The sequence below is a fragment of the Nicotiana tabacum genome, chromosome 5 (genome assembly GCF_000715075.1).
Source record: "Nicotiana tabacum cultivar K326 chromosome 5, ASM71507v2, whole genome shotgun sequence".
NCBI classification, from domain to species: domain Eukaryota; kingdom Viridiplantae; phylum Streptophyta; class Magnoliopsida; order Solanales; family Solanaceae; genus Nicotiana; species Nicotiana tabacum.
In genome coordinates, this window is record NC_134084.1 from 126818259 (window position 1) to 126962437 (window position 144179).

Consider the following 144179-nt stretch of genomic DNA (forward strand, 5'->3'; position numbering starts at 1 on the left):
AGGTGGAAGAAGAGATCGTCATGGCTCTAATACCATGTAAAAGCACCAGAAACAGAGAAGTCGAAGCACTGGTTTTGCTATTATTTCTCTCTTTTTATTGATACAGAATCTTTAGATGCAAATATATACAATAAGGCTATACAATTTGATAAGGATTGAGAGATACAGTTACACTAGGATACAAGTTAAGAATAGCTAAAACCTATCCCTTATCCGACTGGGAAGGACACGGTCTAATACTTCTTGATGAGTCAATAAAGTTTAAAGCTTTTTAATGATTTGCTAAGTCTGGAAGGATATGACCAGATAGTGTGTCTTTAGGATTACACGTTTAGGAATCACCTATGTGAGTGTGCAATGTAAGTTGCTTCAAAGGGAATGAAAGTAAAGGCTCATTCTCTAAACACTCATGAAACCAGGCGGTGTTCATGGCTGAAACGAACACAACCGTGAGAACCATAGATGGCTAAGGATTGATTGTGTGGCTTATGTTGTCTAGGTATATAACAAAGCTCGACGGTTCAAAGATATCAAACCTACCGATTGACCGAGTATATCCGATATAAGTTCATTATGGAAAGTTCAAAGGGAAACCTACTTATCCAGATGCAATTAATTCTTGCATGTGAAACACACACATGTCCGTGCATTCCTTTAAGTTTATAGTTATTCCCCATTCATGTGGGGGATTGTTGGATTTTGTTATTAATAACAAAAGAAGTGTGAATGGAAAATGGTGGGAAAAGAAATGGAGGGAAGTGAAATTTTGAATGAGTTCACTTTACTAATGCACTTTGCCCCTTATTGGTAGAAGGAAAGAAAATCTTTGTGTATATATAGAGAAACTCATCTTTTAACTCTTAAAGAGCTAAGAAGAAGGCAAGCCTCGCACCATCGTCGTCGTTTGCTCGGCTCGGCTCGGCTTCGGCTTCAGCTTCGGATTCGGATTCGGATTTGGATTTGGTCAAAGATCGATTGATTGATTAATCTTTTTGGACAAAATTCTTTTCAATTAATTAATTAATTAATTAATTAAATTAACAAAAATTCAATCCAGAATAACCAATGACCCGCCACCTAGTCCGGTTTGGCCCGTTTTCTTTCCCGGATTATTTTAAATCCGTTTTAATTTTCCCGCAAAAATTTCCAACAGCTATGGTTGTTCTGAAACAGTGTCAAACCTGTTCCAACAGCTATGGCTGTTCTGAAAGGTTGCAAATCTTTTCTGAAACAGTACCAAATTAGCTATAAATATACCTTCTAATCCTAGAATATTTACTTACGAAATTTTCTAATAATCTTCTTCTTCTTCTGCACAAAAATTTCAGTGTATTTTACAGCCTTCGAGTGGTTCGCTATTCATCGGTGTTTTTGGTACCAACACTCCGGTGAGTTAAATCGTTCTATCCTGGGAGGATATATTCCAGAACCTCGGGTACTTGAGGGGAATAATTTCCTTAAGGACACACTGTGTATTCAGTGGGCTCGATTTGTTCCTATAACGTTTCAAAATTTATTTTGAAGTTCAAATACTGTCTTTCAGAATTTATTTCTACTAACTTTTTGTTTCTGTTTTCAGAAAGATTACTGTTTTATTTATTTACAACAATACATATTAATAACAATCTTAAGGAAATTATATTTATTATATTCTGTATTTTGTCTGAATTTTACTATTCTAATTTGAAGATATAAACACTTCATCAGAATATTGAAATTCAGAGAACGATTTGAAGAACATAAAAAACTTCATCGTTTTCTGTAAAACAGTATATAAAAACTTCAGTTGTTTTTATTACGTACTGTTTATTGATTACAGTATTATTTACTGTTCTGGTTTTGCCATTAATTGATCTCTTCTATTGTTGACAATGAGAAATGGCAATTGATAACGGAAATCCTTCTGCGACTGTTAGTGCAACGACGATAGCCTCGTCAAGCCACACTGCAGTTCCTCCGGCCGAGAAATCGGGGAGATTTTCTGGAACCAACTTCAAAGGATGGCAGGAAAGGGTGTTCTTCTGGCTTACCACACTTGGTATGCAGAAATTCACTAGTGAAGAGCCTCCAGTGCCTGCTGCGGACATGCCGGACAATGAAAAGTTCATGGTTGTTGAGGCGTGGAAGCAGGCAGATTTTCTTTGCAAAAGCTATATCTTAAGTGCTTTAGAAGATGACTTGTACAATGTGTATAGTGCAATGAATACTTCGAAAGAATTATGGGACGCACTTGAGAAGAAGTACAAGACAGAAGATGCATGCTAGAAGAAGTTCGTGGTTGCCAAGTTTCTAGACTATAAAATGATAGACAACAAAACTGTGGGAACCCAAGTTCAGGAGCTTCAACTTATTTTTCACGACCTTATTGCTGAAGGTATGGTCGTGAATGAATCATTTCAAGTGGCTGCTATGATTGAAAAATTGCCTCATTCGTGGAGAGATTTCAAGAACTATCTTAAGCACAATCACAAAGAAATGAAGTTGGAAGATCTTGTGATACGTCTAAAGATCGAGGAAGACAACAAAACAGCCGAAAAGAAGTCTCGTGGAAATTCAACGATCATGGGAGCTAATATCGTTGAGGAGACTGCTCCAAAAAGTAAGAAGAGGAAGAGGTCTTCTGGACAAACTAAGGAGCAGAACAAAAAGAAATTCAAGGGCAGCTGCTACAATTGTGGAAAAGTTGGTCACAAAAACCCTGATTGTCGTCTCCCGAAAAAGGATAATAAGAAGGGACAAGCCAACATAGTGGAGAAGAATGATGACATTGATGATCTTTGTGCAATGCTTTCGGAATGCAACCTAGTTGGAAATCCGAAGGAGTGGTCGATTGACTCTGGAGCCACTCGACATGTTTGTGCTGTCAAAGAAGCATTTGCGACTTACTCTACTGTTGGTCCCAAAGAAGAAATTTCCATGGGAAATAATGCAACAGCTAAGATTGAAGGTTATGGGAAGATATTCCTGAAGATGACTTTCGGCAAGGTGTTAACGCTCAACAACGTTCTTCATGTTCCTACTATTAGGAAGAATTTAGTTTCTATTCCGGTTTCGGCTTCGGATTTGGATTTGGTCAAAGATCGATTGATTGATTAATCTTTTTGGACAAAATTCTTTTCAAATAATTAATTAATTAATTAAATTAATTAATGAAAACTCAATCCGGAATAACCAATGACCCGCAACCCGATCCGATTTGGCCCGTTTTCTTTCCCGGATTATTTTAAATCCGTTTTAATTTTCCCGCAAAAATTTCTAACATCTATGGCTGTTCTGAAATAGTGTTAAACATGTTCCAACAGTTATGACTATTCTGAAAGGTTGCAAATCTTTTCAGAAACAATACCAAATTGGCTATAAATATACCTTCTAATCCCATAATATTTACTTACGAAATTTTCTGATAATCTTCTTCTTCTTCTGCACAAAAATTTCAGTGTGTTTTATAGCCTTCGAGTGATTCGCTGTTCATCGACGTTTTTGGTACCAACACTCCGGTGAGTTAAATCGTTCTATCCTGGGAGGATATATTCCAGAACCTCGGGGTACTTGAAGGGAATAATTTCCTTAAGGGCACACTGTGTATTCAGTGGGCTCGATTTGTTCCTATAACGTTTCAAAATTTATTTTGAAGTTCAAATACTGTTTTGCAGAATTTATTTCTACTAACTTTCTGTTTTTGTTTTCAGAAAGATTACTGTTTTATTTATTTACAGTAATACAGATTAATAACAGAATTTAATTATAAAAGGGTAAAAAAGACGAATGACATTTCGCTAAGGGCCTTCGTGCTTTTAATATAGTATAGATATAGATTACAAGTGCACATCCTTTCATATGTCATGATGCTTTTTGTTACGTTTAGTCACTCTCATTATTTTTTCATAAGCACATATACATTTATGTCATTGTGTGTCAGAAAAACACACACACACTATGTTAATTTCTATCACTAATATTTACATTTATCAATTGATATTAGGTGTAATCACATATCCTTAAAACCACATTATAAGTTTAATTGTTATCCAATTTTAAGGGTAAACATTAGGATTATTTTTATATTGTTTTATTCATGATTCTTTCTGTTACATGTTGTGTCATTCACGCCCGTTAACTTAATTTATTGTTGTTACTATTATTTGCTACTTGGTTGCTTTATCTTCACTGTTCCTTGAGCCGAGGGTCTATCTGAAACAACATCTCTATCTTTATAAGGCAAGACTAAGGTCTGTGTACACAGTACCCTCCCCAAACCCCATTTATGAAAATATATTGGGTTTGTTGTTATTGTTTTCATATAAAGTATAGTAAAGAATTAAAGGCTCAATTTATTATGAGAGATTTTTACCTTATGGTACAAAAATGTCGTAAGTGTGGTGCTTAAATGAAGGGCAAAAAGTTCACTTAGCTTTTAATGGATATTTTGGTCTTTTAATTTTGCACTTTGACCTTCAAAATATATAATATAGTATATATATATATATATATATATATATATATATATATATATTAATTAAACAAAAAATATATGGAATGAGGTAGCCACAACCAGACAATTCTTTTCATACCCCCCAAAAGATAAAAACTTACCAGGGCGTTTTGAAGACGTTTGTTTGTGCAATGATCTCTCCAATTGTGGTTCTTGCAATATCTCGAGTCTCAAAAACTAGTTACTTCCTCCGGTCCACGATTTTTTCAAAATTACCCTTACGTACGTATTCCTAAAAAGTTATTTACTCCTCACATTTGAGAAGAGAAGTAAGACCTACTATAATTATGATGCAACATTTAATGAAGGGTTGTTTAGTCACACTAACTATTTTCGTCTAGAATTTAGTATTTCCTTAATGGGTGTGCCAAAGCAAATTGGTCACTTATTGTGGACCGGATGAAGTAGGACTTAGGAGTGAATTCAAGTCTTTTGTCATGAACTCAGAATCACCAAATTTTAGTGATAAAATCAGTTTAATCAAATCATCACCCGTGATCAGAGATGAAGATAAGAACCCACCAAGTAGAGCGAGTGTTAGGACCCGGTGGCACTAAACACTACTGCACAGCGGAATAAAATAAATGATCAACGAAACCAAAAATAAATGACACAATATTTAACGTGGTTCACCTAAAACGTTTAGGCTACGTCCACAAATCCGACACCAACTTCCACTAAAACATTTAGCAGGCATACAAAGAGAGACTTCCCCAATAATTTGGAGGTACAACAATTCCTGAGCTCTACCCAAAATAGTGGCGCACACAAAAGTGTTTCCCGAAAAATACCCGACTAGTATTTCTACTCACTATTTTGTCACTCCCCTGTTAGGAAACATTCCTAAAGGAACTATATCTCTCTCCCTCTCAAACTCTTTCTTCTTGAGTTTTGATATATATTTTTTTTGGTGTGTTATACAATGAAATGGAAGGAGGTATTTATAGTTTTGAGATAGGGACCAAAAGTGCAAATCTCACCTACCAAGAAGGATCAATTTGCAATATTCCCATCTCACCTACCACTCATTGCATCATTGCTTATCTCACTAAGGAGAGTTGCATCATTGCTTACCTCTCCCATACATCACCATAATTGTTGGAAAAACTAACAATTCTCCCCCTTCCAACTATATGGTGGATCCACTATCCCTGCAGCTTCTCTACAGAACTCAAACTTCCCTTTCGGTAAAGTCTTGGTCAACATGTCCGATCCATTTTCGTCTGTATGGATCTTTTCAAGCCGCAACATCCTCTTCTCCAACACATCCCTGATCCAATTATATCTCACATCAATATGTTTGGATCTGGAATGGAATGAGGCATTCTTCGCAAGGTGGATAGCACTTTGACTATCACAAAATAACTGATAACCGTCTTGCGAAAATCCAAGTTCAGTTAAGAACTTCTTCATCCATATCAATTCTTTGCAAGCCTCCGTTGCTGCGATGAATTCAACTTCAGTAGTTGATAATGCAACACATTTTTGCAACTTTGATTGCCATGACACAGCTCCCCCTGAAAAGTTAATCAAGTATCCTGAAGTTGATTTTCTAGAATCAACATCTCCGGCCATATCTGCATCAGTATAGCCAACCAACACAGGGTTGTCTTCTCCAAAACATAAGCATAGTTTGGAGGTTCCTCGAAGATACCTGAGAATCCACTTAACAGCATCCCAATGTTCCTTTCCTGGATTAGAAAGAAATCTACTTACCGCTCCTACAGCGTGAGCGATATCTGGCCGTGTACAAACCATGACATACATCAAACTTCCTACTGCTGAAGCATATGGAATCCGCTCCATCTTTCTTCTCTCATCATCTGTTGACGGGCTTTGCTTGGTGCTTAATCTAAAATGGTTAGCAAGAGGACAACTAACTGCTTTAGTTTTCTCCATGTTGAACCATTGAAGTACCTTCTCGATGTACTTCTCCTGAGACAACTATAACTTCTTGGCTTCTCGGTCTCGCATAATCCTCATCCCAAGGATCTGTTTTGCTGGCCCCAAGTCTTTCATGGCGAAGAACTTGCTTAGCTGTTCTTTTAAGCTATTAATTCTGGAAACATTCCGGCCAACAATCAACATATCATCCACATAGAGCAATAGGATGATGAAATCATCGTCAGAAAACTTCTGAGCGAACACACAATGGTCTGAAGTTGTCTTCTTGTAGCCGTGTTGCCCCATCACCGACTCGAACTTCTTGTACCACTGCCTTGGTGCCTGTTTTAAGCCATATAGGCTTTTCCTCAATCTACAAACGCAGTCCTCTTTCCCCTTTTGCTGGAAACCGTCTGGTTGCTCCATGTATATCTCCTCTTCCAAATCACCATGTAGGAAGGCGGTTTTTACATCCATCTGCTCAACCTCCAGGTTGAGGCTTGCTGCTAATCCCAGCACCGTGCGTATTGAGGTCATTTTCACAACTGGTGAGAATATTTCATCAAAGTCAATGCCTTTCCTTTGATTGAAACCTTTGACGACCAATCTTGCTTTGAATCTCGGAAGGGAATTGTGTTCATCATGCTTCATCTTGAACACCCACTTATTCTTCAAAGCTCTCTTGCCTTTCGGTAACTTCACCAGCTCAAACGTCTTGTTCTCATGCAAGGATTTCATCTCGTCTTGCATGGCTTCTATCCACTTCTCCTTATGTTCATCATCAATAGCTTCTTCAAAGCTGTCGGGTTCTCCCCTGTCAGTGAGTAACACATACTCATGTGGAGAATATCTGGTAGACTGTTGCACAACTCTTCCAGATCTTGTGTGATAAGGAGGGTTATTGAGGATTGGTGGTTGAGGTTGATCCTCCTCGTCTGCATCATCATCACCATTGTCCTCGTTACCTTCAGTATCTGCTGGTTCATCTTCATTAGGAAGATCAGGGGCTTCAGGTTGATTATCCTGAACATCATCTCCAACTTGTCTCGGCACCACTGTTGGAGGCAACTCAAACTCAGCAGAATCATCAGTGGACTTCTCTACTTTGTCAATGTCTTCAATTGTTTGGTCCTCAACGAACACGACATCTCGACTCCTGACGAGCTTCTTCTGCACCGGATCATAGAACTTATAGCCAAGCATGTCTTGACCATAGCCGATGAATACACACTCCCTTGTCTTGACATCAAGTTTGCTCCTTTCATCTTTCGGAACATGGACATAGGCTTTGCAGCCAAATACCCGTAATTGATCATAAGAGATATCTCTTCCTGACCAAATCTTTTCTGGAGCCTCGTACTGAAGAGGGACACAGGGTGAATGGTTCAGCACATAGGCTGCTGTAACTAGAGCTTCACCCCAGAAAGCCTTTGGTAACTTTGAATGAGAGAGTAAACATCTGGTTCTCTCGATCAAAGTTCTGTTCATCCTCTCAGCCAAGCCATTCAACTGGGGAGTTTTAGGAGGTGTGAACTGATGTCGAATACCATGCTCTTTACAGTAAGCATCAAATTGACCCTGGTATTCACCGCCATTGTCTGTCCGGATGCACTTTAACTTCTTACCAGTCTCTCTTTCCACCAAGGTCAGAAACTGTTTGAAAACTTGAAACACTTGATCCTTGGTCTTCAGCGTGTATACCCATGTCTTTCGTGAATGATCATCAATAAAGGTCACGAAATATCGGGCACCACCGAGGGACTTCTTGAAAGGCCCACATACATCTGAGTGTACCAGATCCAACACATTTTGCCTTCTGGAAGGAGGGAATCTTTTGAACGAAACTCTGTTTTGTTTCCCAGCTAAACAGTCAGCACACTTCTTCAACTGGATCTGGTTTAGACCTGGTAAGGCGTTCTTCTTTACCAAACGCGCCATTGACTTCTCACTCATGTGGCCAAGACGTCTATGCCACAACTTGATATTGCTATCATTCTCCGCAACATTTATAACTTGTTGGGAGATGCTCGCCTGGGTCACGTACAACTTTGACTGCTTCGTGCCCCGCGCCACCACCAATGAGCCCTTCGTGAGCTTCCATTGGCCATTATGGAAGGTATTGCAGTAACCTTCGTCATCGAGCTTGTCTACGGAGATCAGATTCAGGCGCATATCTGGAACATGCCTGACATCTCTTAAAAGTAGCTTCATCCCATTCATGGTCTCTAGGCAAACATCACCTTTGCCTATAACTGTTGAGAAATTGGCATTTCCCATCTTTACACGACCAAAGTCTCCAGGTGTGTAAGATGAGAAGAGTTCTCTCCGTGGCGTCGCATGAATGGTAGACCCACTATCAATCACCCAGGTCATCTCTTGGGTTGTCAGATTGATAATGTCCTCATCGTAGACAACGTTGAACTCACCAAAGGAGTTCGTTTCATCATCACTGCTTTCTTCGGGCTTCACCTTTTTGCCTTTGTTCTTCTTCTGGTCATTCTGGAACTGTCGGCAAAATCTTTTGATATGTCCCTTCTTTTTGCAGTAATGACACTCAACATTTGCAAATTTGTTGGATTTACCTCTGCTCTTATCTCTGTTACTCTGGCTCTTATTTTGACTTCTCCCCCTGGTCGTAACAGCCAACACCTCTGACTGTGAAGAAGATGTTCCTTGTGATCGGCGTCTCATTTCTTCATTCAGAATGCTACTCTTGACTGTCTCCATGTTTACCACACCGTTGGGTGCAGAATTGGTGATTGAAACCTTCAAGGTTTCCCATGACTCTGGGAGTGTTGCCAGCACCATAAGAGCAAGTACCTCGTCATCGAACTTTATGCCCATTCCCGACAACTGGTCGACAATCCCTTGTATTTCATTAAGGTGATCTGCCACAGTTGTCCCTTCTACATATTTTACTTGCATTAATTTTGTCAAGTAAAATAATTTGTTGTTACCTGTTTTAGAGGCATACAACTCTTCGAGCTTGTCCCATAACGACCTTGCATGTGTCACACCAGAAATGTGGTTGTACACATTGTCTTCAACAAATTGCCGTATGTAGCCGCACACTTGGTTGTGCTCAAATTCCCAGTCCTCGTCTGACTTATCTTCAGGTTTCTGAGAACTGAACACCGGCAGGTGCATCTTTGTCACGAACAGGAGATCCTTCATCTTGTTTCTCCATAAGTGATAATTTGTGCCATTCAGGTTGACCATCTTGCTTGTCCTCGCCTCCATTTAGATCAGAATTTGACAGACTTCTGCAATCTAAAAAAAATTCCGACGGTGAATAGTAACCGTAGATATGAATAGTGCCCGTATGGATGAATAGTACTCGTACGTATGAATAGTACCGTACGTATGAATAGTACTCTAACCAAAGTTCTGATGCCACTTGTTAGGACCCGGTGGCACTAAACACTACTGCACAACGGAATAAAATAAATGATCAACGAAACCAAAAATAAATGACACAATATTTAACGTGGTTCACCTAAAACGTTTAGGCTACGTCCACAAATCCGACACCAACTTCCACTAAAACATTTAGCAGGCATACAAAGAGAGACTTCCCCAATAATTTGGAGGTACAACAATTCCTGAGCTTTACCCAAAATAGTGGCGCACACAAAAGTGTTTCCCGAAAAATACCCGACTAGTATTTCTACTCACTATTTTGTCACTCCCCTGTTAGGAAACATTCCTAAAGGAACTATATCTCTCTCCCTCTCAAACTCTTTCTTCTTGAGTTTTGATATTTTTTTTTTTGGTGTGTTATACAATGAAATGGAAGGGGGTATTTATAGTTTTGAGATAGGGACCAAAAGTGCAAATCTCACCTACCAAGAATGATCAATTTGCAATATTCCCATCTCACCTACCACTCATTGCATCATTGCTTATCTCACTAAGGAGAGTTGCATCATTGCTTACCTCTCCCATACATCACCATAATTGTTGGAAAAACTAACAGGCCAGTACATTTAAGTTAATTACTGGATTCTAAGTTAATAATTTATTCGTATACAATGAATATCTTAAAGTATAGAATTTGGACTAAAGTTTACATAGTTCGACCAGACTTATATTAGGCATTCTAGCTCTGCCCTGCCGGCGACTAACAAATCAAATAAATAAAGCAAGATAAAGCACTTCGGTACAAGTGTTTTTAAAGAAAAGAGTTGTAATATATGGATGAAAAGTATTCTAGCTAGGACAATTATATTATTCAAGAATGGACTTCAAAAGATAGAATATTTGACCTTGAACAAATTCTAAAGATAAAAGAAATATTAATTAACATCCATCCAACCAAACTTTTGATTGCACGTTGCTTCCTCAATAATAATCCGTTTGCATGTGTAAACACACATTGTGAGTTGAGAGTGTTACGTTACCGAGTAGCATCAGAATTAAGGCTTTCTTTAAGATACGATGAAATAATAGGAAATTTAGTGTTAATTTTGGATATATGTAATTACTTATATCAAATGTACATGAAATTACCTGAAATAGTAAAAATATTTATTAGAATCGAGTTACGTTGTATTTCTCTTAATTAGCAAAACATATAATTCTCGTCAATTATATATTACCTAAGATTAATTTTTTTTTTTGGTACATTGAAAAAGATATGTACAATTCACAAAGTTTTCATAAGATACATGTATAGCTCAGATTTGCCAAGAGAAAGAACTCCATAATTGTAATCTTCTCTAATTACGACTAATAATCGTGATCTTATCTAGTTTTAATTTGACTAGCGTTAATTTTGAATATCAGTAATTATATCAAATATACATGACATTACCTGCATTGTAAAATATTTATTAGAATCACGTGTATTTCTCTTAATTAGTAAAACATATAATTCTCGTCAATTCATATATATTACCTAAGATTAATTCCTTTTTTTTTTGGTACATTGAAAAAAGATATGCACAATTCACAAAATTTTCATAAGCTACATGTATAGCTTAGACTTGCAAAGAGAAAAAACTCCATAATTGTAATCTTCTTTAATTAATAATTATGATCTTATCTAATTTTACCTTTACTATTGAATATTTCTCCTATAAATAAGACCTACACTAGTTAGTATAAATCACTCTTCTATCAATTTCTTCAAACAAAAGAAAAAAATGGCTTTGAAATTCAACTCCTTCCCCTTTACAATATTCATAATTCTAGTAATTGCTTCTACTTTCTTCCATTTTTCCTCAGCAAAAGATGGATTGAAACCTGAATTCTTTATTGGTCTGCCAATAAAGGATGTTAACGTGGTGGAAATTGCAAATTTTGCTACAAAAAAGCAGGACATAACTATGTACTAAAACAAGTGGATGGAGTTGAAACTGTTACTTTTACTAGTGGTACAAATTGTGAGTTATTTATCACTGTTAATGAATGGGATACAATTTCTGGCGGCCATGTTGCGGTTGTTTTCGTTGGTTCCAACAATTTCAAGAAACTTATTTCCTTTGATGGGCAGTTTTCTTCTATTAAAAATTAAGTGTATGATCGTCCAGAAACATTACACTAAAAGTATATATATGAAATGAAATAAACCATTCGAATTAAACATGGTTTTGTCTATTATATATAATATGTTTTGTCTCGCATTATTATTGATATGTTTGGTTGTACTATTAAACATGCATGTTGAAAATTTCACGTTTTGGTTAATCACATAAATTATATGGAGATTATGCAAATTTTACGTCTCAACTATATAATGACGGCACCGAACCTATAGATCGAGGATCTCGAGAATGGAGCAAAAATAAGATAGAGTTAGAGAATGGATATTAGTCAATTCTGACGGAAGCAAACTTTTATCGGACGTAGGATAAAGTAATTATTTTTAAAGCCTAGCCTTTCTGTCCCAAGCCAAGCATTCTAATCAAATAACTATAGATATTGAGCGTCTTACGTGGTCATCCGCTTGTCTATTTTTTATACACCAAATGTCCTAGTCCTCATATTTGAGAATTATGAAATATTTATTTTCTTGCTAATCCACCCTTTTTCTTTGAAAAAAAAAAGACTAACTAGACATTTCCTATGTACTAAACATCCATTCAAGTGTGTGTTTGGTATAACATTTTAAAAAATATTTTTAAATTTTTAATGTTTGGTTGCCTAAAAATGCTTGAAAAAAATGCTGCTACTACAACAACAAACTGAGCGTAATCCAGAAGTGGGATCGGGGGAGAATAGTGTGTACGCAAACCTTATTCCTACATTGTAAAAATAGAGAAGTTGTTTTTCGATACACCCCTGGCTTAAGAAAATGCTTGAAAAAAAAAATATTTTTTCTAAAATAATATGTTCCTTAGAAAGTTGGACACATTGCCGTGCTAATATAAGGCACCAAAATCCATGTTAAATTACTGGCAGTGTGCAATCCTTACTGGTTTGTATGTTTCGTAGTGATCTTTTTGCTCTGTGAATATTTCCTTCATTGTCCACCAATTTTCTTGTCCCATGACATTCCATGCAATAAAGTACATACGCCCCAAGTTTGATATGAAACTAACTTTATAAAATATAACAAATCTTATTATTCTTGAGTTGGAAGTCTTCCATGACCAATTTTACAAACTACTACTTGTAAAAGAAATATCTACGACTAACTACCCAAAAGTGTAGTAACAATTCCAGAATTTAGAATCTCTCCTTAGTCACTCAAGTATATTTTCATTATTTCTTGCAATCGGAGCAGATAAACGGTAAGAAAGTCATATATGAAGCTCCAAATAGAGTACTCGTGCACGCAGAGGAAAAAAACTTTGCATAATAATTTTGATATTATTATAATATTACACGACTACTATATAGTTTATTTATCGCAATTTGATTAGGGGTGGGTCTTTTCGGTATTCCATAAAAGAAAACAAAAAAGAACTCCGATTGTGTATACCTTCTAACTTCAATCCCCGTGATATCGCCGAAGGGTTAACACTGTTCCTCACGTAATTCCAATTCATGCTTCTCAATTCTCTCTTCTTTATTACAGATCCATAGTTCAATTTCTCCCTCTTTTGCGCTGTTGTGTTCACAGCTCTCGGAACGCATCAGCTCCAATGACGGCAGAAACAAAGCGTGAATTTGACACTTCATCGGTGGCGGAATCGCCGTCTCAATCTCGGGTCTTGGAACCCGGTGATCCGAGACGCCATAGGCCGGATGATTGCAAACCGGAATTGACCGGTTCGGTTTCCGGCGTTCGGTTCGAGGAAGCTCAGGTTAGGGCTAGTGATAGTAATGGTATTGTTGTGTACAGGAGGAACAAGAGGCAGAAGACGGCAGATTCAACAAACGGCAATTCAAGTGGCAAAGTCGTAAATATGGATGAAACGGAGGGTAATTCAGGAATTCACGTGTTAGACAGTGACGTCATGGAGGTTGAAGTCAAGGAAGAGTCAAGGATTAGGCGGTTCACTCGGTTAGCTTTGGAGCAGAAGAAGATAGAGCAAATTCCAAATGGAAAATCTGAAGGTGAAGTTGAGGAGAGAAGTTGTGGTGTAAACATGTCGGGGAGGAAACTAGAAATGAAAATGTCCAAGAAAATTTCGATAACGGAAAGGCCTACAACGGTTAGGGAGCTGTTCGAGACTGGTTTACTGGAAGGCTATCCTGTTTTTTACAATGGTGGGAAGAAGGTATCATCTCACAATGTCGTCCACATTCCCCTGTTCCCTTAGTATTAGGTGCTTGTTCTATTTTGACTTGAGTTTAAGTTCTACACAATGACGGTGCAATTATATTTAGCAATCAGTTTACTTGTTAGGTAATAATAAATAATTATATGTAATCTCCTGATGTGCATTTACTAGTGATCTAGGCAAAATGGTACGTAACCTGCTCAGGTTAAAATTCATTAATAGTGTAAAAACTCTTGACACTATATATAACCTAAAATCTCTTAAATTAACCCGGGGCAAGATATTGGAGAATAGCATTAGAGGCATTTATCTCTTTTTATGTAGATAAAGTTTCCCTCAATTATACTATTAGTAAAAAAAAAAAAAAGAGTTACCTGTCGATTATGAAAAACAATCCAATAAGTTCAAAATGTCAAAGCAGCATAAAAGGGTTTACGATTCAATCTGTATTTGTCTAGAATTTTTTCTTTTCTACAAGCAGCATTCATGCTAAATTTCTGAAACCATTCTTTGTTTAACAACAGTAAGGCTAAAACTATATAGTGTAAATTGCTGTTGATCCGCTTCCAGTTTCTTTTCCTTAAATGTGCTCATGACTTGTGTCCATTTCTTGCTATAAGACCTTTTAATGCTTTGATGAATTCAGTGGTTTTGTCTTTATCTGATGATTAATATTGTCTTAATTTTAGGGAATTCCACTCCGAGGAACAATTAAAGATACCGGAATTCTTTGTTCCTGTGATCTGTGCAATGGAACTAGAGTGAGTATTTAGTTTTTTCTATTTCTCTTGCTTCCCTTTTATCACACTTTAGTTGTCATTATAAACAGTTTCTTAACTGACTGCATACTCTACATTCTGTATCACTTTTGTAATGTTAGGTTGTCCCTCCTAGCAAATTTGAGATCCATGCATGTAATTCATACAGACGTGCATCAGAGTATATCTGTCTGGAAAATGGCAAGAGCCTACTCGACGTGGTCAAAGAGTGTAAGAAAGGTTCCTTGAAGACATTAGAAGAAACAATTCAGAGTATCATTGGTCCAGTTCCTGTGAAGAAAAATCTCATTTGTCCGAATTGCAAGGGTGAGCTTGCTCATGTGAGCTTGAATACAGTTACATGTTTCTTTACAAGTGTAATTAGAAGATATGTGGTTACTGTTGTGGCTAGGGTCTTTTGTTGCAACGCTAGCTGGAAAAGATGAACAACTTTGTGATTCATGCATAATTTCTCTAAGACCAGAAGCCACTCCAACAAAGTCGATAAATACTGAAAATGGGTATGTTTTTTTTTTTAAAAGTCGCCTCATGATCTTATCGCTTTTGTTTGCTCCTTTTTCTTTTGTCCACTAGTGGAGCCTGATTCTTACGATTAGTTGAGCACCAATTTAGATTTTTATGATTTTACAGGATTCAGGCAAAAGGCTTAAAAGTTGGAACAGGAAGATATTATGTGTTGGATCTACTATGTGTCACTATAGTACTATTGTGCTATATTCCTAGAATGGCTCACTGTTTCGATAGTTCCTCCTTCCCAAATTTCTTTGTCAGTATAACCACATAAAATATGACATGATATGAAACGAAAGAGCATAATAGAAGGGGTAAGCAATTCCTGATATTTAAAAAAATAGAATGGGTAAGCAATTTTTTTTTCGAACAAAAAGTGGATCAACTTAAACGGGTAGAATTTTTTATGCAAGACTTAGAGAGGAAAAAGATATTGGTTGAGTCAAAGTAATCAGAACAATTGACAAACAGTTCAATAAGACAAGAATATACAGTCACTTGTAATGTTTGTAGCTTGTGGGTATCCAAAAATTGTGTTGAAAGAGATGATTCCTTATTCTCTTAACAAATCAAGACATCACTGATTTATTGGTTATATCAAATAGTAAAACTGTAAAAGAATCTATAGTTTGTTGTTTCTATTGAAGGATCTAGATCCATGATGTACAGAAATGAACATTAGACCTAACTCAACTCCGAAACCTAGTTCATAAGTGAGGATTGCCCCAGACCATATAGGGAGACAACAACCCATTCCCTCTACCAATATGGGACGCTTAACACCCCTGCACACACATGACTGGACATCTGGCGCGTGAACAAAGAACGTGGAGGCCCAGTATTTGGTAACCAAGAATATGGATTGGCCAGACACTGATACCATGTTAAGAAAATGTAACATGGTGCATACAGAGATCCTAGGTTCGAGGCTAACTGCTACCCATTATCAAAAAGAATTTTTGTGCTTTGCCCATGGAAAAAATCAAGCCCCACGTAAGGAGGTGTGTTGACAACATAATTAAACAAATAGAAGTGTACTCCCTCCTTAAGCTTTTAGATGAGATGATCACACACCTCAACAACACATGAAAATGCGTACTGCTGAAAATTATGACAAGTTTTAAAGGAATGAAAACGGACATATGAGGTAACACACTGTTTGAATAGTCGATGTGCGCCACAAGCTGGCATGGACTCCACAGTGATCCCTAAAAAGGGATAAAAGAGGGACACATGGTTGTTCAAGGAAGTGACAGGGAGAACCATAATACTGGCAGCTGGTCACAGGTTGATCAGATAGAATTTTAGCAATAAACAGAGGATGTAAGTGGTTGAGGACACAATGCTTATCATGGATTTAAACCTTCTTTGATGACACTAAGCAGAGGGTCGGATTAGCCTCCTATCCTGTTCTGTTAATTTTTTTTTTGAGAATGTCATGTCCTGTTCTGTTATTGTTGAGATCTTTCTACGAGTTGACTGTTGGTTTCTCTATTTATTTAACTAGTAATGCATGTATCCTTTCGAAGAGATGGTTGTCTGACAAACTTTTTTTTTTTTCCAATAGTTACAGTCTTTCTTTTTTGTTATAGTGGTCATTCTTATTCTTGATTTTTTTTTGTATAACAAATTTAGGTCGTGTGAGCCGGTTCTGAGCTTAAACTCCTCTGGAACTTCAAATGTGTCACCTATTTCGCAAAAATGTACTAGAGGAAGAAAAAAGAGAAAGTTGGTATCAATATAGTTAATTGATTCTGGTTATTTTTTGGTGCTCGTTGAACTTTTGTTCAATGTGAGTAAAGTGGGTTCATGAACATGTGCTAATGCTATTTTATTTGCATATTAAGGGCCATGGTGATGCATTCAAGTAGAGTCTCTCCTTCAGTGCATACTCTCTCCAGAAAGAAGAGGTAGGACACCAAATAAGTGTGTTATTGCCCTTAATGTTTTCTGTTTAATTTTCTTCTTTAACAAAGTTAGTGAAAATGTAGCCTTTTGTCATCTTTCTCTTCTGACCTCTTTTTATTTGGACCGTCAAGGTTAATGCAGCCAGCTGTGGCTCCGAAGTCGGCTGGAACTGCTACTGTATGCAGTTCATTCGGAAACAACATGCAGGACAATATCTCAAAAAAGTTGGTGAATATTACTCAACTTGTCATTAGAACTTTTATCTGAGAAACTACCTCTAACTCATATGGTGCCTCTTATTGTTTAAGTCAGATTGTCAAAATCAATTGCAGTTTCGAAGTACTCAAAAATTGCTCTGCCTGGTGTCTCAGTACACTCTAGGACCCAATGGAAAATGACAAAAAGGTTGGCATTTGTCTTCTGAATTACTCTTATTATTGTGGATTCTTCTGATAGCGATGTCACTTATAGTGCTTGGTTCTGTGTTATCACTTCCTTCAGGGATCAAAAGATGCATAAATTGGTTTTTGATGAAGGTGGACTGCCTGATGGGACTGAAGTAGCTTATTATTCTCGTGGAAAGGTTGCTGAGCATCTCCTTTACGACTGTTTTATTTAGTTGTTGATCCATTGTAAACAATAGATTGTTGCCCTGCTTTATTTTGTTAATGTTATTTGCTTATCTATAACTGGCAGAAATTGCTTGTTGGTTATAAGAAGGGATCTGGTATATTCTGTTCTTGCTGCAATATTGAGGTACAACTCTTGGAGACTGCTTAAGGTCTTCCCAATTGTCCTGCAAGATATTCTGATGGCATTTCATTTTTATGGTTAGGTTAGTCCATCTCAGTTTGAAGCTCATGCAGGTTGGGCATCACGCAAGAAACCGTTAGTCTTCATCGTTCTTGTTATCTGTCGTTCAAAGAATTTATATCACTAGTGACAGTAAGCGAACCTAATTCTGCTGACACGATTCTAACTTGGGTACTTTTCTTTGTCAATGTCTGCTGCAGTTATGGGTACATTTACACGTCTAATGGAGTATCTCTACATGAATTTGCTATATCTCTATTAAAAGGCCGCAAGTCTTCAGTTAAAGACAGTGATGACTTGTGCATCATATGCGCAGATGGTGGAAAGCTTGTGCTTTGTGATGGATGTCCTAGGGCTTTCCATAAAGGTGAAAGTTGGATGTTTTTCCTGATTGACAGATCCCAATATTTAGCTTTCTATTCTAAAAAAATATATTTTACAAGACTTTCTTCTTCTCTTCTTTTTCCCCCCTGGTGATTGATGATTGAGTTCATCATGTTCTGTTGATTATCCATGCATTGTGTTGCTTTCCTTTCTTGGGGTTTCTGATGTGAAGGTGGTTGTGTTGACAGGAGGTAAGATAGGACTAAGCGAATAAGAACTTAATTTTCTGTAACTGATTTTTTCAGGATGGGGGCATTGGGTGAGTTCAGGAAATAGCTCATCACTGTGAATTTATTAACTTCAGTTTAATTGACTATTGGTATTTGTAACGGTGTGTAATTCTATTTTCAGCCTGTGGGCTGCCACATCTTAACTGAGAACTTTCACAAGTTGGGATTCTATCTATGATGAAGTTTCCGTTGATAAGAACTGGATGCAGTTTTCTTCTTGTGGCTAATTTTTATTCTGTTGCTTATTTATTTGTATGTAGCCACTTACCCTAGTTGCAGCAGACTTGCTATACCGTTTAAGATTTAAGAAATAGCATCTTCGCTCTGAAATTTCTACTTGGTATAGCTCTTTATCAGTTGGCCATTACATTTTAATGGGGATTGCTAGCTACTGAATTTGGATATTGCACTTGCTTATTATTGAGGTTGCAGCCATAGCTATATTTACTTGAAAATAGGTGTAGCTTAACTAGAGAAGTTCTAGAGAATACAAGTGCATAAGAGCTTGGGAATTGATGCAGAGTTAGTTCATTAATTAGTCAAAGCTCTGAAATCCTCGAATGACCGATCACCTTCACTTTGGAGCAGCTACACCTCCTCTCACCCCCACCAATTTAAAAATGAAAAAAGAGCACACCCAAAGGGAAAAATCAGTATCAGGCTTAAGGTATGGTGGGACGTTAGTCATGTTCCACATCCTCGACCCCGACGTTCTTTCCGCACTTATCTTATCTTTTAGGTGAGGGTTTAGTGAATCAGCACAGTATTAAGGATTAGTTAAGTGACACTCAAAGGTATGTTCTAGTGGTTAATGAAATGGGTGCAAATCTTGGAGTGCAGGGTTCAAATTCCCGCAGAAATGAGAAACATTACGCGATCTCTTTCCAGCTGCCTAACCCTTGGTAAGAAGAGTTACTCAGTACTTGTGCTAGTGGGAGGTAGCAGTAATCCGGTGGAATAGTCGAGGTGCGTCCAAGCTAGCCCAACACCACCATTATTTAAAAAAGGGATTAGTTAAGTGGACTGAGTTTAGTTGACTGTCGGTGAGCATGTACATAACAATTTACTGATTTTGACCGGGCCTTTAAATGAGAACCACTACAGTCTCTGAACCTGTTGAATAGGAAGATCTCAAAACATGCTGAACCAGCGCCTAGTTGATTAACTTGAACTTGATAAAATCTTGTATCCGTCTTCTTTGCTTAGTCCAGTTTTACTTATGGGCTGTTTTCAGTTGTGTAAGTTATTAAATATTAAAAAAGGAATACATGTAAGGCAGAGGTTGACTATGCCTTCTCAGGCTTGGTGTTCCGCGTAGCACAAGAAATTGGAGCTGTGTGGAGCTCTTTTTCTTTCTGCCTCCCTCAATAAAATCTGTTTGTCTTTAAATCTTAGTTCTTTTAGGGGTCATTTGGTTGGGGAACAAGTTATCCCGGGATGATAATGCGGGGATTAAATAGTGGATATATTTTTATGTGTAGATGTTTGGTTCATTTCATTGGACGAAAAATGGGATATACGGGGTATAATATAAAGCATGTGTTTGATGTATACTAGATAAGTTGGGATAGGCTTTTATTTCTAATTTTAACCTTGAATTTTTTAAATGACTTTGGGAAAGAGCCTTGGAGAAGGGCATCTTTGTTATTGTAGCGTTTTATCCCGGGATTAGTAATGTCGGGCTCAATGCGGGATAGAAAAATACCACAATTGTGGATTAATCCCGGGATTGCTAATCCCAGATTCAAAAATTCAATTAAATGCTGAATAAAATAACCTCGCATCTAATCCAGAGATTGTTATCCTTTATCCCACCAACCAAACGACCTCTTAGAGTATATAGTGGTCTTAGCTCTCCCGTTTCTGCAAGAAAAGTTGAACCTTCTATTAAAGCTGTGCACCACTATGAAATGGTTCTGAAGGATCATTAGCTTCTGTTAAGTTTCTCATAGACTGATTTCATGATATTAACCAATTTTGTTATGAATGGTTTATATAGCTAACAATGAGTTATGACCTTCACTATACTTTGTAAAGTAAATTAAAACTTTGGCTTTGCTCTACTTGCTGTTACTTCTCACACCATTTAATTGATGTTGGCATGTTGCTTGCTGGTGCTGGTCATAGTATCATATTTCATCTACAAGGCTTTGATGTGTAATTTCAATGGTCTTGCAGTGTGTGCATCATTACCGGCTATCCCTCGGGGTAAATGGTACTGCAAGTATTGTGAAAGCATGTTACAGAGGGAGAAGTTTGTGGAGCGCAATGAGAATGCCTTAGCAGCCGGTAGGGTCTCTGGCACTGATCCCATAGAGCAAATAACAAAACGTTGCATTCGTATTGTCAAGAACGCAGAAGAAGCAGAATTTATTGCATGTGTTTTATGCAGGTAATTCTTTTGCGAAAAGCACATTGGAGCCTAGCCCTAGCTTTGGTTGTTTGATCCGGCATGTCATGTCTTTTCTTTCTACAGAGGTTATGACTTTAGCAAGTCTGGTTTTGGTCCACGGACTGTCATCCTATGTGACCAGGTTTTTCTTCATCATTCTTTATATCTGTCTTATTCAACTAAATATATAAACTTGAAATACTTTACTCACCATTTGCTTTTCAGTGTGAGAAAGAATATCATGTTGGCTGCTTAAAGAGAAGCAAGATAGCAGATTTAAAGGTGCGTGCATTTGCATTTCAGGACTCTTTCATGAGTAGTTCTTTTCTAAGTCCTGTGTGCCTGTATTCCTTTTCCTTTATTATCAGGTGAGATTTTGTTCCTTGGGGGATAGGTTTTGGGGTTAATAGTGCTTCTTGCACCACAGGAATTGCCTAAAGGAAAATGGTTCTGTAGTAAGAATTGCAACAAGATCTACTCTGCACTGCAAAGTTTGCTCACCTCAGGAGAAGAGAGGTTGCCAGATTCTTGCTTGGATGCAATAAGGGTGAAGGAAAAAGAAAACCGTTTGGCTGCTGTTGGTGAACTTGATGTTAGATGGAGACTTCTAAGTGGCAGAATTTGCTCTCGTGAAACCAGAAGGCTACTGGCAGAAGCTGTTTCTATCTTCCATGTAAGCATTATGCCTATTATCATTTATTCAAAAGCTTGATCAATCGACATTGACTATGATATTTAAGGTACTAAAGAACAACAAAAGCTTGCTCTCCACTTTACTTGATGGGGTAGGGGGAGGCCGGCAAATAAGTTACTCATGCTCTTTTTTGGTGTCAGTGACTTTTGTCATTTTGTGACTGTTTTTTATGAATGGTATGGACATATTTAAATTATTGCTCTAGCGCATTTAGAATTGCTGATGCGGGAAAACAGACTTGTTATGATGTTAGTATCTGTGTATCATTTAAACTTGCTGTTCTGGTACTATCGATTTCATTTAACTTGCTGTTATGGCATTTATACCAGCCTTTTGTTAGCAGAGTCTCAGATGATTTACCATTTAATTGATCTGATATGGATATTTCTTTTCATTTTACCCTCATTAATAAGATGACTTTCATTGCATATATTTTCTCAACTTCCTTTGGAAGTGTCTTTCAAGAATTTCTGGTATATCTTTCATTGCATGTGTTAGCTTTGAGGAAAAAAATTAGCATCAATGTTTTCATTATTGACTTTTCAGGATTGTTTCGATCCTATTGTTGATTCAGTAACTGGACGTGACTTCATTCCATCTATGGTCTATGGGTAGGCTTTGTTCTCCTTTGTTTCCAGAGTTGGATTTTCCATTTAGTTTCGTGATTGCTCCAATCTTAGAGGCGCTCTTCCTCACCTTATCTTGCCTCCTGCAGAAGGAACATTAGGGGCCAAGACTTTGGAGGCATGTATTGCGCTATATTGACTGTAAAGTAAGTAGTACAGTCTGTTCATTAAAGCTCTTGGTAGTTTAAGCTTATTATGATTAACTAGCTCAAGAAGCTCTTTGGCTAATCAATGCAGCTCAACAGTAGTATCAGCAGGGATCCTCCGGATTTTTGGCCAGGATAGGGCAGAACTCCCTATTGTGGCAACCCGTGTTGGTAGCCAAGGCAAGGTATAGCAATGAAGCTGCTCTCATAAGACCTCTCTTGTTCCTTCTATGATATTGTCTTTTATTTTTCTGTCTTTTTACGTTTTGTTGCTTGGAAAATTTCTTGCAATACTTAGTTGCGTTAGCTAGAATTACATCTTGGAAGACCAGTTAAGCACGGCTCAAATTCAGAAGGCATTACCTTACATATGTTTAGGCTTTTGGGTAAAAGAGTTACATAACTCAACGAAAAGATAATTAGCTGTCCGATAGGAAGCAGACAATATTTATTGCTTGGCCATTTATACCAATGACGTATTTTTGAAGAACTTGAATACCGGGTATATGCGCCTGGAACATATTGACCTCCAACAGTTGCCAGCCACTGCCAAAATTTCACCTCTCACTGGATTGTTGGCCTGTTCTTTAGTATATGTTAACAGATGATCCTTTTTCCCTTTTTTTACCTTAAAGTGATACCAATAGAATTAGAATTTAGGCTTTGACAAAGGAATCATATCAATTTCATGGATTGTAATATGTAAATGCTCTGCCAAGATTCATTTAGGTTAACACCTGCTTAACCATATCCATATGAAACAAAGGTGAATGTTAGTTGGCATATTTGTGAACTCTGATGTTTCATGATATAGAAATATGTTGTACTTGCTTAGTTTACATGTTGGGGAAGCATTTCTAGTTAATTAGAAGTGTATTTTTTGAAAGATATTTGAATGTTTACAGGGATACTTTCAGCTGCTGTTCTCCTGCATAGAAAAATTGCTCTCGTTTTTGGGTGTGAGAAGCTTTGTACTCCCAGCTGCTGTTGAAGCTATGTCAATATGGACTGAGAAATTTGGATTCCAGGAGTTAACACCAGATCAGGTTTGTTTAGCATGTTTCCATGCTGGTGCTGCTGCTGCTGCATCATATTTGGCCCTTTGAATGCTAAGCTGTTGTATTCTTTGCAGCTTGTCCGCTACCGAAGAACCTGTTGGCAAATGATTAGCTTTAAAGGCACATCTATGCTGGAAAAGTCGGTCTCTAGATGTAGAATCATTCAGCAGCGGGAAGCTGAAAATGATGTTCCAGATGAGTAGTTTGACACAGATATTAGTTTTATCCCATTTTGTAGAGCCATTTTTTTTCAATACATGTACATTATATAGGAGTATCTTATTTTAGCAGAGAGGGTGAGTAGTAACTTTTATGAATGAGCTGTAGCGGATCAGAATTGTGTAAAAAGGTTCTATGACTGCGAGCGTATTTTGAATTCGATTCTCTTTCCTTCCTCTTGGAATTTATGTAACTTTTTCCAAAACCTCATATTGGTGATGATTTAATAGAGTTCAATTCAGTAACAAGCATGATAGGGTGGTTGGTTTTTATATTTGAAGAGGAACACTAATCCGAGCATGCATCCTCATGAATAGGAAAAGCAGAAGCTTTTTCTATTTATTGTTTGAAACATTCTCTTCGCCGTTATTAATACCGAAGAACTTCGAAATATGAGAGCTTGATCCTAGCTGCGTAACTAAGTTGGTGTAGAGATGGATGCATTATTTCAAGTCAATAAGTGCAGAATACCATTGCCACCTGCTATTTTAGTTATATATCTTTTGTACATAGAGCTCAGTCGGTGGCAATAAGTAAAGTTGGGAAGTAACAGGTACGTTGTTGAATTAGTTGAGGGATGTGCAAGTTTTGACACCATTTATAAATAAAATGACTGCGACCTAAGCCACGCTCTTAAGTTGTAAGACTCATCTATTTTCTATAAAATTCCATTGACTGGGTCATTGAAACTCCAACCTCCCTCACAGTTAGTTACATCTTACATGATGTCAATAAGTTCACTAAAGGAGTTGAGGCATAGTCATCCAACTCGTCAGCTTATATATACATCATCTCACACTTCTGCTGTTGTTATAACCAAAAGAATATAAAGAATCACAATTACATTCTCAAATACACTGACAGATAAAAGGACGAAAAATTGTCTAAGCGAAAAAGAAAGATCGTCATTTCATGTTGTTAAACTCTTTAGTTTATACTCCTTGCTTCCTGCAAAAGCAACGGCGCTGTACTAGAAGCAGAATAATATTACAATATGAAGAAGCTTCTCGAGCTTTCTTAGTTATTATCAATGTTAAGCTTTTGCAACAATGTTCTTTTCTTTTTTATTGAAATCTCTCAGAGGTAAAAACAAATAATAGTAAAAGATGTAAGAAATTAAACTACTTAGATCGCCATTGATTTGAAGTAAAAGTAGCAGCAGCTCCTATATCTCTTTGTTGTATTCTATGTTTCTCGAACTCTTAAAAAAAGCTGCCGGGTGTGTTGAATCCTTCAAAAGCTATGTATTTTTCTAGGATCCGACATAGGTGAGGCAACATTTTAAAGCATCCGAGCATCATAGTGTATAAATTATCTTTCATTTTCTTTACTGTCTATTCTACTGAGCAGACTCCCTCTGTAGGGGCGGAGCTAGAGTGCCGAAAGCGGGTTTGGCCGAACCCAGTAGCTTTAGTTCGAACCCTATATTTGTTTTAAAAATTCTATTAAAATGTATAAATTATTAATTTAGAACCCAATAACTTCAAACGATAAGAATCCTGAACTCATAAGCTTGAAATCCGGGCTCCGCCTCTGTCTCTCTATCGTCTCAATCCACCGGCAAGGGCCAACCCTTCGCTTTGAATAGGTCAAAATCTTCCGTATAACTACATGGACCGGGTTGGTTCGGTTTTTATCAAAACCAAACCAAGCCAACTATATCGGTTTGGATTGGTTCGATTTTGTCGGGTTTTTCGGGTTTTCTAATTTTTTTGTTACATGAATATTATTTCAATCTTACTTTGTTAAAATTATAGATAAAGCTTTGATAAGTGAATATATGTTTAGTAAATATGGAAAAAAATTGACAAACATATGATCTATTAAAATATTTTTATGGGAGAATTTTTTTAGTAACGCATGATAGTTATTATCTTAGTCGTCTAACAATAATTTTTCGTTAATTTACGCTTTCAAGGTTAATACATGAGAGGATCCCAAATATATCTACATTTTCTAAAGAAAATTCACTATAAAGTCTTAAAAATATAAATAAAATTTATATATTTATATGTCGGTTTGATTTGGGTTTTTTACTCAATATCAAACCAAGTCAAACCAAACCTAGTCGGGATTTTTAATCGGGTTGGTTTGGTTTTTCAGTTTGATAAAAATTTTCCGGTTCGGTTTGAACACCCCTACATATAAGCACGCATCTAAGCAAAGCTTTCATCATGAATTCACACCCAATTTATAAAAGATTTTAAGTTATATAGATCGACAACATAAATAGTTTTACATTTTAATATGTTGTAACTAAATTGCTATCTTACAATTCATCTCTCTCACTGTTTACATGAACCGTTATTATTTCAAATTATATTTTAGGTAATCTAACAGTGTAAAATAAATTTATGTTATCAGAATATAGAAGTTAAACATGATTAAAATGGTAAATTAAATCCCTTTCCCTTACATAATTTCTTGGCGTGTCCATTATCTAATCTCCACTTTTTCCAGCTGCCCATATGTTCCACCATGTATAATAATACTCCATGAATGAGCCTTTGCACACACTTCTCTTAAGTCTTACCTCCTACGTCAATAAAAAACTGGCCATTCTTCCAATATTAAATATGTCATGTTTGTGACAATTCTTAACTCTTTAAAGCCACCCAAAAAAGCAGTAAGCAAAAGAACATCAATTCAAAAAATACCTAAACTATGAACACTAGGAGAAGAACGTCCATTCTCTTTTGGTTCATTGCCTTTACCATTGCACTCTTTTCCATCATTTTTCCTCTCTATTCCAATTTCCACTCTCCCGCAAATATTAATGCAATTGAAACTACTAGCTTTTCACTTGCTTTGTTGAAAAGGGTAGTTGAGAAAAGTGGTTTACAAGATCTCTTTTTAATTTTTGAAGAAATTACTAGGCTGCTGCATAATTCTAAATGCGACGATACGAAATGGAACTCCAAGCTTGTATCAGTTTATGGAATTTCTCGTGTTTTGACAGTGGATTTAAATGGTTGTGCAAATTTCAGTAGTATACAAAAGGCAGTGGATTCAGTTCCTGATGATAGCCCTACTACAACACTTATTCTAGTTGATTCAGGCACATACACGTAATATTCTTTTTCCTTTGTTATATTGTGAGTTTGAAACGAAATTCAACAATTTAAGTTATGCTGACGTGTCACTGCATCCTAGCCAGGAATTCGGAATTCTTACAAGGGGATTTTGATTCAAAATCTTATATGTATCCTATTTATGCCTTATATATATATATATAACTTAATTTATCGAATCCCCTTCATAGCATGTTGCTCTGTTACTCCTGACAGTGTAAAATAATTTTTTATATTTTAGGTGTATTTTAACATGTTGTAACACCGGCAACCTTGGAATTTTCAAGGTCACAAATCTGAATTTTTTTTTGTTAAATGAAGTTTCATGATATTCTGACAGGGAGAAAGTGGTGATAAACACTAACAAAACAAATTTAATAATACAAGGCCAAGGTTACCTTAATACTGCTATAGCATGGAATGATACTGCAAATTCTACTGGTGGAACTGCCAATAGCTTTACTGTTGCTATTTATGCTCCCAATTTCATAGCCTATAATATCAGCTTCCAGGTACACTAATTTTCTTTCCATTTTTCATAAACTAATTATCAATCATATAATTTGAATTTTCTCGTGTATTAACGATCTTTTTAATTTATGTTTAAGTTCTAGGCACTGACCGTGTAAATTTCTATGATATATATAAACATTAATTAGTTACTCCAATGAGCGTTTGTCCACTCCACACCGGGTATAGTGCTAGTTTGTTAGTGCCTTGTTTTCGTATGGTAGTGGTACGTGTTGTGTTCAGATTATTTTTTCGCTCCAGTTTCCTAATACCTTGCCATTGTTGATATTGTTTTTTTCATTTTTTTTTTATTCTTAGATTGCTTTTTCCATTTATTTTTCTGATCCGCTAATTCTATTCTATTGTCTCTTTTCATTTTCTTGTACCGAGGGGTCTATCGAAAACAGTCTTTTTGTCCCATAGAATAAGGTCTGCATACACACTACCCTCTCTGGCGGCCACTTATGGGATCATACTAGGTTGTTGTTGTCGATAAAAATGAGAAAACAATTCTGTAGTTATTTGTTGAATAGACTAATAGGTGTAGTAAATATTTATATTGTTAGCATATATAACTTAAATATAAATCCGTCGTTTTTAATGGATTTATGTTTATTTTGGTTTAAGAACACAGCTCCTTGGGCTTCACCAGGTGAAGTTGGAGCGCAGGCAGTGGCTTTAAGAGTAACGGGAGATGAAGTTGCATTTTATGGATGTGGATTTTATGGAGGACAAGACACTCTTAATGATGATAGAGGAAGACATTACTTTAAAGATTGCTTCATTCAAGGATCCATTGATTTCATCTTTGGAAATGGTAGATCACTTTACGAGGTACTTATACTATTAACTACTAATTTTTTTTTAGATCTTTTAAAAGATAAATACAGATTATCAACAATAAGTCAAAATTATCACTTAAAAGCTACTCCCTCCCGTCCACTTTAAGTGATTTTTTTGGCTCATTTCACACATATTAAGGAATTCACCTTTTAACATCAATTAATAATGAAATTGATCATATTAACCTTAATTTGTTTATTAAAAATATCATAAACTACTCCTAAGCTCTTTACTCCAAGAGCAACTTTGAAAAGAAGAAGTTAATCCCTTCTTGATATCTGAAAAAATCAAATATTGTGGACCAGAAAAAAAAAGGCTAAAAAACCAATTGAGGTGGATTGAAGGGAGTAATATTTACTACTCCTTATGTCCCAACCTATGTGGTGATGTTCAGATTTTGAGATTCAACCAGATTTTTTTTTATCATAATTTTTTCATATGCCTTTTATATGTTTTAAGTTGTTAATTATTGTGACTTACATCATTTTTTACGTAGTTCAAATATGTAAATTTTATTTTAGAATATTTAAAGATTTTATGTCTGAATTCAGGGTCAATTACAAAAGTTTGACTCTCAAAGCCTGAACTATGCCATATGATTTTTTACTGTATTTTTTTCATATACCTTTTAAAGATTTTGAATTGTTAGTTATTATAACTTAATACTTTTTACATAGTTTGAAATATGATTTAGAAAAAACTTAAAGAATCTATATTTAAATTCATGATAAAAAATAAGAATTTGGACTCTTGAAATGCAATCTCTGACATATAAATTGGAATATCACTTAAAAGCTAATCTTTACTATAATAATGTTTATGATGAGAAATATGGTATTGACATGTACATATGACAGGATTGCACGATAAATTCAATAGCAAAAGAAGAAACAGGTGGAATTGGAGGATCTATCACAGCACAAGGAAGAAATTCCCAAAATGAAAATTCTGGATTTTCATTTGTGAATTGCAGTATTAATGGCAGTGGAAAAATATGGCTGGGCCGAGCCTGGGGAGCATATGCTACTGTCATCTTTTCCAAAACGTATATGTCAAATGTGGTTTCCTCAGATGGCTGGAATGATTGGAGAGATTCAACTAGAGATCAGTCAGTAACTATCCTAGCTAACATTTATAATTTTTTATATTCCCTATTGCAGAATTTGTTGATTAAATTAAAAAATGATTGTAGTAGAAATGCTTTAAGAATAGAGAGAATAAAAACCACTTTATATAACTGAAAAAAGGAGGATAGGCTCAAATTTGCTCTAGAAATGACACCACATAGCCACTCATATTTAGAAATTAGTCTGAAATTCAGTTTTTCAATTTAATTTTTCTGGACAAAAGTGTTCTGAATTGTCCTGAAGTTAAGTTTTTTAGTTTCAAATTTAAGGACAAAATAATTACTGGCTAATCTCAAATAGCATCCCTGAGAATGGCTATCTGCGCACTTCCCCTAATTTTATCTTACCACGGTGTTAAAACTTTGGTCCAATCTTACCTCACCGTTTCAATTGTAATTACAATTCATTTGATAACCCTTTTAGTCGATGAAATCGTAAAACTATACAATTCATCAGAACTGAGATAAAGTTTTATTTTTGCCCTTAATATCCATAACAGAGCTCCAACATTAAGGTAATTTTAAATCATAATTAAAAATAAAAAGATAAATATGGACATTCTTTCTCGAAGAATTTGAACACGTAGAGTCCACCTATTTTATTTGGAGCTCCATTAATGGCAAGGGCAAATACAAGATAATTTGCTAACAACAACAAGGATATGAATAGACCTAAAGTCAAGCAAATGGAAATATTGAATAATTTCGAATACAACATGAACAAATTTTGACTTTTTTTCCCCTTTAAAAAAAAAAAAGAAAAACAAGAAATCATAGTAGAGGAGATTACTTTTGTTTGAAGCGTTTCCTTAAAACTTAACAAGTTTGACATTAAAAAGGGCAGCCCAATGAACTAAATTCCCACTTCATGTGTAAAGTGCCGGACCACACTGGTCTATTATTTGGAGAACAAGTTAGACATTGGCGAGTAATAATTTGAATGTCTGTGTTTGTAGGACAATATTATTTGGAGAATACGAGTGTTCTGGACCAGGAGCCAACTACGAATATAGAGTACCATATGCAAAACAGTTGAAGCAAAATGAGGCAGCTCAGTACATGGACATATCTTTTATAGATGGACAACAATGGCTTCTTAATAGAGGATCATCAGTCACTTTTTCACTGACATAGACACAAATCTTAAGAATTTTCAGAAACTTATTAAAGATATACATTGCTTATGTTGTATAAATATGTAATGACAAAGGAGTATATTCTTGTATAGCATCTTTAAAAGTTATATTAGTTTTTTTTCTCGTATACAAAAAATTATACATTACACCGACTTTGTCATTTAATGGGATTTTTTCATTCCTATACACTATTGAAAACTTTATTACCATAAATGTTCATGTTTAGTAAATTACTCTGCTTATACAAGTTTTGTTTACAAAATATATACATTCCACCTTAAAAGGCTCTCAATCCATTATTAGTGCCTGAGATTTAGTTACACCATTTTTTTATATTTTTTTTTCTGCTATTCTCTTTCCTTATGTTTCCACTCATATGTTACGTGGATCTTTCCTTCTCAAATTTTCAAAGAGGTAGACACATCAGAATTCTCAAATTTCCACTCATAGCTACTAGCTAGTTTTACATGCTTTCTCGGACATCGTCCTCGGTCTGTCATATTACAACTTGTCCCTTAAATACAAATTATACAAACGACCAGAATTCTGTATTTCTACCCACTTAAATACAACTATAATAACATACAACTTAAATATAAATTTTATACAATATGTCTTTTGTATATTTTGTATCTGATTTATACATAGTAAAAATAAATTTCATATAACTAATTATATATTATACCACTTATCTACAATTTTCATACATTATTTCTACTCAGTTATATACAACTACAATATAATACCACTTAAATATAATTTTATACAATATGTCTTTTGTATATTTTGTATCTAATTTATACATAGTAAAAATAAATTTCATATAACTAATTATATATTATACAATTTATCTACAATTTTCACACATTATTTCTATCCAGTTAAATACAACTACAATAACAGACAACTTAAATACTGTGAGCACGTGATTTTTGCTTCACGGAAACTACTCCAAAAGAAATCGGAAAAGAAATAAAACAAGTTACCTTCGGGTACAATTTTTGAGGATTTGTGTGGCATTTTGATAATTGTTTTGTCCGTAAATGCTCGCCTTGCTATAGTTAAAAAAAATACAAAAATACATGTTGCATGCATTTAGGAAAGATGGTACATTTAGGAATTAATTAACCATTATTTGGTTTTAAAAGCGAAAAATACAAAAAATATGTATTTTTATTCTATTTTGTTGTCATGGTGATTTTATTAAATGTTCTAATTTGTGTGATAAATGTTGTTAAGTGTTAGTTAATATTTGTGTAATTTAATTTTGGGTTTTAGGGATTTTTGGTTTAATTATAAGAAGGAAAATACCGGATTTGGGCCAAAATTTAACTGAAAATCAGGCCCAAACCGATTTGCAACGACCCAGTCCAAACCAGGGTTCCAGGGACGCCCCCAAACGACGCCGCATAGGGCGTTTGATCTGAGCCATTCATCCATACTCATCCAACGGTCCACGATCGCGCCCGTAACCCGACCTGCTTACCCGGGTCGACCCAGCCCCTCATTAAAACCAAACGACCCCGTTTCTACACCAAACGACCCCGTCCTGTCCCTCACCAGTTAATCCAAGCCGTTGAGATCATTTGATCTAACGGCTCAAGTTAATTGCCACGTCCCGTATATAAGGCCTCCCCCTTTACCCACGCCCCCAAACCAACCCCCCCCCTTCGCGTACTGTGCACCGTCGTCCCAAACACAAACCCAAACCCCCCGTTCCAAACCCTAGCCGCCACCATACACCCTCGCCGTAAACTCGGCGGCAACGATGCCGATGACCACCAAAGTAACACCCCTGATGCACCCAACCACCCTGAATACGGATCTGTTACCCCTTGCCTCGAATCATTCCCCATCGTCTCGAATCTTCGTTTGAAGGTTCGAGCAAAACCCCGATCTATACCAACCCACCCCAGATTCACACCAGTCATTACCCTGCCCTCATTCGTGACCAAACCAAGCTTGGTTTGGTCCGAATCTACCTACAAACCTTCGAGCCCCAAATCGGAATGTTCAAACCCTAGAACACAAGAACTTTGGGAATCCGGCCAGTTTAAACGGAGGGTTGGGGTCTAATAGACCTTAATCGAAGTGTTCTCGGTTGAGAACACCTCGATTAAAGTCTGTTCGACCTCAAATGGTCAAATCCAGTTCAGGCCTGGGTCGTTTGTTGTTGAGCTTCCAGAGTAAGTTCTCTTTTTCTTTTCTATTTTTTGTTTGAATGTTGTTTGAGTTTGTTAACATGTTTAGTTAGTTTGTTTGGTATTTCTGATGTGTTCTTTCAATTTCCTCCATCTTCGTAAGACCTTTTTATTTGGTCGATTATTCTTCTGCTTATTGTTAAATGCGTATGATGAGATACATATTCGATTTGATTAATATCGTCGAACAGATAATTCATGTTGTTCATTTGTCTTGTGCAAAGCTGTCTGAAGCCAGTTGATGCCCTGTTCGTGTTGTTTGTTTAATCGACTGATTGTTCTATGTTATAAATTGTATAGTCGATTAGATAAACGTCGTCGATTAGTTTTATAGGACTGAATGTTCAAATATTCTGATTCGTATAGCTTCATATGATTGATCGAACCATTGTCGTTTAGCTGATTGGTTGACATTACCTGTGAACGGTTTGTAGCTGCAGTGTAATAGCTAGAACTCAGTTTAGGGCAGCTTGAAATTGAACTTTTAGAAGTTCAAAATTTCAGGCTATTGAAGCAGGGTAAAACAGTAATAACCAGGGGCTAACAGGGGTAGTTTGGGGGTGTGAAAAGATCAGAAATGGTTAGTTTAAGTGGGCTGACAGTAGGGTACTGAAGTGTGATTAAACTAATACAATAGTGGGGAACAAAACTTGATAGCATGGGTTGTTAATTGAGTATTATAATAGGCCCATAACATTTGGTAATAATAAAATGAATTGATGGGGGATTAGTTGGGGATGGTCAGCTGCCCATACCATTTGGGGCACGAAACACATGTTAATGGGAAATAAAGGGGTATGGGCAGAGTTGAGGGCTGGGGGAACGAGGCAGCCTGGGGCTTGCCTGTATTTTACCTATAAATAGGCTCATTTAGAGAGTTAAGTTGTTTGACATGAGAAATTGAGAGAGGTAGAGTGTTAAAGCTGAAACTTCCACATTAAAGAGTTTGGGTGTTGAAAGATAAAAAGAAAAAGCAAAAACAAGGCTGGTCCTTCAACCTTTAATGGGTCAGTCCAATTTCAGAATAATATAGAGTAAGAGGGTGTTGGATTTTTGACCATAACAGTCAGAAGCTACTGCTTTTCTGCATCTGTTTCCTTCTCCGCTCAGCTTGTATTTGTTTTGGTGCTGCTGAGCTGCAAACTGGGTCCTTTACTAGTAGAGCATTGTTTCAGTTGAGTTGTTTTTGGTTTTCTGAGTGCACTGGACCTCTGTTTAGCTCAAATCTGTTGCTGTTTTTTTCCTACTGGTTATTATTGGGTTTTTTTCCTGCTGGGTTTGTTTGGGCTTCAAAAATCTGACTGCTGGGTTGTTTGCTGCTGAGTGCTGCCTTTCTGTTGCTGTTGTTGTTGTGTGTGTGTGTGCTACTGCTGCACTGATCATTCCTCTTCTTCTTTTGCTTTCCCAAATACCAGGTACTCCACTGATTCACTGTTAATGTAAGCTGAAAGTTGAAGTATGAATACAAAAATGAAGCGTTGAAGTTGTTTTTTTTTACTGAGTTTTTCGAATCCGTTTCAGTCTGTATATTAAACATTAAAGTTGTATATATAATAGTTCATATCTTCTATTTAGGATAACGAAGGCAGTCATCATGTATAATTAAACCTCGCATATGGTTACTTAGTATCACCTTATGTGTGTCTGTTGGTAGATAGAAAAGAAGTAAGAATGTAGTAAGCAATATCTGGAATGTTAGCTGTGTTTGTGATTAGCATATCTTCTAACGCATGTTAAGTGTTAAATCGTCCATTGCTAGTTAATCTTATTCCATTTAGCAGGCCGTCTCGCTATAACTTGCAGCAATACCATTAGAATAAAACAATAACAGTTTCCATTTCAACCTTGTAAATATTGGGCCTGAGTCGAATGAACTAACAGGCCCTTATAGGAAAGGGAATGGCCCAGGTCCAGCCCATACAGTGTGCGCTGGGCCTGGGCCCATGATATCTAAACAACTGCCCAGGCACGTGGTCATATTTTGAATTTGGCAAATCATATTCGGAACCCGACTATAACTAACTTGTAAGCATGTAAATAAAGTTGGACCGTTCTTCTTCTTCATTATTAGAGACAAACTCAATAGAAAATATAATCGCTATAGGACGACCTTTTAAATAAAATGAGACGAGCCTCGCCAAATAAAAATGCAAATTACGGGGCCCTCAATAATTGGTCATAACAAACATTTAGAATTTGGGATGGATTGTTTAGTAAATTTCACTGCCTTCCCCAAAGATAATAACGCGTTAGACTCTTTAGGCGCGATTTAATTAATCTTACCTTCTTAAACTCGGGTGTGCATTTCATGCAACTCAAATCCAAATCCCAAAACATTGAATAAAAATATGTTCCGGATGGCGGGTGCATTTCATGTGACGCAATCCAAAGATATGTTTTCTAAACGATGTTCACATTCCTTAAAAAATATAATGAAAGCGGTAAATAGTTAAAATTTGCACATGAGTTCATAATTGTATAAAATCAGATAAACAAGCCGAATGTGACAGTTGAGCGACCGTGCTAGAACCACGGAACTCGGGAATGCCTAACACCTTCTCTCGGGTTAACAGAATTCCTTATCCGGATTTCTGGTTCGCAGACTGTAATACAGAGTCATTCTTTTCCTCGATTCGGGATTAAATTGGTGACTTGGGACACCCTAAATCTCCCAAGTGGCGACTCTGAAATAAATAAACAAATCCCGTATCGATTATCCTTTAATTGGAAAAACTCCTTCACCCCTCGCGGGGGCGGAAAAAGGAGGTGTGACAAATACAAACTTTATACAATATGTCTTTTGTATATTTTGTATCTGATTTATACATAATAAAAATAAATTTCATACAACTAATTATATATTATACAATTTATCTACAATTTTCACACATTATTTCTATCCAGTTAAATACAACTACAATAACATACAACTTAAATACAAACTTTATACAATATATTTTTTGTATATTTTGTATCTGATTTATACATAGTAAAAATAAATTTCATACAACTAATTATATATTATACAATTTATCTACAATTTTCACACATTATTTCTATCCAGTTAAATACAACTACAATAACATACAACTTAAATACAAACTTTATACAATATGTCTTTTGTATATTTTGTATCTGATTTATACATAGTAAAAATAAATTTCATACCGCTAATTATATATTATACAACTTATCTACAATTTTCGTACATTATTTCTACTCAGTTATATACAACTTAAATATAATTTTTATACAATGTTGTTCAACTTTCATACAATAGTTAAATGAATAAAAGAAAAATAAATAAACAACAGAATACAATTTTACTATAATTTCTGCAATATAATGTACGCCATTTCTTCTTCTTCTTCTTCTTCTTCTTCTTCTTCTTCTTCGAATTTCAATCTGAAATTCAACCAAAACCAACTCTAATCTTCACCAAAATCCCTCAAAATTGAGATATAAACTCCAAACCATATTCCCAATTAATTGCAACAACACCCAATCCAAATAAATAATGATTTTTGATAACCCAAATTCGAATTCAAAGCTTCAAAGCTTTTTAATGGCTGTCAATGGTGGAATTGCTGCTCTCTTTTCCTTTGCTTTATATTACTGAAATTTGGGATTGAAAGATAGAGAGAGACGTAGAGAGAATTCTCAATTCTTTGCAACAACATCCAATCCAAACAAACAATGTCTTTTGAAAACCCAAATCCAAATTCAAAACTTTTAAATAGTTGTCAATGGTGGAGATGTTACAAATTTTCGTTGGTTTTAGAAGAGGTGGGTGATTGAAGAGGAAATCGTGGGGTGTGGTTTGATACGTGGGTGAAGGGGTGGGATTTGGAGAGAGAAACTTGGGGGGAGTGGGAATAAACAGTAGAGTTAAATTAGGAGACTAATTAGTAAAAATTACACGGGGCACCCTATTCGGTCGCCCCCATTTAACCTATACCTATTTTTTTTAAAAGTTTTAACTTGTACCCACTTTTTAAACAACTTCAGCCCCCTTTCTCCTCCTCCTTCTCCTCCAAACGAATTTCTCTTTCCAGTACGAAACGAATCTCTCTTTCCCTCTGCTTATTTGATTCCAAGTATTTTTCCCACTTATTCTCATCCTCTTTTGATGGTAAAAGTGATTTTACCCTCATATCCTCGAACGAATAGTGTTCTCTTTCCCATAAATTTTTATCTAAAAGAAGTTCTTCTTCTGATTTGGGATAATTGATTTGTATTGCCTCTTTTGGGACTCAGTTAAATTTACTGGACAACATGCTCTTAGGCTGATGCTTTCTGAATTATTTCCAAGGAATACTTCTATCATATGTTCTGCCCTTTCTTCCTCTTTTTTCCTTTGCTTCTCCTCCTCCTCCTCCGGTGTCAAACAACTAATTTTCTTCTCTAGATCCGACGATTCTGCCATTTCGATAATTCGACGCAGCTGAAGTTCTTTAGCAAAGTTCGCCAGTTACAAACAAAAACTTCAGCTCTAGAGCTGAAGTTCGCTAGGTACAAAACAAAAACTTCAGCTCTAGAGCTAAAGTTCAACAGTTACAAAAACAAAAACATCAGCTCTAGAGCTGAAGTTCGCCAGTTACAAAACAAAAATTTCAGCTCTAGAGCTGAAGTTCATCAGTGTCACGCCCCAAACTGGGGGAAGCATGACTGTCACTCAATACTGTATTCGATCGACTTAGCCACTAAACATACTAGCTAACTAAACTGGGGCCCAACAGATCGAGCAGCACAACATCTGAAATACTAAGCCTGGGTCGTTAAAGTCATGACCTGAATAACAATAAGCCATATAAACAAAGGTAGACGAGCCAAAATAATAAAGTACTAGTTGGCCGACAAGGCCGCGATTGGAGACATACATGCCTACATACATATATATACATACCAAGCCTATGGGCTGGACACTGAAAGCTGCAAAAGGAAACCCAGACGTCCACAATAGCCTCTAAGAGTGTCATAAGCACTGTCGGAACAAGGCCCCGACTGTACCCAAACTGTACACAAAAGTAACCATCCTATGGAAGCTCCAGGAAGAGGTGGAGCTTACCAACTCACAGCTGAACCCCGAAATCCTAGCGGAGGGGTCGATCAGAGTCCCTACCTGGACCTGCATGCACGAAACAAAAATGCAGTGTCCCCAGGCAACGGGACATCAGTACGAATAAAAATGTACTGGTATGTAAGGCAGAAAGTAGAATCATACATAGCTGATGTAAAAAGGTAATAAAGATAACCACCTAACCCTGAAACTCTTATAGCCTCCATGACCGACATCCGACCTCATAGTAATCAATTATGCATGGTATGCTCGTGTAAGCGTATGTCGTGAATACATATATATTGATGCAAATGCATGACATACCCAACCAAATGCTAGCAATGGCGGTCTTTCCCGATAGCTAACTGATATCATATTGCCAACCTGTGGCCATCTGTACAATATATATAGTTTTTCGGGCAAATAAGCCCCTTACCTCTGATTATAGCTCGAAGTCCATGCATAATATGCCATGTATGATATGAACTTTGAATGCACATAATAGGCCATAACAAGAACTTAGCCTATCTTGGCTCGTTGGTACTCTTATTCTTATAATCTCATAATCACCTTCGTATCGCATACAATTGTCTCGTGGAACCTCATATGTTTTCTTTGAATAAATAAGCTTGAAAACTTAACTCGACTTTTAGAAAGATAACTTAACTCTGAAGATGTTCATAAAAAGCTTAAGGTTCTTCACTTAGTCCTTATACCTGATTTCTTGATAATTAGTAAAGGAAAGTATATCAAAAATCAAGCGTTTTAATAGTTTAAACGTAAAATTTATATTTGAGATTTTTGGAAATCGATGTGTCACTTTAGAGATTTTAAAAATATACTTTAACAAGGAATAAGAACTGATCGTAAATACTAAATGCCTTTATTTTGTTTAGTCACACAACCCAAAGACGAATAAGAATTCATATATATGGACATATAGATAAGAAAACCGACAAAATGACATATATAGATGTCGAATACCCTAATTAATTGAACGAGTGGAATATTAACCTAATAGCATCATGAAAATACTTCAACTACGATCCCAATGCCTTTCACAAAAGGTCTTTCTAGTAATAGAATAATAAAATATCACATTTGACGTCTTAGGAATTTCCAAGAAGTCGTGCAAAAAGGAACGGAGCTTAGCCTTAACATACCTTTCCAACGAACGTCTGAATGATTGTAGTTCCTTCACGAAAGTTGTTCCTTACGTCCTAAGCTTCACAAAAACTATATATATTCAACTTATACGCACCTATAAACAGTTCAAAATTGAGTTTAAATCGGCAGATTTTCCATATGGCCCTAACTTGACTAAACGTCCGTAGAACTTTGTAAAAACGATCATAAAAGAGTCCCAAGATGATTACTTTGGAAAATCAAGTATAAAGCCTGAAGAACCAGAAAAAAGAACAAATTCCTATCTTCCAAAAATAGCTCCAAACACAGCTAATAGAAGGGGGAAACGATTGCAAAGCGTAGAGATTGAGTTTCTAGGTACGGGACAAACTTTAACGGTAGAAATCGTTAAAAACGTACCTTAATCACTCAAGAACACCATGGAACCCTCTCTTCAGCTCCCTCACTATTTTGGAACGAAAATGAAATGTTTTGGGGTCTTACAAGTCGGATTTTCCGACTTATACCACTTGTTTGACCCGACTCGGTTCGCGACCCGGTTTCAGCCTGGACAGTCCGGGGTAAAACAGTCATAACGTTTTACTCCAATGTCCATTTTATGTGAGGTTTTTTTGGTTGCAAACTAGACTTGTAGACCTTCGATTCAATAGGTTTTGGGTCCCATAACACATTATATATTGGGAGAAATGAGCTGATACATTTGACCCAAAGTTTAGAAAAATTATTAGAGAAATTTACGATAACCTTTGCCGACCTTTATTTCGCAACTTGCTTGACTCCAAAACTTTACATGTGACCCGTGTGATATTATAATACCTCATAACACACTATTCTTAGCATATTGACACTTTTAGTCTTATCCCACAGGTGCAAGTAAACTTAAACCTTCCGAACGCGCGGGGTGCTACCCGAGCCATTTCTTTAACCACAAACCTTTATTTAAGGGATTCCTTTGACCTAAAGCTTTAGTTAGTTCCTTGATATTACCACACATTTTCAATCTTATTTTTCGAATGTGCTATACCCAATCGTATATACCTAATATAACCCCGTCACGTTAAGTATATTACGTAAGAGAAGAGAAAAAAAACACATAGGGTCTCACAGTCTCCCCCCTTAAGAACATTCGTCCGCGAATGGGTCAAGTCAATTCCTTGGTTTCATTTTTTTCCCGCTAATACGTTGTTTGCGAGGCTATATTTGTTACATTTGCAAAGCATAAATCAAATTCTGAAGATTCCAACTACTAGGCTTCGTATAGCTATCTCGCAATAAGAAATTTAAATTGCACTTTCTAGTCATTTAAAATTCAATTAAGTGTTATAAAGAAATAATTGCCAATTATTTAAATGCGACTCACCTTAAGTCGTAAATAGGTAGGTACTTCTTCCTCATTTCCTGCTCGGTTTTCCAGGTCATTTCCTCGATGTTGTTATTTCGCCATAACACTTTCACGGAAGCCACTTCTTTAGTTCGAAGCTTTCTTACCTGCCGATTTAGAATAGCTACTGGTACCTCTGTGTAATATAAGTCTTCAGCAATGTGAATATCCTCAATGGGCGTAATACGTGAAGGATCTCCAATGCACTTCCGCAACATAGATACATGAAACACAGGATGGACTGCTCCCAATTTTGAAGGTAAATCAAGCTTGTACGCCACCCTACCAATCCTCCGAATAATCTTATACGGTCCAACATACCTGGGGCTGAGCTTCCCCTTCTTTCCAAATCGCACGATGCCCTTCATAGGCGATACTTTCAGGAAAACCCAATCTTCTACATCAAACTCTAAGTCCCGTCGTCGAACATCTGCATAAGACTTCTGCCGACTTTGTGCTGTATGCAGTCGGTCTCTAATAAGTTTTACCTTTTCCATTATTTGCTGGACTAAATTAGGACCTAACAACTCTGCTTTCCCGACCTCGAACCAATCGATCGGCGACCTACACTTCCGCCCGTATAGTGTTTCATAAGAGGTCATCTGAATACTAGCTTGGAAGCTGTTATTATAAGCGAACTCAATAAGAGGTAGATGATCATCCCAACTTCCTTTAAAATCTAGCATGCATGCACGTAACATATCCTCAACTGTCTGAATAGTACGCTCTGCCTGTCCATCAGCTTGCGGATGAAAAGCTATGTTAAGATTTACCTGCGTGCCTAGACCCTTCTGAAAAGATTTCCAAAAATGTGTTGTAAATTGAGCCCCTCGATCAGGAATAATAGATAATGGTACCCCGTGAAGGCACACAATCTCCCGAATGTAAAGCTTGGCATAATTCTCGGCTGAATATGTCGTCCTGACTGATAGAAAATGAGCAGATTTTGTAAGCCTATCAATAATTACCCAAATAGAATCATACCTCCATGGAGTGCGAGGCAAACTGGTGATGAATTCCATATTTATCATGTCCCATTTCCATAATGGAAGTTCAATACACTGAGTTAGGCCTCCAAGCCTCTGATGTTCGGCTTTAACTTTCTGGCAGCTAGGACATTGGGCTACCATCTCCGTGATATCTTTTTTCATTCCATTCCACCAATAGATCTGTCGAAGATCCCGATACATCTTTGTCGCTCCGGGGTGAACTGCATATCTAGAATAATGGGCCTCCAAAAAAATCTTGGTGCGGAGCTCTCCGACTGTCGGTACACATAAGCGACCCTGGTATCTAAGGACTCCATCTCCAGTTAGCTCAAATAAAGGTTGTCGCTGCTGTGGAATACTTTCTCTCAGTTTTATAAGCTCAGGATCCTCGTGTTGTCGCTCTTTCACTTCAGCAACAAAAGAAGATTTTGCCGTATTCTGAACGAGAATGTGTCCACCCTCTACATCTACCAAATGCACCTGCAAACTAGCTAGCTGGCATAGATATTTGGTCATATTGACCTTATCAACTTTAACATGGCTTAGACTGCCCATGAACTTCCGGCTAAGAGCATCAACAACAATATTAGCTTTGCCGGGATGATATAAAATATCAACATCATAGTCCTTTAGTAATTCTAGCCATCTTCTTTGTCGTAGGTTCAACTCCCTCTGTTTAAATAAATACTGAAGGCTCTGGTGGTCGGTGAAAACATCAATATAAACCCCATATAGATAATGCTGCCAAATCTTAAGGGCAAAGGCAACTGCGGCTAACTCAAGATCGTGCGTAGGATAGTTCTGTTCATGTTTCCGCAACTGTCTGGAGGCGTACACGATAACCTTACCATGCTGCATAAGAACACAACCTAAGCCAATTCTCGAGGCATCACAATAGACAACATAACCCTCGGTGCCATCCGGAAGAGTCAAGACAGGTGCCGTCGTAAGCCTTTTCTTTAGCTCCTGAAAACTTTGTTCACATGCCTCAGTCCACTGAAACTTAGCTCCCTTATGTGTCAGCTTCGTCAATGGTGCAGAAATAGAGGAAAATCCTTCCACAAACCTTCGGTAATACCCTGCCAAGCCTAAAAAGCTACGAACCTCTGTCGGATTCAAGGGCCCTCGGCCAAGTCATCACAGCTTCAATCTTTTGGCCATCAACCTTGATACCATCGCTGGTAATAATATGACCAAGAAAAGCTACAGAAGTTAGCCAAAATTCACATTTAGAGAATTTAGCATATAACCTGTAGTCCTGGAGAGTCCCGCAATAAAGCTCACAAGTGGTCCGCATGCTCGGCTTCCGATCGTGAATATATCAAGATATCATCAATAAACACAATCACAAATTCATCCAAGAATGGTTTGAATACCCGGTTCATAAGATCCATAAAGGCTGCTAGGGCATTTGTAAGCCCAAAAGACATGACAATGAATTCAAAATGACCATACCTCGTCCTAAATGCTGTTTTTGGGATATCAATATCCCTGACTCGTAGCTGATGATAACCAGATCGCGAGTTGATCTTTGAAAAGCATTTGAAACCTTGTAACTAGTCGAACAAGTCATCAATCCGTGGAAGAGGATACTTATTCTTGATAGTGACTTTATTTAGTTGCCTGTAGTCAATACACATCCGCAAGGAGCCATCTTTCTTTCGAACAAAGAGCACCGGAGCACCCCACGGGGATGTACTTGGCCTAATAAAGCCTTTATCAAGCAAGTCCTTCAGTTGTTCCTTCAATTCCCTTAGCTCTGCAGGAGCCATTCTGTAGGGAGGAATGGATATAGGTTGCGTATCAGGAAGCAAATCTTTAGCGAAATCGATTTCCCTTTCGGGGGGAATTCCTGGAAGCTCGTCAGGGAATACCGTCGGGAATTCATTCACAATAGGAACCGATTGAAGAGTCGCTGGCTCCTTATGTATATCCCTGACATGAACCAGATGGTATATACAACCTTTAGCAATAAACTTCCGAGCCCTAAGGTATGAAATAAACTTACCCTTGGGCGTGGCTGCATTACCTTTCCATTCAAGGACAGGCTCACCCGGAAAATGAAATCGGACCAACTTTGCACGACAAATCAATATTAGCATAACAAGCTGCCAACCAATCCATACCCATAATGACATCGAAGTCTAGTATAACCAATTCCACTAAATCAACAGAAGTTGGACGGCTATTAATTAACACTGTACAACCTCGATAGACATGATTAGCAACAATAGAGTCGCCAACTGGCGTAGATACCTCAACTGGCTGTGGCAACAACTTAGATCTCATGTCAAGCTTACCAACAATAAATGGAGTAATATATGAAAATGTAGAGCCGGGATCTATCAATGCATAAATGGCATGAGAATGTATTGTCAATATACCAGTGACAACATATGGGGATGCCTCTGAATCCTGTCGGCCTGCGAGTGCATAAAAGCGGTTCTGGCCACCACTAGAACCTGAGGTGTCTCCTCCACCTCTCCCCCTACCACGTCCCTGAGTAGACTGTGGACCTGGTCGGGGAGCACAGACTGAGGGAGAAGAGGCTGCTGTGGATCCTGAAGGCTGAGCTAGTACACCTCTGCCTAACCTCGGGCACCGGCTAATAAAATGTCCTCTCTTCCCAAAATGATAACATGCACTCGAACCCTGTCTACACTGCCTAGTGTGCAGCTTACCGCACTGAGTACATGGATGAATAGGCTGTCTTATTTGTGTGAAATGCTCCTGTCGACGGCCCTCAGGCTGGCCTGAGCTCTGGCCCGGTCCTAACTAAATATAACGATCAAACCGCTGGCCCTGCATCTGTGGTGGGAAACTACATGCTGATCGAGGTGGATATCGATGGAGTGGGGGCTTGAAATCACCTCGTAGCTCCCTATAAGACCCCATAGTACGAGCCCTCTTACTCTGCTCCCTATCCCTGCGAGTATCACGAATCCGACGGGAAAGGTCCTCTGTAGTCTGAGCGAAAGCCTGTATGCGGGAAATATCTACATCATACGATAGGAATGCTACCCTACAGTCTCTAATCAGATGATCCCCCAAACCATCCACATAATGATGAACTCTAGCCCTCATGATACGTACAATATCTGGTGCATACCTCGCCAAAGAATTAAACTTATGGCTATAATCCCTCACACTCATATCCCCCTGCTTCAGACTAAGAAACTGGTCAAGACGAGCCTCCCGAACCTCCTGTGGCAAATAATGGGCTAAAAAAGCCTCAGAGAAGTCCTCCCACTCTGCTGGCGGAGCATCAGGTCCTCTAGATCTCTCTCATGCCTCATACCATAGGACGGCTACATCACGTAGTCGAAAAGAAGCCAACTCCACAGCCTCGGTGACAGAGGCATGCATCACCCTCAATACTCTATACATTTGGTCTATAAAGTCCTGGGGATCCTCAGTGGAACTGGATCCTGTAAATAATGGAGGGGAAAAGTGAAGAAACTCTCGTACCGTCGAGCTTCCTGTCCGATCTCTCCGGGCATCTGCTCCCGACTCTAGTTGTCGCTCATGAATAGAAACCATCCTAGTCAGCAACTGAACTGCCTCCCTCATCCCCTACTCCTTAGTCTCTGATGGCAGAACAACAGGTGCTAGAGGTCCTGTGTCCCTAGCTGCCTCAGGTACTAATATAACTGGTGAGGCTGGGGGTACTGCATCTCCTTAGGATCCAACAAGTGCTGGGGAAGCTAAACCTAGGGATACTGGAGACTCACTGTGTGCCTCTAAGGGAAATCTATCCCTCTGACCCGGTGGGGAACGACTGGTACCTTCCCCCGGATTTATACCTATCTCTCGTTGTGCCATCTCCTGAGCGTAGGTAGCCTGTAAGATAAGAAACACAAAGCACGATTTAGATTTCATATGTTCTTATAACTTCGCTCTATAGAACGATCTATTAATTGAAAGAAACATAACCATTCCTAAATGCCTCATAGCCTCCTGATTATAAGTGTGGTGCACAATACACCCATAAGCAAGACTCTACTAGACACGACTTGTGGACTCCCTGGGACACGACCTGCTCTGATACAAAGTTTGTCACGCCCCAAACTAGGCGAAACACAACTGGCACTCGATACTGTATTCGATCAAGTTAGCCACTAAACATACTAGCTAACTAAACTGGGCCCCAACAGATCGAGCAGCACAACATCTGAAATATTAAGCCTGGACCGTTAAAGTCATGACCTGAATAACAATAAGCCATATAAACAAAGGTAGACGAGCCAAAATAATAAAGTACTAGTTGGCTGACGAGGCCGCGATTGGAGACATACATGCCTACATACATATATATATACATGCCAAGCCTATGGGCGGGATACTGAAAGCTGCAAAAAGAAACCCAGAATACTGTGTCCACAATAGCCTCTAAGAGTGTCATAAGCACTGTCGGAACAAGGCCCCGACTGTACCCAAACTGTACACAAAAGTAACCATCCTATGGAAGCTCCAGGAAGAGGTGGAGCTTACCAACTCACAGCTGAACCCCGAAATCCTAGCGGAGGGGTCGATCAGAGTCTCTACCTGGACCTGCACGCACGAAACAAAAATGCAGTATCCACCTGATGTAAAAAAAATAATAGTGAAACCACCTGACACTGAAACTCTTATAGCCTCCATGACCGACATCCGACCTCATAGTAATCAATTATGTGTGGTATGCTCGTGTAAGCATATGTCGTGAATACATATATATTGATGCAAATGCATGACATACCCAACCAAATGCTAGCAATGACGGTCTCTCCCGGTAGCTAACCGGTATCATATTGCCAACTTGTGGCCATCTGTACAATATATATAGTTTTTCGGGCAAATAGGCCCCTTACCTCTGATTATAGCTCGAAGTCCATGCATAATATGTCATGTATGATATGAACTTTGAATGCACATAATAGGCCATAACAAGAACTTAGCCTATCTTGGCTCATTGTTACTCTTATTCTTATAATCTCATAATCACCTTCGTATCGCATACAATTGTCTCGTGGAACCTCATATGTTTTCTTTGAATAAATAAGCTTGAAAACTTAATTCGATTTTTAGAAAGATAACTTAACTCTGAAAATGTTCATAAAAAGCTTAAGGTGCTTCACTTAGTCCTTATACCTGATTTCTTGATAATTAGTAAAGGAAAGTATATAAAAAATCAAGCGTTTTAATAGTTTAAACGTAAAATTTATATTTGAGATTTTTGGAAATCGATGTGTCACTTTAAAGATTTTAAAATTGTACTTTAACAAGGAAGAAGGACTGATTGTAAATACTAAATGTCTTTGTTTTGTTTAGTCACACAACCCAAAGACGAATAAGAATTCATATATATAGACATATGGATAAGAAAACCGACAAAATGATATATATAGATGTCGAATACCCTAATTAACCGAACGAGTGGAATATCAACCTAATAGCATCATGAAAATACTTCAGCTACGATCCCAATGTCTTTCACAGAAGGTCTTTCTAGCAATAGAATAGTAAAATATCACATTTGACGTCTTAGGAATTTCCAAGAATTCGTGCAAAAAGGAAGGACAGAGCTTAGCCTTAACATACCTTTCCAACGAACGTCTGAATGCCTGTAGTTCCTTCACGAAAGTTGTTCCTTACGTCCTAAGCTTCACAAACACTATATATATGTAGCTTATACGCACCTATAAACAGTTCATAATTGAGTTTAAATCGGCAGATTTGCCATATGGCCCTAACTTGACGAAACGTCCGTAGAACTTTGTAAAAACGATCATAAAAGAGTCCCAAGATAATTACCTTGGAAAATCAAGTATAAAGCCTGAAGAACCAGCAAGAACAACAAATTCCTATCTTCCAAAAATAGCTCCAAACACAGCTAATAGAAGGGGGAAACAATTGCAAAGCGTAGAGATTGAGTTTCTAGGCACGGGGACAAACTTTAACGGTAGAAATCGTTAAAAACGTACCTTAATCACTCAAGAACACCATGGAACCCTCTCTTCAGCTCCCTCACTGTTTTGGAACGAAAATGAAATGTTTTAGGGTCTTACAAGTCGGATTTGCCAACTTATACCACTTGTTTGACCCGACTCGGTTCGCGACTCGGTTTCAGCTTGGACAGTCCGGGGCAAAACAGTCATAACGTTTTACTCCAATGTCCGTTTGATGTGAGGTTTTTTTGGTTGCGAACTAGACTTGTAGACCTTCGATTCGATAGGTTGTGGGTCCCATAACTCATTATATATTGGGAGAAATGATCTGATACATTAGACTCAAAGTTTAGAAAAATTATTAGAGAAATTTACAATAACCTTTGCCGACCTTTATTTTACAACTTGCTTGACTCCGAAACTTAACATGTGACCCGTGTGATATTATAATACCTCATAACACACTATTCTTAGCATATTAGACACTCTTGGTCTTATCCCACAGGTGCAAGTTAACTTAAACCTTCCGAACGCGCGGGGTGCTACCCGAGCCATTTCTTTAACCACGAACCTTTGTTTAAGGGATTCCTTTGACCTAAAGCTTTAGTTAGTTCCTTGATATTACCACACATGTTCAGTCTTATTTTTCCAATGTGTTATACCCAATCGTATATACCTAATATAACCCCGTCACGTTACGTATATTACGTAAGAGAAGAGAAAAAAAACACATGGGGTCTCACAATCAGTTACAAAAACAAAAATTTCAGCAAATAGAGAACAAAACTTCAGCTACTATGCTTAAGTTCAGCAATTACAAACAAAAACTTCAGCACACTTGCTACTTCAGTCTCGTCTACTAGAATGCTGAAGTTTTGCGTGATTGTCTTTGCTACTTCAGCCCTGTATGCTGAAGTTACGTGAAAAAGTGGGTACGCTTGCAATTTTTTTGCAAAGCGGGCACAAGTTAAAATGTGACACAAAAGGCGGGTATAGATGCAAATGTCGCGTCACTAGAGTTTAAGACCATTAAAATCCTAAAATGGTACATAAATGGTAATTAGGTATATAGAAGATAATTATATTAAAAGTTAAGCATGGAGGGTAATATAGTTTACTATATGGCATAGGAATGTAAAAATCCCTTAAAAAGAATGTTTTCTAGCAAACCACTCTCTCATTTGAACGACAAGCCCAAAATCAAGTTTTAATAAGGGAGTTTTATAGCCACCTAATATATGCAAAAGATTATTCTTTTATTAATCTTTACTAACAAGAAGCATAATAGGAAGTTATACGAAAGTAAGGGGCAGCCCGATGTACATATATACGAAAGTAAAGGGCAACCCGGTGTACTAAGCTCCCCCTATGCGTGGGGTCCGGGGAAGAGTTGGACCACAAGGCTCTATTGTACGCAGTCTTACCATGTATTTATGTAAGATGTGGAAACCCGTGACCTCCTGGTCATATGCCAACAACTTTACCAGTTACGCAAAGGTTCCCTTTCGATGTTATACGAAAGTAAGGAACTAAAATTGCCAAAATGCTTTATTAAGCAATTGCATAAATGAAAGAAATTAGATAGGACACAGCAAAATCAGTTGATGCTTGATAATAATTGAAAATAGTACTGATCTCACAGTAGATATGATCAAACTAATATTTGTATATGAGGTCCTTGTATGCTTCCTTATTTTCAGAATAGTACTTCACCTCAGCCTGCAAAACACAGAACATCATTCTCAGCATGTCCGCAAATGTTAGAGAACAGAAAGGATTTTAAGTACAGTTAATCAATATTGTTAGTAATAAATCGCGTGATTTGCAAAGGAAAAATGCAATTTAACTACTTTTGGCAATTGTGTTCATATAGAACAGAATCAAAATTATGCAAAAAGGAGAATTGGGCATCCTTTATGTCGATAAATTTGACTATTAAGGCCTAATACAGTTGCACATCCAAGTCTTACCGCCTTTAAACATCAAACTGATCAATTGGAATCACATCCTATCGACTGTATAATTGAGTAGTATCAAAGGAAAATAAGGGTGCTGGAATTCTAAAGGTATAACTACATCTGAGCTAATGCTGATGAGTCGCAATCATTCTTTATTTCATTATCCTGAAAATTTTTATCAGCGGAAGCAGTTCTTCCTAGCATAGCAATGTATATATGAAGACCTTTGCAACGTACCTTGCGAACTCCTTTTATGGCAACCAAAAGCTTTTCCCCAATCATATCTCTGAAAAGCGTATCTTTCTCTAAAGCTTCTACAGATTCAGCAAGAGAGACTGGTAATCTTTGAAGATTCTCTTTAAGGATTTCAGGATCTCCATCTGTTTCACAACAAAACAAAGTGGAAATGACAGATAACAGAGGAAATATCTCGCATGTGAACATGGAAATTGAGTTATCAAATCTATATAACTCACTTCAGCAAGTGTTCAAGTATTAGCAATGATTTTTATGATAAAGGCATTTATGGAAGTTGCACGCCATGTGCTTTTGACAATAAAAGTACTCATATATGAATAGAGTAATGCTCGCGCTATTCATCTCTAACCAAACTAAGAAAACACAGTGGCTAACAAAATTTACTCACTTGCAAAGAAAACTCAGTGGCTAGCAAAATTTACTCACTTGCAACTTCGTTAAGAGAATCCCTTGTCATTAGTTTCTTCTTTCTATTTACCCTTTTTCCTTTTTTTCTTTTGCAGATAAGTGAATATATTGTCCAATATTATGGATGAAAGTAGCTCAATATTTAACAAACATATTTTGGCGTGACATATCAAAGAGAGGAGAACAATGGCATCTTAATACTAGGAATTGATGTATATTTACATGGTTAACATTCCCAATTCCATCTGTTCAAATTAGAAGATATGTACAGCTCTATAAAACTAGAGCTCAAACTTAAGCTAATAAAGATCCAAAAGGTAGCAATAAAGATGGACTTAAATGGGAAACGTGGAAGGACCTTGTTCTGATTCTAAATGCCAAGTTTAGGTACAAATATTGATAGATTATAGTTCAAATTAGAATTTTACATAAGCATTTATAATATAACATGGAGTTCAAGACGGAGAAAAAGACCTTAGAGGTTAATATACCATGGAAGATTTTACTGTAAGACGTCTAACTTACCTACTGGTTCTGGAAGGCTTAAGTTTCTCCGCAAGCCATCAATTCCAGCAGTAATTATGGAAGCAAGACCGAGGTATGGGTTTGCACATCCATCAAATGTTTTAATTTCAAAATTGCTTACAAAGCCATGTGCAACTCCAGGAGGGCTAGCAGCTCTTAATGGTGCCTCTTTGTTTTCTTTCCCCCAGCAGAGGTACGCTCCACTCCATGTATTAGGTTGTATGCGATCATAACTGCATGTAGGAAGAAGTATTAAAAGATTTTATTTCATCTTTTTGCAGTTAAGTCCATAACACAGAAAAGTGAGATATAATCTACTGTTAAGGTTCAAGAAAACAAGCGATTTCCACGTATAACAACAACGAAAAAGAGATTGTTTTCAGAACAGAATAGTTGAAAAAGAGCATACACCAATCACCAATAGATGTAAAGAAAGCCAGACATTCAAAATTGTAGAAAGTCTCTGACCTATTAGGAAGTGGTGCAGTAAATGGTAATATGGAAGGAAGATGATTTAACACCCCAGCCATGAAAGCTTCCCCAATCTTTGACATCCCATACCGACTTGATCCATCAGATGCCATAAAAATGTTTTCTCCATTCCTGGACAAACTGATGTGCACATGCGATCCCGAGCCAATATCATCTAATGCATACCTAGAAAAAAGTGCCACAAGGTAACAAACTGATGAGAGGACTCCTTGCAATAATTCATGCAGTACAAGTTATAGAAATTGGGGTCCATATGCATAAGTGCCTTGCAGTTGAGAAGCTACTTCAAAAGTAAAGTAAATTTATAATCAGAAAAGTAACTTCGAAAAATAATGGAAAAGGAACATCATTTACTTGTGTTACCTACTTTGGCACAAAAGTTGCCAGCAACCCATGTTTCCTTGCAACTGCTCTGATGACTTCACGTGTGAAAATTAAGCCGTCAGCTGCTCTACTACAATCTGTGTATTTCAGAGCAATTTCAAACTGACCTTTCCCAGCCTCTGCATGTAACTGTATATTTGAAGGAGACAACATCAGGGCGGGGGGAGTCTTTATTGAATTGAAAAATAGTACAGCAAAATATGTTTTCTATCATCTTATTTTTAGGGAAAAAGAAAAAATAATGTAGTTTATATTGCAGGAATGTTATGCCATGACACCATAATATATATAAAACTGTAAGAGAACATGCTACGTGGACCATATGACTGAACTGCTAATTTGATGGACCTGAAAAGAACAGAATGGTTTTTGAGGATACATATGGCCAATCTTAACTAATTCGAAATTGAGGTATAGTTGATTTGTTGATTGATTAACATGAAATACATCATTCTTTTTCCTTATATTCCCTCTCTTCTCTTTCTTTTTCAAGAGCTGGGCCAAAGGTATTAAATGTTGTTTGTGAAATAATTATCCATGTAAACCATGACATCAAACAAACATGTTACTGTTGTTTTAGGTATTGACTATCCATCGTCACTGTTAATAAAAAAAGAGATTCCAATACTTTCTCAGCTTCTTCTCTGGGAAAGGAGAGCGCACTAACAGTAGTAAAATATAGTACATATTTTCATGAAATAATACAATCATAACTAGCAATTTTTCTCTGTTGAGTAGTGGTGTTAGATTTAAAGAACCGGATAAATTCCTCTGGTTGAGCTCTACTCTTATACAGCATCAAGCTTTTTCATCGAACTAAAAAAAGGAAAAGCATGCTAAAATGTTTCCTTATATCCGCAGCACTGTACGCAAACAATGTGAGAAAGATCAAATTTGCAAGTCAAATAAATGGAAACTCACCTGTTCGACAATAATATTCAATGATTGAAGAGAAGCGAAAACCTCTTCGAGTATTGGGGATGCAGCATCAAATGCTGCTGTAGAGCAGTAAGAAGTCCGGTCAAATGGTGCCCGTTCTTCTTTGCCATCCCTGTATAATTTCGTTATATGCTTACTCTAACACATTACAGACTAGAATCTCCATACACATATATCATGGAAGAGAAAATCCAAACTCAAAACACATTAAGGAGGAAAACCATAACTCACAATAATACGAAAGAGACTCTAAACACAAAATATTACGGGAAAGCTTGACTGACATACCTCAATACACTCTTCAAAAGAAAAAATTCATTTTCAAAGCCTGCATTCACGACCTGAACATGTAGATATAAAATTAGAGATATATGATTTTTCAGATGTTGCACAAAAAGATATTAAACATACCAAGTCGAATTCATCTTTTAAAATTTTAGAGACTCTGCGTAATGCTTCTCTTGGACAATATTCCCAAATTTTACCAGGCTCAATGAACATGTCAGCCAAAACCATTTCTTGTTGTTTTGCCCTGTATGAAAAGACACACATTAAACTTGATCTGGTAACAATAAATCAAACCAAGTTAGAAGAAACTGGATTGAATAATTTCCATTCCAAGGTCCATACGTTTGTCATATACAAGATACAACAAATAGTGGGACAATGGACTCAATGTGTGTACAACTTTGGAAAAATCACTGTACTATTATCTTCTATCTGTTTCCTACACGTTCACTATCACATGATATCATGGAAGAAATTGCATCAATATTTCTGGAAAAGATTTGTCCGGATGATTCACATCCAAATTTTCTCTTGATTATTTTTTCTACCTTTTACCTTATCCCGATAATTTTCGAATATATTAGTAGTGCTAACTTAAATCCTATTTAACTTCATTATATTGAGCTTCTGCTGTTAGTGACCAGGTAACTGACCCCATACCACATATGGTTATTTGCAAGTGCAGATATTGGAGTTCCGCCCGGTTAACTAGACATTCAATGAAAATGGGAAGGTTCAGTATTGTTTTAAGAAGGCAATAAGAAGACAGATGACAGAATCCCATAGCTAAGCATTTGAATGAGTGAAAGAGGGTCATCTCTGATCTTATCATATATGCCATGTCAGAGAAAATCCATGACGACAACCTACAGCATATGGAGGCTAAAATTAAAACCTAAAATTCAAAAGGATAAAGAAAAGAGTGAATCTCTCAAGCACTTATAGACGTTAAGCAGTACCATGGGAGTCTGCATTTAGTAGATAAATCAGGAACAATTCTGATTTCTCCTGAAGCGGTGAGATTAGTATCCACTGCAGGACCATCAGATGTTGAACTCATGCCCATACATGCACAAGTTAAGCCTACACCGTGCTTTCCCACAGAACTGTAGAAGCGCTGCTGTGGAACAACCTGTAATTGATGCACAAGACATGAACAAATTCAATCCACTTTTGACTAGAGCATAGAAACTCAAGCAATTTCCCAATATCATGTACTGAAGGTAATTGAAAAGCCTAAAGGGCTTGAACGTCCTGTACTTGCCCTATATAAAACATCAGATACAATCACGGATATTTGGTAATAGACACCATGTACAAGGAGGGAGAGAATAACTTGCATGTTGTTCCAATAGCTAAGCAATGTATAAATACAGTACATTAGGTGCTAACTAAGGAAAGAAATAAAGAAGGAATCCAACAAAATCTGCTACCTATATATGGCTTTGTGCGAACTAAGAACGAAGTCTATATACACTCTGTAACACAATTAAAAGACTAGGAGCCAGCCCAGATTGAGCTCAATTCCGTTTGTTATACAAACCTCTTGCATTTTCTCAAAGTGGGACAGATTTGGGTGGTCGCAGGCATCGAAAAGCACATCATTAAATAATTCATAATCTTAAGTGAAAAGAAGTAACATCAATGGACAAGGCAAAGCTTACACGGCATCTATGCTGACCAGAGGCATCAATCCAAATAATACGAACAAAGGTGACATCCTTCAATGAGCTATTTAACTCTTCCTCTTGGAAGGAAGATGATAAAGGAGGTTTTACATCGGAATTTTTTGAAGAAACATCAAGCTTGTAGAATTGCTTTGCGTTCTCTGCAAAAATATCTTTAGCGGTTGCAATAGCTTCTGGAATTGAAAGATCACCATCAACACATGCATCGCGCAGAACAGAGAATACTACTTCACGTGCTTTCTTTGCACCTGCCGGAGAAACGGAGTCCATGTTGTACTAATTACAGATTAGAAAGAAGATAAAATAGGAATAACTCAATAGCTAACTTGCAACCCAAGCTGGTTATTGTTGTCTGACAATAACCTTTTTTTTTCCTTCCTTACAGCTTCTGAAGGAATTATTTCCTTGATCAAGGTGATAAATGTGCCTCTTAAATGTTTTTCCGCACCTCATCGAGCAAGATTTTCTTTTTTTCTGAATATATTCGACAAATTGTTTAAACCTTTTTTTCCTTCCTTACAGCTTCTGAAGTAAGTATTTCCTTGTCATGTCATGTTCCAATAATACGAGGTTAAAAAAAAAGAATCCAGGACAAACCTAAATAAAAGGTTTCAGCAAATGCGATGCCATCAGTGCTGAACATAACCTGTTGAAATCCGAACATTACATAGGAAAATGTTCGCTGTTTAACTGGAGCAATCATTAAAGCTCTGAAAGAGTAATTAACCTAAGAATAGATAAATCTGCAGCCTGAACTATAAAGATAAGTTATTAGGTACTTCAGTATATAATTTGGACAAGGTAAGGTACTATTCAAGTGTATCTTTAAGTACATGGACAACCTTATTCATTGGAGCAAGCTCCAGGAGTTCTTTCACTGAGGATATCATCCCGTGGAAGCTAAGTTTAGGAATTGCCAACCCAAAATCAAGATAGACCTGTAACATACATTGACCTGTTAGAGAGAACCAAGGGGAAAAAAATACAATCTTCATTGTCATTAATAGATGTTGAAATGTCTTCTATGCGGCAGGTAATACAGAATTCCAAGTCAAAGCTGTGTTAATACATAAGATCTACATGTTGATAACTTCAGATGGAGGACAAAAATTCTCACTTGGGGGTACACAGAAGCCAGATATGAAGCTTCCTTTGAGAACGGGTAGGATGCATGCAAAAGCACTAACCGACTCTTCAAGAATCTCTTATCCTCAAGAAGATTTCGAAGATGAAGGGGATTAACTAGCCTCAGATCCAAATCCTTGTCCCCGAAACTGAAATGAAAAAATAAAACAACGTTGTCGATAAGGAATAGGAGGATACTACAAAAAGAAAATCTAATTGCATACATCTCATATTTGATTTGTAATTTTGAATAAGACGAATATCATGCAAGCAGCAAAAGGCTCAAAAACTGTTGACTTGATCAAATCTAGAAAATGCAGAAAGAAGAATGAGATCGAGATATCTATTTCAAAGACAATCTTTTCATTACCCTGTGTGTATTTGCATTGGCAGGTCATAACTTTGAGCCACCTTCAACGCGTGTACGAAGATATAATCAATGAAGCTCTTATTTGAGATTCGGATTGGATTCCCAGCTGGAAACACAGAAATTATCAGAATGACCTGCTCAATTGTGGTCTATTACAACCCCACAATTCGCAACACTCACCAGATAAAACATCACTCAGACCCTCCTCGGCCTCCTTTTCAGTGACTTCTGTATTAATTGCAAGACCACTGCGATATGCTACTATACTTTTAAATGCAAGAACTTTATCTGCTACTGTATTAAAAAGATAGGAAAAACTTTTGGAACCATAATTCCTTAGCAACAAGAAGCAAATGTTTTCGCACTATTCTGGAAAATATTGACAGATAATCAAAGGATATGACTTCAATTCCTCAGTGAAAATCTCCATGAATGATCCCAGTGTCCATGTTGTTCTATTTGAACCCTGGAATATAATAGCACAGGAGAGGAGAAAGACATTAACAAAACTAACAGGCGTAGAAGGAGTAACAAAACTAACAGGCGTAGAAGGAGTTTAACAAAAAAGAGTGTTCTAGAGATGATAATATGTCAACAAAATTAGCACACTCCCTTTGTGCCAGAGATATCAACATTTAGAAAAACCAACGTAGAATGATTCAAGAACTCCTAGTCCCTCCACTACATTTGTAGTCCCTCCTAGTTCATCCGCATGATTCCACAAACACATTCAATAAATGCAGTATGCTGCAAAATAATTATTAATCATTACCTTCTCAAGAATCTTTTCAGCAACATGCTCAACTCGTAGTATTCTACCAACTGTTGGTACAAAACTTTCATGCCATTTGATGTCAAGCTTTTTGTCCAACTCAATTCCATCATCAATAAGCAATACAGAGATTTTTGCAGCTTTGAAGCAAATAGCAGAGCTTGACTCCAACCCAAATCGCTGGCGAGATTCTTGAACAGCATGCAAGGATAAGCTTGAGCCATAGAGTTGAGCAATTTCCTTTAGGCTTCTCTAAATGAAGATACGATGATTTAAGAAGAATTGCAAAGAGCAAAAAGATAAATGTCTAGAACTAGATTCATGAATAACAAAGCTAACATGACTCCACATAAATAAACAAAAAGGTAATGGCAGGAACATGTTTGCGCATGTTCTAGGCCAGAAACAACGGAAATAACTCCAATATCAAAATAATTAGCGACTGTTAAGTTGACACTTTCATGTAAGACCTTTTCACCCCAAATGTACTAAAGTGAGACACATCATTGAGCGTAATGGATGGGGAACACAAACATGCTGCCAAGAAAGGACATAAAAACAAAATTACGGCAGGAAGCCAAGACTTATATCACATTTATTGGTCTTAGCAGCATTGTGTTATAACTATCTTGTACAATCTGAATTAAGAAAAATAACATCCATGGAGCATTTCTGTCCTACCCAAGCGCGGAATGATCTTCATGCAGTCTGTAAAATACTCAAAGAAAAAACAACTTTAAAGAATCTGCTAAATTTGGAAGCTTGCTTATCTTGACTTGTAATCAGAAAATCGAGTTTATATATGTCTTTCACTCTTATTCTATTATCTTATAGTTTCCAGTTAATTAATTGGTTTCTGGAATTTTCCAGTACCACGGATAGTCTTGGTAATCTTCTGGATTCCTGAAGTTAGTTGAAAATTAAAATTTTCTAATAACAGACTACTTAGAGCTAATGATTGCATTAGGGTAGGCTGTCTATATCACACCCCTAGGGGTGCGGCCCTTCCCCCAACCCTGCGTGAATGCAGGATGCTTTGTGCACTGGGCTGCCTTTTTTTACTTAGAGCTTTAAAAATTTGAATTTGCTTTGCAACAGTAATGTAATTTAAGCGAGTCTAGATATATGCTGCAATGCTCAATTCTTTGGCCAAATAGAAAATTTTATACGCAAATTTATTTCCTTTGGATTGTTTGACTAAGTCTAAGGACCCCAGGAGTGATTCCAAGAGTTCTTCTTTTCTTTCCTTATTCTGGCCACTGCTTTTCCAGCTAAAACCAAGCCCTGATTTTCAGGCTTTTCAAGCACAAATTGAAGCCCATTTTTGCTTAAAGGAAATCTATAAATCTCTTTATCCTAATAATCTTTCTACCTTTACGCCAACCCCCCTTTATGGCAACAAATCTGAGCAACCTTGGTCAGCTAATTGCTTGAGCAAAAGATGTCCCCACAAAGTTTACTGCAGCACCAACATATCACGATAAATAAGATGGCTATAACTTGAAGAGCATGACCCCATCGCAGTACTGGAGAACCAGGAAAATTATCTCTCAGTGCCTCAGAAAACCAATGAATGCTGCTTCCCAAGCACTACATATTATCTTCATGATATGTGGTTCCAATAAATTGGTGATGCTAGATCGATCTGGCACCGGATTGCACGACCTATCTTTGAGCAGTCTCATAACTTTGATCCTTTGCGACACGATTAAACTGTTGTGCCTTTAAAATAAGTTCAAAGTTTTCAAGAATGCCTTCACATTTTCATACAAGAAAGTTCAAGTCTTTTCTACACAACGAGAAATCTTCTTCCAGATCTTAACAGTAATAAAGCATAAAGATAGTCACTACTAGTTACTCAGGATACTTTTGATATGTTATACTCCATGTGACATTCGTATAATGCGTTGTAAAAAGAATGACATATTTTTATATTTTAGAAACAATTACCTTTGAGCTTCCCTTTTTACCTTTGAGAAGTTTTAATGGCTATCACAAGTTTCAAAAATTTGATAGCCACACATGTTTAAGATAAAAATTTCAAAAGTTTTATTTCTTTCTTTAGCTTTAAATGTCATGTCCCTTTCCCTCTCATAAACTCTGAAAGTGAAACAGATAGTGTCGAACACCCCCCCCCCCCCCTCCTTCCTTTTTTTCCTCCCTTTTTTATTTATTTATAATGGTGATATCCAAGCCACCAACTACCTTACATCAGCCCACGTACGGGTCTCAACTATTCCATTGGGTGCCTATTACCTCAGACCAGGATAGTTACAGCTTACGCCATCTTTTGGCAACGTGCAGACACCCAAACTCGCAAATACAACAAATACATGTACTTCTCGTATCTATAGATTGTGAGAGAAAAAAAATATTTTTTGGGGGTGGGGGGGAGGGAAGCAAGTAAGGAAATGGGTAGGAGAAGAGTTGACCTTGAAGTTGATGGTATGGGGTACGTCGGATAAGGCGTCGCCGGAGGCTTCGGAGAAGCAGTTGAGAAAAGGGAAAGTGGAGTCAAGTGCCACAATGTTATGGGCATGCGCATCAACTAATTCCACTGATTCTACTGCTGTTTTCAGCTCTGCAAATCTCTCCATTTTTTCTCCCCTTTCACAAAATCAGATACACAGAGTCAAATCCTTGGGCTTTACCGTTTGTTATTTATTTATAGCAATTTTGCTAACCAGCTTGTGTATACAACACGCGCACGTACTATACGTAGTTTTTTATTGTCTGAATGTGCTTGCCAAAAAGAGGGAATACGTTTCTTCGATAATTAAGGAAAGTTAAGATTTTCAGGTGCGACTAATTTGGCAAATACTATTTTTGTGGCTTCTATGTCTGTACAAGTGTGTAAAGTTTTACATTATCAAGTCTAAATAATCAATTATAACCGAATAAGTTGTACTGATATCAAATCTTAATAATCAATAGTAACTGAATGATTTGTATGACAAACGTGGTCAATGCATACAATCAAACTCTGGTTGTATTATCTCTATATAACAATTATTCACTGTAAAAACAAAGTTTTTTCAGAATCGAGTTTTAGGTTATGTTATAATATATGTTCTTTATAACAGCACCTCACTATAGCAGCCAAAAAATATCGGAACAAACGAGACTGTTATAGAAAATTTTGACTGTATTTCATTATTTATGAAGATATAGCTAAAAAGAATAAAAGATCATTTAAAAATAAGTGTGCCAAGTCTTATTTATGCTTTTACCAATATGTATATAAAGTAATATTTATTAGTCGGCCAAGGTATATGAACCCGTCATATCTAGCAACAGATGTAGATTGGATTTAAGTTAGTTGTGGTAGACCGGTAGAGTAGTACTGCTAGTCTGCTACTTCATATATACAAGTATATGATTTAATCTAAAGGTGGTTTATAATTTCGTTGCCCAAATATTACACCCACTCCATCTTTGAATGAATTTGATTTACAAAAGCAAAGCAAAGTCAAGAAATTTTAGCCTTACTCAGTTAGTTCAGCTTTAAAGAGCGCCTTTACTGAATTTCTATTTTCTAGTCTTACTCAGTTAGTTCAGTTTTCAATACAAAAGGCTTCATTTATTTCATCCAGAATCATTACAAAGACAAAGCAAATGTGATGCTTTACTCCAAATTTTCCCTTAATCACTAATCCGATAAGTTATCCGAAAATCGCTAATTCGATACCAATTCACTCGATGTCTTATTGGTTGGCTAGCGGATTACTATATTTATAAATCGATAACCGATAAGCCAAACCGTTAGCATAAATGTCCGCCCAATAAGCACCTCTAATTTTGGATGAACTCTTAATTGCAACGCGTGCAATATTATTTGGGTTAAGGTAAGTCTTCCTAACACCTATTGTGTGCCAAAATTATTTATTACATCAGCAAGATCTTATTAAAACATTTCGCAATTTCCATTTCTTGGAAATTTATAGATATAGAAAACTTTTAACACAGCACATAAGGAAGCGAAGCGATGTAGGCTACCCTAACCATTACTAGAAGTGATCCAAACAATCACCTAACTAAAGGCTTAGCCTAACACTTATCAATATTGCACCAAAGTCAAAAAAAGAAAAATAATTTTTTAATGATATTTGACAAAATTGATTGACGTTTTTTATACAAAAAAAATATATTTTATTTATTTTAATGCAATAAATTAAAAGATGAACGACCATCGAAATTAATCTTTATATAACACTCTTCAACATTCAAGATAACCTTTTCTCTTAGTCAAAATGTAACTCATTTGTTTAGATTTGAAACTTGGACCACTTTATTTCATTTTACTTTCTTTTTCTTCTCCTTTTAGAAGCCTTTATGATTGAAGAGGGAAAGTTATGGGCTGCAAAGTTTCTCTTTCTTTCGCCTAAAAAGTTTGCACAGGCTCACCAGACCAATGGATTAGAGCACTGGGCCACTTTGTGCTATTTCATAAAGGGTAATTTAACCACTATTTAGTGGTGATTAACTCCCCATAGCTATCATATACATAATTACTTTCTATGGTTACTATTTAGTTATTACGCGACTATATTTGCGCTACTGTATTCATGAATACAATAGCGGAATTTACCTAAAAATAGGGGAATCCAGTTGTTTAATAACGGAAAGAGGATCAATTATCGTGTATCCCCCCTAATTTAACTCAACAAAATCAATTCTACATAAATTTCGCTGCTACTGTGCTGTATTTCATGTATTTGCGCGACTGTATTTATAAATATTGTGTCTGTATTTGTTGTATTCGCGCTTACTGTATTCAGGGAATTCACCTAAAAAAATAGGGGAATTCAGTTGTTTAATAACGGAAAGGGGATCAATTAGTGTGTATCACTCCTAGTTTAACTCGACAAAAATAATTCTATATAAAATTCGTTGCTACTGTACTTATTCCATGTATTAACGTGATTGTGTTTATAAATATAGTGAGGTAATCCGCCAAAAAATAGGGATTACAGTTGTTTAATTCTGTATTCCATGTATTCGAGCAAATGTATTTATAAATACAGTGCGGTAATTCGCCTAGAAAATAATTATTACGGGTGTTTAATAACGAAAAGCACAATATTGAATTGTATTGTCACGACCCAAAATCCAACTAGTTATGATGGCACCTAACCCAATCCGCTAGGTAAGACAATTAACAACAATCCGATTCAATGAAATTTAATGAGAAAATAAATGAAGAAACAACTGAACCTTTATACAAAAAATCCAAGGACTGGTAGTACAAATCATGAGCTTTCAAGATTTAGGGTGTGTTTGGTATGAAGGAAAATATTTTCCGGAAAATGTTTTCCAATTTTTTCATATTTGGTTGGCTTAAATATTTTGGAAAACATTTTCCTTATCAACTCATTTTCCTCCAATTGGAGGAAAATATTTTCCTTATCAAGATAAGGGAAAATATTTTCCAAAACTCCTTCTCAACCTGTCACGACCCAATTTAGGATCATGACCGGCACTTAGGAGCAAGTGCTCCCAAGTAAGTCTCATCGATATTTTTTCAGAAAATCGGACAGAGTTTCCCCTATTTTAAGACTATCCAAAAGTTTTTCTATCTCATAAACAATTAACAACCAACCAATATTTACTTAAATCAACCACAATCTTCATGAACTAACAAACGTGTTTTCACCAATACTACCAACCTTATAAATAAGATTATACTAAGCCCATCTCAAAAATATGGAAAGAAAGTGCAATACTAGTGAATAATCCAATATAACGAATGAATACTCATGACACTAATAAAACGACTATGGAGCGACTCTAAGAGTTTCGAGAAAGAGACTATAACAAATAAATAATAATATTTGCTCACGCGAATAAATGCGGGGCTCACCAGAAACTGTCAACTCGTATACTCTAATTAACGAAATCCTCACTCGCGTCAACTCCTGTCTCTGTAAAAAAAATAGCGGGGAGTGAGTCGCTAGCTCGGTGAGTAATAATACTTAACCACAATCATTTTTATTTGGGGACAAGTCAGAAAACATGCTAGTATATTATGCAGAAAATATAATAAGACTGCCCTTTTAGAAAGAATAAACAATAATCAGTCTCCTCATGTGTTTCGTGTAACCAAAATCAATTGCACAATTCGGTTATAAACTCGGTAAGCACTCTCATAGCAAATCTTTATGTTTGGGAGGTTTCCAAGAAAGGATCATGTAATCTGTATCATTGTGTGGAACCCTTCATAAAAGGAGTCAAATATTAAACTGATTTCCTTCCTTATTCTGTCTTGACTAGCCGTTTGGACTAGACTCCTTAATTAAAGGAGTCCAGTTGTCTTAATTGACACTAATTGATTGTTATTTCTATGTTTGTACGCTCTTTGCCTATGTATTGCTTGTTTCCAAAACTATATAAGGACCTAGTCCTCCCTCTTTCTATCAGGAATCAATGCTCAAAAAAAAAATAGACACACACTGAAATACATACGAACAAAAACATTTTCTTGCAATACTGTTATAAATTCTGCTTTGCTTGAGATATTTTGGAACTGCTGTTTACAACTTGGCTCTCTCGAGGCTACTTTTTCTTACTTATTTTCTTTCGAAACTGGTATGTCTTTTATAATTTTCTGCCTCACTCCTATGTGTTTACTTTGCAGTTTCAAACTGTTTGTCTACTTTACTGCTCATATTCAATAATTTGTGCTAAATATTTTCCCTCCCTACTTTTGTTTCTGTTATGAATCCCTACCCCTATTCCCTTCTATGCGCCTGAGTTAAGGTCTTGGCCTGACAGTATTCTAATTATTGCCCAGGCCATAACTTGATCCACAATGGATCCTAACTCTCAATGTTTGGCTAGCAGGCTGGTCAGGGGTGTGCCAGCATTCCAAATTGTCGGGCATGACCACCAGCCTGCCATGGCTCTCCCTGATTCCCTTCCCCTGTGCACTTACACTTATTCTTAGAATTTTAAGTTCTGTCCCTCTCTTATGAGCCTTGCTTTGGGACCTTGAGTTCCCTCTGAACTTGGACATCTGAGGGATGGCATTTCCACACTGTACCATGTTCTTAATTCTGCAATGTTTTGGGGTGTAAGCACTGCCTGGAGTCCCTTTGAGACTCTTGGAAACTTTGACACACCCCAAATATGAGAAAGTCTTTTGGAAATCTGATCATGGAAGTTAGTTTATCTCATATTGTTGGACTTTGAATCTGAATTAGGTTGTTTAGATGTAGCTGGAACTTTTGATGTAATTTTACTTTCTTTTCTAATTCATTCGGGCCTGTAATAATATGTCAAAACTATTGGGGATGGTTAGTGGAAAGGGAGGGGAATGAATGCATGCAAAGGGTAGAAAATCAGCCTATAGTTATTTACAATTTCTGCACTTCTGCATTTTTTTTTATTTAGAAAACATGCCTATAGTCTTTCCGCAACTTCTGCATTTAGAAAACATGCCTATAGTCTTTCTGCAACTTCTGCATTTCTGCACTTAGAAAACATACTTATAAAGTTTTTCTGCACTTTTGCATTTATGCATTTTAGAGATTATGCCTATAGGTTCTGCATATAAAATCATGTCTTAGGTTTTTTTCTGCATATACACGCCATTAGGCAAACGATCCTAGGCTTAATAATAACCAATTCATTCTAGATATTATGTCTATAGGATTCTTGCAACTGTTTAAAACCAATGACACTTAGAGATCATGCCTATAGGATCAAATTAACTGAATCAGTTTCGTTTTTGAATCTAAAACCAGTCTTAAAGTCTAGAGATCTTTGTTTATAAAGTCAGCAACATTTTCCTTAAAATCAATACAGCTCTATTAGATGTCATGCCTTTAGGCCTCACCTAGGCAAATTATTAGGTGATTAATTAACCGTGTCAGTCTTCGATAACTACATCTAGACAAGGCTAATTCGGACTCCTCATCTGAGAAATATGTGATGAATCAGCCTATTCAACGCCTTAATTTAATTCAGACCAAACCAATACTTGTAAGTCATGCTAAATAATCTGCTGATTTGAACGAGGAGGCCTACTTAAGCCTTAACTGCTATTTGTTCCCCTTTTAACTACTATTTGTTATTGCTTGTCGCCTAGATTTTTATCCTTTTGAAAACTCTGAAAAAACCCCAACTCCCTCCCCTTTAGGATTAGTAGTCTCAATGCCTCCGAGACTGACCGGATTGGGACGGGTAATAGCATGCAATAAGCAGCGATACCATTCCGCGCTTTAATACCTTAACGGGTTAGGAAGGGTAGATATGGATATGATGACCGGTGCGCTAATATCACGTGTGACCCCTCTTCTGAGGAGTGATTGCTGGATATTGCATTGAAGTGATCCATGTTAATCACAAACCTAGGACCCCTTTTCTATATTTGCTTCCTTTAGAGTTGTTTAAACTTTTCAAATCCTGGCTCTCTTTCTACTTACCTTCGAAAGCTTTCAACCTGATTGTAATGTTATATGCGAATCCTTATTTGAGCCTTGATTGTTTACTTGTAAAGTCACAATTGTAACATGGCCGGGAACCACACTTGTGGATCCTGAGGGGTGCCTAACACCTTCCCCTCGGGATAATTTCTAGCCCTTACCCTAATCTATGGTCTCTTCATCTCAAACCCTTCTTAAAGTGTCCTAATGCACTATAATCATTAGGTGGCGACTCTTCAACTTCTAAACCTAATTCTCGAAAGGGAATAGAGTTGTCCTCCCAATGTCGTATACCCGATTTCTGACCCCACGGTTAGCGAAAAAGGGGGCGTCGACAATAACTCATAATCAAACTACGATATATTGGTATTTAAACATAACTTAAATAAATAAATAAATAAATAAATAAATAAATAAAAGGAGAAACCTAATCAATTAAAAGAATGGGCAAAAGCTCACTAGAACGAAATAAAGAAAAAGGGGTTCAGGGAAGGGGTTATGTATTCTAAAGCTTCTGCCGAAAGAGAAGCCACCAAACAACTGCTATTTGAACCAAAAACAACATAAATACTTCAATCTTGGAAGCTTTAGATTTGTAGAAAACCAACAGAGAATGAATTCCTTTTCTATAGAGAAGGAAACATAGAAAAGCTCCACACAAATAATTTTAAAAGCCAAGGATGGATCGTTTTAATAGCACCTTTGAACCCTAAGCACTTTCGAGTTTCGAGTATTGCGGTAAATATCTAAACTCTTTATTTTAATTATGTGGACGGATTCTTTAATAACTTCTTTTCTGAAATTTAAGCAAATTACATAGATTGTGAATAGCTTGTTTAAATACCACAAAGAGATAGAGTTACTAGTGTATATTTGAGTGAAGAATTCATTGAAGAAACTATCTTGATAGAGATATGGTGCAATTATTACTTAAGCAAATTTTAGAAGTTTTTAAAAGCATTATGGAATTACGTTTTCTACAGAAAAATCTCAAAAGTTTACATATGGCTTAAGGAGCATGATTAAGATATAAAATAATTATCCCATGGTCTGGACAAATCCAACTCAAGAAAAATAATTGAGAATCAACATGAAACTCCAAGAGTTGGATATTGTAAATTAGTTACGGATTAGTCTAAACAACAAAATTGATAAGAGATCGATATGATGTGATTATAGATTGATTGAAGGAAATCATACAGATTGCATGAGGTGACACAATTTGGTATTTCGGCACGAGTACTGTGAGTAGTAATCTTACCACAATTTGTGTTTTCATAACCTGCATGGTTTATACATTATTTTAAAAATAAATGTGTTACCGAATGTTTGAAATTGCATGTGGGACAAGTTCTTTACTTGATATGGTACTAAACAGTTTACTTGAGATGTTTACCGGTTAATCTAAATGTTTTCACCGTTACTAGATATGTTTTACCTTTACTTGAGATATTATAGTTATTTAAATTATTGTCACTGTTACTAGACATGTTTTACTGTTACTTGAGACATGATTACCGTCACCGAAATAAAATTACCAGATTTGATAAGAAATGATATGCCCTTTATTATTTTGAAAATGCTTTTGTACGAGTATTTACTGTTTACAAGAAAGAGTATAAACGGGAGGAGACTTTGAAGGATCCCGTAACTAACGGCGGGTTCGTTAGACCTAGTGCACCTTGTATTTACAAATTACCGATTACAGTTATAGCCCTCGCTAGTGGGAAGGTAGAACTAGCATAAAGTTACAGTTTTCCCTCGAGTAGGGACCTACAGGGCAAGGAAACCACATAGTGCATAAACAAGGTCAAATAGATAGTGGGTAATTAAGGAAAGTTGAAATAATAGTGTTTTTAAAAAGCAAAATAGGGCATCAGTTCGAAAAATCAATCAAAAGGATCCTGGATCCAATTGTGATAACGAGGAATTTCAAGTAATTAAGGAAAGAGTCATATAAGTATAGAAATAATTCAAAATGGTACGGAGTTACAGAAGAAATACACAAGATCATGTATTTAAGGAAAACATCACAAGCATGGGGTTTTTACACAAAAGACCAAGAAAACAACCAGTAGGGTAAAGGAGATCCAATCAAAAGGAATCAGTGACGAATCACTAGCCTTATTAAAGGGATTTCAAAATCAATCACTTGGTTGGTGAAACCTTTTAAAAGAGGAGTTTTTATCATATAAAAAGCATACAGCTTAAACAAAGAAAGAGTCTAACAATGGAAGTTTCGGAGTCACAAGCAAACAGGGTTTCGAGTTCGATTATAGGCTCACAGTGAGTCTGGAAACTTAGGGTCCCAAAGTGAAACCCTAGTGCCACTTATCAAAGAAAATCCCCAAATCTTTAGGTTTTCAAATAGAATCATGGGTGAGAAATCAAGTTCATTGAGAGAGGCAAACATACACAAACAAGTTCAGAAGAAATAGAGGCTACGAGTTTTAAACAAAGTAGGTAAAAGCATACAAGCAGGAACATAAACAAAACCCAGTAACAAAATCAAAGAGCTCAAACTTAAACACGTATAGCAAAGAATGAGGAAAACAACACAAATTAATGTGTGAACAAAGAACAGAAAAAGTCTTGCATAATCAGGAAAGAAACAAGAGAGAGCAAACTCGAGCATAATAAGAAATAAACATACAAGTATAAAACACACATAAAGAGAGAACAAAAGATTCATAAAACATTTAAAAAAACTTTTCCAAAAACCCTAAAAATCGAATTTGAACAATTTCGAAAGGGAAATTTGAGGAAAAATCTTAAAACGTCAAGTAAAGACCAGGCATGTCACAAATCTGAAAGAAATAAGCAAGTATAGAACCTTGGAAGGCTTAAAAATGGCAGAGAAGACCCTAGAATGAGAAGGTCTTGAGGAAAGTCGGATCCTGCGTCGAAGAGACTCATATTGCTCGAACACGCCGGAAAATGGCCGGAGAGGCCATAGATCTTACAGATCTGAGACAGATCTAAAGAAAACCTTTGAAGTCAGGCCTCCAAACTTCGAGTAACTTAAGTTTAATGGTGAGAGAGAGTGAGCACAGGCCATCCATGGCCAGGAATGCCATGGATTCCGATGGAAACATGACAGAAGTAGGTGGAAAGCAGCTAGGGTTTAGGAGAGGGCTAGAGAGGATTTGGGAGATGAAGGCGGCGTCTTTGATACAAATGAGTTAGGGTTAGGGGGGTATGGGAATTAAAAAAGGAAAGAACGAATCACGGACGTTGATCAAAATGATCAACGACCAGGATTAAAGGGAAGTCGGGCGGGTCTGAAAACGGGTCAAGGGGTCGGGTAAAAATTGAAATTGGATTGTTTCAATTTGGGCGGAATTGGGGATCAATTTGAGGCTAACATTGAAATAATAATGGGCTATGTGTTAAATAGCCAATTTCCCTCTTTTTATTTTATAAAAATAGCTAAAATGATTTTAAAAACAAATTAAAAGCACTGAACTAATTAATAATATATAAACATTAATCTAAAAATACTGGAAATGATTTTATAATTGTAAAATGCTTTTAATCGTAAGATAGGCTATAATTGCAATTATATGCAATTCAGCTTTTAAAATACCAAATAAATTTGTAAAAATATGAAAAAATCACATTAATCATATTTTGGTGTACATATGAGAATAGAAATAAATTATTCACCAAAATAATAATTTTATGAATAATTATTGGATTTTGCACTGCTAAAATAGGCAATAAATTGATTTTAAAAATCTTAAAAATTAGGAAAAAATACCAAAACTCTTGGGCATGCTTATATATGCATACACATGCTATTTGAAAAGCAGTTTGAGTGTAAAAAATATATAGGGGAAAAATTGGGTATCAACAGTTATTATATTTTCCCCACCTTATGAAATTCGGTCCCCGAATTTAGTTCAGCTACTTACCTGTAGACTGAAACATATAAGGATACTTGACTCGCATAGAATCTTCCGCTTCCTATGTAGCTTGCGTTGCTTTTTTTACTATATGATTTCTCCATAAGACTTTCACGAACATATTTCTTTTGGTTGTAACTCCCTAACTTGTCTATCAACAGTAGCCATCGGCTCCTCCTCGTAAGACAACTTCTCATCGAGCGATACAGTAGGTGCTTCAAACACGTGAGATAAGTCTCATATACATTTTTTATTTTTTTCATTGAGACATGTAACACCGGATCAATAAAAGACAACTCAGGAGGGAGTTCCAAATGATATGCCATACCTCTCACTCGTTCAAGTATCTCACACGAACCTATAAACCTTGGGCTCAACTTATCTCTTGTTTTCGAATTGCATCACGCCCTTCATAATAGAGACTCGTAGAAACACTTTGTCCCCCAATTGTAAACACTAAATCTCTTCTTCTCTTATCCGCATAAGATTTTTGTCTGCTTTGAACTTGAGCAATCTCTATCTGATCAATTGGGCTTTGTCAATAGCTTCTTGTACTTAGTCGGGTCCCAATAAGTTAGTCTCACCAACATCAAAACCTCCGATAGGAGAACGTCATCTTCTACCATATAATGCTTCGTACAATGCCATCTGAATACTGGACTTGAAACTATTATTGTAAGCAAATTCTGCTAAAGGTAGATAAGTATCCCAACTACCTCCAAACTCAATTATGCAAGCTCTCAACATATCCTCCAAGATCTGTATAGAATATTCGGACTTTGCGTTTGCGTGTGATAAAATCTAGTACTAAGATCTACTCGGGTACCCACGTTTCTTGAAAAGGTTTTCAAATTGTGAAGTGAATGTGATCCTCTATTAGAGATGATGGACTATAGAGCTCTATTGAGTCAGATAATTTTTTGTTCATGTATATATGTGCATATTTTACCTCACTATAGGGGGTTTTGACTAGCAAGAAACGTGCCTACTTTGTAAGCCAATTTACAACTTTCCCACATATAATCACACCTCTAATGGTTTGAGTAATTTGATCATATAATGTATTGTAATTCTATTGTGTTTTCACTTCAGAATCTTGAATTGTTGTAATGGAGTCGCAAGTGCTTGCCTTAAAATGCTAACATGTCAAATAGTTAGAAACAAAGTTAAGTTTTTTTTCCTTCTTTCTTTTCCAACCAATCAATATTTTTTTATAAGTCAAGGTGCATCTCATAGACATGAGATATACAATGTATCTAGAGTTGTGAGCTCCATCACGAATAGCCTGTCTCAACCTATATATGTTTGCTACACATAATTAATTACATAGTCAGAGAATACCCTCACTATTAACAGTCATATCCTTACTTTTACCAGCTAGAAGCTAATCTTGGTAGTTAAACAATCGCTCTTCCTCGTATTGGCTAACCTTTATGGACTCTACATCAGGCTTGATCAGTAGCCAATAATGTCTTTGATTTTTTTTTCATATTAAATCTAATATGTGTACCCTCTATTCTATGCATATCTTGTCCAGAAGTATCTTTACAAGAGCCATATGCACAAATCACCCAATTTTTCTTTTGCGTAAGCTATATTTTTTATCTTTCCAGAGCAATACAAAACAATAAAATTATATCTTCAGTAGTTCCCTCCACCAGCATTGCTAAATATTTATATCTCTATTGGTTTTAAATGTACTTCAGGCTCTTGTGCTAGGAATAATTCTCATAGGTTTCTTCGTATAAAGAGTGTCTCTAAATCTTAAAAGGAAATACCACTATGACTATCTCCAAATCATGAGTGGCATAATACAACTTGAGCTTCTTAAATTTTCTTGAAGCATAGGCTAACATTGGTGTGATTGTTAAATATGCTTTGAGCTTCTGGAATCTCATTGTACATTCCTCCATCCACTGAAATTTAGCAATTTTCTATGTTAACTTGGTGATTGGTGGTGCTATCTACATAAATCCCACACCAATGCCTATAGTAGCATGTCAATCCAAAAGCAATCTCTGTAGGAGAAATGGATCTCGACCATTTAGGAACTGCTTCTATCTTCTTTGAAGCTACCATCTTTTCATTCTTAGATACAATGTGTCCTATGAATACCACTGAGTCTAGCTAATTGAAGAACTTGGAAAAAAATGATTTTCCTGCAGCGTCTTTAACATGTTTTTTTTTCTCGTGCTCCTCCTAGGTACGAGAATATTCCAGAATATAGTAAGTAAAAATTATGATTTTTTTTCAAAAATAACTCTGAACACCATATTTATTATATACATCAATGTTGTTGGAGAATTGGCCAATCTAAATGACATCATAAGTAACTCATAATGTTTGTACCGGGTACTAGAAGCAAACATCGAAATATCTTCCTTTCTTATTCTAAGTTGATGATAACCAGACTAAAGATTAATGCCTCCTTGTAACTGATCAAACAAGTTATATATACAAGACAAAGAATATTTGTTGTGTATTGTTATCTTATTTAATTATCTGTAGTTGGTACATATTCTTTAAGATTTATCCTTTTTTTTCCCAAACAATATTAGTGTACCCCATGACGCAACACTCGATATGATAAAAACCGTATCCAATAGGTCTCACAATTGTTCATTAGCTATCTCAATTTCGTTGGTGCCATATGATATGGTTTACGTGTCAGGTGTCACATCAATACCGGAGTTTATTTATCATATTGGAGGTAATCCTGGAAATCCTCAGATACATTAGAAAATCCCTCACTATGATACTTTTATTTTTTCCAACCTAAGTTCCACATCTCTTGTATCTCTTTATGAAGGTTACGAGACCTTAACCAATTTTATTCAATAATTGTAGAGCCTTCTTAAATGATATAACCTCGACTATCACTGGGATATGATTCTTTTTTTTTTTCCCTTTTTTTTTACAATTGAGTTTGCTAGATATGTCAATCTAAATACCTTCGCATGGTAATAAAAAGTAATTTAATAAGATATTAACCAATCACAACTATAAGCACGTCAAAATTAACAAGGTCAAGTACAATTTGGCTAGATAGGGCATCCTCTCTCTCAATTTGAATCAGATAAGCTTAATACAAAGTTTCAAATGTACGAGATTTTTCCCTAAAATTGGCAACTATTAAAGGATCTCATAATATCTCAAGATGTTATTTATCTAACTCTTCGTCCCATATAAGAAAAATAATATTGATACAACGAGATTTTCTAGTCTCTACCTTCTTAAATGAATTCTTAGTTTCATTACAATCACATCCAGTTCTTAAATTATATTTTTCTTCTTCTAGCAAGTTCAACTTCTACATAATAGGTCAGAGTTTTCGTATGTGAGAGTATTGCCTTATTTAGACAGTTAACCAACCATTAGAGAAGCATCTAAACCTAAGGCATCACGTACCTAGCTGGTTAATAAAACATGGTGTTACATGTCAGTGCATCCATCATCTGAATTAATTTCTTAAGTATCTATCAGATTTGCACTTTCAACTATCGAGAAGGAAATGATTCAACTACCAAAAGTTGAATAAAGTGACCCGCAAGGATCACTTTCCATTACCTTTTCTTGACCAAATGCTAGATAGACTTGCTGGGCGTGCCTTCTACTATTTCTTGGATGAGTACTCCGGGTACAACCAGATTTTGATTGCTTCGGAAGATCAGGAGAAAACAACCTTCACTTGTCCGTATGGCATCTTTGCATTTTCTAGGATGCTATTTAGTTTGTGTAATGCACCGGCTACATTCCAACGATGTATGATGTCCATATTTACCGATATGGTGGAGGACATTTTGGAGGTATTCATGGACGACTTCAGTGTAGTGGGTGACTCGTTTGATTAATGTTTCAAAAATCTTGACAAGGTGTTGGTCTGGTGTTAAGAGACCAATATTATGCTTAACTGGAAAAAATGCCACTTTATGATCGAGGAGGGAATTGTCCTCGGCCATAAGATTTCAAAAAATGGTATAAAGGTGGACAAGGCTAAAATTGAAGTGATATCAAAGCTTCCTCCTCCTACTTTAGTCAAGGGGGTGAGGTATTTTCTTGGGCATGCGGGGTTCTACCAAAGATTCATCAAAGACTTTTCTAAGGTAGTGAATCATTTGTGAAAGTTATTGGAAAAAGATGCCAAGTTCATGTTTTATGAGAAATGTATTCAAGCTTTTGAACTTCTCAAGTACAAATTGACAACCACTCTCATTATTACCGCACCCAATTGAAGCTTACCTTTTGAGCTCATGTATGATGCAAATGACGTTGCGGTAGGAGCGGTCTTGGGTCAAAGAGTCAACACGATGTTTCACCCGGTGTATTATGCAAACAAGACAATGAATTATGCTCAAGTGAACTACACGGTGACGGAAAAAGAGTTGCTCGCAATTGTGTTTGTAATGGAGAAATTTAGGCCTTATCTCATGGGCGCCAAGTTGATAGTTCACAGTGACCATGAAGCACTCCGCTACTTGATGACAAAGAAGGATTCCAAGGCAAGATCGATGAGATGGGTTCTATTACTTCAAGAGTTTGACCTTGAGATTGTTGATCGGAAAGGGAGTGAAAAGCAAGTGGTGTACCACTTGTCCCACCCGGAGGAGGAGGGGAGGCTTTGTGATGGCCTTGAAATTAATGATTCATTCCCTGATGAGCAACTTCTCTTCGTATCTGTGAATAGCATGCCTTGGTTTGCGGATATTGCCAACTTTCTTTTGACTGGTATTGTTCCGTGTAAGCTCTCTTCTAACCAAAATAAGAAGCTTAAACGGGATATCTTGGACTACTATTGGGATGAGCTTTATTTGTTCAAAATTTGCAATGATGGTGTGATCCGAATATGTGTTCTAGAAGAGGAGCAACTGAGTATTCTTGATGCTTGACATTCCTCTCCCTACGACGGTCACCATGGTGGGGCAAAGACAGCTTCAAAGGTGCTTAGCTGTGGATTCTATTAGCCTACATTGTACAAGGATACGGGTGATCTTGTGAAGAGATGTGATGAGTTCCAGAGAGCTGGCGGAATTTCAAAGAAGGATGAAATGCCTCTCACCACTATTCTTGAGGTTGACATATTTGATGTGTGGGGCATCGACTTCATGGGACCTTTTGTAAGTTCATGTGGTAACACATACATTCTAGTGGCCGTTGATTATGTTTCCAAGTGGGTTGAAGCCTTGACTTTACCCAAAAACGAGGCCCGGAGTGTTGTGGCTTTTCTCAAGAAGAGTATCTTTACTCGGTTTGGCACTCCAAGAGCAATCATCATTGGTGGGGGTTCTCATTTCTGCAATAAGGCATTTGATACTGTGCTTGCAAGGTATGGTGTCAATCATAAGGTTTCAACCCCTTACCATCCTCAGGCTAGTGGGTAGGTTAAAGTCTCCAATAGGGAGATCAAGAGCATATTGTCAAAGACTGTTAATGCAAATAGGACCGATTGGTCAAAGAAATTTGATGATGCTTTATGGGCCTACAAGACTGCTTACAAGACTCTGATTGGTATGTCTCCATACTGGTTGGTGTTTGGAAAAGCTTGCCATCTACTGGTTGAGTTAGAGCACAAGGCCATGTGGGCTTTGAGGAAGTTAAATCTTGAATGGGATGTTGCAGCAAATCTTCGCGTGGAGCAACTTAATGAGCTTGATGAGTTCCGGTTTCTTACCTATTCCAGCTCGTCCTTATATAAGGACAAGATGAAGTACTTACATGAAAAATATGCTCGTGAAAAGGAGTTCAAAGTAGGTTATTTGGTTCTCTTGTTCAACTCCCGATTATGTCTATTTTTGGGAAAGCTGAAGTCAAAATGGAGTGGACCTTCTGAGGTAGTGATTGTGACTCCATTTGGTGCTCTTGATTTGAAAAACAAAAATGATGAGATCTTCAGAGTTAATGGGCACAGAGTGAAGCGCTATCTTGAAAAATTTGATGACAGTCATGTTGTGGCAATGATCCATCTCAAGTGATTGATGGTAACCTACGTCGTGCCGCAACATTAAATCAGGAGCTTCTTGGGAGGCAACCCATGTGTTTTTCTTTGATTTTCTTCTTAGTGTAGGATTTGTTTTTGGACTAACTGGTTGTGAGATATGTATAGGGATGTTTGATGCAGTGCAAGACTAAGCTGGAAAAATGGGTCACTCTCTGAAGTTTGGACCGCGGCCGTGCTCCATTTTTCGCGGTCCGCAGTGGCCTTATCGCGGGGGAAAAATTTGATTGCAGACAGCGGTACTAAACAGTTCAAAGTGCGGGTTCTCTGAAGTTTCAACCGCTGCCACAGTGCATTTTTCGCGGCTAGCAGTGACTTACCGCTATCGCGGAGCATTTTTCGCAGTCCGCGGTAGTCTCAAAACAACAAGACTTCTGAACTTCACAACCGCGGTCCGCGGTAGGTATGACTGTGTGGGCCCAGGATCTTTTCTATAAATAGGTGGTCCTATACCCTTTTACACTTTTCACCCATTTTACTCTCAAACAACACAATACACTGCTCATCCATGCCCTAATTTGCACAAACACATGAACTGAACTTCATTTGTCTCACATTTCACATATGGTAAATCCAATCAATCCTTAGTCTTTAATTTTGTAATTATTTACTTTTAAATTAATAGTTCTTACTTCTTCTTCCTTTTTCTCTTAATTTTGACTTAGGGTTCTGTAGCAGTAACTAGATTAGGTTTAAAATAGTTAGAATTGATTACTCAACACCTAGTGGGATTGATATTGTTGATTTTATTGCTCGAATGCATGAAAAAAATTAGAAACCCTAGGTGTTGAGCCATAATTTGACTGTTGCGGTTCGTGGTTGTTTTTTTGCGGTCAGCGGTGCCCTTACCGCGGCCGCGCTTCTTTTTACGCGCTCCATTGTACTATTGAATCAGAGAGTGGGTAGTCTGAGTCCCTCACCTTTGCGGCCGCGATGCATTTTCCGCGGTCCGCAGTGCAGCCTTCGCGACCGCGATACAACTTTCATGGTCTGCTATTTTGTTCTTACACTGTCAACTGATATTTTGCACTGCTTCTTCTAATATTCGCACAAATAAATTTCAACTGATTATACTTGCAGATAATGGTTAAATCTAGAGGAGGTGACAAACAAAAAGGGAAAGCAGAATCCTCTCGGGGTAGGGGACGAGGACAGATTAAATTGACCTCAACGGTTCGGAAAGCAATTGGGAAAACCGGGAAAACCATCAGAGCTGCAGATATAGCTATTTCTTATTTTGAGGGAAGTGAGCACTTGCCTTCCCGGGAGGTATCAGAGTCTGATTCAGTGCCAAAATATGTTCCAAACTTCCCGGGAAGACTTAGGGTTAGAGATGAGCCCACACCTCCAGCCTCTCCTACTGCTCGTGCTTCAGTTCATGTTTCTTCTGAGTCGTCTGATAGCTCAGCAGAGAGCAGTGATAGTTCAGCCTTAACATCACCTACACCTTTGTCACCTAGACATGATGTAAATGCTGGGGTACCAGATGAAGAGGGAGGGGATGAGACCCAACTCGGGGGTGTGGAAAGAACTAGAAACCCAGAAGTGTGGAAAAAGAGATTGGTTAGTGAGCTGGCTTATCACAAATTCTGGGAGTGGTGGCCTCTAAGGTCACTTATTCATGAGCGCTAATTCATAGAGCGAGATTGTCTGCCTCACAACCCCAACGTGAAGCAGCATTTCAATAACCGTGTGGGATGGGATTACTTCACCAGCAGTGTGTTAGATGCAAATGAGCACTTAGTCAAGGAGTTTTACACTAATGCTTCCCATATCAAGAAGGATACAAAAGTGACTAAGGTGCGAAACCTAAAAGTAAAGTTTGATGGGAAAACAATAAATGAATACCAGGGCTTCAATGAGGAAGATGAAACTTTATACTTGGAGAAGGTGGCAATGGATGGGGATTCCTACCCGTGGTTGGCATCATACTTAGCACTCCCAGATACCACCCCAGCATGGTTGACAACAGGGGTTCCTATCTTGAGGAACACCCTTAACTTTGAGGCTAAGGGTTGGGAAACTTTCGTATGCACCAAGCTTGACCCCACTACCCATGAAAACACCTTGCTAGTCTCCCGGACGATATTAATAGCAGCTATTATGGCGGGGTTCCCAATCAATATGGGAAATGTCATGTCTAGGGTGGTCAATGAGGGTGATAGATCGTATCCCTTCCTGAACTTCCTCACAATATACTTCGAAGATCAGGAGGTGGAGAAAAGAAACTTTGATGTAAAGGTGAAACCCAAAATGCCCTTTTCATGGTATAGCCTCAAGTGTCCAAACAACCCCAAAGCTAAAGGATCCAAGGGAAAAGCTACTACTTCTACTAGCCAGTCTGAAGAGCCAACAGTGGTAGTCACTCCTTCACTACCCCCCACTGCCATGCTAAAGCCTGCCTCCGGACCATCTACTTCCAGGCCTTTAGATATTCCATCCTCCTGAGCATATCTATTGACTACCCAGCGATTGAGCCAAACACTCTCCAGTATCAATAACTAAATGCAGGCAGCAACCTCTAAGCTGTCTTTGCTATCTAGTTAAGTGGCAGCCCAATCAGTGCCCCCACAGCCATAGGTGCCAGCTTCAGTAGAGGAGTCTCTCAAGGACCTTCTAGACAACCAGAAGAAGCTCCTAGAGAACCAAAAACTGATAATGGATGCTTTAGAAGTTCAAGGAAAATCACTTTAGGAGGTGAGCAAATACACAAAGAAGCTGAAAAAGACTCAGGCCTCGAAGGCGTTTGTGAAGGAATTGAATAATTAAGGGGGGAGGTAGAGAAGATGAAGGCAACAGACCACCTATCATTGGATCTGCTATTACTGGACCAGCCTCCAGCAGCTCAGACAGAGTAGGTGCAGGAGTAGGAGACTGAGAGAGCTCCCAAGAAGAGGCGATTGATGCCCCAGGTGTATGGTGTAGTGATTGAGCTGGCGAAGACTGAGGCAATTGCTTCTGGCCAGCCACAGGCCCCCAAAATAGGTGATCTAGGCACCCAGCCAAAGGACCCCATCCAGCCACAGGATCCCATCCAACCACAGGCCCCGATGTAGACAGAGGACCCAAAAGGAGTTTTCTTTACTCTCTATCCTTCTTTTGAGTTTATTTTTGGTTAGTTAACATTGAGGACAATTCTAGATTTCATTTGAGGGGGTGGCCCTACTTTGATTTGGTTTGTAAATATGACACTATTTTCTTTCTTTATGCTTATTTTTTTCACTTTTGGTATGTATATAACTTTACATTTTATTCACTTTTCGTTACTTTTCGATCTTGGTATGTATATAAAGTTACTCTCTCATGTATATATTCATTTCATCTTATGTATATTCATTTAAACCCCTCTATTGTACATATTTAGTTTACTTTTCGCATTTTACTTCATAGCTTCTTTTGCAGTTTCCCTTAATAATATAGCTTCTTACTTTATTTAATAGCTTCATTTTCGGTTCATAGCTTCTTATTTTACAATTTAGTGTGATCAATAAGCCTTTGATTTTCTTAATGCCACAGTTCTTTCCAAAGGTGGAGTTTGTATGAACCAGGTGGCTCTTCCCGATGATGGATGGCATGACAACCTTCTTAAGGGTTTGAGTCTGTTTTTCTTCGTTTTTGTGTGAATAGTAGTTAGTGAGCAACAGTGCCTTAGGCAAAGCTTCACTTGAGGCTAACACATGTACCTTTTATCTTATGGTTAAAAACATATTGTTGTGTATAGTATAGTGATAGTTATGGCCTTGAGACTTTTGTGTTGACTAAACAATCATCGAGTGGTTTTTCGGAACCATTTGTGTTGCTCAAATCTTAGCTAAGGTTGTTGTGGGCCCCCGACACTATTTCTTTAGCAATCCTACAGCTTGTGTGGTGAGGTTTTGATTTGCAAGTCCAAGTCTTGTGCCAATAAGTCTAGAACTTGCCCTGAATGTTTGTATAGGCGAAATCCTAAGTGTAGCTCGACTTGAGAAGTGATTATAGGATCTACTTGATCCCAATTGAATCTTGAAAATATCCATAGCCTACCAATGATGATATCTCTAGTCAACCCCGTTGAGCCTTAGCCCTTATTCTTTCAATAACCATGATACAAGTCTTTATCCGTTCTAAAATGATCCTCTCTTGGCACCCTATCTTTCCTTAGCACAAGGCCAAAACATAAGTTTGGGGGAGAGACGAGGAATGCAAAAGTGATACAACATACAAAATGAAGAAAAGAAAAGACAAAGAAAAAGAAAGAAAAGCCAAAAATTCAAAAAGAAAGTGAACAATGTAGAAAAAAAATGAAGGGATTCAATAAAAGCAAAAGATAAAAGGCATGGAAACATTAGAAAGGAGAAAAAGGATTGAAATGAACAAGAAAGAGTGATAGTGTGTCTCTCTAGCCCCTAAAGAAGAAGTAAATGACTCAAAGAGTCAAGAAAATGTGTACCAAAATGAAGCAAATGAAGTGCTTAAGGGAAGATAAAACCTTCTTAGACCAATATATCCTACCTTGAACCAAAAGACTTCATTGAATTCCCACAAAAGCCCTATATGATCTTGATTTGAATGAATCTTACATTAGTGGTGACTTACATAAGGGGCAAGCTTATGGTACTTAGAGCCGGACTTGTGACTTTCCTTTGAGAGAGATGAGTGTGTTTTCCACAATCCTCATTCTGAGCGCTACAATCTAAAAGTGAGGTTTGCTTGTGGAGAGTTGAGGAGTATGAGTTTGGGTTCCACAACGACCAATGTAACATAAAGAGTTTCTTTCATGAGTTGAGTCAACTCATGATGCTTTTGTATCGCACTACATCCATGGTACTAAAAAGGTTGAATGTTATTAATGATGCATTTGAGTTGAGGGTAATTGTTAGTCCCAATTGATTCTTGAAGAGATTACTTTAGAACAACTGAATTTTCCTTTCTTTTATTTTGAGGAGGTGGGAATTACTTTGTTTGCTTGAGGACAAGCAAAAGTTTAAGTTTAGGGGCATTGATTCTCGGGATTCTAGTCTATTTTATACTCCTTTTTGCTTGAGTTTTAGAGTAAAAGTGTGTACAAGTATTCCCAAAAGCTAGCTTGTTGTGCTTGTTTGCAGTGTTTGGTCAAAAAGAGATAAGGATGTCATAATCGGCTCAAAAAGGAGTGAAACCTGCACAAGTTCAAAGCCAAGTCAAAGCAGCGCTACAGTGGAAAATCCACCACGAACGCAGAAGACCCACCACGACCGCGGTCCGCCGTGGCAAGGATTCAGAGAGTTGTCATTTTGGGAATTCCAGTCATCGCTGACCGCGGTGCTTTATGCAGAAGCGGAGGACCTACCGCGATAGCGGTCCGTTTACCGCGGTCCACGGTGAAGAGGTTAAAAGAGTTGGAAGTTTAGCTGGAAGATTGAAGACCGCGGTCTGCGATTGATTCGATGCGGCCGCGGTAGCCTCACGGCTGCAGCGGTCCATTTTCCGTTGTCAACGGTACCTCCATCAGGGGTATTTTGGTCCGAAAAATTTAGCTGTGTATAAATACTTTCTTTTCAGATTTTTAGGTCATTTTATTAGTAGTGAGCACATGAACAGTGACTTTTACCTATTTTGAAAAATTTTGTAGCTAGTTTAGCAATTAATCTTAGTTACTTATCTTGTAATTACATTTTATGGGTTATTCTTCATCTCAATCTATAATTTCTTCTTCAATTATGAGTAGCTAAACCCATTAGATAGGGTTGTGGCTCAACCCTAGTGTGGGTATTTAATGTGTCTCTTATTTTAGGGCTTAGATGTTTATGGGTGATGAATATTTGGCCTGATTTATGCTTTCTATGTTGAATTAGTGGTTCCAAACACTAATTTGTACCTTTTTGACTTAGGCTCTTCTTCAAAAAGAGAGACTAAGTCTAGGAATTTCAGGTCAACAAGGAATTTGGGTATATTCAAGAGATTGATAGCCCCAATTAAAGTGTTAAACCTAGAGATAGTAATACCAGACTTGAGCCAACATTGCTTGCCAAATTGAACACCCAATTGGGCTTGATAAAGCCAATTAGGGCAAAGTCACTCAAATTACCGAGAGGTATAGAGTGAGTAGTTTCGTGCATTGGCTATATCACGATCCCAACTATAACATTATTGCCCTAAGTTTGAGATCCCGTTAGATACTCACCTAGGAGAAAATCACTTCCCTAGTGCCTTTTTACCCATTTGGAAAACCCTACAAAAACATCTTCTTAGTTTAATTTTGTGCATTATTAGTATAAAATTAGAAGTAACGAACAAACAAGAATGATTGGAAGTGAAATCAAGAGCACTACACTTTGCTAGATTAGATAGGAATCCAACTCCAAATATAACTAGCTCCCTGTGGATTCAATCCCGACCTTCTCGGGTAAAAGCTGCATCGACCGCTCTTACCACTCTATACTGGTGTAGAGTTGGATCCGATCAACTATCTGTATTGGTGGTAAAAAAGAGCTACATGTGGAATCTTAGACTGCTGTGGTATAACACGTAAGAGCAATGATATAGCAACACATGGCAATCTTATTTGATAGAATAAGAAAGGGCACAGGAGGAAAACACCTACGAGGTAGTACCGAGCCTAATAGCTGGCAAAGACTGAATCAAGACAATAAAAAGGAAAGACTCATGAACCTTCAATTAATGAGGAAGGGAATCAAAATTGTTACAGAACCTCGTGGACAGTTACAATTACCAATTATAACGGATCATTAATACCATTAAAGCTCGTAATGATTACTACAATAAATTTGATTATCAGTGATGAATTATTTTATCACCTAAAATTCATTTTTTATCACCGAAGAAGTTTTGTGACGAAATTATTTCAAATTTTCGTCTCTAAAACACCGCCACTAATAGTATACAAAGACAACTTTGTGCTTCATCCCTAAATAAAATTATATTAACTACAAAATTATTTCCGTCCCTAAATATAAAGTATTTATGACGAGCCTGTTTGTTATAAAAAGTATTAAAAAAATCGTACCTAATAGTGTGATTTCGTCACTAAAAAATGCATTAATGTAGACGAAATTACCTCGTCACTAACTATTTAATTTATTAGTGACGACATCGATCGTCTCTAAAACTTCATGTATTTCATAGTTGAATAAACACAATTTTGTCATTAAAGACTACCTTTTATATACAAAAAAGTATATTTCCCTAAAAATATAAATTACTGACAACTTTGCTTTTGTAAAGAAATGATTTACAATTTTGTAGTTGAAATCTATTATTTCGTCACAAAAAATATTGCTTTCTTATGATAGTGTCAATTACAATTGTCATAAAACTAAGCAATACAATTGTCATAAAACTAAGCAATTCGTAGTCATGTAGTCGTTGCTGAAAAATAAAGGCTTCTAAAGGTATAATTTTTGGTCACTAATTACAAACATTTGATTATGTTCCGATCCGTAGTGGTACTATTTATAATTAGTATTTTACTATTTTTTTTTTAATTCAAAAATTTATTATTACATCAATTGGAAATACTTACATAATAAAACATACAAGGTAACAATAAAATTTGCACCCGCGATCATATAATCAAGAACAATAAAATAAAACATCTCATTACAAAATCCTTAAATTAGAACACAAATAAATAAAATTTATCTAAGACGAAGTCTAATCGAAATACATGAATATTGATTATTGAAAGAAAAAAAGTACGTTGCTTCCCCCAAATGCTAGTGCGTGTCTAATAGCTTCACTCTTGAATGAATTTTCATCTTCATGTACCTGCAAAAAGGAAAAGAAGTTACAATTTTAATAAATACTTTTTTATCACTTGAATTAGAAAAAATACATTTTAAACGTATAATTACAAATTAAATATTAATTGAAATTAGAGAATGAGAATAGGTAGTGATAGAAACACTTCTCCAATTGTTCCTTATCCATAACCACAAGAATTCAGACTGAGCGATAGACTTTTGAGCAGTTAATCTCTCAAAAATTAAACAAGAGTAGACAAAATTTCTTCATATGCTTACAATTAATTAAAATTAAATAAGAACTGTTATAAAATAAAGACTGTAAAGTAAAGACAAGTATAGAGAGAAACTGATATATTATTCGAACTCAAACTGATGTACATAATGAACTGAAATATCTTCTATTTATAGAAGAAAGGAAGCTGCTCTGTAAGCTGCTACTACAAGCTGCTGTGTAAGCTGCTACTACAAGCTGCAGTGTAAGCTACTATAAGCTGCTACTACAAGCTGCTGTGTAAGCTGCTGCTATACCAGATATGGATAATCTTCTACTGAGAGCAATATTTATCCATAACGGAGTACTGAATGGATAAGCTTATTATACCTGGTATGGATAATCTTCTACCGGGGGTAATGTTTATCCATAACTGGGTACTGAAAAGATAAGCCTATTATACCCGGTATGGATAATCTTCTACTGGGGGTAATGTTTATCCATAACCGGGTACCGAAGTGATAAGCTTCTTCAGGAAGCTTATTTCCAATATAGTACTAAATAGATAAACATATTTACGATGGAGTCCCATATGGATAAGCTTCTTCAGGAAGCTTATTTACAACGGAGTACTAAATGAACATCCATAATATAATATATTTATAACACTCCCCCTTAGATGTTCATTAAAAGATAATGTGTCTCATTAAAACCTCACTAGGAAAAACCACGTGGGAAAAAAAATTCTAGTGAAGGAAAAAGAGTACACATATTTAGTAATACGTATTGTTAGGTGCCTCATTAAAAACCTTATAAGGAAAACCCCATGGGAAAAAACCTTAGTAAGGGAAAAAGAGTGCATCGCGTATTTTACTCCCCCTGATGAAAACCTTGTTTCAAATATTTGAGTCTCCGCATTCCAATCTTGTATACCATCTTCTCAAAAGTTGAAGTTGGCAAAGATTTAGTGAATAAATCTGCTGGATTATCACTTGAACGGATTTGTTGCACATCAATGTCACCATTTTTCTGAAGATCGTGTGTGTAGAATAATTTTGGTGAAATGTGCTTCGTTCTATCTCCTTTTATAAATCCTCCCTTCAATTGGGCTATGCATGCAGCATTGTCTTCGTATAAAATTGTGGGTCTTTTCTCACATTCCAAACCACATTTTTGTCGAATAAAATGAATTATTGATCTCAACCATACGCATTCCCTACTTGCTTCATGAATAGCTATTATCTCAGCGTGATTTGAAGAAGTAGCAACAATAAATTGCTTTGTGGAGCGCCATGATATGATAGTACCTCCATATGTAAATACGTAGCCGGTTTGAGATCGAGCTTTATGGGGATCAGATAAATAACCTACATCTGCATAACCAACAAGGTCTGCACTATCTTTGTTAGCATAAAACAAACTCATATCAAGAGTTTCCTTTAAATATCGCAATATATGCTTAATCCCGTTCCAATGTCTTCGTGTAGGAGAAGAACTATATCTTGCTAGTAAATTAACAGAAAATGCTATGTCAGGCCTTGTAGCATTAGCAAGATACATTAGTGCACCAATTGCACTGAGATAGGGTACTTCGGGACCAAGGAGTTCCTCGTCCTCTTCTGGAGGTCGGAACAAATCCTTATTCACTTCAAGTGATCGAACAACCATTGGTGTACTCAATGGGTGCGCTTTGTCCATGTAAAAACGTTTTAAGACCCTTTCTGTATAGGCAGATTGATGGATAAAGATCCCGTCTGCTAAATATTCAATTTGCAGATCAAGACAAAGTTTTGTCTTTCCAAGATCTTTCATCTCAAATTCTTTCTTAAGATATTCAATTGCCTTTTGGAGCTCTTCTGGAGTTCCAACAAGATTTATGTCATCAACATAAACAACAAGTATAACAAATTCTGATGCCATTTTCTTTATAAAAATACATGGACAAATAACATCATTTATGTAACCTTCTTTCAGCAAATATTCACCAAGGCGATTATACCACATGCGCCCAGATTGCTTTAAACCGTACAAAGATCTTTGTAATCTGATTGAATACATTTCCTGAGATTTTGCTTCAGGCATTTTAAATCCTTTAGGAATTTTCATATAAATTTCATTATCAAGTAAACCGTACAGATAAGCTGTAACTACATCCATTAGATGTATTTCAAGCTTTTCATGTAGTGCTAAACTGATGAGATATCGAAATGTTATGGCATCCATAACAGGTGAATATGTTTCATCAAAATCGACTCCAGGTCGTTGTGAGAATTCTTGTGCAACAGGTCGAGCTTTGTATCTTTCAACTTCATTTTTATCATTCCTTTTTCGCACAAAAACCCATTTATGACCAACTGGTTTTATACCAGCAGGTGTTTGGACTACTGGTCCAAAGACCTCTCTTTTAGCAAGTGACTTCAATTCCGATTGAATTGCCTCTTGCCATTTTGGCCAATCAGATCTTTGTCGACATTCTTCGACAGATCGAGGTTCAAGATCCTCACTATCTTGCATAATATTAAGTGCAACATTATATGCAAAAATATTATCCACCACTATTTCAAATCGATTTAAATTAATCCCAACACCATTCAAACTTATTAAAAGTTCCTCACTCACATGAGCTTCGGGTTCATTGATTTCTTCAGGAATCTCAGAACTAATCAGATTTTGGGTCTCTTCAGGAGATCCCTTCATAGTATCGTTTTGATCATTTGTCGATTTTCTTTTTCGAGGATTTCGATCCTTAGAACCCAAAGGCCTACCACGCTTCAGGCGTGCTTTAGGTTCACTAGCTCCCATGCTAGTAGATGGTCCTACTGGGACATCAATTCGGATAGGCACATTCTCTGCTGGGATATGTGACTTAGTTATCCTTTTCAAATCAGTAAATGCGTCTGGCATTTGATTTGCTATATTCTGTAAATGGATGATCTTCTGGACCTCCTGATTACATATAGGGGTACGGGGATCAAAGTGAGATAATGATGAAACTTTCCACACAATTTCTCTTTTGATTTCCTTTTTCTCTCCCCCTAATTGTGGGAAATTTGTTTCATCAAACCGACAATCTGCAAATCGAGCAGTAAATAAATCTCCTGTCAATGGTTCAAGATAGCGAATAATAGAGGGTGATTCAAACCTAACATATATTCCTATTCTTCTCTGTGGTCCCATCTCACTACGTTGTGGTGGTGCTACTGGCACATATACAGCACATCCGAAAATTCGTAGATGGGCAATATTTGGTTAATGACCAAAAACTAATTGTGACGGAGAATATTTATTATAATGTGTCGTTCTGAGACGGATAAGTGATGCTGCATGCAAGATAGCATGGCCCCAAACAGTAGTGGGCAATTTTGTTTTCATAAGTAGTGGTCTTGCTATCAATTGCAGGCATTTAATAAATGACTCTGCAAGGCCATTTTGAGTATGAATATAAGCTACAGGATGTTCAACCTTTATCCCAACTGATAGACAATAATCATCAAAAGTTTGAGATGAGAATTCTCCAGCATTATCAAGGCGAATGGCCTTTATAGGATAATCTGGGAATTGTGCCCTTAATCGAATTATTTGGGCTAATAGCTTTGCAAACGCTAGGTTGCGAGATGATAGTAGGCACACATGAGACCATTTTGAAGATGCATCTATTAGGACCATAAAATATCTAAACAACCCACTTGGTGGGTGAATAGGTCCACATATATCCCCATGTATACGCTCTAAAAAGGCAGGGGATTCAATACCAACCTTCATCGGTTATGGTCTAGTGATCATTTTTTCTTGATAACAAGCATCACAAGAAAATTCGTCATTTGTAAGAATCTTCAAGTTCTTTAATGGATGCCCACTCGAATTTTCAGTAATTCGTCTCATCATTATTGATCCGGGATGGCCCAAACGGCCATGCCAAAGCACAAAAGTATTTGAATCCGTAAACTTCTGGTTTACGATATAGTGTGCTTCAATTGTACTAATTTTTGAATAGTATAAGCCAGAAGATAAAGTTGGTAACTTTTCTACAATGCATTTCTGGCCAGAAATATTCTTTGTAATACAAAGATATTCCCTGTTCATTTCATCTATTGTCTCTACATGATACCCATTTCGGCGGATATCTATAAAACTCAACAAGTTTCTTCGGGACTTGGAGGAGAACAATGCATTGTCTATAATAAGTTTTGTTCCCTTAGACAGAAATATTATGGCTCTTCCGGAGCCTTCAATCAAACTTATATTACCAGAAATTGTTGAAACATTTGCTTTTTCCTTATGCAAATAAGAAAAGTATTTCTGATCGTTGAATATGGCATGAGTTGTTCCACTATCAATAACACAAATATCTTCATGATTTGTCTTTGATCCAAACATAATTTGAGGGTTATCCATATTCTTCAAAATAACATAAATAAAATATATTATAGTAAACATCATTATCAAAGCATAACTTTTATTTATGTACAACAATTACATAACCATACTATCTATTACAAACAACAAAAATTAAAATATTTACATTTCTACAGATTCACCACCGATTACATGACTTGTTTCTCCTTCTGGGAGTGCAAAGTAATCAGCTACATCCAAATGCATGAAGTCTAAATTATCTTCAGAAATAAAATTTGCTTCAGCATTTTTCTTTGTCTTCTTCAGGGAGGCTTGATAAAGCTCAACCAGGTGCTTTGTCTTACGACAAGTACGTGACCAGTGCCCTTTTCCTCCACATCTATAGCATGCATTTTCTACATTTGGCGCTTGCACCGCTTCATGCTTTTGTTCCTTCCTTTTCCACTGCTGGTGGTGAGGAGGCTTCTTTGGTGCATTATTATTACCATGATTGGGGTGTCTTCTCCGACCACGGCCATGACCACGACTGGGGCCACGACCTCTTCCACGTTTAGCTTGGTGGAAGTTCGTCTCATTCACTTCAGGGAATGGACAAGAACCAATAGGTCGACTTTCATGATTTTTCATTAATAGCCCATTATGTTTCTCTGCTATAAGAAGATGTGAGATAAGTTCAGAATACTTTTTAAATCCCATCTCTCGATATTGCTGCTGCAGGAGCATATTCGAGGCATGAAAAGTGGTGAAAATTTTCTCCAACATATCATGATCAGTAATATTATTACCACATAATTTTAATTGGGAAATAATTCTGAACATAGCAGAATTATACTCACTGATAGATTTAAAATCTTGTAGCCTTAGATGAGTCCAATCATAACGTGCCTGTGGAAGAACGACCATCTTCAGGTGGTCATATCTATCTTTCAAATTATTCCACAGTATGGCTGGATCTTTAATAGTGAGATATTCCATTTTCAGGCCCTCATCAAGGTGATGGCGTAGGAATATCATTGCTTTGGCACGGTCTTGGTTTGATGCCTGGTTTGTATCCTTGATGGTGTCTGCCAGACCCATCGCATCAAGATGAATTTCAGCATCAAGCACCCAAGACATGTAGCTTTTGCCCGATATCCAGGGCTACAAATTCAAGTTTAGAAAGATTTGACATTATTTAGGAAAAGAAAGTTCTTACCTCAGATACTTTCAAAATATTTGCTCGAGATGGTAGAGCTTCGTGCTGATAACGTGTTATAAAATAAAGATTGTAAAGTAAAGACAAGTATAGAGAGAAACTGATATATTATTCGAACTCAAACTGATGTACATAATGAACTGAAATCTCTTCTATTTATAGAAGAAAGGAAGCTACTCTGTAAGCTGCTACTATAAGCTGTTGTGTAAGCTGCTACTACAAGCTGCAGTGTAGGCTACTATAAGCTGCTACTACAAGCTGCTACAAGCTGCTGTGTAAGTTGCTGCTGTACCAGATATGGATAATCTTCTACTGAGAGCAATATTTATCCATAACGGAGTACTGAATGGATAAGCTTATTATACCCGGTATGGATAATCTTCTACCGGGGGTAATGTTTATCCATAACTGGGTACTGAAAAGATAAGCCTATTATACCCGGTATGGATAAACTTCTACTGGGGGTAATGTTTATCCATAACCGGGTACCGAAGTGATAAGCTTCTTCAGGAAGCTTATTTCCAATATAGTACTAAATAGATAAACATATTTACGGTGGAGTCCCATATGGATAAGCTTCTTCAGGAAGCTTATTTACAATGGAGTACTAAATGAACATCCATAATATAATATATTTATAACAAGAACACCCTAATAAATACATACCTAATTTCTAATGCCCTAAATACATATTAAAAGAAAGTAAAGTAGGTTACCTTGTCTTAAAACACCCATCATCCTAGATTTGATCTTCTATGATGTTGGAACGACCCGACTGGTCATTCCTGCTTCTTTATGTGTTCTTCAATAATATTTCATCATATTGTGTTGGTTGGTTCGGGTTTGGAGTGGTTTCGGTGTGGAATAAGACACTCAGTCTTCGATTAAGAAGTTTAAGTTGGAAAAGTCAACCAGATGTTGACTTATGTGCAAACGATATCGAATGGGAATTCTGATGGTCCAGTTAGCTCCATTAGGTAATTTTGGACTTAGGATCATTTTCATAATGTAATTTGGAAGTCCGTGGTAGAATTAGGCTTGAATTGGCAAAATTTGAAAATTTGGCATTTTCTGGTCGGCAGTGAAAATCTTGATATCGGGGTCGGAATGGAATTTCGGATGTTGGAGTAGGTTTGTAGTGTCATTTGTGACTTGTGTGCAAAATTTCAGGTCATTCGGAGGTGATTTGATAGGTCTTGGCGTCGTTTGTGAAATTTGAGAGTTTATAAGTTCTTAGGCTTGAATCCGAGTGTAATTTGGTGTTTTGGTGTTGTTTTGAGTAATTCGAAGACTCGACTAAGTTTGAATGATGTTATGGGATGTGTTGGTATGTTTGGTTGAGGTCCCGAGGGCCCCAGATGAGTTTCGGGTGGTTATCGGAGTATGTTTGGCTTTAAAGAGACTGTTGTTGCTGATGTATGTTCTTCTGCTGGTTTCCTTATACGCGATCGCAAGAGTGGGGTTGCGATCGCATAGGTCTGTTGAGGGCAGCTGGGAAATTGTTCTATGCGATCAACAATTGAGGACTGCGATCGTGAAGGTCTGTTGAGTTTGGCTATCGTGAACGCGTGGCTGAGATCGCGTTCGTGTAGAAGGATTTGGAGCGGTCGTGAGGTGAAGGAATCGCTCTACACGATCGTGTAGTGAGGGTCGCGTTCGCATTATTTTGTGAGTTTGTTATCCTCAATCACACGTGTGTTTCTGCGATCGCATAAGGTAAGCCGAGGGGCAGTCTATTTTTGTGCTTCGCGATCACGAGGCAAATTCCGCGATCGCGATGAAGGAAATAACTGGGCAGAATGTTTTAAGTTCAAAATGAGGGTTTGAATTCATAATTTAAAAATTCAATAGACAGCTCGGGAGAATGCAATTTTAGAAGGAATTTTCAGAGAAGTGATTGGGGTAAGTGTTCTTCACTTGATTTTGGTTAAATTCCATGATTGTGTCTTGATTTGTAACATCTAAATTGGTAATTTGGGGTGAAAATTGGGGGCAAATGGAAGAGAATTGGAGAGATAATTTTGGGGATTTGAATGACTATTTGATGTCGGATTTTGATGAATTTGATATGGGTATACTCGTGCGTGAATCCGATTTCTACTTTTGTAATTTTTGCCGGATTCCGAGATGTCGGCTCGGGGGCTGGGTTTGAGCCAAATTCGGGATTTTTGGTCTAATTTGATAATTTTTATGTGGAATTCATACCTTTAACGTATATTGATGATAATATACTGATTTTGGTTAGATTCGGAGCATTTGGAAGCTGAGTCGAGAGGCAAGAGCATCGCAGGTTAGAGTTTTGCCCGGTTTGAGGTAAGTATACCTGTCAAATGGGTCGAGGTCGGCCCCCGAACCGGCCCATATAACCCATTCTAATTGACCTTTTAACCGGCCCATGACCCACGAAACCCTAATCAAACCAACCCATTAATTTAAGGGGTTTCAGTCGAGCTATAATATTTTGACCCACTGAACCGGACCAGACCTGAACTGATAGCTGACCCACGGGTCAACCGGCCCGGACCGACTCATATATATATATATATATATATATATATATATATATATATATATATATATATATATATATACAGACAAGTGAAAAAAAATTAAATCCAAACATTGAAGAAAGAATATAGTACCAAACACTATGAGGCGTTTTGTCGAAATAATCGAATTCCGTATGTTTTAATCTATTAGTTATCGAATTCCATATGTTTCTCAACTTTTAATATTAATAAAGTATCGGGTTTCTTTCAATTTTATTCTAATTGGCTTCAAGGACATATAGTAATTTCAAATTCGTATATATGTATAAAGTTTGAAATTTTTATCATTTATTAGTTTTTAGCTTTTTTTAATTAAATTGGATTCAGCCCATTAGAGCCCGGGGGTTAAGGGGTTACGGGTCCGGGTCGGGTCAACATATTTTGATTAATGGGTCAAAGTAGGATTGGCCCCTATAAGAAAGTGAACCGGACCGGCCCGGTTAAAGAGCCACGGGACAAGACTCAACGTGTTTGGGTGCGGGTTGTGTCGACCCATTTAACAGGTCTAGAGGTAAGTAACGATTGTAAATCTAGTCCTGAGGGTATGAAACCCTAAATTTTATATTATTTTACTACTTTGAGGTGATGCACATGCTAGGTGACGGGCATGTGGGCGTGCACCGTTGGGGATTGCGACTTGGTCCATTCCGTAGCACCTGTAGAGTTGCATATCTTGTTGAAAGCTATATAATATATATGTGTTTAGAAAGAATTCTTATAACTTGGGATGAATGACATGTTTGGGCCTCGTGCCAGTACTATTTGGACCCTCAGGGGTATTTTCTTACTATCCTCTCACTGATTTGATTTGAAATCTATACTCAGTCACGTTTTTACCTGATTACTACATAATTCAGTTATATTACTCTGTTTTGGTGCACATAAATATTGTTTTGGGCTGAGTTCCCCTGATTTTACTGAAATGCCTGAGTGGCTTGTGAGGTTTATGAATAAGTGAGACCAAGGGCCTGATTTGTGAGGATATGATATGGGATCGGGCTTCACGCCGCAACATGTTTATTATAGGCCGAGGGCCTGAGTGATTGACGCCATGATTTGGCTTGTTATAGTGCTTGGGCTGAAGGAGCTCATCCGGAGTCTGTACACACCCCTAGTGAGCGCATGTACCTACTGAGTGCGAGTGTCGGGTACCGAGTGACGAGTGACTGGGAGGCATGAGTGATGGTGAGGTATGCCCGGGGGGCTATTTATGAGTGACTGTGAGGCTTTTCCCGAGGGGCTGTTTATGAGTGATATATTCCCCGAGGGGCTATTTATGACTTCATTATCTTCAATCTGTTTTTGCGTTGAGCCTCCACTGAAACCTTGAAAACTATCTATAAATGATTTTCATCGAAACTGAATTTTTACGAGACGATTTGACTCAAATACTGATTTGTAACCTTATTGTTTCACTGAGATTTCATACTATGATCCTTATGTGTTTTACTACTTGTCACTACTGCTCAGCCTTTATTTATGGTTGTTACTTACTGAGCTGGCGTACTCACGTTACTCCCTACACGTTGCGTGCAGATCCATGTGTTATTGGACGTTCGAGCGAGTGTTGATTCATCTACCACGGATCTTTGGAGTTGGCAAGGTAACTGCATGGCTATTGCAGTCTTGTTCTTCTCCCTCCTATCTTCCTATAGCTATTTATTAGATTTTCCAGACTGTATTGGTCTTAGCACATTCAGACTTGTGTCGTATATGCTCACGACTAGTGACACCCATTGTCGGGATTTTATTTCCGGATTCTTTTTCCTTGTTTTGGATTTCTTACGAAAGATTTCTATGATTAATAGTTGAAAAATATATTTCTATAACAAAATGTTACGTGTTTTGGGTAATGAGTCAGCTAGCCTAGTACCATGATAGGCGCCATCACGACTGGGTAGTTTGGGTCATGACAAGGTTTTATCTGAGCCAAGGTTATATAGGTCTCACGGGTCATGAGCGGGTTTAGTAGAATCTTGCGGATTGGTACGGAGACGTCTGTACTTATCTTCGAGAGGCTGTAGAACCTCTAGGAAAATTCCATATTCTTGAATTCTTATCGTGCGAATCCATTGATTCTGGTAACTAAACTTCTATTGTTTTATTCTCTCACAGATGGTTAGGACTCACACTACCGGAGAGGGTAACTAACTGCTAATACCACTAGCTAGGCCTGCAAGGGGTCGAAGTCATGACAGGGTAGGGGTGCAGCCCGCGCAGCAGCCGGGGTAGTACCTGTAGACCCTCCTGTTGATCCAGATCAGATCCTAGCTGTAGATGCTCCAGCGGGACCAGCTCAGGCACCCCATGTGCCTATTGTGATTCCTGACCTTCAGGAGACCCTAGTGTACAATGTCCTGGCTCAGGCGGTCTCAGTTACTACGACTGCAACTACTTCTCAAGCCGGGGGAGGCACTCAAACTCTCGCCGCTCGCACACCCTAGCAAGTTGTTCAGGGACTTCAGACACTGGGGGCACCTCTAGCCTAGCCGTTTGCAGCTGCTCAGGACTAGGTAGCTCCTGTTATGCCAGAGGACAAGCAACATAGATTGGAGAGGTTTGGGAGGATCCAGCCTCTATCATTTAGTGGTGCTGAGGATGAGGATGCACAGGGTTTCTTAGACAAGTGTTAGATGATGCTTCGAACCATAGGTATTTTGGAGACCAATGGGGTCTCATTCACTACATTCCAGTTCTCTGGGGCTGCACTTAATTGGTGGGAGGCTTACAAGGGGCGTAGTTTGGTTGGCGCAGGGCCCCTTACTTGGTAGTCGTTCTCCGTTCTCTTTCTGGAGAAGTTTACACCTGAGTCTTGCAGAGAGGAGCTGCACAAGCAGTTTGAGCAGCTTCGCCATGGTGATATATCTATTACACAGTATGAGATGTGGTTCTTCGAGTTGGCTCGTCATACGGTCTAGTTGGTTCCCATAGACCGAGAGAGGATCAGGAGGTTTATAGATGGCCTCGGGTTTCAGCTTAAGTTGCTTATGACCAGAGAGAGGGTGCCTGGTGCCACTTTTAATTAGGTTGTCGACATTGCTCAACAGATTGAGATGGTTCGTGGTAAGGAGGGGGTTGAAAGGGAGGCCAAGAGGTCTCATGGTTAGGATGGATTCAGTGGTGCTCCTCATGGGGGTCAGTTCCAGCACCGCAAAGGCCGTCTATTCAGACATGCTCAGTCAGCTCGCCCAGTTCACCATGGTGCATCATCGGGCCATGATTCTCATAGTTCTCATCAGGGCTATTCATCACTTGGTTCCCTCCCAACCCAGAATTCGCCCCTTCTCTATCAGTTCAAGGCTTTTCCATGTCATGTTCTTCTACTAGTCATCCCAATACTAGGTGTTCCCTTCAGTCCCCGTCCCTCGCACCAGGAAGTTGTTTTGAGTGTAGAGAGTTTGGGCATGTGTGGAGGCAGTGTCCTCGTCGTCATAGGGGTTCATCTCAGCAGAGGGGTCAGCCATCAACTTTAGCTCTAGTTACTTCACCCCCACCCACCTAGCTAGGGGTGGGGGTCAGTCAGCCAGAGGTCGCCCTAGAAGGGGAGGTCGATCAGGGGGTGGTCAAGCTCGTTTCTATGCACTCCTAACTAGACCAGATGTTATGGCTTCAGATACGGTGATCACATGTATTGTTTTAGTTTGTCACAGAGATGCCTCCGTATTATTTGACCCTGGTTCCACATATTCATATGTTTTATTGTATTTTGCACATTTTCTAGATATTCCCTATGAGTCTTTAGTTACCTTTGTTCATGTGTCTACTTCTATGGGTGATACTATTATTGTGGACAATGTGTATCGGTTATGTGCGGTGTCTATTGGGGGTCTGGAGACCCGAGTGGATTTATTGTTGCTCAGTATGGTTGACTTCAATATGATATTGGGTATGGATTGGATATCTCTATATCATGTTGTTCTAGATTGTCACGCTAAGACCATGACCTTAACCATGCCGGGATTTTTGAGGGTTGAGTGGAGTGGTTCCATAGATTATATGCCTAGCAAGGTGACTTCATACTTAAAGGCTCAGCGTATGGTTGAGAAGGGTTGCCTGTCTTATTTGGCTTTTGTGAGGGATGTTAGTGTAGAGGCTCCCACTATTGATTTTGTTCCAGTGATCCGTAATTTTTCGGATGTATTTCCTGCAAAACTCTCGGGCATGCTGTCGGACAGAGATATTGACTTCGATATTGATTTGGTGTCGGGCACTCAGCCCATTTCTATTCCACCATATCGTATGTCACCGGAAGAGTTAAAGGAATTGAAAGAGCAGCTTTAAGAGTTCCTTGATAAGGGGTTTATTCGGCCTAGTGTATCACCTTGGGGTGCACCGGTTCTATTTGTGAAGAAGAAGGATGGCACTCTGAGAATGTGCATTGATTATAGGCAGTAGAACAAAGTCACAATCAAGAACAAGTATCCTTTCCCTCGTATTGATGATTTATTTGACCAGCTTCAGGGAGCGAGAGTGTTCTCCAAGATTGATCTCAGGTCAGGGTATCACCAGTTGAAGATTAGGGACTTGGACATTCTTAAGACAGCTTTCAGGACCCAATATGGCCATTATGAGTTCCTTGTAATGTCTTTTGTGCTGACCAATGCCCCAGCAGCGTTCATGCATTTGATGAATGTAACGACCCGACCAGTCGTTTTGAGCTTTAGTGCATTTTTGGCGGTTTGAGGCCATGAGCAGCTTCATTTCAGGCATTATGACTTGCACATATGGTCGGAATTAAATTTCAGGAAGTTCGGAGTTGATTTGTAAAAAAAATCTCAATTCGGAAGCTTTAAGGTGAAACAATGGACTAAGGTTTGATTTTGAGTAAACGACCTCGGAATCGGGATTTTAAAGTTCCAACAGGTTCGTATGATGATTTTGGACTTGGGTGTATGTCCGGTCGGGTTTTGGATGATCCGGGAGCATTTAGGTGCCTATTGTGGAAGTTAGCATTCTTATAAGAATTTCATAAGTTTGTGTTGAGGTGCATTTCAGTGGTATCGATGTTCATTTGGAATTCCAAGTCTAGGAATATCTCTGTATGGTTCTTATAGCATTCTTATAAGAATTTCATAAGTTTGTGTTGAGGTGCATTTCAGTGGTATCGATGTTCGTTTGGAATTCCAAGTCTAGGAATATCTATGTATGGTGATTATGGTGTTGGGAGCGCGATCGAAAGTGAATTCGGAGGTTCGTGAGTCATTTTGGAGTCATTTGGCTAAAGATAGAAATTTGAAGATTTTTGAGGAATTTGACCAGAAGTGGATTTTTTGATATCGGGGGCAAAATCTGATTCCGGAAGTTGGAGTTGGTCAGTAATGTCAAATATGACTTGTGTGCAAAATTTGAGGTCAATTGGACGTGATTTGATAGGTTTCGGCATCGAATGAAGAAGTTTGAATTTCTAAAGCTCATTAAGTTTAAATTGGGGTGTGATTCATAATTTTAGCATTGTTTGATGTGATTTGAGATCTCAGGCAGGTTCGTATGATGTTATGGGACTGGTTTGTGTGATTGGACGGGGTCCCGGGGGCCTCGGGTGTGTTTCGGGGTGGTTTCGGATCGAATTAAGATAAAACGTTGTTGCTGATTGCTGGTGTCTGGTTTCCTTTTTCGCGAATGCGAAGGAAGTCCTGCATTTGCGAAGAGGAAAGTGGGAGGCTGCTGGATTTGGACTTCGCAAACATGAAGTGGAGATCACAAACGCAAAGGGGTGGGCTGAGTTGACTACGCGAACGCGTATGGGCGATCGCGAACGCGTAGAAGGAAAGAGGGGAGCTGGGCCTGAGGACGTTAGCCTATGCGAACGCGAGGCCTGGACGTGAACGTGTAGGGTCAGGGTAGCTAGCCTTCATGAACGAGAGCTCCGGATCGCGAACGCGATGAAGAAATTTGGGGTTGAAGAAGGTTGTGCTTCGCGAACGCGAGGGCATTTCCGCGTTCGCGAAGAAGGGCAGTGCTGGGCAGTGAGTTGTTTTAAGACGGGATTTGGCCCATTTTCTTTCATTTTCTCTTGTCTTGGGCGATTCTTGGAGGGTTTCAAGAGGGAGTTCTTATCATCAATGGCAAGGTAAGTTATCCCCACTTGTTATGAGTTAAATACATTGATTATGTATAGATTTTAACATGGAAATTAGTAGAAATTTGGGGTTTTGAGGAAGACCTAGAAATTTAATATTCTTGGATTTTGACCATGATTTTGTGCATGAAATTGAGAGCAAATTATATATTTGAGTTCGTGAGACTATGGGAAAACTTCATCTTCGAAAATTTGTGGAATCCGGGCACGTGGGCCCGAGGGCAATTTTGTCAACTTTTCGATCGGGGTTAGGAATGGTTATAAATTGGATTATAATGAATAATTGAACATATATTAACGGGTTTACATAATTATTGGCTAGTTTTGGAGCATTGTGCATTGATTTGAATCTTCAGAAGGGCGTGGGATGCCGGTTATGGAACTTCAGAGCGAGGTAAGTCTTCTTTCTAACCTTGTAAGAGGAAATTAACCCCATAGGTGAACTAAATTATTATGTGCATCTATTTGAGGGGGATGCATATGCACGGGGTGACGAGAGTCCATATGTAGCTACTAGCTATGCCCATGTCCGGGTAGTTTAGGCTTACATCATGCTTTGTTGATATTGTTGTTAATTTATGTTATTGTTGTCTTGAGAAGAAACAAGATTAGGGTTGCATAGTAATTGTGTTGAAAGGAATTTGAATTGAGGACTTTAAGATATTTTTAAGGGTTTCCATGAAACTTCATATTTTTGAAAGAATCGAGAAATATTATAATGACTTAAGAAATTTATGTGTAACCGCATCGCATGTGCATTTCGCGAACGGGGAAAACCTCTTTAAAAGCTTCACCTTGAATTGTCCTTATTTTGAAAGGAATCAAGAAAAGGATTTTGATTTATTAATAAATTATTTGGCCTCGTCGCATGAATGATACGCGAGTGGGGAAATTTCGTAAATTATATTTGACCGCGTCGCATGTATGATTCGCGAGCGGGGTATTTCCTTCTACCACTCTTATGGGATCGGGCTGTTCGCCTCAGTGGGATTTATGTACCACACTCTTATGGGATCTAGTCATTTGCCTCGGCAGGATTTATGTACCACACTTTCATGGGAGCGGATCGTTCGCCTCGGCAGGTTAATAGATGCATCTATGGTTCGCGTCGTTCGACCCTCGGCAGTACACATTTTACTTTTATGTTGGATCGGGCGGTACGCTTCAGCATTTCCTATATATATACACACATCATTCTTATGGAACTCGTGTATAACATTTGGCTAGAAGCCGGGGTATCTGAGGATCTTTCCCTAATTTGAAGTATGACAACCATTTTATGATAGTCACTATACCTTTATACATATGCTCCGGTTACGGAGGGGACATGCTAGTTGAGAGCTTGAGTATAATTGTAAAGAAGAGAATTGTACATCTTATTTTATACATGTTTATTTTATATGTTTACTCTGCTTCATATTTATTCACTTCTTTACTGTATTTGAAATCATTAGACCACTAGTAAGTGTCGAAATCGACCTCTCGTCACCACTTCTTCTAGATTAGACGAGATACTTACTGGGTACACGTTGATTTTGTACTCATACTACACTTGCTGTGTATTTTTGTTGCACAGGCACATGTATGACTAGTAGCCTAGTCAGGCGCATCGACATATTTGATACGGAGACTTAGGTGAGTTGCACCTCTCGAGACGACCCGCAGATGGAAGAGTCTCTTTTAGAGTACTGTATTGTATTTTCCCTTCTGTCCAATTTGTATTCTAGACAGTTATTGTATTACATTGTTTCCTAGAAATTGCTCATGCACTTGTGACATCGGGTTTTGGGATGTCAATGGGATTATTCAGTGTTAAAATTTGTTAAAGACATCATTATTTATTTAGTAAAATTCTTTATTAATTGTTTAATGTTTATAAAGGAATGATTTCAAAAATATTAAAATGAGAAATTACTAGTTATTTTGTGTTGACTTGCCTGACAGTGGTGTCCGGCGCCATCACGACCCCTTAGCGGATTTTGGGTCGTGACAATGAAAAGCGTGTTTCGGCCTTATCTCGACTCATTTGTGATTGTTTTCATTGATGATATTCATGTGTACTCATGTAGTTAGGAGGAGCACACTAAGCATTTGAGAGTTGTATTGCAGCAGTTGAGGGAGGAGAAACTTTATGCAAAGTTCTCCAAGTGTGAGTTTTGGCTCAGTTCAGTAGCGTTCTTGGGGCACGTGGTGTCCAGTGAGGGTATTCAGGTAGACCCGAAGAAGATAGAGGCGGTTCAGAGTTGGCCCAGACCATCCTCAGCCTTGGAGATTCGGAGAGTTTTCTCAGTCTGGCTGGTTATTACCGCCGTTTTGTGGAGGGCTTCTCATCCATTGCATCGCCCTTGACTAAATTGACCCAGAAGGGTTCTCCTTTTAGGTGGTCGGAGGAGTGCGAGGAGAGCTTTCAGAAGCTCAAGACTTGCCTTGACCATATCTCCAGTGTTAGTGTTTCCATCAGCTTCAGGTTCTTATACCATGTTTGTAATGCCTCAAAGATAGGCATTGGTTGTGTTTTGATGTAGGAGGGTAGGGTGATTGCCTACGTCTCGCGCCAGTTGAAGATCCATGAGAAGAATTACCTGGTGCAAGATCTTGAGTAGCAGCCATTGTTCATTTGGCATCATTATTTGTATGGTTCATTGTGAGATTTATGTTGATCACAAGAGTCTGCAACACTTATTTAAGCAGAAGGATCTTAATTTGCATCAGCGGAGATGGTTGGAGCTTCTTAAGGACTATGATCTCACTATTTTGTACCATCCGAGGAAGGCCAATGTGGTGGCCGATGCGCTAAGTCGCCGGGTAGAGTTTGGGGAGTTTAGCATATCTTCCAGTAGCAGAGAGGCATTTAGCATTGGATGTTCAGGCCTTAGTGGGCCAGTTTGTGAGATTGGATATTTCGGAGCCTAGTCGGGTATTGGCTTGCTTAGTCTCCAGGTCTTCTCTCTATGACCGTATCAGGGAGCGCCAGTATGATGACCCACACTTACTCGTTCTTCAGGACAGAGTCCAACGAAGTAATGCTAGGGATGTGTATATTAGTGATGATGGTATGATGAGGATGTAGGGCCGGATATGTGTGCCTAATGTAGATTGGCTTCGGGAGTTGACTCTGGAGGAGGCCCATAGCTCGCGGTATTCCATCCACCCAGGTGCTGCGAAGATGTACCGGGATTTGAGATAGTACTTTTGGTGGAGGAGAATGAAGAAAGATATAGTGGGGTTTGTAGCTCGGTATCTCAATTGTCAGCAGGTGAAATATGAGCATCAGAGACCGAGTGGCTTGCTTCAGCAGATAGATATTCTAGAGTGGAAGTGGGAGAGGATCACCATGGATTTCGTAGTTGGACTCCCACGGACCTTGAGGAAGTTCAATGCTATTTGGGTGATTATGGATAGGCTGACCAAGTCCGTGCACTTCATTCCTGTATGTACTACCTATTCTTCATAGCGGTTAGTTGAGATTTATATCCGAGAGATTGTTGGCCTGTATGGTGTCCCAGTTTCTATCATTTCATATAGAGGTACTCAGTTTACATTGCAGTTTTAGAGAGCTGTGCAGCGAGAGTTGGGTACTCAGGTTGAGTTGAGCATAACTTTTCACTCTCATATAAACGGGTTGTCCGAGCGCACTATTCAGATATTGGAGGACATGTTGAGCACTTGTGTCATTGATTTCAGAGGTTCATGGGACCAATTTCTGCCGCTCGTGGAGTTCGCATATAACAATAGCTATCAGTCGAGTATTCAGATGGCTCCATATGAGGCTTTATATGGGAGACGGTGTAGATCTCCAGTAGGTTGGCTTGTGCCGGGCCAGGCTAGGCTTTTGTGTACAGATTTGGTACAGTATGCTTTAGACAAGGTCAAAGTGATTCAGGAGCGGCTTCGTATAGCTTAGTCGAGACAAAAGAGTTATGCTGACAGAAAGGTTTCGTGATGTGTCTTACATGGATGGGGAGAAGGTTCTACTGAAGGTTTCACCCATGAAGGGTGTTATGAGATTTGGGAAGAAGGGCAAGTTGAGCCCTTTGTTTATTGGGCCTTTTGAGGTGCTTTAGAGGACTGGGGAGGTGGCTTATGAGCTGTTTTGCCACCTAGCTTTCGAGAGTGCATCTGGTATTTCATGTTTCTATGCTCCGGAAGTATATCGGTGATCCTTCTCATGTTTTGGTGTCACGACCCTAAACTCGGACCCGGTCGTGATGGAGCCTCTCATGAAGACAAGGCCATCCAATTATTCCCAATTCGTAGTTAAACAGTTAATCAGCAATAAAATAGTCTAATATATGATTAATAATACGAAGTAGCAGATAATATCAATAAAAATGCAGAAGTACAACCCAACACAGTCCTAACTGGGGTATCACAAGTCACGAGCATCTAACAACGTTGAATACTCAAATGTAACTAAAGAGTTTAGTACTGAACTAAGGACATAAAGGAAAAAAGAGATAGGGAGGAGCTCCGGGCTGCGAATGCTAACAGCTACCTAAAGACTCCTCGAAGGATCCGCTTGAAGCTGGAATGATCAACACTCGGGAGCGGGACCAGCTACGCCTGAATCTGCACATAGGATGTAGGGAGTAAAGTAAGTACTCCAACTTAGTGAGTAACAAATGTAAATAATGACTGAAAGTAAGAAAACACATAAGGCACAAGACATTCTATAATAAAGAAGTAAAAACCATTTAAAAGTAGTAAACCGGTGAAAAGTTAAGTAAAAATCCTTTTTCAACAAGTAAACGGGTAATTGACAGGCAGTAAGGGTAAAGTAAACAAATAGAAGTTCTCCCCTCGGGCGCAATATCAACAAATCCGCCTCTCGGGCAACATCTCAGAACAATACTAGCCCCTCGGGCTCAATCTCACATCTTAATGGGTACCCGCGCACACTGGGGGTGTACAGACTCCTAGAAGGGCCCCTTACGGCCCAAGCGCAATAACAAGTCATCTTGTGGCATCAACACTAGGCCCTGGGCCTCATATCAATCAAGCCACCTCGTGGCGTACATATCTCAGGCCCTCGGCCTCATATCAATATCAGTGTTTCCTCACAATATAAGCCCTCGGCCTTACTCAGTCAAAAATCCTCACAAGTCACACGGACCATAGTAAACATTGTTTCTCAGCCCAAACATCATATAAAATATCATTTAAGTATTAAAACTGAGTAAAACATGGCTGGGTATGAAAACAGTGGAAAATAACATGACTGAGCTCAAGTATAAAGTCAAAACAGTGAGGAAATATCAATAAAAAGCTCCGAAGGGTTCAAGTAGTTGGCACTATGCCCAAATATGGCATTCAACCCAAATAATAATGATAACAAATAGTTTTCAATCAAATATGCGGTAAAATCATCCATCGGGACGGACCAAGTCACAATCCCCAATAGTGCATGACCCCACGCTCGTTATCAAGCGTGTGCCTCACCTCAATATATCACTACGATGTGCACTCTGGGGTTCCAAACACCCAGAACATCATTTGCAATCATTACTCACCTCGAGCCGGCTAAGTCTCTAGCTCTGACGCCTTTGCCCCTCGAATCGGTCTGCACTCACGTCGAATCTATCCAAAAACAGAACGAGGACATCAAAATATGATAAGGGAACGTAGCCCAAGCAAAAACAATCAATAAAGGGAACAAATCCCAAAATTACCAAAACCCAAACCCCGGGCTCACGTCTTGGAATTCGATAATTTTTACATCAATAGATTCCTTATCTCCCCACGAGTTCATACATATCAAAAGTTCTCAAATCCGACCCCAAATGATCTTTCAAATCCCCAATTAAAGGCCTCTCAAACTCAACCTCTAATCCCCAATTTTTCTTCCTTAATCTCCACTAAAACCATGATTAAATAATGGAAAAACGATCTTAAACCCAAGTAATAAAGCTTAGGGAACTTACCCAACTGATATCCTTTGATTCCTCTTGAAATCCTATGCGTTAACCTCTTTCCCGTCTTCAAAAATGATAAACTTAGTAAAATTTCGCGAAGAAGACAATTTATACCTTCTGCCTAGACCTTTTCGCATCTGTAGTCCCATACCCGCTTCTACGATATCGCATTTGCGGTCATTCCTCCGATTCTGCGGAAATTACTTACCAGCCCAAAATCGCATATATATGCGATAAGCCTTCCGTATCTACGACTCCGCAGATGCGGCCATACTAACCGCTTCTGCGGTTCCTAACATTTTCCAAAAATCCATTTTTGCGGCTCCTCTTCCGCAAATATGGCATCGCACCTGCGGTCCCCAATCCGCAGGTGCGGAAATACCAGAAGCAACTGAGATTCTGCAACTTCACAAGTCTCAAACCTTTCCGTTAACCATCCAAAATCACCTCGAGGCCCCCAGGACCTCAACCAAAAGCACAAACATAACCTAATACCTTATTCAAACTTGTACCAATCATCAAAACATCTCAAACAACATCAAATCACCCAAAACACATCGGATTCAAACCAAACTTTCTAAAATCTTCCGAATTTCGCTTTTGATAAAAAACCCAACAAAACCACATCCGAATGACCTAAAATTTTGCACACACATCCCAAATGACACAACGGAACTACTGCAACTCTCGAAATTCCATTCCGACCCCTTTATCAAAATCTCGCCTACCAATCGTAAATCGTCAAAATATCAAATTCGTCAATTCAAGCCTAAATCTACTACGAATCTCCAAAATTCATTCCAATCACGCTCTTAAGTCATAAATCACCTCCCGAAACTAAGGGAACCCTCAGAACTAACTTCGGAGCCCTCTAACACATAAGTCAATATCCAATTGACTTTTTCAACTTAAGCTTTCTTAAAAGTGACTTAGTGTCTCAAACCTTACCAAAATCATTCCGGATTCGAGCCGACCAACCCTATACCACAAAACACGGATAAGCAAGGCATAAAGAAGCAGAAATGGGGAAAATGGAGCGGTAACTCATGAGACGACTGGTCTGGTCGTCACATCCTCCCCAACTTAAACAAACGTTCGTCCGCAAAAGAATCAAGAAATATAACTGGAGCCTCAAACAGGTGAGGATATCTACTCTGCATCTCCCGGGCTGACCTCTCCACTGCACTTTTATTGAAGCTATATTCTTTGACCTCAACTTTCAAACCTGACGACCCAAAATAGCTATTGGCCCCACATCATAGGTCAAATCATCATCCAACTGAACCGTGCTGAAATCCAAAACATGAGACGGATCCCTAATATACTTTTGAAGCATAGAAATATGAAATACCGGATGCACGCTCGACAAGATGGGTGGCAAAGTAAGCTCATAAGCCACCTCCCCAATCCTCCAAAGCACCTCAAAAGGCCCAATGAACCGCAGACTCAATTTCCCTTTCTTCCCAGATCTCATAACACCCTTCATGGGCAAAACCTTCAACAAAACCTTCTCACCAACCATGTAGGACACTTCTCGAACCTTCCTGTCCGCATAACTCTTTTACCTCGACTGCGCTGTACGAAGCCTCTCTTGAATCACCTTCACCTTCTCTAAAGTAACCTGCACCAAATCAGTGCCCAATAGCCTAGCCTCACGGGGCTCGAACCAACCAACTGGAGATCTACACCGTCTCCCATACAAAGCCTCATATGGAGCCATCTGAATACTCGACTGGTTGCTGTTATTATAAGCAAACTCTACAAAAGGTAGAAACTGATCCCACGACCCTCCGAAATCAATGACACAAGCATGCAACATGTCCTCCAATATCTGAATAGTGCACTCGAACTGCCCGTCCGTATGAGGGTGAAAGGTTGTGCTCAACTCAACCTGAGTACCCAATTCTCTCAGCACGGCCCTCCAAAACTACAAAGTAAACTGAGTACCTCTATCTGAAATGATGGAAACCGGAACACCATGCAAGCGAACTATCTCCTGGATATAGATCTCTGCCAACCGCTCTGAAGAATAGGTAGTACACACCGGAATGAAGTGCGCGGACTTGGTCAGCCGATCCACAATCACCCAAATGGCATCGAACTTTCTCAAAGTCCGTGGAAGTCCAACAACAAAGTCCATAGTGATCCTCTCCCACTTCCACTCTAGAATATCCATCTGCTGAAGCAAGCCACCCGGTCTCTGATGCTCATATTTCACTTGCTGACAATTGAGACACCGAGCTACAAATCCCACAATGTCTTTCTTCATTCTTTTCCATGAATAATGCTGCCTCAAATCCTGATACATCTTTGCAGCATCCGAATGAATGAAATACTGCGAGCTATGGGAATCCTCCAGAATCAACTCCCGAAGCCCATCTATATTGGGCACACAAATTCGGCCCTGCATCCTCAACATCCCATCATCACCAATGGTCACATATCTGGCATCATCATGCTGAACTCTGTCCCTAAGGACAAGAAAATACGGATCATCATATTGGTGTTCCCTGATTCGATCATATAAGGAAGACCGAGAAACCACACATGCCAATACCCGAATGGACTCCGAGATATCTAACCTCATGAACCGATTGGCCAAAGCCTAAATGTCAACTGCAAGAGGTCTCTCCCTAACTGGAATATATGCCAAACTCCTCATACTCACTGCCTTTCGGCTCAAAGCATCGGTCACCACATTGGCCTTTCCCATATGGTAAAATATAGTGATATCAAAATCCTTAAGCAACTCCAACCATCTCTACTGCCTCAAATTAAGATCCTTCTATTTGAACAAGTGCTGGAGGCTATGATGATCAGTGAACACCTCACAAAATACGCCATACAAGTAATGCCTCCAAATCTTCAATTTGTGAACAACCAACTCCAAATCATGGATGGGGTAGTTCTTCTAATGGGGTTTCAACTGACGAGAAGCATAAGCAATAACTCTACCCTCCTACATCAACACAAAACCAATCCCAACTCTTGAAGCATCACAATACACGGTAAATAAACCTGAAGCTGATGGCAAAACCAACACTGGAGTTGTGGTCAAAGCTGTCTTGAGCTTTGGAAAGCTCTCCTCACACTCGTCCGACCATACAAATGAAGCACCCTTCTAAGTAAACTTGGTCAAGGACGATGCGAGAGATGAGAATCCCTGAACAAACTGGCGATAATAGCCTACCAAACCAAGAAAGTTGTGAATCTCTGTGGCTGAGGACGGTCTGGGTAAACGCTGAACTGCCTCTATCTTCTTCGGATCAACCTGGATACCCTCACTAGATACCACGTGCCCCAAGAAAGCCACTGAACTAAGCCAAAACTCACACTTGGAGAATTTTGCATAAAGTTTCTTCTCTCTCAATATCTGTAACATAACTCTCAAATGCTCCACGTGCTCCTCCTGACTATGCAAATATACCAGAATATCATCAATGAAGATTATGACAAATGAATCGAGATAAGGCTAAAATATGTTGTTCATCAAATGCATGAACGCTGTTGGGGCATTGGTCAGCTTTAAAGACATCACCAAGAACTCATAATGATCATATCGGGTCCTGAAAATTGTCTTAAGAATATCCGAGTTCATGATCTTCAACTGGTGATAACCTGAACGGATATCAATTTTGGAGAACACTCTTGCTCCTTGAAATTGGTCGAATAAATCATCAATGCGAGGCAAAGGATACTTATTCTTAATTGTTACTTTGTTCAATTGCATATAATCAATGCACATTATCATGGTGCCATCCTTCTTCTTCACGAATAGAACCGGCGCACCGCAAGGTGACACACTAGGTCAAATGAACCCTTTATCAAGGAGTTCCTGAAGCTGTTCTTTTAATTACTTCAACTACACTGGTGCCATACGATACGTCAAAATAGAAATGGGCTGAGTACCTGGCACCAGGTTAATACCAAAATTAACATCCCTGTCCGGTGGCATGCCCGACAGGTCTGCAGAAAACACATCGGGAAAATCCCTCACAACTAGAACAGAATCAATATTGGGAGTCTCAGTTCTGACATCCCTCACAAAGGCTAGATACGAAAGACAACCCTTCCCAATAATACGCTGGGCTTTCAAGAATGAGATCACTCTACTAGGAACATAATCAGTCATACCTCGCCACTCAATCCGTGGCACACCCGGTATAGCCAATGTAATTGTCTTAGCATGGCAGTCCAGAATAGCACGACACGGAGATAGCTAATCCATGCCCAAAATGACATCGAAATCTACCATTCACAATTACAAAAGATATACACGAGTCTCCAGACCCTCAATAGTCACCACACATGACCGGTACACGCGGTCTACAATAATAGTATCGCCCACCGAGATAGATACATAAACAGGTGAAGCAAGAAACTCACGGGGCATACCCAAATAACGAGCAAAGTATGATGACACATAAGAAAAGGTGGAATCGGGATCAAATAATATAGAGGAATCTTTGTGGCAGACTGAAACAATACCTGTAATAACAGTATCTGAAGTAATAGAATTGGGTCTGCCTGGAAGTGCATAGAAACGGGCCTGACCGACACCTGATCGACTTCCCCTTCTAGGGTGACCCCTAGCTGACTGACCTCCACCCCTAGCTGGCTCGGCAGGTGGTGGTGAAGTGACTGGCGCTGAAGCCGATAACTGATCCCTCTGCTGAGATGAACTTGCAAGACAACGAGGGCACTACCTCCACATATGGCCCATCTCACCATACTTATAACAACTCTCAGGTGCTGGAGAAGGGGACTAAAGGGAACCCCTCGCATCAGAGTGACTAGCAGATGCACTCGGCATAGAAGAGCCCTGAGCTGATGGAGCACGGGACGAACTCTGAGCTGGAAGGGCACTAAGTGATGACTAGCCCTAATTAGAACTGTGAGAACCATAACCCAATGATGCCCCACGATAACCTAGGCAAGCTGGTTGAGCATGCCTGAATGGACGACCTCTGCTGTGTTGAAACTGACCTCTCGAAGGAGTACCATTGTAACTACTAGATCCTCGAGGCCTCTTGTCCTCCCTCTCCCCTCGCTCCTAGCGACGAACAGACTCAATCTCACGGGCAATATACACAAACTCCTCGAAAGTAGCACCAATCACCCTCTCCTTTGTCATGAGAATATGAAGCTGATAAGTGAGGCCATCAACAAACCTCATAATCCTCTCTCTATCTGTCGGAACCATCCAAATAGCATGACGAGCTAACTCGGAGAACCTCATCTTGTACTGCATCACAGTCTTCTCTCCCTAACAAAACCACTCAAACTCTCTACGCAGCTTCTCTCTGCGGGACTGCGACACATACTTCTCCAGAAAGAGAACAGAGAACTGCTGCCAAGTAAGGGGTGCTGCACCAACAGGCCTATGCCTCTCAAAAGCCTCCCACCAAGTAAAGGCAGCTACCGAAAACTAATAAGTAGTGAAAGTGACCCTGCTGCTCTCCAGAATACTCACGGTACGAAGCATCCTCTAATACTTATCTAAGAAACCCTGGGGCATCCTCACCCTCTACACCACTGAAGGTTAGAGGATGCAATCTACCAAACCTCTCCAACCTACACTGTTCATCCTCTGCCATGACAGGAACTACATAGTCCAGAGCAGCTACAACTGGCTGAGCTGGATGCGCCCCCGGCGTTTGAAGTCCCTACACGACTTGCTCAGGTGTGCGAGCGGCGAGAGTCTAATTGCCTCCCCCAGCTTGAGAAGTAGATTCAGCTATAGTGGCTGAAACTGCCTAAGCTAGGCCAGTGCAAACTGATAAGATCTGAACCAAGGCCTCCTGAAGACCTAGAATCACAATGGGCACAGCTGGTGCCTGAGTTGGAGCGTCCATAGCTGGGACCTAGTCCTGAACTAGGGCAGCTGGTAGATATGTAGGTGCTGCCCTTGCTGCTCTGCCTCTACCACGACCGCATCCTCGGCCTCTGGTGGCCAAAGATGGTGGTACTGGTGGTCGCCTGCCCTGCCCGGTAGCGCGTGTCCTTACCATCTATGAGAGAATAGAATAATAGAAGTTTAGCACTCGTATCAATAAGTTCGCGCGACAAGAATTCCAAGAATATGATGTTTTTCCTAAAGGTTCTGCAGCCTCTCGAGGATAAATACAGACGTCTCTATACCGATCCACGAGACTCTACTAAATCAGCTCAAGACTCGTGAGACCTATGTAACCTAGGCTTTGATACCAACTTGTCACGACCCTAAACCCGGACCCGATCGTGATGGCGTCTCTCGTGAAGACAAGGCTAGCCAATTATTCCCAATTCATAGTTAAATAGTTAATCATTAATAAAACAGTCTAAGATATGATTAATAATACGAAGTAGCAGATAATATAAATAAAAATGCGGAAGTACAACCCAACACAGCCCTAACCGGGGTGTCACAAGTCACGAGCATCTAACAACACTGAATACTCAAATGTAACTACAGAGTTTAGTACTGAACTAAGGACATAAAGGAAAAAGAGATATGGAGGAGCTTCGGGCTGCGAACGCCATCAGCTACCTAAAGACTCCTCGAAGGATCTTCCTAAAGATGGAATGATCAGCACTCGGGAGCGGGACCAGCTACGCCTGAATCTGCACATAGGGTGCAGGGAGTAAAGTGAGTACTCCAACTCATTGAGTAACAAATGTAAATAATGACTGAAAGTAAGAAAACACATAAGGCACAAGACATTCTATAATGAAGCAGTAAAAACCATTTAAAAGCAGTAAACCAGTGAAAAGTTAAGTAAAAATCCTTTTTCAACAAGTAAATAGGTAATTGACAGGTAGTAAGGGTAAAGTAAACAAATAGAAGTTCTCCCCTCGGGCACAGTATCAACAAATCCGCCCCTCGGGCAACATCTCAGAACAATACTAGCCCCTCGGGCTCAATCTCATATCTTAATGGGTACCCGCGCTCACTGGGGTGTACAGACTCCTGGCAGGGCCGCTTATAACCCAAGCGCAATAACAAGTCATCTCGTGGCATCAACCCTAGGCCCTCGGCCTCATATCAATCAAGCCACCTCGTGGTGTAAATATCTCAGGCCCTCGGCCTCAAATCAATATCAGTGTTTCCTCACAATATAGGCCGTTGGCCTTACTCAGTCATAAATCCTCACAAGTCACACGGACCATAGTAAACAGTGTTTCTCAGCCCAAACATCATTTAAGTATTAAAACTAAGTAAAACATGGTTGGGTATGAAAACAGTGGAAAATAACATGACTGAGCTCAAGTATAAAGTCAAAACAATGAGGAGATATCAATAAAAAGCCCCCGAAGGGTTAAAGTAGTTGGCACTATGCAGAAATATGGCATTCAGCCCAAATAATAATGATAGCAAATAGTTTTCAATCAAATACGCAGTAAAATCATCAATCGAGATGGACCATGTCATAATTCCCAATAGTGCACAACCACACGCTCGTCATCAAGCGTGTGCCTCACCTAAAAATAGCACTACGATGTGCAATCCGGGGTTTCAAACCCTCAGAACATCATTTACAATCATTACTCACCTCGAGCCGGCTAAGTCTCTAGCTCGCGACGCCTTTGCCCCTCGAATCGGCCTCCATTCACGTCGCATCTATCCAAAAAATAGAATGAGGATGTCAAAGTATGCTAAGGGAACATAGCCCAAGCAAAAACAATTAATAAAGGGCACACATCCCGAAATTACCAAAACAAGAACCCCGGGCCCACGTCTCGGAATTGGATAATTTTTACATCAATAAATTTCATATCTCCCCACGGGTTCATACATATCAAAAGTTCTCAAATCCGACCCCGAATGGTCCTTCAAATCCCCAATTAAAGGCTCTCAAACACAAGCTCTAATCCACAATTTTTCTTCCTTAATCTCCACTAAAATCATGATTAAATGATGGAAAAGCGATCTTAAACCCAAGTAATTAAGCTTAGGGAACTAACCCAACTAATATCCTTTGATTACTCTTGAAATCCTATGCCTTAACCTCTTTCCCGTCTTCAAAAATGATAAACATAGCAAAAATTCGCGAAGAAGACAATTTATACCTTCTGCCCATACCTTTTCGCATCTGCAGTCCCATACCCGCTTCTACGATATCGCATTTGCGGTCATTCCTCCGCTTCTGCGGAAATTACTTACTAGCCCAAAATCGCATATGCGATAAGCCTTTCGTATCTACGACACCACAGATGCCGCCATACTAACCGTTTCTGCGGTTCCTGACATTCTTCCAAAAATCCGCTTTTGCGGCTCCTCTTCCACACATGTGGAGTCGCACCTACGGTCCCCAATCCGCAGGTGCGGAAATACCAGAAGCATCTGAGATTCTACAACTTCACAAGTCTCAAACCTTTCCGTTAACCATCCAAAATCACCCCGAAGCCCCTGGGACCTCAACCAAAAGCACAAACATAACCTAATACCTTATTCAAACTTGTACCAATCATCAAAACATCTCAAACAACATCAAATCACCCAAAATACATCGGATTCAAGCCAAACTTTCTAAAATCTTTCGAATTTCAATTTTGATCAAAACCCAACAAAACCACATCCAAATGACCTAAAATTTTGCACACATATCCCAAATGACACAACGGAACTACTGAAACTCTTGGAATTCCATTCCGACCCCTTTATCAAAATCTCGCCTACCAATCGGAAATTGCCAAAATATCAACTTCGCCAATTCAAGCCTAAATCTACTATGAATCTCCAAAATTCATTCTGATCACGCTCCTAAGTCATAAATCATCTCCCCAAACTAACCAATCCCTCAGAACTCACTTCCGAGCCCTCTAACACATAAGTCAATATCCGGTTGACTTTTCCAAATTAAGCTTTATTAAAAGAGACTTAGTGTCTCAAACCTTACCAAAATCATTCCGGATTCGAGCCGACCAACCCGATACCACAAAATACGGATAGGCAAGGCATAAAGAAGCATAAATGGGGAAAACGGAGCGGTAACTCATGAGACGACTGGCCGGGTCATCACATCCTCCCCAACTTAAACAAACGTTCGTCCGCGAAAGAATCAAGAGATATACCTGGAGCCTCAAACAGGTAAGGATATCTGCTCCACATCTCCCACTCGGTCTCCCAGGTAGCCTCCTCCACGAGCCGACCTCTCCACTGCACTTTCACTGAAGTTATATTCTTTGACCTCAACTTTCAAACCTGATGACCCAAAATAACTACTGGCCCCACATCATAGGTCAAATCATCATCCAACTGAACCGTTCTGAAATCCAAAACATGAGACGGATCCCCAATATACTTTCGAAGCATAGAAATCTGAAATACCGGATGCACGCTCGACAAGATGGGTGGCAAAGCAAGCTCATAAGCCACCTTCCCAATCCTCCAAAGCACCTCAAAAGGCCCAATGAACCGCAGACTCAATTTTCCTTTCTTCCCAGATCTCATAGCACCCTTCATCGGCGAAACCTTCAACATAACCTTCTGACCAACCATGTAGGACACATCTCGAACCTTCCTGTCCGCATAACTCTTTTTGCCTTGACTGTGTTGTACGAAGCCTCTCTTGAATCATCTTCACCTTCTCTAAAGCATCCTGCACCAAATCAGTGCCCAATAGCCTAGCCTCACCGGGCTCGAACCAACCAACTAGAGATCTACACTGCCTCCCATACAAAGCCTCATATGGAGCCATCTGAATACTCGACTGGTAGTTGTTGTTATAAGAAAACTCTGCAAAAGGTAGAAACTGATCCCATGACCCTCCGAAATCAATGACACAAGCATGTAACATGTCCTCCAATATCTGAATAGTGCGCTCGGACTGCCCGTCCGTATGAGGGTGAAAAGTTGTGCTCAACTCAACCTGAGTACCCAACTCTCTCTGCACGGCCCTCCAAACCTGCAAAGTAAACTGAGTACCTCTATCTGAAATAATGGAAACCGGAACACCATTCAAGTGAACTATCTCTCGGATATAGATCTCTGCCAACCGCTCTGAAGAATAGGTAGTAGACACCGGAATGAAGTGCGCGGACTTGGTCAGCCAATCCAAAATACCCAAATGGCATCAAACTTTCTCAGAGTCCGTGGAAGTCCAACAACAAAGTCCATAGTGATACTCTCCCACTTCCACTCTAGAATATCCATCTGCTGAAGCAAGCTACCCGGTCTCTGATGCTCATATTTCACCTACTAACAATTGAGACACCGAGCTACAAATCCCACAATGTCTTTCTTCATTCTTCTCCACAAATAATGTTGCCTCAAATCATCGTAGAACTCGGATGAATGGAATACCGCGAGCTATGGTCCTCCTCCAGAATCAACTCCCGAAGCCCATCCACATTAGGCACACAATTCGGCCCTGCATCCTCAACATCCCATCATCATAAATAGTCACATATCTGGCATCATCATGCTGAACTCTGTCCCTAAGAACAAGCAAATGCGGATCATCATACTGGCGTTCCCTGATTCGATCATATAAGGAAGACCGAGAAACCACACATGCCAATACCCGAATGGACTCCGAGATATCTAACCTCATGAACCGATTGGCCAAAGCCTGAATGTCAACTGCAAGAGGTCTCTCCCTAACTGGAATATATGCCAAACTCCTCATACTCACTGCCTTTCGGCTCAAAGCATCGGTCACCACATTGGCCTTTCCCATATGGTAAAATATAGTGATATCAAAATCCTTAAGCAACTCCAACCATCTCTGCTGCCTCAAATTAAGATCCTTCTATTTGAACAAGTGCTGGAGGCTATGATGATCAGTGAACACCTCACAAAATACGCCATACAAGTAATGCCTCCAAATCTTCAATTTGTGAACAACCAACTCCAAATCATGGATGGGGTAGTTCTTCTAATGGGGTTTCAACTGACGAGAAGCATAAGCAATAACTCTACCCTCCTACATCAACACAAAACCAATCCCAACTCTTGAAGCATCACAATACACGGTAAATAAACCTGAAGCTGATGGCAAAACCAACACTGGAGTTGTGGTCAAAGCTGTCTTGAGCTTTTGAAAGCTCTCCTCACACTCGTCCGACCATACAAATGAAGCACCCTTCTAAGTAAACTTGGTCAAGGACGATGCGATAGATGAGAATCCCTGAACAAACTGGCGATAATAGCCTACCAAACCAAGAAAGTTGTGAATCTCTGTGGCTGAGGACGGTCTGGGCAAACTCTAAACCGCCTCTATCTTCTTTGGATCAACCTGGATACCCTCGCTGGACACCATATGCCCCAAGAAAGCCACTGAACTAAGCCAAAACTCACACTTGGAGAATTTTGCATAAAGTTTATCCCCTCTCAATATCTATAACAGAACTCTTAAATGCTCCGCGTGCTCCTCCTGACTATGCAAATATACCAGAATATCATCAATGACGACTATTACAAATGAATCGAGATAAGGCCAAAATACGTTGTTCATCAAACGCATGAACGCTAGTGGGGCATTGGTCAGCCCAAAAGACATCACCAAGAACTCATAATGATCATATCGGATCTTGAAAGCTGTCTTAAGAATATCCGAGTTCCTGATCTTCAACTGGTGATAACTTGAACGGATATCAATTTTGGAGAACACTCTCGCTCCCTGAAACTGGTCGAATAAATCATCAATGCAAGGCAAAGGATACTTATTCTTAATTGTTACTTTGTTCAATTGCCTATAATCAGTGCACATTCTCATGGTGCCATCCTTCTTCTTCATGAATAGAATCGGCGCGCCCCAATGTGACACACTAGGCCGAATGAACCCTTTATCAAGGAGTTCCTGAAGTTGTTCTTTTAATTCCTTCAACTTTACTGGTGCCATACGATATGACAGAATAGAAATGGGTTGAGTACCCGGCACCATGTCAATACCAAAATCAATATCCCTGTCCAGTGGCATGCCCGGCAGGTCTGCAGGAAACACATCGTGAAAATCCTTCACAATTGGAACAGAATCAATACTGGGAGTCCCAGCTCTGACATCCATCACAAAGGCTAGATACGAAAGATTTCCCTTCCTAATCATACGTTGGGCTTTCAAGAATGAGATCACTCTAGTGGGAACATAATCAGTCATACCTCGCCACTCAATCCATGGCACACCCGGTATAGCCAATGTAACTATCTTAGCATGGCAGTCCAGAATAGCACGACATGGAGATAGCCAATCCATGCCCAAAAATGACATCGAAATCCCCCATTCACAATAACAAAAGATATACACGGGTCTCCAGACCCCCAATAGTCACCACACACGACCGGTACACGCGGTTTACAACAACAGTATCGCCCACCGAGATAGATACATGAACAGGTGAAGCAAGAAACTCACGGTGCATACCCAAATAACGAGCAAAGTATGATAACACATAAGAAAAGGTGGAACCAGGATCAAATAATACAGAGGCATCTATGTGGCATTCTGAAACAATACCTGTAATAACAACATCTGAAGCAATAGTATTGGGTCTGCTTGGAAGTGCATAGAAACGGGCCTGACCGATACCTGATCGACCCCCCCTCTGGGGTAACCCCTAACTGACTGACCTCCACCCCTAGCTGGCTGGGCGGGTGGTGGTGAAGTGACTGGCGCTGAAGCCGGTGGCTGACCCCTCTACTGAGATGAACTCGCAAGACAACGAGGGCATTGCCTCCACATATGGCCCATCTCACCACACTCATAAAAATTCCTAGGTGCTGGAGAAGGGGACTAAAGGGAACCCCTCGCATCGGAGTGACTAGCAGATGCACTCAGCATAGAAGAGCCCTGAGCTGATGGAGCACGGGACGAACTCTGAGCTGGAAAGGCACTAAGTGATGACTAGCCCTGAAGAGAACTATGAGAACCATAACCCAACGATGCCCCACGATAACCTGGGCGAGCTGGTTGAGCATGCCTGAATGGACGACCTCTGCTGTGTTGAAACTGACCTCTCGAAGGAGTACCATTGTAACTACTAGATCCTCGAGGCCTCTTGGCCTCCCTCTCCTCTCGCTACCAGCGATGAACAGACTCAATTTCACGGGCAATATCCATAACCTCCTTGAAAGTAGCAGCAATCACCCTCTCCCTGGTCATGAGAATACGAAGTTGATAAGTGAGGCCATCAACAAACCTCATAATCCTCTCTATATCTATTGGAACCATCCAAATAGCATGACGAGCTAACTCGGAGAACCTCATCTTGTATAGCATCACAGCCATCTCTCCCTAACGAAACCACTCAAACTCTCTACACAGCTCCTCTCTGCGGGACTGCGACACATACTTTTCCAGAAAGAGAACAGAGAACTGCTGCCAGGTAAGGGGTGCTGCACCAATAGTCCTACGCCTCTCAAAAGCCTCCCACCAAGTAAAGGCAGCTCCCAAAAACTGATAAGTAGTGAAAGCGACCCTGTTGGTCTTCAGAATACTCGCAGTATGAAGCATCCACTGATACTTATCTAAGAAACCCTGGGGCATCCTCGCCCTCTACACCACTGAGGGTCGGAGGCTGCAATCTAGCAAACCTCTCCAACCTACGCTGTCCATCCTCTGACATGACAGGAACTACATAGTCCTGAGCAGCCATAACTTGTTGGGCTGGATGCGCCCCCAGCGTCTGAAGTCCATGCACGACCTGCTCAGGTGTGCGAGCAGCAGGAGTCTAATTACCTCCCCGACCTAAGAAGTAAATGCGGCTATAGTGGCTGAAACTGCCTGAGCTAGGCTAGTGCAAACTGATAAGATCTGAACCAAGGCCTCCTAAAGACCTAGAATCACAATGGGCACAACTGGTGCCTGAGCTGGAGCATCCATAGTTGGGACCTAGTCCTGAACTGGGGCAGCTGGTGGATCTGCAGGTGCTTCCCTCGCTGCTCTGCCTCAACCACAACCACGACCACATCTTCGGCCTCTAGTGGCCACAAATGGTGGTACTGGTGGTCGTCCGCCCTGACCAGTAGCGCGTGTCCTTACCATCTATGAGAGAATAGAATAACAGCAGTTTAACACTCGGATCCACAAGTTTGCACGATAAGAATTCCAAGAATATGAAGTTTTTTCTTAAAGGTTCTGCAGCCTCTCGAGGATAAATACAGACGTCTCTGTTCCGATCCATGAGACTCTACTAAACCTGCTCATGACTCGTGAGACCTATGTAACTTAGGCTCTGATACCAACTTGTCACGACCCTAAACCTGGACCCGGTCGTGATGTCGCTTCTCGTGAAGACAAGGCCAGCCAATTATTCCCAATTCGTAGTTAAACAGTTAATCAGCAATAAAACAGTCTAAGATATGATTAATAATACAAAGTAGCAGATAATATAAATAAAAATGTGGAAGTACAACCCAACACAGCCCTAACTGGGGTGTCAAAAGTCAAGAGCATCTAACAACGCTGAATATTCAAATGTAACTACAGAGTTTAGTATTGAACTAAGGATATAAAATATAAAAGAGATAGGGAGGAGCTCCAGGCTACGAACGCCAACAGCTACCTAAAGACTCATTGAAGGAACTGCTTGAAGCTGGAATGATCAGCACTCGGGAGCGAGACCAGCTACGCCTGAATCTGCACATAGGGTGCAGGGAGTAAAGTAAGTACTCCAACTCATTGAGTAACAAATGTAAATAATGACTGAAAGTAAGAAAATACATAAGGCACAAGGCATTCTATAATGAAGCAGTAAAAACCATTTAAAAGCAATAAACCAGTGAAAAATTAAGTAAAAATCCTTTTTCAACAAGTAAATAGGTAATTAACAGGCACTAAGGGTAAAGTAAACAAATAGAAGTTCGCCCCTCGGGCACAGTATCAACAAATCCGCCCCTCGGGCAACATCTCAGAACAATACCAGCCCCTCGGGCTCAATCTCATATCACAATGGGTACCCATGCTCACTGGGGGTGTACAGACTCCTGGCGGGGACGCTTACAGCCCAAGCGCAAGAACAAGCCATCTCGTGGCATCAACCCTTGGCCCTCGACCTCATATCAATCAAGCCACCTCGTGGTGTAAATATCTCAGGCCCTCAGCCTCAAATCAATATCAGTGTTTCCTCACAATATAGGCCCTCGGCCTTACTTAGTCAAAAATCCTCACAAGTCACACGGACCATAGTAAAAACTGTTTCTCAGCCCAAACATCATTTAAAATATCATTTAAGTATTAAAACTGAGTAAAACATGGCTGGGTATGAAAACAGTGGAAAATAACATGACTGAGCTCAAGTATAAAGTCAAAACAATGAGGAGATATCAATAAAAAGCCCCCTAAGGGTTCAAGTAGTTGGCACTATGCCCAAATATGGCATTCAGCGCAAATAATAATGATAGCAAATAGTTTTCAATCAAATACGCAGTAAATCATCAATCGAGACGGACCATGTCACAATTCCCAAAAATGCACGACCCCACGCTCGTCATCAAGCGTGTGCCTCACCTCAATATAGCACTACGATGTGCAATCCGGGGTTTCAAACCCTCAGAACATCATTTACAATCATTACTCACCTCGAGTCGGCTAAGTCTCTAGCTCGCGACGCCTTTGCCTCTCGAATCGGCCTCCACTTGCATCGCATCTATCCAAAAACAGAATGAGGACGTCAAATTATGCTAAGGGAACATAGCCCAAGCAAAAACAATTAATAAAGGGCACAAATCTCGAAATTACCAAAACTCGAACCTCGGGCCCATGTCTCGGAATTCGATAATGTTTACATCAATAGATTCCTTATCTCCCCACGAGTTCATACATATCAAAAGTTATCAAATCCGACCCCAAATGGTCCTTCAAATCCCTTATTAAAGGCCTCTTAAACTCAAGCCCTAATCCCCAATTTTTCTTCCTTAATCTCCACTAAAACCATGATTAAACAATGGAAAAACGATCTTAAACCCAAGTAATTAAGTTTAGGAAACTTACCCAACTGATATCCTTTGATTCCTCTTGAAATCCTATGTCTTAGCCTCTTTCCCGTCTTCAAAAATGATAAACTTAGGAAAATTTTGCGAAGAAGACAATTTATACCTTTTGCCCAGACCTTTTCGCATTTGTGGTCCCATACCCGCTTCTGCGGTACCGCATTTGCGGTCATTCCTCTGCTTCTGCGGAAATTACTTACCAGCCCAAAATCGCATCTGCGACTCCACAGATGCGGACATACTAACTGCTTCTGCAGTTCCTGACATTTTTCAAAAAAAACCACTTTTGCGGCTCCTCTTCCACACGTGTGGCATCGCACCTGCGGTCCCCAATCCGCAGGTGCGAAAATACCAGAAGCAACTGAGATTTTGCAACTTCACAAGTCTCAAACCTTTCCATTAACCATCCAAAATCACCCCGAGGCCCCCGGGACCTCAACCAAAAGTACAAACATAACCTAATACCTTATTCAAACTTGTACCAATCATCAAAACACCTCAAACAACATCAAATCACCCAAAACACATCGGATTCAAGCCAAACTTTCTAAAATCTTCCAAATTTTGCTTTTGATCAAAAATCCAACCAAACCACGTCCAAATGGCCTGAAATATTGCACACACATCCCAAATGACACAACTTCAACTCTCAGAATTCTATTCCGACCCCTTTATCAAAATCTCGCCTACCAACCGGTAATCGCCAAAATATTAACTTCGCCAATTCAAACCTAAATCTACTACGAACCTCCAAAATTCATTCCGAGACGCTCCTAAGCCATAAATCACCTCACAAAACTAACTGAACCCTCAGAACTCACTTCCAAGCCCTCTAACACATAAGTCAATATTCGGTTGATTTTTCCAACTTAAGCTTTCTTAAAAGAGACTAAGTGTCTCAAACCTTACCAAAATCATTCCGAATTCAATCCGACCAACCCGATACCACTAAACACGGATAAACAAGGCATAAAGAAGCAGAAATGGGGAAAACAGAGTGGTAACTCATGAGACGACTGGTCAGGTCATCACATCTGGATTTTAGCACGATTCAATTAGATGGCGATTTGACTTATGATGTGGAACTAGTGGCTATTTTGGAGCGGCGGGTTCGAAAGTTAAGGTCAAAGGATATAGATTCAATGAAAGTGCAGTGGAGAGGTCGGCCCATGGAGGAGGCTACTTGGGAAACCGAGCGGGAGATGCGGAGCAGATATCCATACCTATTTGAGGCTTCAGGTATGTTTCTAAACTCGTTCGAGAATGAACATTTGTTTAATAGGGGGAGGATGTAACGACCCGGCCGGTCATTTCGTGAATTATAGCCTTGATTCCCCCATTCTTACTTCTTTATGTGTTCTTCAGCTATATTTCATCGTATCATATTGGTTGGTATGGGTTCGTAGTGGTTTCGGTGTGGACTGAGACACTTAGTTTCCGATTTAGAAGTTTAAGTTGGAAAAGTCAATCGGATGTTGACTTATGTGCAAACGATCTCAGATGGGAATTCCAATGGTCCAGTTAGCTCTGTTAGGTAATTTTGGATTTAGGAGCGTGTTCGGAATGTAATTTGGAGGTCCATGGTAGAATTGGGCTTGAATTGGCAAAATTTGAAAATTTGGTGTTTTCCGATCGGTAGTGAAAACTTGATATCGGGGTCGGAATGGAATTCTGGAAGTTGGAATAGGCTTGAATCCGAGGGTAATTTGGTGTTTTGGTATTGTTTTGAGTGATTCGAAGGCTTGACTAAGTTTGAATGATGTTATATGATGTGTTGGTATGTTTGGTTGAGGTCCCAAGGGTGAGTTTCTGTCACGACCCCAATCCCCGGTCGTGATGGCTCCCAACACGATGCTAGGCAAGCCCGACCAATTCGTCACTCACAATTCCTTAAGTAGAATTCATTACCAATTAATAGGATTTAATGCCCAATTAACATGATTATAACTCTGTAGCAATAGATAAACAGTACGGAAAATCCATAAAATATCAATACAAATCCCACCGATCTGGTGTCACGAGCCAAGAGCCTCTAATACAAGTCTGTGTAGCAACCTATACATAGAGTTGTCTAGAATGCGGAAAATAAAGGGGATAAGGGGAGAAATCGGGTCCTGCGGACGCCATGCATCTACCTCGATGACTCCGGAATAAGATGAACAGCAGTAGAAAGCTCAAACTATGCCTCCACGATACCTGATCTGCACACATAGTGCAGGGAGTAAAGTGAGTACTCCAACTCAGTGAGTAATAACAATAAATAATGACTGACGGAAAGAAAACTCGTAAAACACTACACAGTTCTATATTAAAATAGTGAGAATATTAAAAACAACAACTGAATGAAGAAGTCAGTTAAAAGTCCTTTAAGCCAGCATTCATTTCATTTACTCCTCACGATAACCGAATTCATATTTGTACTGCTGCGGCGTTCAGCCCGATCCATATAGTATACTGCTGCGGCGCACAGCCCGATCCATATATATATATATACTGCTGTGGCGTGCAGCCCGATCCAAGAATAGTCGATTGCGCTCACTGGGGGTGTGAAGACTTCGGAGGGGCTCCTTCAGCCCAAGCGCTATACTACTACGGCGTGCAGTCCGACCCAAATAATATACTAATGCGGCGTGCAGTACGATCCATATAATATACTACTGCGGCGTGCAGTCCGATCCGCATAAATATATATACTGCTGCGGCGTGTAACCCGATCCATAGCATATCAAATACCCTCACTATGGGGTTCTCGACCCGTCTCAGTCAATATAGACTTGGCCTTTCGGGCACACTAAGATAAGACGGGGTTCTCAACCCACACGTTACTCTCATTAGGATTTAACAATTTCTAATGTTGGTTCATATTATGTTTATCAGTTAAGAACATGACTGAGGGTATGATTTCGACAAGAAAAGTGAGGTCAACCAATACAAATGCCCCCTAAGGGTTCTACAAATCGGCACAAGGCCCCAAACATGGCAACTAGCCCATAATATAATGATATTAATTAAGTCTCAATTAAAAGTACAGTAGAGTCATCAAACGGGATGGACCGAGTCCAAATCCCCAGTAGTAACAGACCCCACATTCATCATAAAGCGTGTGTCTCATCTCAACATAGCACCACGTTGTGCAAATCCGGGGTTTCAAACCTTCAGAACATCATTTATAACCATTACTCACCTCAAGCAGGCCGAAATCCTAGCTCGCTACTCCCTTGCCTCGCAAATCAACCTCCTCGAGCATCGAATCTGATCAAAACCACAAGTAATACGTTACAATAGGCTAAGGGAATACAGCTCAATCGAAAAGACTCGAAAAATATCGAAAATCACGAAGTTGGCAAAACCCGAACTCTGGCCCACTTCTCGAAAAATTAGAAAATTGATATCACCTGATTCCTTATCTCGCCACGAGTCTATACATATCATATTTACCTAAATCCGAGTTCAAATGCTCCTTCAACCCCTAAATTTCTATTTCAAAAGTCAAGCCCTAATCCTTCCATTTTTAATCAAATTTCCATGAATTTAGATGTTGAATCTACAATTAAATGACGTTTCTAGGACATAGGACTCACCTCCAATTGATTCCCAGTCAAAACCCTCTTTAATACTCGTCAAAAGCTCCCAAGGTTACTCAACAATGGAGGAAATGGGACTTGGTCCACGGGTGAAATGTTTATTAAAACCCTTCTATCAGCCCAGATTTTACTCTATGCGATCGCATCCAAGCCTCTGCGATCGATAGCTCAACTTTCCCAGGCCTCCAAAATGTTCTATGCGAACGCGTCCCCTTAACTGTGATCGCACTGCTTCACCAATCAAACCTACGCGATCGCATACACTACTCCGCGATCGCATTGAACAAAGTACCCCTCAGAACCGCAGGTCCAGTTAACACTACGCGATCACATTACTCCTCATGTGATCGCAATGAACAATCAGAACGGCCTTCCCCAAACCTTCTATGCGATCGCAATTGCACTCCTGCGATCGCAGAGAACAAAAATGTTCTGCAACACTCAGCTGAAATCTGCAACTTCAAAAACCAAGATTGGTTCGATTGACGATTTGAAATCACCCCGAGACCCCCCGGACCTCAACCAAAAGTGCCAACCCATCCTAAAACATCATTAAAACTTGTTCCAATTATGAAAACACCACAAACAACACCAAAACCATCAAATTACATCGGATTCAAGCCTAAATTTCTTAAAAACTTTCGAAATATGCATTTGATCAAAAACTTGACCAAGACACCTCCGAATGATCTGAAATTTTGCGCACACATCCAAAATCACCTAATGAAGCTACTGAAACTCTCGGAATTCCATTCCGACCCCCGTATCAAATCCTCACCTACCAACCAGAATTCGCCAAAATACTAACTTCGCCAATTCAAGCCTAATTCTACTCCGGACCTCCAAAATCAATTTTGATCACACTCCTAAGCCACATATTAACCCCTAAAGCTAACCGAATCACCGGAAATCACATCCGATCCCTCTAACTCAATAGTCAACATCCGGTTGATGTTTCCAAAATAAGCCTTCCTTAAAGAGACTAAGTGTCTCATTTCCTATCAATACCAATCCGATTTAAATCTAACACACCGAATACCGATAACGAAACATGAAGAAGCATAAAATGGGGGAAACGGGGCAGTAACTCACGTGATAACGGGCCGGGTCGTCACAGTTTCAAGTGGTTATCGGAGTATGTTTGGCTTTAAAGAGACTGATGTTGCTACTGTATTTTCTTCTGTTGGTTTCCTTATATGCGATCGCAAGAGTGGGGCCGCGATCGCGTAGGTCTGTTGATGGCAGCTAGGAAATTGTTCTATGTGATTGCCAATTGGGGACTGCGATCGCAAAGTTCTGTTGAGTTTGGCTATCGCGAATGCATGGCTGAGGTCGCGTTCACATAGAAGGATTTGGAGCGGTCATGAGGTGAAGGAATCGCTCTACTCGATCGCATAGTGAGGGTCGCGTTATTTTTTGAGTTTTTTTATCTACGATCGCGTGTGTATTTCTACGATCGCGTAAGGTAAGTCGAGGGGAAGTCCATTTTTGTGTTTCGCGATCGCGAGGCAAATTCTGCGATCGTGATGAAGGAAATAACTGGGCGGAATGTTTTAAGTTCAAAACGAGGGTTTGAGTTCATAATTCCAAAATTCAATAGAGAGCTCGGGAAAACGCGATTTTAGAGGGAATTTTCAGAGAAGTGATTGGGGTAAGTGTTCTTCACTTGATTTTGGTTAAATTCCATAATTGTGTCTTGATTCTTATCATCTAATTGGGAATTTGGGGTGAAAATTGGGGGACAAATGGAAGAGAATTGGAGAGATAATTTTGGGGATTTGAATGGCCATTTGATGTCGGATTTTGATGAATTTGATATGGGTAGACTCGTGAGTGAATGGACTTTCTAGTTTTGTAATTTTTTCTGGATTCGGAGACGTGGTTTCGGGGGGCGGGTTTGAGCCAAATTCGGGATTTTTGGTCTAATTTGATAATTTTTATGTGGAATCCATCCCTTTTGTGTATATTAATGATAATATACTGATTTTGGTTAGATTCGGAGCATTTGGAAGCTGAGTTTTATCGCGGATTAGAGTTTTGCCCGGTTTGAGGTAAGTAACGATTGTAAATCTAGTTATGAGGGTATGAAACCCCGGATTTCACATTGTTTTACTACTTTCAGATGATGCACATGCTAGGTGACGGGCGTGCACCATTGAGGATTATGACTTGGTTCGTCCCGTAGCAACTGTAGAATTGCGTATTTTGTTGAAAGCTATATAATATCTATGTGTTTAGAAAGAATTCTTATAACTTGGGCTGAATGCTATGTTGGGGCCTCGTGCCAGTACTATTTGGACCCTCAGGGGCATTTTCTTACTATCCTCTTACTGATTTGATTTGAAATCTATACTCAGTCATATTTTTACCTTATTACTGCATAAATCAGTTATGTTACTATGTTTTGATGCACATAAATGTTCGTTTGGGTTGAGTTCCCCTGATTTTACTAAAATGCCCGAGTGGCTTGTGAGGTTTATGACTGAGTGAGACCGAGGGCCTGATTTGTGAGGATATAATATGGGATCGGGCTGCACGCCCAACATGTTTATTATAGGCTGAGGGCCTGAGTGACTGACGCCATGATTTGGCTTGTTATAGCGCTTGGAGTGAAAGAACCCCTCCGGATTCTGTACACACCCCCGGTGAGCGCAGGTACCTACTGAGTGCGAGTGCCGAGTGCGGAGTGACGAGTGATTGGGAGGCATGAGTGATGGTGAGGTATTCCCGAGGGGTTGTTTATGAGCGACTGTGAGGCTTTGCCCGAAGGGGCTGTTTATGAGTGATATCTTGCCTGAGGGGTTGTTTATGACTTCATTATCTTCACTCTATTTTTGCATTGAGCCTCTACTGAAACCGTTGAAAAATATCTATAAATGATTTTCATCAAAACTGAATTTTTACGAGACCATTTGACTCAAATACTGATTTGTAAGCTTATTGTTTCATTGAGATTTCATATTATGATCCTTATATGTTTTACTGCTCGTCACTGCTGCTCAACCTTTATTTATGGTTGTTACTTACTGAGTTGGCGTACTCATATTACTCCCTTCACCTTGTGTGCAGATCCAGGTGTTATTGGACGTTTGAGTATGTGTTGATTCATCCACCACGGATCCTTGGAGTTGGCAAGGTAGTTGCATGGCGATCGTAGCCTTGTTCTTCTCCCTTCCTATCTTCCTATAGCTATTTTATTAGATTTTCCAAACTGCATTGGTCTTAGAACATTCATACTTGTGTCGTAGATGCTCATGACTAGTGACACCCGATGTCGGGCTTTTATTTCCGCATTCTTTTTCCTTGTTTTGGATTTCTTATGAAAGATTTCTATGATTAATAGTTAAAAAATGTATTTCTAAAATGAAATGTTGCGTGTTTTGGGTAATGAGTTGGCTAGCCTAGTACCATGATATAGCGTCATCACGACTGGGTAGTTTGGATCGTGACAGCTATTAAATCAACATTGGAGAAGAGACACATGAAAGAGATCTGATACACTGATGGTGAAAATATTGCAGATTTTACTTGAGAAGCGGTTTGATTTGGAGGATGAAGATCACTTAACGTGATATGAGGAGGAGAAATAGGGGAGAACTAGGGGACTAAACATAAGCGGCAGTAGTCAATTAAAAGAGGGAATTGGGGGAGAAAGGAGAGAAACTTGCTGCTACTTTTTCGTGAAACTTTGAAGAAAAAATAGAAACAATTTTTTTTCCAGAGAATTAAGTATTTTATTTTATGATTAAAGAAAATTAAGTATTTTGTCAATGATAAAATAATTTTGCTCTAATAACTACGAAAATATTGTTGCCAATTTATTAACACCTTTGAATTTATTATATTACCACAAAATATTACAAGATTAAATTTTTTGTTAAAAGTAGAAATTCATGATTAAAAGTATTTATACCAATAATTAAATTAAATTGCTGCCATTTATTAAAACCTACCAAAAATTATTATCTGACATTGTGTAAAAAAATTACATCGTCAACTCATATTTTTATTACAATAAAAATATAGGCGGATTCAATATTTTAAAGTTATAAGCCCATCAGTGATGCGGAAAGTATTTTATGACTTACTATTAAATATGCACAAATATTAGATAAGATTTGGCTTAAACATGTTTAACTAAATATATGAAAAGTTCATTCCTTAAAAGTTTTAAACTAGAAAATCTGAACTGAAGAATGAAGATGAGAAATCAGAAAGTTTAAAACAATTGAGTGCTAAGGTGTTTTATATACTTAAGGGTGAAATAATAATTTTGATAAAGCTTATTGGATTATCGATTAAACCGTTAATAAAATTGGGCAAACTGAAGTCTAAACCGATAACTCAATAGTTAAATAATATTAAATCGTCTAACCTGATACCAATAATCCAATATCACTTTTTTTAGAAGATAATCAATTTGTTTCTAGTTGCAAAAATTCTAGATGTAAATGAAGAAAAAAGGATCACATATTTTGCAAAAAAAAAAAAAAGGCTTTTTCTCCTAAAAATATACCTAAATACAAATAGAAAAGGAATATCTTTTTTTGAAGGAATGAAATTGTCTTTAAGATTTAAATGCATTCATAATAATTCCTAACATAAGTAAAAAAAAAAATCGATATAATTACAACTTTGAGAACATAAAATTTAGTTATGAGATAGCAAAAAGTCGATCAATATTTTTTTTATTTTTATAATAGTATAGATATATTATACAACCCACGATGAAATTATTAACAAGAAAATATGCTACGAACTTTTTGAAATTATTGCTATAAACGTATTTATAAAAATAATTTCTGAAACAAATTTGCAATGAGTTGGTTAGTTGTAGATCCTGAAAAATTTTATAATGATATTGGGGCAAATGTTACTAAATAAGTACCGATAATCCATCTCTTTGGCGGAAAACCTTAGTAGATAAAATTTTTGCTACGAAATCCGTATTTCATCACTAGAGTATGGGACTTGTGCATTTAATTACGATTGTAACTTTTGTCCTAAAAAGTCAATAATTAGTGACGAACTTTCTATGGTACCTAATAATCTCATACGTGAAATAAAGACGATATAATGATTGTCACTAATTGTTTATGCTATTAGGGACAAAAATTAAGGTCACAAAAAATATTAAACTTTTAGTGGCAAAAATAATTGGTAGCCAAAATATAACTAATTCTAAGACGAATAATTATTTGTCACCAATTATCCACAACATTAGTGATAAAACTATTTTGTCACCAATAACATTAATATTGTGGCTAATGCTACTCAATAATTGGCGCCAATTTGTTTTTTCGGTGGGAAATCTCATTAGACAAAACTTTTGCTACGAAATTTGTATTTCGTCACTAAAAGTATGTGTCTCGTACGAAATATAATTTTTGTCAAAGAAAATGGATAATTTGTGATAAATTTTCTGTTGTAGCTAATAATTTCGTGGTTAAAAATCATATTTGTTGTAGTGATTTAGCCATAAATGGAAAGAAACATTATATGTATAATGCTCTGTATAAGGGGAGAGAATTTCACTTGTAAAGACATCTGAGATAATATTGGAATATATTCACTTTACTTTTCTGTTTTTCTCAATATTGACTTTGCAATCAATTATTTCCTTATTTACTCTTGTTCTTTTCCTTCGATACCATTGAGAAAGTGAGGTAAAAACTTAGTTATCAGAAGTCCGTTTTCTTCTAAAATTAATCTTTGACCAAAAAATATATTATTGGTTAAACTGGAGGGAGTATGTAATTGTATTGATTAATTTGCACAAATATCAAGCGTAGACAAATTTTTCCAATACTTAACGATACCCATCAACGGAGGAAAGATATTTTTTTTTCCAGTTTTCTCCTCGTCAACTGTATAGATGAAGTGAAGTTTACTTGTCTATAGGACAAATTATTGGGACTAGAAAACTGATAGATTATCAACTGACGCAGATTGGGTCCCGTGTTGTAAGAAACTGAGTCAGAAACTTAAATAGTGCTCTTTTGGGCAAAAAATATTTTTCTATTATTAAAAATAAAGTTACATAAGTACATAAAACACAACATAATATTGCGTTTTACTTTAACGGAAGGTTAGTCGTTAAAGTTAAACGCAGTACAATACTGTGATTTATTAAAAAAATAATTTTTTTTAAGGAAAATGCAGTACAATACTGCATTTCCATTAAATGCAGTATTGTACTGCGTTTCCCTATTAAAATTGGGCCCACCTTTAACTCTGCCATAAATGCCTATATTTAATTAAAGGAAAACGCAGTATTGTACTGTGTTTTCCTTTAATAAAATATAGGGCCCCTTCTTCTTTCCCAAGACAACGACTCCATTAAAAAACTCCCCCCTCCTCACTGCTGGTCCCCCCCCCCCGGTCAAATTAAAAAACAAATTCGGGCCCCACCCGTCACTGCTAGTCCCCATACTTACTTTTATGTTATTATTTGGTAGTTCATCTGGACGCCATATAGCGACGAGTTACTAGCTCAGCTGTCCGATTATTGCTCAGTCGACCGACTGCTTTGGAGCACCTCCGTCCCGATGATCTTCTTCGATATGGTTGAGTATCATGCCACAGAGCGTGTGCTTCGCCAGTTTTACCATCCCCAACCTATACTAGGGGAGCCTGCATGGGTGCCTACACACTATCAGCGGGATGACCGTACCAGGGTGGACGATAGATTTATGGGATGGCTAGAGCATCAGGTCCATATTTGGGAGCAGCGATGTGACCGTATTCCGCCACCACCTTCATTTACCCAGGAGGCCACTATTCAGCTGTATACGTCATGGTACCTCCATCACACCCGACTGATGATCGGGAACCCCATTCATCTACTTGGCGAGCGCTACAGACCATATGTCGGGAGGCACGAGGCATTGGTATATTTTTGTGGCTTATTAATATCTTATATTTGTTATATAGCGTTATTTAATTAATATCTTAAGTGTTTCACAGGCTATTAGGCATCACCTGGTCTACCAGTTGGGACAGGAGATCCAGCAGCATGCCGACAGTGCTGCACTCGTTGAGTATGGCCGGTGGGTGGCAGATCTGGCTCGTCGAACCCTGTTTCAAGCGAGAGATGGCGCGAGGTTGGATCACGAGGCTCAGTATGCGGCGCCAGAGGACTACCATCGGGGTAGGGCTGTCCCACGAGGTAGGGGTAGGGCACGAGGGAGGGTGCCCCACGAGGCAGGGGTACCCCACGGGGTTAGGGGGACAGCGAGGAGGTGGTCCCCAGTAAGGGAGCGTTGAGGCACCTGTCGACCCACCTGTTGAGGGACATGATGAGGATTTTGGAGATGAGGATCTTGGAGATGAACAACCGGGTTATATACCTCAGGTAGACGATCCTTCTAGCAGCATGCCTTTGTACAACCTTCAGCTATCTCTGTCAGCATCGCAGGTCATCCTGTCAGGAGCATTGTTGATCACGGGTACATTCGACGGGGATGTAGACCAGTACTTTGCAGTCCCATCTACCGCAGCTGAGGATCGGCCGACCCGGGACGTGGATGGCGGGCGCAGGTTGAGTTATGCCTCATCCCCGGCGGTTGATGCGGATCTACCACAGGCGCAGGTATGTTTGTATTACTGTAAAATTTCAATTTGTTTTCTTTTCCTTAATGAGCTGTCATTAATTAATTTTTAACTTTCTTATGAAGGCTTCGTCCTAGCCCATCTTTGAGGCCACTACATGCTTTGATGAGGACACCACGGATGCATATACTCAGGAGGCCGACGAGAACATGGTGAGAAAATATTTTTTGACTTAACACGTACAATACTAATATACTTTTTCACATGCTAAGCTTAGTACTTGTTTTGTAGGTTGCTGACGGCCCGACGGCCTCTTCTACCGATCCTGCCAGCTGTGGTGTTGATGCTGCTGCACATCCTCACATAAAGAGGCGGCTTGATGATGATGATCCAGATAGTGTACTCAGGCGACAAGGGATGCGACTCAGGCCAGCAGCAGCACTGAAGCACACAGGCTGCGGGACACATTGATTTACTTATGTTTTTACTTTGTGTAAATAGTACATTATGTAAATAATGGTAACAATTATGTTTTAGAAACAGTTTTATTTTAACTGTGTTTGAACAATAATTTTACTTTAACAGTACAATACAAACACAAACCTTGCAAACCTAACACAAAAACAAACAGTAGAACTAATGAAAACACTTGACAAAGGAAACATAAAGATACACTACACCGCTCAACAAGTACATGTCATTGTTTAGTCACTACCGCCTAGTATTCTCTGCTCCAACCACTTGAGCTGGTCTCCAGCTTTTTTTATCTTCTTCCACCTCCTTTAATTTCACTTTCAACTCCGCAATTTCTTGCTTGGATTGACGCTCTCTGTCCCACTGCCCCGTACACATATTATGAAGATGATACAACTTGTCTTTGTAGTATTCCTTCTCACATGGTTCATCAATCCACACCTTAAAATTGCATGTAGGTATGTTCGGTTGCCTATAAAACTTGTTCATACACGCCCAGTAGCGGCGTCCAGCTTCTTCCCAACAATCGTACATCATGCTTTTGGTTCCGCAGTCGCACCTTGGGCAATAAAGGGGTTGTTGAGACATTTCTTGAGAAACTTTGGTTTTATGGAAATATTTGCTATAGGTTGTTGTTAAGCGCAGAAAATAACTAGAATGCGCTCGTTATTTATAGGCAAGATTTCACATAAAACGTAGTATTATATCATGCTTTACATACACATAAAACGTAGTATTATACCACGCTTTACATATTAAATTTTTCTGCAAGAAAACAGCTTTTTCAGAACGACAAGACAACTCAAAAAAAATGTAGTATTATACCGCGCTTTACATATAATTTTTTATTTTTATTTTCTAGATTGGTCTTCCTTAGTAACACCAATAAGTTGAATATTTGAACAACTCTATGAAGAAAATACTACATTATGTAAATAATGGCAATAATTCTATTTTAACAACATTTTTATTGAAACAGAATTTGAACAATAATTTTATTTTAACATGACAACAAAAACACAAACATAGCAAACCTAAAGATACACATAACAAAAATCAAACAGTACAACTAATGAAAACACTTGACAAGGGAAACATAAAGATACACTACTACCCTCAATACGTACAAGCCACTGTTTAGTCACGACCGGCTACTACTCTCTGCTCCAACCATTTGATTTGGTCTTCCAGCTTTTTTTTTCTTCTTCCACCTCCTTGAGTTTCGCTTTCAACTCCTCAATTTCTTGGTTAGTTCGGCACTCTCTTTCCCATTGCCTCGTACACAAATTATGAAAATCATAAATTCTCTCTTTGTAGTATTTCTGTTCACATGGTTCATCCATCCATACCTCAAAATCAGATGTAGGCTCGTCGGGTTGCCTATCAAACTTTTTCATACACGCCCAGTAGCGGCGTTCACCTTCTTCCCACCAATTGTACAAACTGCATTTTTCTCCGCAATAGCACCTTGGGACATAAAGGGGTTGTTGAGACATTTCTTAAAGAGAAACTTTGGTTTTATGGAAATATTTGCTATTGGTTATTGTTAAGAACAAAAAATAACTAGAATGCGACGTTATTTATAGGCAAGATTTCACATAAAACGTACTATTATACCACGCTTTATATATTAAATTTCTCTGAAATGAAACTGCTTTTTCACATGGTTTTCAGCTTTTTCAGAACGACAAGACAACTCAATAAAACGTAGTATTATACCGCGCTTTACATATTAAATTTTTTCTGCAAGAAAATTGCTTTTTCATATGGTTTTCAGCTTTTTCAGAATGACAAGACAGCTCAAAAAAATGTAGTATTATATCGCGCTTTACATATTAAATTTATTTTTTAATATTAATTTTTTTGTATTTCTTACAAACACTAATAAGTTTAATATTTGAACAACTATATCAAAAGGTCATGTTAAAAAATAAGATGCACCAAGATTATGGAACATAATTTTATTTGATAGATATTGCAACATACACAAGTACAAACACGTATTACAAAAACAATACGAAAACAAAAGACTAGGGGTATCCTTGATAGTTGGGTACATTCGACGAACTTGCACCAGGAGCTGGATTACCACCGCCACGCACACCACCTGAAGGACATTTACGACGGTCGTGTCCTATTTACGAGCATATGCCACATTTACGCGCATAAACGGTGTCACCAATATCCATTTGGTTCTGTATACGCGTTCTCTTTTGCACTTGTAGCTTGCGCAAATAGTCCTTATTACATACCATCTTAAAACCGGTGGCCAATAATGCTCAGCACCTAATGGCTGCAACTGCCCACATACGTGTCTACATATGCAGCAACATTGTGTTGCCTATCAATATAGTTGGTTGCCCCAAAACCAACTTGTTGAAAGCACTTCAACGCATGTGCGCACGGCATGTGGTAGATGGTCCATTTCCCACATGAACACAACCGACTTCATTCAGCGTCTGTAGATTATTCCCACGGCGTCCGCGGATAGCGGTCTTAACTTCAAAAACACCTCGGTCATGATCGTACTGTAGAAATGAATGCCAATGAGCTCGCCTCCTGTACCTTCCAAATCTTCTCATGGGTATTGGCATAAATTGAATACCCATGTCCATCAATGCCGATGCAGCTCCATGCCTTTCAATTAACCTCTTCGCACTATGTTTGAATGTCATGCGGACCATGGCAGTGACAGGCAATCCACGGGCAGACTTCAACAAGCCGTTGAATGACTCCGACACATTTGTAGTTAGGGCTCCCCATCTTCTACCGCCATTAGCATGCAATGTCCACATGTGAAGCTCATGTTCCATCAGTCAAGCATAGGCTCGTGGATCTAGCTGCTGGATTGCTTCCATGCGCCTCATGAATTTGCACTACTAGTGCTCAGTTGCAGCCATCCACATTAAGTCATTCAAGGCCCTGTCATGATATTTCTTCTGGAAATTGGCCTTCAGGTGCCTCACACAGTAACGGTGGTACGCATAGGGTTCCATCCATTCAGGCAAGTGCCGTATAGAACTTAAAATACCACAATGTCGACCAGATATTAGACAAATACCTGAACGTTGTTTGACAACGTGCTGCTTCAAGTGGTTCAAGAAAAGCGTCCACGTCTCTTCGCTTTCATTGGCACAAATGGTAAAAGCTAGTGGAAATATTAGTCCATTGACATATACTGCAACTGCAATCAAAAGCTTAATATCATACTTTCCATAGACATGAGTACCGTCTATGGAAATTATAGGACGACAATGCACAAAACCATCAATTGCTAGTTTAAATGACCAGAACACATAGTTGAAAATATATTCCGGTCTGTCCGGACTCTGCTCAAGCCTCCATTCAACAATAGTCCCGGGGTTAAAGTGTTGCAGCGCGGCCATGTACCTGGGCAACGATGAAAAAGACTTATCTCAGTCACCATAAATAAGTTCAAAGGCACGTTTGCGACCGAGATATGCCTTTCTTTTGGTTATAGTACAACCATACTCCAGGTGGACGGCTATAATACACTCTTTAATCTTGAACCTAATGGACACTTCCAAATATGGAATCAAGACAAGAGAAATCAAGTCTACATCCAGGTTGAAATGATACTCATTGAATGTGTCCATTTCACATCTGTGGGTGCTAATAAATTTACCCACTTCCACAATCCTGATTTCTTCTTGCTGGCAGGCAACATCTAGTGACTGTCACACCTCTTTTTTCACCCGCGCCCGCAAAGGCGCCGAGGGAGTTTTTCCAATTAAAGGACAATCGAAATGGGATTTATTATTTAATTCAGAGTCGCCACTTGGGAGATTTATGGTGTCCCAAGTCACCGGTGGAATCCCGAATCGAGGAAAAGATTGACTCTGTATTACAGTCCGCGAACCAGAAATCCAGATAAGGAATTCTGTTAGCCCGGGAGAAGGTGTTAGGCATTCCCGAGTTCTGTGGTTCTAGCACGGTCGCTCAACTGTCATATTCGGCTTATTTATCTGATTTTAATACATGTTGAACCTATGTGCAAATTTTAACTTTTTACTGCTTTTATTATTATTATTTTAACGAGAATTGCAACGTTGTGAAAAAAACATCTCGAACCACGTCACATCAATGCACCCGTGGTTATTGACACATTTCAACTCTGTTGAGATTTAGATTTTGGTCACATAAATGCGCACCCGAGTTTAAGAAGATAACATTTATTAAATATGCGCCTAAAGCGACTAGCGTATCATTATTTTGGGTAGGGCCGTGAAATTTTGCTAAACGGCCTATCCCGAAGTCTAAGTAATTTTACCAACACGTATAGAGGGCCCCGCATCTTGTGTATTTTTGTTTGTCGAGGCTCGTCTCATTCATTATTATTTTTAAAAAAAAAGGAATTTGCAACGTCGTGGAAATGCATCTCGAACCACGTCACAATCAATGTACCCGTGATTAGCGACACATTTCGACTTCGTTGAGATTTGGATTTGGGTCACATAAATGTGCACCCGAGTTTAAGAGAGTAGATTTTTAAAGCGCGCCGGAAGTGACTTGCGCGTTATTATCTTTTGGGGAAGGCCGTGAAATTCGCTAAACGGCCCGTCCCTAAATCTAAGTATTTTGAAACAAATATTTATTAAGGGCCCCGCAATTTTGTATTTTTTATTCGGCGAGGCTCATCTCATTTTTATTCAAGGATATCCTAAACCGACTATGATTTTCTATTTATTTGTCTCTAAGAATAAAGAAAATCCTAATCAACTAGCATTAAAAAATTCGAGCTTCAAGTTCAAGTCCGGGTCCAAACAAAAGGAAACACCTTCTAGTTTGAACCCGCTACCTAACTTAAGATCCGCCGCCTGCCATTGTAAATATTAACAAACCAGCTACCATTTCGATTCAGTTCAACCTAGCTTTATTATATGAATTGGACTATTGGAATTAACTGTGTGGAATACAAAGCCATTTTTTGAGCTCTTTTTACGATTTGTTGAAAAATGCATCAATGCTTAAAAACTGTCATCAAGCTAACATTAATCACTAACATTTGAGAACTAACATTAGTTACTAACATTATTTACATTACTATTTAAAATGATGTTATTTGCTCAAGTGAACTCGCAATTTCAGAATTAGATCTATTAAACCAACATGCTGATTTCTATAAACTATTTGAACCTGTTTTGTGACATAAACTATTTGAACTATTTCACGACTACTGGAAAAAAGAATTAAATACAGTATATTTCATAACTAGTAATCACCAACTAAGATTAATTACAATTGATATTCCATGTTTGTAGAAATAGATTCAATCAGTCCATTTTATGCATTCCAAAGTCATTCCAATACATACTATGAAATATCAAGTGAACTACTGCTTATACATCAAAATAAACACAAAGAAACAGGGGGAATTCAGAAATCCATTCCAACAACTCTTTACTTCCTTTCCTTCAAATTTGAGAGCTTTAGAACGTGTACCTGGATAACGGAAATACAAGAAGATGATGGAGCAGTCAGCCACAGTAATAACACAGCAACGCAGACAGTGACAGATTAAAAAGGAAGGAACCAACAGAGTTCCAGCAACACCCAATGAAAACAGTAGCCAATAACCAATAGCAAACTCAGGAAGAACCAATTGAAACCCCAGAAATACCAAACAGCATCACCAATGAAACAACAATAGTACTAGTTCTGATATTCAACAGTAAAAGAAAAGACTCACTTTTCAGTTTCTTATCTCTCCAAACACTGAACCTTTTAGGATTGAAAACCAGCCTCTTTTTTACTCTCAAATTACTGAACTTTTAAATGTTAAAAATCCAGCCTAAACTCTCTGGAAAAAAAGACTGAAAGAGAACTCCTCTTTTTCTTCCAAAAACCAGCCTCCTTTTTACTCTCAAAATGACCCTATTTATAACCCAAAAACAGGTATGAGCAACATATTTTAATCAATCCTTTTTAAGATTTTCATACCATTCTGTTTTGTTCCCCACACTTGCATGCCTTGTTCCCCACTTGCATGCCTTGTTCCCCACTAGCAAATGTCTTGTCCCCCACTATGTATTAAGCAATGCCTTATTTTAATATTATTAGTGCTTAGTGGACATAGCATTCAAATTAATCATTTTTAAAACTTTAAATCCCAAAATACCCCTGAAACTATTGAAATTACCATTCTACCCCATCAGCTATATCCAATCCTCCTAATCAATTAATCAAACTATAGCAGCTATAACCAATCTTAATTGAGAAATCCTAACAATTGATTAATTAAACACATGAAACTAACTCCCAATCAACAACATTAAGATTCATCAAACTCAAATCACAATTTAAGCTTGAAACTCGATTCAGACCAAATATCATCAAAATAAAGATTTAGTGATTAAACTAACACACTTCTTGATTAAACCTAAACAAGAACAAATGAACATTGTCAACATACTGAATGAAAACAAGCTGATTTCATATGAAAGAAATGATGAACAACGACAAGAAAAGAAACAACATAACATAACTAAGAAAAGATAGAAACTAGAACGAGGCAAGATAATTAAAACAAGCAAGAAGAACGACAGATTCATGAACTTGTACTGTTGCTCACTACGTTCGATCATGGAAACACGCAGCTCATTGATATCAGTTTAACCAAAAGACAAGTTGAAAAGAAAAAGGAAATGGACCTTCCGTGTTGCCAAAAATGGATTTCCCAAGTTATTGAATACAGAAAACTCTTTGAGCTGAGCTGTACAGCAAAGGCAAATAACGAACAAAAGATTCAAGCTAATGTTCCAAGAAACTCGAGCAAATCTGGAACCAAGACCCCGTCGGAAACTCGAACTCGCGGACTGAAAATGAGTCATTTTTTAATGGAGGGTTTTGAAGGTTTGAGCCAGAGTTTCATGGCTGCCGGTCGACGACTGTGGAGCTGGAGTGGCGGACTGTTTCGGGTGGCGTTGGACGTCGATGGAGAAGGCTGGAGCTCACGACTGGAGGGTGGCTATGGAGAAGGTGAGGCGGGCTATTTCAGGTGGCGTTGGATGTCGATGGAGAAGGCTGGAGCTCGCGACTGGAGGGTCGTTAGGCTGTGGATTGTTGACGGGAGGTGGGCGTGTGGCAGTGGGAGTTGGTAGTAAAGCTGGCGTGAAGGAAGGTGGTCGTTTGGATGAAGCTGGTGGACGTGAGGCGGACTGTCGACGAGTTGACGGAGTCGCCTGTGGTCGTTGGTTTGAAGAGGAAGAAGGAGGGCAGCCATGGACGTGGGAGCTGGAGGGGTCGTTTGGAGAAGGAGAAGAAGAGGGGCGGGTGGTTTAGGGTTGTTTTAAGGGTTTGGAAATAAAATGAAGAAAGGGGGTGATTGTTTGGGCTATGGGGCAGACCGGGTCGGGGATGGGGTATGGGCTAGGTATCCGGATTTCAATTTCAAAGGGGAAGAAAAATTGTTTGGACTTTAAATTGATTTGGCCCAAATATGACTTAACACTCCTTTATTTTGCCTTTCTTTTCTTAAACTAATAAAACTAAAAATTCCAAAAATCCTAAATTAACTTATAAGACTAGATTAATTTTAAAAAGTACTACTAACCTTTAATAACAATTAACACACACAATCAAATAAAATCACATAACTTGGACATGAAATGCTAAAAATGCAAAAAAATACATTATTTTGTGATTTTCTTTCTGTTAAAAACAAAACATGGTTCAATTAATTCCTAAGTGCACAATTAAATCTTAAATGTGCATGCAACATATATTTTTTGTATTTCTAATTAATTAAAACAAACTAAACATTCACAGACAAAAATAATTATCCAAAATGTCACGCAAAGTTCTCAAAATTGTACCCAAAGGCAATTTGGTTTATTTTTCGATTTCTTTGGGAGTAGTTTTCGTGAAGCAAAAATCACGTGCTCACAGCTGCCCCTCTTTGTCCGAAAACACAAAGAGTTTTCGTGCAAAGATAAAGTGAGCGGATACGAGCGATTTTTTGCCTGTTGGAATACTCCATGTGAAGCATCTTTTGAAAAGATTTAACCGAACCTTTGCTTCACAGGTTTCCTACATATCCCTGGATAAAAGGGAATCAGGTTAATGTAGTTTGGGAAGTTTTGGTAGCTGGGACTGCAATGTTACTACTGTTGCATGCTGTTATTACTGCTTTCCGACCTCCTTATTACACCGTGCCAAAAGAAAACAAGAAGCTAGACTTAAACTCGGAATTACAAAATCTTATCTATCTCCGACTTGCTCTTGTAGTCTTCTTTCTGATTTCTAAAACGGGATTCATGCTGGGGGTATTTTTTTGTTGTAACCCTCCGCATTACTGACTTCTGGCTTGATCTTGAAATGTATTCCTCTGTTCTGCAGGCGGGCTCCTGACTTCAACTTGAATGTGTACTCCTTTGTTCTACAGGCGGGCTCCTGACTCCAACTTGACTTTAAAAGATAATACGGCCTCCATTCTCCAGGCGGGCTCCTGACTTCTTCAACTTCAAATATGACAACCTCCGTTCTAACAGGCGGGCTCCTGACTTCTTCAACTTAAAATATAACAACCTCCATCCTACAGGCGGGCTCCTAACTTCGACTTGAAATTGTAACAACCTCCGTTCTAACAGGAGGGCTCCTGACTTCAACCACAACTTGAAAATATAACAACCTCCGTTATACTTGCGGGCTCCTGACTTCATTAACTTCAAATATAACAAACTCTGTTCTACAGGCGGGCTCCTGACTTCAACAACTTCTTAAAATGTAACACCTCTGTTCTCCAGGCGGGCTCCTGACTTCATCAACTTCAAATATAACAACCTCCATTCTACAGGCGGGCTCCTGACTTCATCAACTTCTTAAAATGTAACACCTTCGTTCTTCAGGCGGGCTCCTAACTTTAACGACTTTAAAAGATAATACGGCCTCCATTCTCCAGGCGGGCTCCTGACTTCAACAGCAACTTTTAAAATAAACACCTCCATTCTACAGGCGGGCTCCTGACTCCTTCAACTTAAAATATGACAACCTCCGTTCTACAGGCGGGCTCCTGACTCCTTTAACTTTAAAATATAACAAACTCCATTCTACAGGCGGGCTCCTGACTTCTTCGACTTAAAATTAACAACCTCCATACTACAGGCGGGCTCCTGACCTCAACTACGACTCAAAACGTAATACCTCCATTCTCCAGGCGGGCTCCTGACCTCAACTACTTCTTAAAAATATAGCACCTCCATTCTCCAGGCGGGTTCCTGACTTCGATAAACAATTTAAAGATAATACATCCATTCTCCAGGCGGGCTCCTGACTTCAACTACGACTTAAAAGATAATACCTCCATTCTCCAGGCGGGCTCCTGACTTCAACTACTTCTTAAAAATATAGCACCTCTATTCTCCAGGCGGGTTCCTGACTTCGATAAACAATTTAAAGATAAAACCTTCGTTCTTCAGGCGGGCTCCTGACTTTAACGACCTCTTAAAATTATAACACCTCCATTTTTCAGGCGGTCTCCTGACTTCAACAACTTCTTAAAATTGTAACACCTCCATTTTTCAGGCGGGCTCCTGACTTTGACCACAACTCAAAAAATATAACACCTCCATTCTCCAGGCGGACTCCTGACTTCAACGAACCTTAAAATTTTAACACCTCCGTTCTTCAGGCGGGCTCCTGACTCCTTCAACTTCAATTTGAAATGATAACAACCTCCATTCTCTAGGCGGGCTCCTGATTTCAACTACTTCTTAAAAATAGACTACCTCCATTCTCTAGGAGGGCTCCTGACTTCAACAACTTCTTAATAATATGGTACCTCCATTCTCCAGGCGGGCTCCTGACTTCGACTTCTTCTTAAAAATAGAATACCTCCATTCTCCAGGCGGCTCCTAACTTCAACAACTTTTTAAAAATATAATACCTCTATTTTTCAGGCGGGCTCCTGATTTCAACTACTTAAATTTAACAACCTCCATTTTATAGGCGGGCTCCTGACTCCAATAGCGACTTTGCAAATAAATCAGCCTCTATTCTCCAGGTGGGCTCCTGACTTCAACTACAATTTGAAAATATAACACCTCTGTTCTTCAGGCGGGCTCCTAACTTCGACTATTTCGTAAAATATAATACCTCCATTCTCCAGGCGGGCTCCTGACTTCAACTACTTGAATCATTTTCTTTCAGAACTACTTCCCTCAAAACTGGTGTTTCATTCATCTGAAAACTGCTGGGGATAACACCGGTATTTTATTCAAAATAGGTTATTTTCCTTCTTCAAAGACTACTTCCCTTAAGACTTATGTTATCTTCCTTCCGAAATGGCTTCCTTTGAAACTTGTTTGGTCTTCTTCCGAAAACTATTGGAGATACCATTTTTCCCCAAACTTGTGTTATCTTGCTTCTTCCCCAAGTGGGTACCGGACTTCCAAAAAATCAAAATGAAAGAAAATTTTCTGCCCTAGTTTGACAATCTTTCTTGTATCATGATGTCTTTTCCTCATCTATAACATTTCCTGTCCCTGCTTCAAATCAAAGAAAAAATTGTTAGTTTAAAACGTGGTGAGTGGTCGTGCCACTCCTGCTGGGGATGGTTTTTACCTTTTTCCTTTCCCTGCTTTGGGTTTTATTACAACACTTGATAGGGATGATATTATTTGTTGGGGATGATATTCCTGCTGGGGAAGGTTTTTCTTTTCTCTTCCTTCCCCGCTCTGTGTTGTCCGACCATCGCGGAACTTGGTCGATAATCTGTCGGAGTTGTTCCTGCATCTCGCAAATCTGTTGGGGATCCTCTTGGAATTTGATCCATAACTTTTCAACTGTTGTTTTTTCTGTTTTTCTCCAACTTCCCCTGGAAATTCGGTCCTCTTGGAATCTAGACCCATTCATCATTTGGTCTTGCGACAAACTTCTTTTCGCTTTGACGCCTTATCTTTGGCCCGTCCTATCCACATTGTGTTTTTGCACCATATTGGCAACTGGTAATAAGCTCTGAAAATCCTTTTCAAAAACAAACTGCTGGGGAGGTAAAGTCTTTAAACCAAGAAATGAAAGTGATGATTTCAAAAGATAGAAAAAGAAGAAGTCTTTCTGAACAAATGTTGGGGAAAAGGAAAGAAAAGAACTTATCTGAATGATATAACCGATCCCAACGATCATGTCGTGCATTCCGGATTAATCAACCCAGTCTATTTATATCAATAAATCTCTCGGACGGCCTCATCTTGCTGGGGATAAACAAGCACTCAACTCTTTGCCAAATGCGGATCCTTTCCGCCAATCTTGTCTTGTCACCTCATCGTGACCTTCGAGGGGTTTTCACTAATAAGACTCTCTCATTTCTCTCAACTCCCATCGCCTTATGGTGCCTGTGAAGGTTTTCACCGATAAGACTCTCTCGTTTTATTTCTCTCAACTTACGTCGCCTTATGGTGCCTGTGGAGGTTTTCACCGATAAGACTCTCTCATTTTATTTTATTTTTTCAGCTGGGGATTGGAGTGTTGCTGATATGACTCTTTCTGCTGGGGATTCTTCCGTCTATCAATTCATTTCCAACTTATGATCCTGTTCTCTGTTGGGGATCAGAGTGTTATTCCCGACTTCCATTTGCATGACTTGGCACTTCTCGAAAGCTGATCGGGAGGTCTTTTTTGGACATCAGTATGGGTTTTTGTATATGGCTAAAATAAAAAGGGTAAAAGGTTCAAAATAATTTTGATGGGTAAAACATTACAACTCTTGGAATCAACTTTCTTTCCCAAAATTATAAACACAACTTCTGCCCCAGTTTTTTCTTGCTTGGGGATTTTTTTTGTTTTTTATTATACTATGACCGAGCCGTGAGGCGCCTACATATCCTTCTTTAAGGAATCAGGTCAAACGTAGTTCCCAATTCCTTTATTTTTCTTGTGACTTTCTTTTGTCTTTATTATCATTATTTTTCTCTTCTCTTTTTCTTTCATTTTCATTACTGATTCCAAAAGAGGGGTATGAAAGAATAAATAAGGCTCAAAAGGGGAAGCAAAGGTTGAAGTGTTTGGATGGAAGAACAAATTGCCTCCGTCATTTCAATCTCTGATACCATGCCAAATGCAAACAAACAATAATTACAATTAAAAAAAAATCACACATAATATCTCTTAACTGCGTCAAAATTGATAGCCATGTCAACGCATTTCCCTTCGATATCTGTTAAACATAAAGCGCCATTGGACAACACTCTGGTTACAATGAATGGCCCTTGCCAATTCGGGGCGAACTTGCCCTTTGCCTTAGCCTGATGCGGGAGGATGCGTTTCAGCACTTGCTGGTCCACTTCAAACTTCTGGGGACGCACCTTTTTGTTGTATGCTCTTGCCATTCTCTTTTGATATAACTGGCCATGGCATACAGTTGCCAATCTTTTTCATCAATCAAGTTCAACTGCTCCAGACGAGTTTTGACCCACTCATCATCATCAATCTCAGCTTCAGCGACAATTCGAAGGGACGGGATTTTAACTTCCGCCTGTATTACTGCTTCAGTTCCATATACCAACAAATAAGGAGTTGCCCCTACTGAAGTACGAACAGTAGTGCGATAACCCAACAATGCAAATGGTAACTTTTCATGCCATTGCCTCGAACCTTCTACCATCTTTCGAAGTATCTTCTTTATGTTTTTGTTGGCTGCCTCAACTGCTCCATTCGCCTTGAGATGATATGGGGTGGAATTGCGGTGTGTAATCTTAAACTGTTGACATACTTCTTTCATCAAACCTCTATTAATATTAGCACCATTGTCCGTGATGATCACTTTTGGGATCCCAAATCTACAGATGATATGGGAATGAACAAAATCTACCACTGCCTTCTTGGTTACCGACTTGAAAGTTTTAGCTTCAACCCACTTAGTGAAATAATCGATGGTCACCAGAATGAACCTATGACCGTTGGTAGCTGCCGGCTCAATAGGTCCAATGACATCCATGCCCCAGGCAACAAATGGCCATGGTGCTGACATTGTATGCAATTCTGTCGGTGGAGAATGAATCAAATCTCCGTGTCTCTGACATTGATGGCATTTCCGCATGAAACTGATACAATCACGCTCCATAGTGAGCCAATAATACCCTGCTCGAAGAATCTTCTTCGCCAATACATATCCGCTCATATGTGGCCCACAAACTCCAGCATGTACCTCTATTATAACTGTCGTGGCTTGACTAGCATCTATACATCTCAGCAATCCCAAATTTGGGGTTCTTTTGTACAACACTCCTCCACTGAGGAAAAATCCATTTTCCAATCGCCGAATGGCTCTCTTTTGATCTCCGATGGCCTGCTCCGGGTATATCCCCATCCTGAGGTATTCCTTGATATCATAAAACCATGGCTCGCCACCCATTTCTTCCTCTATCCTATTGCAATAAGCATGCTGATCACGAACCTGGATATGCAATAGGTCAATATGAATTTTGTCTGGGTGGTGCAACATCGATGCTAAAGTGGCCAAAGCATCGACAACCTCATTATAAACTCTTGGGATGTGTCTGAACTCCACTGACCGAAATCGCTTGCTCAGATCGTGCAAACATTGTCGATATGGTATGAGCTTCAAATCCCTTGTTTCCCATTCACCCTGAATCTGATGCACCAGGAGGTCCGAGTCTCCCAAGACCAAGACGTCCGGGACATCCATGTCTGCAGCTAACCGTAAGCCCAAAATGAATGCCTCATATTCAGCCATGTTATTGGTACAATAGAAACGTAGCTGTGCTGTATCAGGATAATGATGTCCTATTTCTGAAATAAGTACCGCTCCTATTCCAACTCCTTTCGCATTTGCGGCTCCATCAAAGAAGAGCTTCCAACCTGGTTCCTCAGATAATTCCAACTCATCTATATGCATCACTTCTTTATCAGGAAAATACGTCCTCAATGGCTCGTAT

General features: G+C 38.9%; 3 protein-coding genes across 8 annotated transcripts; 2 read left to right on the forward strand and 1 right to left on the reverse strand.

The window, feature by feature from the left end:
* Window positions 1-13237: 13237 nt before the first annotated feature.
* LOC107831397 (uncharacterized) lies at window positions 13238-24010 on the forward strand. Of its 2 annotated transcripts, XM_016659160.2 has the most exons (21): window positions 13238-14043; window positions 14736-14807; window positions 14927-15131; window positions 15217-15325; window positions 16971-17063; window positions 17183-17245; window positions 17375-17467; window positions 17556-17648; window positions 17745-17826; window positions 17940-17999; window positions 18079-18131; window positions 18257-18423; window positions 20849-21062; window positions 21147-21204; window positions 21288-21344; window positions 21490-21735; window positions 22303-22367; window positions 22472-22528; window positions 22620-22713; window positions 23434-23574; window positions 23661-24010. In XM_016659160.2, exons 1-21 carry the CDS (start codon window positions 13465-13467, stop codon window positions 23787-23789), a joined length of 2730 nt encoding a protein of 909 aa, XP_016514646.1. In that variant the 5' UTR covers window positions 13238-13464; the 3' UTR covers window positions 23790-24010. The 2 variants fall into 2 exon arrangements, with proteins under 2 accessions (XP_016514646.1, XP_016514647.1); XM_016659161.2 differs by lacking the exon at window positions 16971-17063 and having other exon boundaries at window positions 13242-14043.
* Window positions 24011-26406: 2396 nt separating this feature from the next.
* On the forward strand, window positions 26407-30677 carry LOC107831398 (putative pectinesterase 14). The gene is made up of 5 exons (XM_016659162.2): window positions 26407-26873; window positions 27217-27388; window positions 28014-28220; window positions 29087-29337; window positions 30312-30677. The coding sequence occupies exons 1-5, from the start codon at window positions 26470-26472 to the stop codon at window positions 30487-30489; spliced, it is 1212 nt and encodes a 403-aa protein (XP_016514648.2). The 5' UTR covers window positions 26407-26469; the 3' UTR covers window positions 30490-30677.
* Window positions 30678-48719: 18042 nt separating this feature from the next.
* LOC107831396 (protein fluG) lies at window positions 48720-59248 on the reverse strand. Of its 5 annotated transcripts, none has more exons than XM_075254046.1 (19): window positions 58834-59248; window positions 56402-56653; window positions 56030-56095; window positions 55810-55924; window positions 55630-55735; window positions 55252-55408; window positions 54977-55072; window positions 54732-54780; window positions 54111-54382; window positions 53406-53578; window positions 53100-53312; window positions 52570-52690; window positions 52447-52499; window positions 52141-52270; window positions 51203-51348; window positions 50812-51000; window positions 50344-50576; window positions 49390-49532; window positions 48720-48913 (listed from the first exon to the last, which is right to left on the reverse strand). In XM_075254046.1, exons 1-19 carry the CDS (start codon window positions 58996-58998, stop codon window positions 48851-48853), a joined length of 2742 nt encoding a protein of 913 aa, XP_075110147.1. In that variant the 5' UTR covers window positions 58999-59248; the 3' UTR covers window positions 48720-48850. The 5 variants fall into 5 exon arrangements, with proteins under 5 accessions (XP_075110147.1, XP_075110148.1, XP_075110151.1 ...); XM_075254047.1 differs by having other exon boundaries at window positions 56402-56648; window positions 58834-59081; XM_075254050.1 differs by lacking the exon at window positions 58834-59248 and adding an exon at window positions 57774-58305 and having other exon boundaries at window positions 56402-56648.
* Window positions 59249-144179: the final 84931 nt, after the last annotated feature.

Excerpts from the sequence above, each read along its gene's own strand:
- LOC107831397 (XM_016659160.2), top strand. The coding sequence starts at position 13,465 with ATGACGGCAGAAACAAAGCGTGAATTTGACACTTCATCGGTGGCGGAA. Across the intron at positions 15,326-16,970 it reads TCGATAAATACTGAAAATGG|GTCGTGTGAGCCGGTTCTGA; the intron begins GTATGTTTTTTT and ends TAACAAATTTAG. Across the intron at positions 21,345-21,489 it reads GCAAGATAGCAGATTTAAAG|GAATTGCCTAAAGGAAAATG; the intron begins GTGCGTGCATTT and ends CTTGCACCACAG.
- LOC107831398 (XM_016659162.2), top strand. The coding sequence starts at position 26,470 with ATGAACACTAGGAGAAGAACGTCCATTCTCTTTTGGTTCATTGCCTTT. Across the intron at positions 28,221-29,086 it reads ATGGTAGATCACTTTACGAG|GATTGCACGATAAATTCAAT; the intron begins GTACTTATACTA and ends TACATATGACAG. Across the intron at positions 29,338-30,311 it reads AGAGATTCAACTAGAGATCA|GACAATATTATTTGGAGAAT; the intron begins GTCAGTAACTAT and ends CTGTGTTTGTAG.
- LOC107831396 (XM_075254046.1), bottom strand. The coding sequence starts at position 58,998 with ATGGAGAGATTTGCAGAGCTGAAAACAGCAGTAGAATCAGTGGAATTA. Across the intron at positions 53,579-54,110 it reads CTGGTCAGCATAGATGCCGT|GTTGTTCCACAGCAGCGCTT; the intron begins GTAAGCTTTGCC and ends CATCAATTACAG. Across the intron at positions 50,577-50,811 it reads ACTGCACCACTTCCTAATAG|TTATGATCGCATACAACCTA; the intron begins GTCAGAGACTTT and ends TCCTACATGCAG.